At 54.9% G+C, this 136,334-nt stretch overlaps 5 protein-coding genes and 3 long non-coding RNA genes across 20 annotated transcripts in view; 4 read left to right on the forward strand and 4 right to left on the reverse strand.

Annotated features, from left to right (window-relative positions):
• Window positions 1-5,109: 5,109 nt before the first annotated feature.
• Window positions 5,110-7,886, reverse strand: LOC128314653 (uncharacterized). The gene is made up of 2 exons (XR_008296509.1): window positions 7,056-7,886; window positions 5,110-6,003 (listed from the first exon to the last, which is right to left on the reverse strand). It is a non-coding gene; the product is annotated as an uncharacterized LOC128314653 (long non-coding RNA).
• Window positions 7,887-18,083: 10,197 nt separating this feature from the next.
• On the forward strand, window positions 18,084-61,944 carry DOCK6 (dedicator of cytokinesis 6). Of its 7 annotated transcripts, XM_053219880.1 has the most exons (50): window positions 18,084-18,210; window positions 25,560-25,647; window positions 26,218-26,393; window positions 26,654-26,722; window positions 26,925-27,054; window positions 28,186-28,398; window positions 30,413-30,498; window positions 32,238-32,304; window positions 32,406-32,555; window positions 33,460-33,540; window positions 33,659-33,812; window positions 33,956-34,087; window positions 34,201-34,290; window positions 34,698-34,860; window positions 37,480-37,597; window positions 37,682-37,752; window positions 37,943-38,081; window positions 38,192-38,293; window positions 38,973-39,059; window positions 39,426-39,657; window positions 39,919-40,080; window positions 40,753-40,916; window positions 41,470-41,574; window positions 43,597-43,689; window positions 43,949-44,044; window positions 44,715-44,855; window positions 47,857-47,970; window positions 48,072-48,242; window positions 48,596-48,735; window positions 48,826-48,995; window positions 50,836-50,996; window positions 51,148-51,330; window positions 51,690-51,816; window positions 52,149-52,233; window positions 52,333-52,429; window positions 52,564-52,698; window positions 52,992-53,144; window positions 53,284-53,442; window positions 53,558-53,658; window positions 54,778-54,970; window positions 55,072-55,215; window positions 57,850-57,981; window positions 58,074-58,088; window positions 59,410-59,535; window positions 59,632-59,721; window positions 59,976-60,212; window positions 60,612-60,755; window positions 60,839-60,945; window positions 61,168-61,329; window positions 61,710-61,944. In XM_053219880.1, exons 1-50 carry the CDS (start codon window positions 18,167-18,169, stop codon window positions 61,750-61,752), a joined length of 6,342 nt encoding a protein of 2,113 aa, XP_053075855.1. In that variant the 5' UTR covers window positions 18,084-18,166; the 3' UTR covers window positions 61,753-61,944. The 7 variants fall into 7 exon arrangements, 6 of the variants coding, with proteins under 6 accessions (XP_053075855.1, XP_053075856.1, XP_053075857.1 ...); XM_053219881.1 differs by lacking the exon at window positions 43,597-43,689; XM_053219882.1 differs by lacking the exon at window positions 41,470-41,574.
• On the reverse strand, window positions 35,073-36,430 carry ANGPTL8 (angiopoietin like 8). Its single transcript, XM_053219888.1, has 3 exons — window positions 36,100-36,430; window positions 35,743-35,904; window positions 35,073-35,202 (listed from the first exon to the last, which is right to left on the reverse strand). The coding sequence occupies exons 1-3, from the start codon at window positions 36,394-36,396 to the stop codon at window positions 35,089-35,091; spliced, it is 573 nt and encodes a 190-aa protein (XP_053075863.1). The 5' UTR covers window positions 36,397-36,430; the 3' UTR covers window positions 35,073-35,088.
• Window positions 57,138-62,763, reverse strand: LOC128314951 (uncharacterized). The gene is made up of 3 exons (XR_008297266.1): window positions 62,663-62,763; window positions 59,337-62,079; window positions 57,138-57,545 (listed from the first exon to the last, which is right to left on the reverse strand). It is a non-coding gene; the product is annotated as an uncharacterized LOC128314951 (long non-coding RNA).
• A 303-nt stretch (window positions 62,764-63,066) lies between these two features.
• Window positions 63,067-86,338, forward strand: KANK2 (KN motif and ankyrin repeat domains 2). Of its 5 annotated transcripts, none has more exons than XM_027050293.2 (14): window positions 63,067-64,089; window positions 64,158-64,372; window positions 65,335-65,449; window positions 65,883-67,094; window positions 77,006-77,173; window positions 77,272-77,374; window positions 78,569-78,808; window positions 79,305-79,392; window positions 79,955-80,174; window positions 80,559-80,701; window positions 82,846-83,046; window positions 83,125-83,214; window positions 83,551-83,637; window positions 85,206-86,338. In XM_027050293.2, exons 3-13 carry the CDS (start codon window positions 65,413-65,415, stop codon window positions 83,629-83,631), a joined length of 2,583 nt encoding a protein of 860 aa, XP_026906094.2. In that variant the 5' UTR covers window positions 63,067-64,089; window positions 64,158-64,372; window positions 65,335-65,412; the 3' UTR covers window positions 83,632-83,637; window positions 85,206-86,338. The 5 variants fall into 5 exon arrangements, with proteins under 5 accessions (XP_026906094.2, XP_026906096.2, XP_026906097.2 ...); XM_027050295.2 differs by having other exon boundaries at window positions 85,412-86,338; XM_027050296.2 differs by having other exon boundaries at window positions 64,158-64,342.
• A 7,343-nt stretch (window positions 86,339-93,681) lies between these two features.
• SPC24 (SPC24 component of NDC80 kinetochore complex) lies at window positions 93,682-99,754 on the forward strand. 3 transcript variants are annotated; one of them, XR_008297267.1, is made up of 5 exons: window positions 93,682-93,880; window positions 97,014-97,167; window positions 97,312-97,420; window positions 97,535-97,611; window positions 99,556-99,604. XR_008297267.1 is itself a non-coding variant. In XM_053219889.1 (5 exons), the coding sequence occupies exons 1-5, from the start codon at window positions 93,721-93,723 to the stop codon at window positions 99,660-99,662; spliced, it is 594 nt and encodes a 197-aa protein (XP_053075864.1). In that variant the 5' UTR covers window positions 93,683-93,720; the 3' UTR covers window positions 99,663-99,754. The 3 variants fall into 3 exon arrangements, 2 of the variants coding, with proteins under 2 accessions (XP_053075864.1, XP_053075865.1); XM_053219889.1 differs by having other exon boundaries at window positions 93,683-93,880; window positions 97,312-97,407; window positions 99,556-99,754; XM_053219890.1 differs by lacking the exon at window positions 93,682-93,880 and adding an exon at window positions 93,887-94,148 and having other exon boundaries at window positions 97,312-97,407; window positions 99,556-99,754.
• Window positions 99,755-100,685: 931 nt separating this feature from the next.
• Window positions 100,686-108,013, forward strand: LOC128314952 (uncharacterized). Its single transcript, XR_008297268.1, has 2 exons — window positions 100,686-102,481; window positions 107,776-108,013. It is a non-coding gene; the product is annotated as an uncharacterized LOC128314952 (long non-coding RNA).
• LDLR (low density lipoprotein receptor) overlaps window positions 107,865-136,334 on the reverse strand; it is a 31,549-nt gene continuing 3,079 nt past the window's right edge. Inside the window, exons 2-18 of the mRNA XM_027050516.2 lie at window positions 131,949-132,071; window positions 131,378-131,500; window positions 129,462-129,848; window positions 125,682-125,804; window positions 124,109-124,231; window positions 122,742-122,861; window positions 122,168-122,293; window positions 120,018-120,189; window positions 119,708-119,926; window positions 117,037-117,155; window positions 116,688-116,827; window positions 114,517-114,658; window positions 114,253-114,405; window positions 113,820-114,002; window positions 111,358-111,435; window positions 110,190-110,347; window positions 107,865-109,581 (exon numbers count right to left, since the gene is read on the reverse strand). Coding sequence (XP_026906317.1) covers window positions 109,546-109,581; window positions 110,190-110,347; window positions 111,358-111,435; window positions 113,820-114,002; window positions 114,253-114,405; window positions 114,517-114,658; window positions 116,688-116,827; window positions 117,037-117,155; window positions 119,708-119,926; window positions 120,018-120,189; window positions 122,168-122,293; window positions 122,742-122,861; window positions 124,109-124,231; window positions 125,682-125,804; window positions 129,462-129,848; window positions 131,378-131,500; window positions 131,949-132,071 — 2,525 coding nt within the window. The 3' untranslated portion in view covers window positions 107,865-109,545. The remainder of the gene's footprint in view (window positions 109,582-110,189; window positions 110,348-111,357; window positions 111,436-113,819; window positions 114,003-114,252; window positions 114,406-114,516; window positions 114,659-116,687; window positions 116,828-117,036; window positions 117,156-119,707; window positions 119,927-120,017; window positions 120,190-122,167; window positions 122,294-122,741; window positions 122,862-124,108; window positions 124,232-125,681; window positions 125,805-129,461; window positions 129,849-131,377; window positions 131,501-131,948; window positions 132,072-136,334) is intronic.

Here is a 136,334-nt window from a genome sequence, read left to right on the forward strand (position 1 = left end):
CTAATCTGCCCGTTTCTCCCCCCCTCCGCAGCCTCATGCCTCCCAGCCCCCGCTGTCTCCCACCTGGACCAGCATAGTCCCTCCAGAGCGGTCTCCCCACACCGTTCCCCCAAGGGCCACCAGAGGGCGCCCGTGAGTCCCTGAGTCAGGGCTCCTACCTCTTAGAATCCTCTGTGGCTCCCAACACCATCAAAATGATTTTGCTTTTCTTTCCTTTTTTTAATTTAATTTTTCTTTTTTCTTTTTTTAAGAAGACAGAGACAGCGGGGGAGAGAACCGAGGGAGAGAGAGAGAATCCTAAGCAGGCCCCGTGCTCAGCGCACAGCCCAACACTGGGCTCTATTCCACGACTTTGGGATCACGGCCTGAACCGAAAGCAAGAGTCCAATGCTCAACCGACTGAGCCACCAGGCGCCCCCTTGAGTTTGCTTTTTTTGAGTGAGTTCTCAGAGGCTTTGGAGGGACAGGTACTAAGGGTAAGGTCAATCGGATTTTCTGATGGGTTGGACGTGGCGTGTGAGAGAGAGCACTCGGATTCCGCCAAGTTAAACTATAAATAAACTAGCAAATAGCGTCCGCATCAGATTGAAAAGGAAATGAAATATTTCAGGTACGGGACCTGTCCAATAAATAACTATTTGCTGAAGGGAGTAACTGAGGAATCAAGATGATAGAGCTTCAGGGAGGAGGGGAGTGGGGGCGGGGTGCTTTTAATCGTGGAGGTGGTTTACGCTCTGGGAGATGACCGTATTGAGGGTCTCCCTGAAACCCCCCCCCCCCCCCCACTGAAATAACCAGAGTTTTGCAGCAACACAGTGGAGGAAGCAAAACAAAACAAAACAAATGCTGGAGACAAATTTTACCTAGGGTGGGATAATCCACTCAGACACGATTCTAAGGGAAATGGGAGTGGGGAGACTGGGGGCCAGACTTTGGGGGGTTAGCCAAGGCCGGATGGGGCAAGACACGTACAATCTGCAACACGCCGTCTGCACGATCGTGCTCAAAACTCTTGTACCTCGTGAACTTGGACACACACGACAGTGGCCACAGTGTTGCGTGAGTGGGAACGTACACACGGGCTGATGACACAGACCAGCGTGCCCAGAAAAGACCCAAGAAAAATGGAAATTAGGGCAGGCGGGAGAGGACTGACCCCTACCTCACACCACGCTCCGATAATAAAACTCCCAAAAGCCAAAAGTGAGAAAGCATGATTTAAAATTATGGGAAGAAGACCCGGGAGACTGTAATTTATGGCCTTGGGTGGGAGAGGAGTCCCGACCGAGATACATCATAAAGGAAGAACACGGATGCATTCTGATGCCTTCGTATGAGACCACAAACGCTGAAAAGTAGGGGATGCCTGCCGCCAGGGGGCTGTGATGCGCGCGAGGAAGGATTCACACGGGAGGGTACTTTGGGGTCTGTGTGCAGATCCGACTTACAAACAAGAGAGTGTCTCTGCTTCCTTTGGTTGCTCCAGACCACCCGGCAAAGCCAAGCAGCCCCGTGAGGCAGCTCATTGCCGGGCACAGGGAGCCAACGTGAAGGAGGTATGCGGAGGACAGCGCGAGGACCCTCGTCAGGACAGCCCCTCTGAAGCTGCCATAGATGCCCCGGCCAGTGAGGATCACACCAGATATCTTTGGGACAGGAGTCAGGGAAAAACAGTCTGTCAGTTGTATACAAATGGAGCTCTCCCAGGGGAGGGGAGAAGAGCAAAGGTGGATAAAGTCAGCAAAAACATTAAAAAATGATAATACCCGTGTACCCAGAGTTAGCGAGGATGTGGAGAGATCAGCTCATATATGGTTGCCAGGCAACAGACGTGTGTGGGGGTGTGTGTGTGTGTGTGTGCGCGCGCGGGAGGACCCTTCGCAGTTCATGTTTAAAATGTTAAAGGTTTTGGGGCGCCTGGATGGCTCAGTCGTTAAGCGGCCGACTTCGGCTCAGGTCATGATCTCACGGTCTGTGAGTTCGAGCCCCGCGTCGGGCTCTGTGCTGACAGCTCAGAGCCTGGAGCCTGTTTCAGAGTCTGTGTCTCCCTCTCTCTGACCCTCCCCTGTTCATGCTCTGTCTCTCTCTGTCTCAAAAATAAACATTTAAAAATAAAAAATAAAAGGGGTGCCTGGGTGGCTCAGTCAGTTAAGCATCCGACTTCCGCTCAGGTCATGATCTCTTGGCTCGTGAGTTCGAGCCCCGAGTCAGGCTCTGTGCTGACGGCCCAGAGCCTGGAGCCTGCTTCGGATTCTGTGTCTCGTTCTCTCTCTGCCCCTCCCCCACTTGTGCTCTGTCTCTCTCTGTCTCTCAAACATAAATAAATGTAATAAAAAAAATTTTTTTTAAATGCTTCTTTATCTTGAGAGAGAGTATGTGCTCACGAGTGGGGGAAGGGCAGAGAGAGAGGGAGAGAAAGAGGCCCAAGCAGCCCCCCGGGGCGGTGAGTGCAGAGCCCCCTGCGGGGCTCCATGAGGAGCTTGATCCCATGAACCGTGAGATCATGACCCAAGGTGAAATCAAGCGTTGGATGCTTAACCGACTGAGCCACCCAGGCGCCGCATGTGGAGCCTGCTTTAAAAAAGAAATGTACTTAAAAAAAAAAAAGGAAAGAAATGTACTTGTCTCATTTAACTCCCGTGAAAATGTTGCATCACAGGTAACAAGATGAAGAGTGGTCTTTAATATCCTTCTTTTTTTCCTAGCAGTCTTTCCTTAGTGTGATTCTGCTACCAAAACAATTGCTTCTTTAATGAGGTACATTCTGGGTCACTTTCATAGTAAGAAAAAAAAGTCTTTTTCGAAAAATGTAAAGGACCGGGCAAATACCCCCTCCCTTTTGCCCTTCCCAAACAACTTAATTTTCCGCAAGATTTGACTTAGAGCCGAGCTCCTCCACGGCCAACCCGGCCCCCCTCCCCCATCACACTCTTCTGTGCTTGATTTCACCAACTCTGGGTCCACGGAGCCTACACCCGTTCGCAACCTGTCCTGCTCCTCGTCCGTCTGCCCTACATCCCTCCTGCTTCCCCGGAGACCACCGATCCGGATGCCGGTGAAATTTGGATCAACTTATTTCTGTCTTTGAGGGAGACAGCTATGGAGGAAGGGCGGCAAAGCCCCAGGGTCTGGGTGGTGACATACTTACCGCCGTGAAGCCATTGAAGAAAGATAACAGTCTCTTCCAGGAAGAGTAGGGAGTGTGCATTTCAGCCGTGTCAGCCAGACTGGGGTGCTCCGGAGGTTGAAGTCAGCATCTCTCCTAAACCCCTGGGCTACGGTTTCCCCAGATGGTATAGGGCTGGGGTCGGGGGCACCCAGGCTGGTTTGCTGTGCCCCCCGCTCTCCTGGCAGCCTGATCGTCTGCCAGGGAGGGGGCCCCAGCAGTTACCTCTCCTCCTTCATAAGCTTTTATCACATCACAACTGGATGCTGGAGCAAAGGCTCCCAGTGCCAGGGAGGCAGATGCCCCAAAATGCCCCTGCGGGCTCCTCGTTCTCCACCAGGGGTGGAGAAAAGGCACGATGTGCTGCCCTGGTACCCCCTAGGTGCCACCTGGGCCCCGTAGGTATAGTGCTCAGCACTGACCACTCTTATGGTTAATAACCCCGCTACGCTGGGGGCTCCAAGTGGGTGGGGTCCTGGGCTGTCCTAGTCACGGTTGCATTCCCAAAGCCTGGTACACAGTAGGTGCTCAAGAAACTGATGTGGAATAAATGAATGAGTGAATGAAGCTCCATGAAGCAGCATCTAGTTACAAGCCATCGGGTCCCCTAAGCCTCTGCCTACACATCAGCTCACTGAACTCATTCCTCTCACGGGGCTCAGAGGCCAAGGTAACTGCCCAAAGCCACACAGGAAGCAAGGTCAGTCAAGGCTGGGCTTTGAAGCTCCAAGAGGGACATGAACGTGGCAACCTCTGACACCCCTCCACCCTGCCAACTCCGGCCCCACTTCCGCATTTCGGCCCAAACCTGTCCTTTCTCCCTCGGAAGGCTGCTCAGCCATAGCAGGTGAAGAAGGTTCCCTGGAGCCCTGTGCCATTGATCACTGGGCCTTTCTTGGCGATGACAGACCCACAGCAGGCATTTCAGAGCAAAAATTATGCACTTGGGCATTGAGGGCTCCCCCCCAACTCCTGCAGCCTTTAGCCCACATTGTCTCCCTGCCCCCCCACCCCCCCCCCCCAGGTCTGTGCTACTCCACTCATGAGCCTCTTTACCCAGCCCTGGGTTGGAGGGTGTGTGTGAGCAGGTCCTTGGAGGGCTCAGGACTTTCAGAATCTTCTGTGACCGCCCCCGCCCCTACAAAGGGCTCAGCTCAAAGGGAGAAAATACTTTACATTTAAATAACAAATGTTTGTCAAACTGTCTGCTCTTTGGAATATGTGGAACTAAAGATGTTCATGTAGGAGTCACTGCGTCCTCCCTGGACGACAGGCCACATTCACGGCTAGGAGTGTGTCCTTCCATGACTTTCTCTAAAAGGTCATTTGAAATAAGGAGCCTAAGAGCCAGGGGCTGAGGGCCCGAAAGCGGGGACGCAAAGGAGGGCGAGAAAAATGGAGATGCGAGGGAGCATGGGGAAATGCAGGGATGCGCATGAGGGCGTGAAAATGTGGGCAAAAGTGGGCAGGAAAGTGTTGGCGCAAAGGAGGAAGGGAGAGGGGTGGCGCAGAGGGCAGGAAAATGGAACACAAGTAAGGGCAGGGAGGACGGGAGGCAGAGTGGAGGCCGAAGGAGAGCATGCCGGGGGTGGGGGGGGCGGCTGGAGGAAAAGTGGGACCCTAGGCCTGGCGGGTGAGGTACCTCCTCCGAAGCCCCGCCCCAGAGGCAGTCCCCCCCCCCCCCCCAAGTCCCCGCCCCGCGCCGGCGTCCCTGCAAGGACCAGGCTCCGGTCTCGGCCTCTCGCGCCCCCTGGCGGTCGTCAGCGGAAGCGCGGCCCTACACGGGTCCCCCACGCTAGTCTCCCAGCCGGTCGCGGTCCCCCAGAGCCACCGCTCTGTCCGCCAGTGGGAGGAAATGGCACGTGTCTGTGACGCACCCTCCAAGCCCCCCTAACCCACACCAACTGAACTGACGCGAAGAGACAGAATTGTGCAGGCATCCGGCGAATTACAAAGGTCAGACATTTGGCAAAAACAAAAACAAAAACAAAAAGGCAAAAAAGAAAAAAGAAAATCATACAGGAAATTAGTGCAATCTGTCAGTAATAGTTCAGAGGTTCTAGAAAACACTGAAAAGCTGCTCTTGAAGGGGAGCTGCAGAGCCACCAGGAAGAAGTTTAAATATTACTGTAGAAATAGCAGAGTTACTCCAATTTTGCTTAATCACAGAGCTTAGGGTGTGTTAAGATAGTCATAGTTCATTTCTCTCCTGCTTTGTCTCCTTTTTTTTTTTTTTTAATGTTTGTTTTTGAGAGAGAGAGAGAGATCGGAAGTGAGGGGCAGAGAGAGAGAGGGAGACAGAGGATCCAAAGCGGGCTCTGAGCTGAGAGCAGAAAGCCCCATGTGGGGCTCGAACTCACAAACCGTGAGATCATGACCTGAGCTGAGGTCAGCCACTTAATCGGCTGAGCCACCCAGGCGCCCCAACAAGGGGGCATCTTATGGCTTCCGTTGTTTTAGTAACCATCATTGGGGGGTGGAGGTAACAAATCAGAAACGACTATCCAATTAAAAAAAAGTCTGGAGTGCAGGACAGAAAGGGAAAGAGTTTCTCTTGAGGTCTTTCTCCCTGGCTTGCACATGGGCATCTTCTCCAGGCGTCTTCACATGGTCTTCCCTCCGGGAGTATCTGTCACTTAATCTTCTTCCTCGAAGGACACCGGGCCCATTGGCTCAGGGCCCATCCAGAGAGACATCATTTCACCTTCAATATCCGTCCATCGCTTGTAACAAGTTGATCCCACTGATGCAAGATGCTGATAATGGGACAAGCCACTTGGCGGGGAGAGGACATAGATGGTAACCCTCTGCATTTTACATCCAATGTTTCTGCAAGCCTAAAATTAAAACAATAAATAAATTCTATTAATTAAAAAGAAGAAAACTCTGGTAGTGGCATCTTTTCTTTTTTTCTCCACACTTGCACTATTTAATATTTATTTTTAAAGTCTTTTTTTTAAAATTTTAAATGTTTTTATTTATTTTTGAGACAGAGAGAGACAGAGCATGAGCAGGGGAGGGGCAGAGAGAGGGGGAGATACAGAATCTGAAGCAGGCTCCAGGCTCTGAGCTGTCAGCACAGAGCCTGACGCGGGGCTCAAACTCACAGAGTATGAGATCATGACCTGAGCTGAAGTCGGAGGCTCAACGGACTGAGCCACCCAGGTGCCCCTTAAAGTCTTTTTTTTAAAAGAGGAAACAGAGGGGCGCCTGGGTGGCTCAGTCAGCTAAGTGTCCGACTTCAGCTCAGGTCATGGATCTCACGGTTTGTGGGTTCGAGCCCTACGTTGGCCTCTGTGCTGACAGCTCAGAGCCTGGAGCCTACTTCCAATTCTGTCTCCCTCTCTCTCTCTGACCGTCTCCTGCTCGTACTTTGTGTCTCTCTTTCAGAAATAAATAAACATTAAAAAAAAGAAAGAACATGGAAATCTCTGCTATTTATTCACTGGTGGGGGGGGCAGCATTGTTTTGAAAGAAATGAAATAATAAATCCCCAATTTACAGATGGATAAACTGAGGCATGAAAATTAAAACATCTGGCCCATGTCACAGATAGAAAGTGGTGAAAGTCAGAATTTGACCCCAGGGTTGCAGTCTTTTTTATTTTTAATTTTTTTCTTAATGTTGATTTATTTTTGAGAGCGTGAGCCGGGGTGGGGCAGAGAGAGAGGGAGACGCAGAATCCGAAACAGGCACCAGGCTCCGAGCTGTCAGCACAGAGCCCCACGCGGGGCTGGAACCCATGAACCGCGAGATCATGACCTGAGCTGAAGTCGGATGCTTAACCGACTGAGCCACCCACGCGCCCCCCAGGGTCGCAGTCGCCACATAGATGTTTTGGTGGTTTCAGGGCGCCCGTCCTGCCTTTTGCCCCTGAGGACAGACATACAGTCTTTCCTGTGTTAAAATATGGAATCCATCAGAGCCTCGGAGGTTCAATGGTGTGGAAAAACTATCTATCTCAGCAGCACTGCAGGGAGGACACAGCGGATTCCAAAGCTGTGCGTTCAGAACAATCCCAACTTTTGACAAAGGCGAGTGGATACCCGTTCTGTAGAGAAAAACGATCGGAATGAAAGCCACAACATCACCAGCGTCGGTGAGCTTTTGAACGACTTTCTTTGTTCTTATGTCGTTTTTCTCTGGAAATGTCCCTCCAGTGGTCTGTAAGGAGCATGTCTTCCTTAGGCACGCGGGGGAAAAGATGTTTTTAAGAAAACGAAGGGAAGTTGAGATCGTAAAAGGGGACCCCGGGAGGGGCTGAAGGACAGGGGTCCAGGCTGCAACGACAGGTGCTGTCTGGGAGCAGGACCTCTGCATTCTTGGACGAGTTCTCTCGCCGTCTCCGGGGACATCTTGCTGCCTCTGGTGTCGACATTGGAAACCGCGACCTCCTCTGTGACCACGGGAGTGAGAGAGAATTTGCAGAGACAAAAACCGGCCTGGCCCCAGACTCAGCCATGATCTCAGGGGTCAGGGAAAACAGTCCCACCCAGCCCCGGAATTTCCTCCGCAGGCTGCACGCGGACTGTTTTCTGTTGTTCTCTCTTAACAGATCTGAAAGAGTTGGCGTGTCCGTTTCTTGGAGCCCCTGCATTTTGCTTGACAATCCAGAGGGACCGTGGGGGGAAGCCTCGTGTTCCAGGCCACGCTGCTGAGATCCGAGGGCTGTCTTCTGAGTCCAAAGTCAGGCCTTCTCTGTGATCGGTGGCAACTGCCCATTCGCGAATTCATCCTACTTTTGGAACGCGAGCATCCATTGAGCGCCTAGTGTATGCCAACCGTTGTACCAAAACAAACCAGGTGCCGTCCCTGCCTTCACGAACTCAGATACTAGAGGGACCCAGGTGTGTAAACAGATGATTACAATACCGGAGCTGGCTTCTTTCTGAGAACATGGGCCAGCAGCGATCTGGCTACCTGACACGGCAGCCTGGTCTGGTATTGTGGTCCCCAGCTTGAACCCTCATTCCTTGGGCCAGGAAGTGCTCACGCCTCCATGAGCCAAAGGGGACTCTGCCCCTGCGGTCGTCCCATTTGGAAGTCTGGCCTTATCTCCGCACTGCGGTCTCCTCCTCTCGGGCCTGGCTTCTGGAGCCTGCCAGGGGTAGGCTCTGAGCCTTCCTTCTTGGCCCTTCTAACACCCCAGGATCGTCCAGGCATCACCTGACGCCTTCTAGGTGTTTAATGTGGCCAGATGTAGCAGCCGGCTTCTCTAGGCAAAACAAAGCCTAGTCTGGCCACTTTCTGTCACAAAAGTAGGCTGTGCTATGGTTGTACCGATATGAAGTACCTAGAAGCTTATAGAAACAGTTTATTTATTTTTGAGAGACAGAGAGACACAGAGCATGAGCGGGGGAGGGGCAGAGAGAGAGGGAGACACAGAATCCGAAGCAGGCTCCAGGCTCTGAGCGGTCAGCACAGAGCCCGACGCGGGGCTCCAACTCACGAACCGCGAGATCACGACCTGAGCTGAAGTCGGACGCTTCACCGACTGAGCCACCCAGGCGCCCCTGGATGGCTCCTGTTTTTACCCGATGTGGGACTTGAACTCATAAACCGGGATATCATGACCCGAGCCAAAGTCAGGCGCCTAACAACGAAGCCACCCAGGTGCCCCAAATTGTGTATTTAAACGGGCGTAGTATAGTATGTGAATTATACTTCAGTTATATCTCAACATCTATTTTTATGTTTTTACTTTTTTTAAACGTTTATTTATTTATTTTGAGAGCGAAAGAGAGAGCGAGAGTGCGGGAGAGGCAGAGGCGGAGAATCCCAAGCAGGCCCCGCCCGGTCAGTGCAGAACCCGACTTGGGGCTCGAACTCACAAACTGTGAGATCACAACCGGGGCCGAAACCAAGAGTTGGCCGCTTAACTGACTGAGCCACCCAGGCGCCGCTCAATATGTATTTTTAAAAGACAATGGGGGGCGCCTGGGTGGCGCAGTCGGTTAAGCGTCCGACTTCAGCCAGGTCACGGTCTCGCGGTCCGTGAGTTCGAGCCCCGCATCAGGCTCTGGGCAGATGGCTCGGAGCCTGGAGCCTGTTTCCGATTCTGTGTCTCCCTCTCTCTCTGCCCCTCCCCCGTTCATGCTCTGTCTCTCTCTGTCCCAAAAATAAATAAAAACGTTGAAAAAAAAATTAAAAAAAAAAAAAAAAGATAATGGTTTTTGCTTCTGAGCCGGGAGTGAAGGCGGCTGAGGTCAGCTGTTCGTCGCAGGAATATATCTGAAAGATCAACGAGGGAGGAGGTTTCCCAAGGCGCCTAGAGCCTGTAGCTCAGCCCAGCCCTGAACTAGTAACCATTTCCTTTGTGGCGGTGAAGCAACGTGCCACGACCTTACTTTGTGGCCCGAAACCGCAAAGGAGGTTCCTGTGGTCCTTCCCACATCAGAAGCTTCTCCTCATGGGTTTTTGAGGCACACACTGTGGCTTCTGTAGCTCTGAGGTCTGGCTCCCACCCACCTGCAGGGGACCCTGTCCCTCTCGGCATGGATGGCCCTGGCCCGTTAATCCCAGTTGCCCGAGACTCTAGACCCCCATGCCATCTTCTGGCCCCTGGGATGGTTCTGTCTTAATGAAGCCTTGTTTTCACTTAATGACGTTTTAAGTTTTTTATTTATTTTTGAGAGAGAGAGAGAGACACGGAGTATGAGTGGGGGAGGGGCAGAGAGAGAGAGAGAGAGGGAGACACAGACTCTGAAGAAGGTTCCAGACTGAGCTGTCAGCACAGAGCCCGACGCGGGGCTCGAACTCGTGAACTGTGAGATCATGACCGGAGCCGAAGTCGGACGCTTAACCGACTGAGCCATCCAGGCGCCCCTTAACTTAATTACCTCTTGATGGACCCTATCTCCAAATACAGTCCCATTCTGAGTTGCTGGGGGATACGCTTCAATGTAGGAATTTGGGGCGACATAATTCAGTCTGTAAAAGGAAGTGAGAAGGGAAAGCAGTCAGTAAGGGGGGGCAGGTCTAGGGTCACAGGCAACTAGGGGCTCAGTCCCAACAGGGATCCCCAGGAGATGGCATAGGATGCGTACTTTAGTCTTCCCCTCCTGCAGGTGAGGGAGCTGGGGTTCTCGTCCACCACCCCCATCGGCTGAGGGCTATTCCCAGGGGGCGTTCATTCTTAGACATTTCTCTCCTGTTCTGTGCAGCCTCCTGAGAAAACTCTCCGACGAAGGTGTCTGGATGTTGGCCACATCTCGTGCCCAAGTTGTCCTCAAGGTCACGTCGGGTGATAAAGGACTACTTCTCTACGTCTCGCTTTCCTCATCTGTAAAATGGGACCAGTGAGAGAATAGAGCCAGCCTAGGTTCACAGCACAAGGTAGGACCGGGGGGGGGGGGGTAGCGAGGTGCACCCTGCCATCCGCTGCCGGGCTTCTAGTTTCCATGTCAAAAGCGGGTGAATCAAAATAAAACACAAGCAAAAAACACCTTCTGTACTCCCTTCGAATAAGTGCCTCAGTTTCCTGAATGCCTCTCCTCTGGGCCCCTGCTTATGCTTTTCCCACTGCCCAGAAGGCTGTTCACCTGCCTGCCTCCAGCACAGCTTTAAGCCCCAGCGTAGAGGCCCGCTCCCCCCAGACACCCTCCGGCTGGGTCGAACATGGCCTCAGGGCTCCCACAGTGCCTGGGTGTCCCCACCATGGCCCTGATTCCTGGGTGGTCATCATCGGCTCGCCTGCTGGTGGGCCCCAACACTCCCCAACCCCCCCCAAGCCCCCTCCCTCTGTCCCTTAGTGTCAGCCCCTCCCCCCAACCCAGCCCAACACCGTGATCTGCGATCTGGGCTCCCACACTAGAGTTCTGTCTTTCTGAGAATGTTCTATAAATGGAATCATACGATATGTAGCCTTTTGAGTCTGGCCTCTTTCACTGCAGCATAAAGCATTTGAGCATAAAGCTTTGTGGCCTGTATCAATAGTTTGTTCCTTTCTGTTACTGAAGAATATTCCATTGTACGCATGGAAGCTAGTAGGTTTCACATCACCCATTGAAGGACAGTTGGGTTGTTTCCAGCTATTGGTGATTATGAATAAAGCCTTTACAAATAATAGGGGCGCCCGGGTGGCCCAGTCAGTAAGCGTGCAACTTCAGCTCAGGTCACGATCTCACAGCTTAGGAGTTCGAGCCCCGTGTCGGGCTCTGTGCTGACAGCTCAGAGCCTGGAGCCTGCTTTGGATTCTGTGTCTCCCTCTCTCTCTGCCCCTCCCCCACTCATGTTCTGTCTCTCTCTCTCTCTCTCTCCTCCAAAAATAAACATTAAAAAATTTTTTAAAAAACCGGGGGCACCTGGGTGGCTCAGTCGGTTAAGCGTCCGACTTCAGCTCAGGTCACGATCTCACAGTCCGTGAGTTCAAGCCCCGCGTCGGGCTCTGGGCTAATGGCTCAGAGCCTGGAGCCTGCTTCCGATTCTGTGTCTCCTGCTCTCTCTGCCCCTCCCCCGTTCATGCTCTGTCTCTCTCTGTCTCAAAAATAAATAAACGTTTAAAAAAATTAAAAAAAATTTTTAAAAAACCAATTATATGCAGGTTTTTATGTGAACATAACTTTTCCTTTTTAAAACTGTGGCCGTGGGATGGTTGGGTCAGATGGGTGGCTGCGTGTTTCGTGTTCTAAGAACCAACAAACTTTTCCAGAATGGCTGTACCATTTTGCATGGCCACGAGCAGCGTCTGAGACGTCCACTTTCTCTGCATCCTCGTCAGCATTTGGTATCGTTATTTTGAGTTTAGTTGTTCTAATAAGCATAAAAAAAAAGACTTTGGGGCGCCTGGGTGGCTCAATCGGTTAAGCGTCTGACTTTGGCTCAGGTCATGATCTCGCAGTCCGTGGGTTTGAGCCCCACGTCGGGCTCTGTGCTGACAGCTCGGAGCCTGGAGCCTGCTGAGGATTCTGTGTCTCCCTCTCTCTCTGCCCCTCCCCCACTTGCACTCTGTCTCTCTCTCCCTCAGAAATAAATACGCATTAAAAATTAAAAAATAAAAATTAGGGGCGCCTGGGTGGCTCAGTCGGTTGAGCGTCTGACTTCGGCTCAGGTCACGATCTCACGGTTCGTGAGTTTGAGCCCCGCGTCAGGCTCTGGGCTGATGGCTCAGAGCCTGGAGCCTGCTTCCGACTCTGTGTCTCTCTCTCTCTCTGCCCCTCCCCCATTCATGCTCTGTCTCTCTCTGTCTCAAAAAAAAAATAAAATAAAAAAACATTAAAAAAAATTAAAATAAAAAAAAAGGCTTTTAAGGCTGACATTGAGAGACAAAGTGTAGGATTTGAACCCGAGCATCTGAGTGTCTAAGCTCTTTTTCTTCACACGACTGCTTTCTTTTATTTTTAAAAATGTTAAGTATATTGTTTAATGTTTATTTATTTTTGGGGGGGGGCGCAGAGAGAGGGAGAGAGAGAATCCCAAGGAGGCTCCGCACTCAGCACACGAGCCAGATGCGGGGCTCGATCTCACCACAGCGAGGTCATAACCTGCACTGATACCAAGAGTTGGACGCTTAACCGACTGAGCCACCCAGGCGCTCCTGTCCTCATCATTTTCTATGTAAAGACTAGATTGCTAGAAATGACGTACTAGCCGAATCCAAGCGTTCGCAGGTTTGTAACTTCGAAACGTGTAGCCGATTTGTCCTCCCTTTGACATTGACCTAAAGACACCTGTGCCGGTGATGGACACGAGAATTGGATCTTTCTGGAACAAACCACAGGGTGTCCCTGCAGTGCTCTGCGCCCCTCCGTGGCTCCCCACTACCTGAAGGGCTATGCCCGGGGCTCCCACTGGGAGGCCTTGAAAACCCACCCCCTTCTCCCCTCGTGCCCTCTACCCAGGTGACCTTCTACTTCTCTGTCTTTGCCTTGCTGGTCCCTCGGCCTGGAATTCCCTCCCTCCCTAACTCGGCCTGGCCGACACCAGCATTGACATCACCTCCTTCCAGAAGTCCCCTGTGCCTGGCATACAGCAGGCGCTCAGTAAATGTTGCCGGAGTAAATGAAGGAAGGAAGGAAGGAGGTGAGAAAGGGGAGGGGCACGCTTTAGGGAGCAGCTGAGGGGGTCTGTAGGCCACAGGGAGGACCATGGCTCCTTTCTGGGGCAATGGGGAGCCAGAGCAGGCTTTGAGCAGGGAAAGGGCCTGCTGAAAAATTTCCCTTATTTGCAGGGGTACCTTTTTGTGCCCCGGGCCCTTACAAGGGGATGTGTGTAAGTTAATAAATCAAACAGCTAGGATGGCGAAGGAAACCCATTACAAACCCATGACATTGGGATATGGGTATCAAAATCTGTTTTAGTTGTGATGGAATCTGGGCCTTTCTTAACACCTCGAATAGCAAGGCGGCAGGGGGGTGGGGGGCAGCTCTCACGAATGTTATCATTAGAAGCCGGGGAGCACACGTGATGCGAGTTTTTCCCTCCCAGTTCATAAGCGCCTGAATTCTATTTGCAAACCCCTTGGGTGCCTGGGGACCCTGGCGGAAACCCCCTGAAGGTTGGGGTGCAGGAAGGGCACACAGAAAGGGAGCTAACTTGGCAGAGTGTCACTGAGAGGGACAGGAATGATTTCCAGGGATGATGGACAAGCATCCAGACAGACCAGCATCCGGCGGCTGGGCCATCTGTTCAAAGAAAAACAGGAAGACGGTGCCCTGCCCCTCTGGCCTCTCTGGGCCCAGCCTTTGTCTTTGTGACTATAACTCCCAAAGGCAGGCCTGGAGCGCCTGAGTCGGCTCCCAGCTTCCTTCCCCAGCTCCGGAAGCTGCAGGAAAAACAATCTGACAAGGGCAGGATCTCCCAGGTTCTGTGCTCTCCCGACAACACTTCAGGGGTCCCCATCACAGCCCGATAGGGTCAGCTCTGGGGGTAACATCCCATTTCACAGATGAGGAAACTGATGGCCAGAGAGGCCCCAGGTCACCCAGCCCGGTTGTGGCTAAGCTGGGGCCTGGAATTCAGGTCTCTTTGGATTCCAAGTCCCTCCTGTGGCCATTCCTACTCTCAGTCCACCACCTACCTCAGGATACCTATTCATTCATTCATTCATTCATTCATTCATCAGGTTGATTCACCAGGTTGCCAAAATGCATCTGAAGAACGAGGGGGAGAGGGGCGCCTGGGTGGCTCAGTCGGTGAAGCGTCCGACTTCGGCTCAGGTCATGATCTCGCGGTCCGTGGGTTCGAGCCCCGCATCGGGCTCTGTGCTGACCGCTCAGAGCCTGGAGCCTGTTTCCGATTCTGTGTCTCCCTCTTTCTCTGACCCTCCCCTGTTCACGCTCTCTCTCTGTCTCAAAAATAAATAAATGTTAAAAAAAATTAAAAAAAAATAAAAAGGAGGGGAGAGATTTCCCTCAATATGACAGACCCGAGTTCAAGTTTTACAACTCAGAAGCGTGCTTTGAGTTGGGTGGTTGCTCCTCTCGGCCTCGGTTTCCTGCACCTGCAGATCGATGACCTGGGGTGATGACACCCCCCACCCCCCCGACCACCACCAAGGGTGAGTTGGAGCCTGCACACAGCAGGAGCTGAGGAGATGCCTGTTGAATGGATGTCCTTTGCATCCGGCTCCCGGCACCCGGCCTTACCTGCTTACGATCCCCAATTCCCTTTCCTTGTGGAAAGAGCGTGCCCTGCCTGTGGGCAGTAGATGGGCAGGGCAAATGTCCTGAGCTGGCGGATCCTGCTATTCCTGTCATGGGCACCAGGGGGCAGTGGGTGCCCACTTCAGCTTTCTTCTACCTGCCCCCAGCACCCCTCACCCAGGTTGGGCAGCTGAGACATTGATCCTCCCCCTGACCCCCGCCATCAGGCTGGCTTCTCCCACCACACTGATGGTGGAAACGAAACGGTAGACACTAGGGGACAGAGGGGCATCAGGGTCCTCTGGCCACTGGACCCCTGGACCACTCTGCCTCATTCATTCTCTTATTGGACACCTACTATATGCACAGCCCCATGCTAGGCATTGGGGACACAGCAATGAATAAAGCAGAGAAAAATCCTTGTCCTCATGAAGCTGACTTATGAGTGGGAGAGGCGGCCATCATGGAATCAGGCCGTTACAACCGAGGGTGATCGGGGGGCTGTGAGGGGGAACCCCAGGGGCTGGAGGCAGGAGGTCCCAGAGGAACCCCTGAGCCAGCTCGGGCAGGGAAGGGAGGTGGCCAAGGAAGGCTTCCAAGAAGCATGAGATCTAAGAATGAATGGAAGTTAGGAGTTCGCTCAGGTGCAGAGTAGGGGAAACAGTGTTCCAGGAGGGGGTACGGCCTGTGCCGAGGTGTGCAGGCAGCGGCCTCCCACCCCACACAGAAAGAGACGCGAGAACACTATAATGCTACACGGACTCAAACAGTGACGTCCTGGAACAAACACCGAGCAGCACGTCAGGGGAATGGAGGAGAAAGAGGCTAGAAAGAGATATTCACATTGCACCAGCGATGTGCCTGGGGGTGGGGACCTCCTGGAGACGAATGGCCGGCCACTTAGACACGGTGTGATTGGGGATGCACAAGCAGCTGTAGGAGGCAGAGATGTCCAAGCTGAGACTGAAGGGATGAAGAAGGGGTCAAGCGGACAAGGAGTGAGTGGAACAGCATTCTAGGTGGTGGGAACAGCAGGGGGCATCGGCGTGAAGAGAGATGATCTTCAGCTCTGCTCCCTCACTGGCACGGAGGTTCGACCACCTGTCTGCAGCCCAGCCGTCTCCCACCTGGACCCGTGCTGTCCCTCCTCCCAGGTACACAGGTGCTTCCCCCCATATCCTACAGACTGTTGCTCACTGCAGCCAGAGGAGGCCAAAGTCCCCATCAAGCTTGGCCTCTGTTTGAGCAGCTGCCTGGGTCACCCTAGCCCCGCCTGGCTGAGTCAGGCCTGGCATACCCTGGAGAGGAACTGCTCCGCCAATCAGGTCTGGTAGGCACCAGTGGGGCAGCAGGCTCCAGGGGGACAGCTAGCTGGGGCATGGCCTTTACTTGGAAGGGTCTTTGAAGCAGCCTCTTGACTCAGACAGGGCTTAGAATCGCTGGGTTCATAGTCCCCACCGGCTCCCGTGTGGCATCAGCTCCCCCAAGGGCCTGGAGCTCTGAGCTCCCGATGTCTGTGCCTCATGCTGTGCTGGGCCGCAAGCCCTCATGGGGCAGATGAGGAAATGGAGGTTCAGAGAGGTTGAGAGATTTACCCCGGGTCCCACAGCCTGGCCCGGGGCCGGGACTCTGTCGGTTATTTAGAAACAAACATTTCCCCGGGGCGGGCTCCCTGGGTGACAAATCTGGAATCACAGATCTGACGCTGACTCACCGGGTGAAACTGGGCAAGTCGCCCTGCTGCTCTGGGCCTCAGTTTTCTCATCTGTAAGAGTGGGGTGGTGATGGCACCCCTACGCGGGAAGGGGAACGGCATGTGCAAAGTTGGAGCTGTGCTCTAGTGTTCAGAGGGCGTTGAGGGGGTGGGCAGCTGTAGTGGGGGAGGTGACAAGGGCGGGTCACGCACGCACGGCCTCTCCTGGGCCTTGGGAAGGACTTTGACAATTCTAAGCGGAGGAGGGACCCAATCTGACTCTGGTGTTCCCAGGCTCCTTCTGGACCCTGAAGGGAGGCCTGACTTCGAGGGGTGAGGGCAGGAGCCAGGAGACCAGGTATGAGGGGGCCGGGGCTGGAAAGGGGGAGAAATCCACCAATCTTTGCTCGTCTCCATGTTTCTTGCCCAGCCTGGCTCCCAGAAGCCCAAAGGCGAGGCAGGGACTTTAGCCCAGGAGGCTGATGGTTGGGGTGAGGGTGACACGGGGTGGGGCGTGGCAGAGAGTGATGGGCGGGGTTACACCCGGCAGCTCCCAGGTCAAAGTGGCCGGACCACTCAGGCAAGCGCGTGGGCTGCTGACAGACACACATGTCACACGCCAGGCTGGGAGCAGCCCAGCTGTGCCCCCTTGAGCTTGGGGCTGAGTGGCAGGGTATGAGGGTTCCCCCACGATCCAAGCCTCCCTCCTCTGGGCTCAGGATCTGACGGCGGTCCACTTGCCTAGTTAGGGCAAGTCCCTCTGCTTCCCTGGGCCTCAGTTTCCTCGTGTGTAAGAGGGAGGATAGTGCTGACACCCATACACGGGAAGAGGGGCAGCACACGGGAAGAGGTAGAGTCGTGCTCTCGTATTATTCAGCCCCCAATTCTGCCTGGGACATTTTCTGATCAGGGCTGGAAAGGCCATCAGGAGGAAGAACCTGCCAGTGCAAAGGCTCGGGGGCGTGGTGGCGAGCGAGGGGTTGGCACATCCGGAGGATGAGCGGGGGCTGGAGAATTCTCTAAGACTGCTGCACTGGGGCTGGGAGAGGGACCTCGGGAGAGATTTGAGACCACAAGTAAACCAAGACATCCCCACATCCTCTTTCCAGTAGAAGCAGCCGGGCCGGGCCAGCCTCCTGGGTTGGCTCCCTCGGGCCCCTCAGAGCCCCCCTGGACCCCTCTGCTTCCGTCACCCTGGACTAGGGCACATCCCATAGTGGCCTCGGAGACCCCTGCGATCACTCCGGCCTGGGCGAGCGTCTGAACACCTCCGTGCCTCAGTTTGCCCATCTGTAAAATGGGGAAACCATAGTTCCTCCTGCACCTGTGACTTGCAGGGCTGTGCTCAATAAATGCTCGAGATCGTACTTATTATTATGGATTAGCGCGGTGATTAGTCCGAGGGCAGAAAGAGCGTCCCCCGGGGTCCGACACCCCCCGCCTCGGTCCCGGCGTCTCTCCCTCCCTGCGCCCTTGAGAGCCTCAGTTTCCCCAACTCAGCCCCCAGGGCGCGGAGGCGGCCTGGGGCCCCGGCGCCCCTCCGGCCGGCAGGGGCAGCACGGAGCCGCCCGGCACACCCGGAAGGGCCCCGCCTCCGGCCCCGGCCCCGCCCAGCCCGGGCAGCCCAGAACCGGGAGGCGGCGGCGGCGGCGGCGGCGGCGGCGGCGGCGGCGGCGGGGACGGTGCGCGCGGCGGTGGCGGCGGCGGCGGGACGCGCGCGGCGCCATGGCGGCCGCCGAGCGCCGCGCCTTCGCGCACAAGATCAACAGGTAGCTCGGCCGCCCGCACGTGTCCGAGCCCCGCCCTCCCCGGCCCGGCGCCCCCCCATTCAAGCCCCTTCGGCCTTGGCCGAGTCCGACCCGCTCCCTCCGGCCGGGGACGGGGCGGGGCGGGGGGCGGCAGGGGGGCGGCGGGGGTCCCTCCGGGGCCGCGGCGGGGCTGCGGCTGCGATGGCGGCTGAGCCGAGGGCCGCCCTGGGAACCGGGGGGGACGCGTGGGGGCGTGTCCGGGGGGCCTTCCTGGAGGAGGCGGCGCAGGGAAAGCGTGTCACGGGAGCCCTCCGCGCCCCTCCCCGTCTAGACCTTCCCGGGTCTCTGAGCCCCCGGGCGTGGGAGCGGGAGGGACCTTTGCGACCCACCCTCGTGCGACTGGCGTGGGGTGGGGATGCTCCGGGCGCCGGGGTTTGGGAACGGGGATGGTGCTCTTTGGAGGCCTTGGAGGCCCCTCGGGAAGTTTCCCGTGCTCTTCTCCCACTGTCAGCGTCCCGTGCCCAGCTGTCTGGGGAGCGGGGGACAGCTGTGGATGTCCCCCCGCCCCCAGCTCTGCTTCAGGCTCTCCCAGCACCGGCTGGACGCGCTGGGAATGGATGGGTGATTGAATGGAGGGAGTGGGGGCTGGGGACCGAACCAGCTGGTGGGCAGACGGGGGAGGGGACGGGCGCCAGGCGCTGGGGGATCCATTTCCGTGGCCACTGGAGATTGTAAGAGACTCAGCCTGCGAGGGGGGAGGTCAGACTGGGGCTGAAGAGCTGCTCCCCTTCTTTGCCTCCATAGCCAGTCAGAGATCAGAGACTGCCCCGGGTCCTCTCCACAGGGGACCTGTCTTGGCCACGCCCAAGTGAAAGGGCACCCTGTGGGTCCAGAGCCGGCGTGATGGAGACACAAGAAAAGGTCCCACCCTGGGGGGCAGATACAGTGGGATAGATGGAGGGGTAGCACAATAAAATAGATTGTATGTTAATGACAAGCCCTGTGGGGACCCACGAGGCAGGGAAAGGAGATGCAGAGGATGGGAGCCATTTTAGACCTGGGAGGCGGGTCAGGAAGGCTGGGGTGATAAGGGAACATTGGAGCAAAGATCTGAAGGTGAGGGAGGCGGCTGTGCCCAAACGTGGGGGAAATGCAATCCAAACACAAGAAAGCGAGTGCAAAGGCCCGGAGGCAGGAGCAGGCATAGTGTATTTATAGATCATCTGAGGAGGGCAGCCAGTCTGGAGCTGAGTAAGGAAGGGGACAGCGGGAACAGATCTTGCAGCTCGTGGATTGTGGCGAAGACTTTAACTTGTATCCTGAGCGGGGTGGAAGTCACGAAGCGTTCTGAAGGGTGTGGCCATGTGTCAGGAGCATAGTGGTCAGGCGATTTTTGTGTTCTGCTATCTTCATGTTCCTGAATTGTCTGTCTGTGTTGGACCTTTGGCATCTCCGAACCCATTTCTTTGCCATGCAGTCTCTGTCCTTGGGTCCGGGCTTCCACTCAAGTGAATGAGAGAGAAGTCCTGGGGAACGGACACTGTAGGGCCCAGGCTAAGAAGAGCAGAGAATGATCCTGGGGCCCCAGGGAACTGCAAGCAAATGGCTCAAGGCTTCCAGTCATCCTCCGACAGGGTCTCCATTGCAGCCTAGTGGACACCGGGGTCCACTTGCTCAGACCTGGACCTCTTTTCATCTGTTCATTCATTCAGTCATTCACGCCGCAGTGCCGTGTTAACCCGAATATTAAACAGTCCCCCAGTTTCCTAATGAACAGATTCTTAAAAGAAAAGAGTTTGGGGAGATAACGTAAAACCATAAATTCTTATACATGTAAATAACGTGGACAGACGCTATTGCGCGCAATATAACTTGTTTGTTTTTTCACTTGTACTGTTTAAAGTAAAATACGATATGGAACGGTGGTAATGGCCGGCACTTACAATATATTTATTGTATGCTGGTCCCGTCGGGAATGCCACTTGTATTGTCACCAGAGCCTGTTGACATAGGTGTAGCTAGTTTTTTTTTTAGTATTCTTTTTTTAATTAATTAATTAAAGTGTATTTAATTTGAGAGAGAGAGAGAGAGAGAGGGAAAGAATCATAAGGGGGCTCGGCTGTCAGCACAGAGCCCGACGTGGGGCTCGATCTCCCGAACCGTGAGCTCATGACCTCAAGATCAATTAATTCATTATATTTATTTTTGAGAGAGGGAGTGCATACCCACACCCAAGCGAGTGGGGAAGGGGCAGAGAAAGAGGGAGAGAGAGAGAATCTTTTTTTTTTTTTTTTACACTTTTCAAAAACGTTTATATTTGTTTTTGAGAGAGAGCACGAGTGAGGGAGGGGCAGAGAGAGAGGGAGACAAAATCTGAAGCGGGGTCCGTGCTGTCAGTGCAAAGCTGGATGCGGGGCTCAAACCCATGAATCATGAGATCATGACTTGGGCTGAAGTTGCATGCTTAACCAACTAAGCCACCGAGGTGCCCCAAACGCGGTGCGGAGCCCGTCGTTGGGCTTGATCCCACGACCCTGGGATTGTGACCTGAGCTGAAATCATGCTCCACCGACTGAGCCACCCGGGCTCCCCGTGGGTTTAACTGTTGCAGGCTGGACTCAAGGCGGTTAGGTCACTCTCGAAGTAGTGATTTGTTGGAGGGCAATGAGACAGGCGTTGAAAATTCCAGAGGGGTCTTTAGGATTTCAAGGAAATGGCTCCCTCCCACCCCTGTCCCCAAATATGTCTACAAACGTGAGCACGTGCATATATTGGTTTTTTTTTTTACCTTTAGAAAAAGTCATGACATTTGACATGCATCTAGAAAAGTGCAAAGTTTAAAGAGTACTTATAAATGGCGGGGGGGGGGGGAGGGGCGCCTGTTTGTCTCCATCAGTGGAGCATGGGACTCTTGATCTCAGGATTATGGGGTCAAGCCCCACGCTGGGGGTAGTTTACTTAAAGGGCCACCCAACCCAGCAGCCCCTCTTGATCTGCACCCAGTTGTGTCCCTCAGGGACCTACCACGCTGATGGCGACTCCCACCCCTTCCTCATTTGCATTATGGTTTTCGCGATCCGAGCTGGCTCCCTGCCTGGCACGGGTTGACTTTGCCTGTTTAGAATGTCTCACAAGTGGGATCACACGGGACATCGAGTCCCGGGTGCCGAGTGAGTCTCACCCAACACAATGTCAAGCAGGAGGGCTCATCTGGGCCTCAGCCTGTAGTCGGGTCCCTCCTTTTTCTTCGCTGCATACTATTTCCCAGCCAGTGTATTCTCCATGTCCTGTTGAGGAACATGGGGACTGTCATGACCTCGGCTGCCGGGCACGTTCTCAGCCACGCGTTTCCTCCTGAGTGTCTACGCCTCAGTGAAATGGCTGCATTGGCAGATCTTCAGCTTTGCTTGATAATTACAGATAATTTTCCAAAGGGGCTCCCCCAGCAGCAGATGAGAGTTCCTGTGGCTTCATATCCTCACGGGCAGGCAGACTCTTTGTCTTTATTTAATGTTTATTTATTTTTGAGAGCGAGACAGAGCGTGAGCAGAGGAGGGGCAGGGAGAGGGAGACACAGAGTCCGAAGCAGGCTCCAGGCTCCGAGCTGTCAGCACAGAGCCCGATGCGGGGCTCGAACCCACGAACTGTGAGATCATGACCCGAGTGAAGTTGGGCGCCCACCTGACCGAGGCACCCAGGTGCCCCTGATTCTTTGTCTTTAGAATGTTCTGACGGTCCAGGAAGGCGAGGGGTGGGGTATAAGGAGGAATCACTGGGGTTTTATACGGATTCATATTCTTCTCTTGCTTTTTTTTTTTTTTTAAGTTTTTTAAAAAGTCTTTTCTTTTTTAAAGAAGTTAAGTCTTTTTCTTTTTTAAGTTTTGTTTATTTTGAGAAAGAGAGAGAGCGGGGGAAGGGCAGAAAAAGGGAATCCCAAGCAGGCTCCGCACTGTCAGTGCAGAACCCGACGTGGGGCTTGAACTCACGAACCTCGAGATCACGACCGGAGCCAAAATCAAGGGTCGGATGCGTAACCCACTGAGCCACGCGGGCACCCCTATTCTCTCACTTTTTACACAGGTGGGAACACGTAACGTCAGAGGCTTATGCCATTCTTGGTTCTGGTTTTATCCTCCCCCCCGGTGAGGCTAGACTTCTGTTAATCTGGCCAGCCCTGGGGTGAGGTCCACTGTCTCTCCTGAATTTCCCAGTGACGCCACTGCTTACCCTTTCCCCTGTGAGCGTCTCTACAGTGTCACATAGGGTTGTCGATTTTCCCCGTTGGAGGATTTATCTCACCGGCGGCTGTAACCCACCGCCTGATCTTGACATTTTTTGCCATTGCAATTCTGAAATCCCTTCCTGAGAAAAACCACCACAGTCAGCTCAACGTCTTGCCTCCTTTTTAAAAATGTGCTCCACGGGGGCGTCTGAAGCAGATCTGATGTGGGGATGAGAAAGAGAGGGGCATCGGGGGTGCCTCCCAGGTGCGGGTCCTGAGCACCCCAGAGGGCAGGGCTGCCCTTAGGGAGACAGGAGGATGCTGGGAAGGCAGGGTTACGGTGATGGCGCATGCCTGCAGGACCCCGCGAGGGCATGCAAAGGAGGCAGGTATCCCACCGAACGGACTCGAGGATTGTCATTGTTTAGATGGTGCTGAAACCCGGAGGCTGGATGGGACCACTGTGGGGGGCGAGTGTGGACATCGAAGAGGCAGGTTGAGCCCCTGTTCTCAGCCCTGCTCCCCATCACAGGCCACGTGGAATGGCAGATGCTGGAGGGCATAGACTCTGCCCTCTGGCCCCCAGGGGTTTAATCCTGGCCACCTGCTGTGTGACCCTGAGCGCCTTACCACCCCTCTCTGAGCCTCCCCCCCTTTTGGCATAAAAAGAAGGTCCAGAGATTCCAGTTTCTCGGGATCCTTTCGGGGCAACATGCTTACAGCAAGCCTTAATTGAGCACTTACTGTGTGCCAAGCACTACACTCAGAACAGTTCATTAAGGTGTGGGTACTGTCCTGAGCCCAGAGGTCCAGAGAGGGGGTGCCACCCGTCCATGCTTGCCCCGCTCCCAAGCGCAGAGCCCTGTGACACGGGAAACTGGCTCCTGGGCCATGGTGTTGAGGACCTGGCCTTTTTTCCACTCTGGGGACATCTGTCCATGGCCAAAGACAAAATGAAGTGGCCCCGCCCTCCTTCCTCCCCTCTCCCTGCTCTGGGGTAACAGCTGTAGAACATCTGGGACCGGGGCACAGACCGGTGCCCTGTCTGGCGTCTTTCATAAATCATCCCCCAAGACCCTGTGTGCCCAGGCTTCCAGAAGAGGCAGCCCCAACGTTGGGAACTTGAGGGCCCATACCTCATTTTGCACAACCTTTGAATTTCCTAGAAGATCCTCCATCATCTCCCCCTAAACCCCAACCAGCAGAAGCAAGACTCTGGGACAATTAACAAAGAAAATAAATAGAACGCAGAGACAGAGGAGTGAGGCTGAGGTCTCCGCTGGAGGCCCCCATGTTGGATCAGGGTCACAGTCAAGTTTGTTTGACCTACACGGATTTGAATTCAGAGGCTTCCAGATGACCCCCGCCCCCACCTGTCTTACCTGAGCCCCACTGCACACATCCATTTCATCGGTGGCCCATGGGCCATAGGTTGGCAATCGGCATAGTGCTTTTTTAAAATTTTTATTTCTGTATTTTTAAAAAATGTTTTTATTTTATTTGTTTTTGAGAGGGAGAGAGCGCGCGAGCAGGGGAGGGGCAGAGAGAGAGGGAGACACAGAATCTGAAGCAGGCTCCAGGCTCTGAGCTGTCAGCACAGAGCCTGACGCGGGGCTCGAACTCACGAACTGTGAGATGGTGACCTGAGCCAAAGTCGGACACTTAATGGACTGAGGCACCCAGGCGCCCCAGCATCGTGCTTTTTTGGGGGTATAACTTTTTATTGGGAAAACTCCCCGGCACACAGAAAAGTGGAAAATAGAAGGGAGTAAGGCCCAAACACCCAGGCAATTGCCTTCTCAATTTTAAGAGGGATTGAGGCCCCAGAAAGGGCGTCCACCAGCCCAAAGCCACACAGCTAAAATGTCTGCGGCTTCTAACAGTGGGTTCAGTCAAGTTGGACCAGGGGGAAGATTGGGAGGGATTCACTCATTTCACCAAGAAAAATTTATTGAGGGGCACCTGGGTGGCTCAGCCAGTTAGGCGTCTGACTTCGGCTCAGGTTATGATCTCGCGGTTCATGGGTTTGAGCCCCGTGTTGGGCTCTGCGTTGACACCTGGGAGCCTGGAGCCTACTTCAGATTCTGTGTGCCCCTCTCTGCTGCTCCCCGCCTTGTGCTCTCTCTCCCTCCGTCTCTCAAAAATACATAGCTTAACGTTTTAAAATATTTATTGAGTAGCTACTATATGCGGGGCTGTTGCTGGGGACACGTAGCCCTCGTCCTGCCTTCATAGTGACCCCGGGGGGACCAGGGGTCTAGGAGCTCACAGCCCAGCCTTAGAGTCTTTGTACTTACTGTATCTTTTGCCTGGAATGTTCTTCCACAGATAACTGTGTGGCTGTCTCTCCTTCCCCTCCTTCTAAGCTCAGCTGAAGGAATTGAGTGCCTGGGGGACCCCGGCCCCACCAAGTCCCAGATTCCTGTGCTGGCCCCCTCCCCCGTGGGTCTTCCCTCTTCACCCTATCCTCCCTGCCTGTGAAGGCCGGCACAGATACAGGTGGCCCAAGAAGGCCACCGCACGGACCTTGGTTCCTGCGTGTGCCCTGCGGGTCCTCCTGGCCTCTTGACACATGCTCAGCGTTGTGTCCGACTCCCTGACAATGAGGTACAGAGTGACCCCTGAATGCCGAGCCCCCTGCTCAGCTCTGCACAGCAGCCTTGTCAGGTCCCTTCAGGTACAGATGGATAAACTGAGGCTCAGAGGCAGGAGTAACTTGTCCAAAGCCCCACAGCAAGGGTGGGATGGGGCGCATATTCTGGATGGGAGGCAGGGTGGACGCGGGTCCCCCAGATGAGGGAGCGGAGGTTGGGGACCAGGGAGCCGGCCAGCCAGGACTTAGACCCTTGGTGGGTGCCAGGGATAGAGAAGGATATGTGACCCTCATGCTCTGCCGGGAGCAATTCCTTCCATCTGTGCTTAGTGGGGGTTGGGAGGGCCCCAGGCCCAGCTTGGGGGTGGTCCTGGGACCTCTGGGCTGAGATCCGTGGATTCTGAAGCCTAGATTCTCCTGGTCCGGGGCCTGGTTTTTCCCTTCCACAGCCTGGATTTTCGTCTCGGAGAAGGGATTTATTGGCCCGAAGTGGAGTTCTCCGGGCCCCACTGCCCAAGTGTTCGTGTCCCCAGTGGCACCCTTCTGTCCCCGCAGGACGGTGGCTGCGGAGGTACGGAAGCAGGTGTCCCGGGAGCGCAGTGGCTCCCCCCACTCCAGCAGACGCAGCAGCGGCTCCCTGGGGGTACGTGTTTGGGAGGTGACCCCTCCAGGACCCTGCTCTCTGGCCGACGCGCGCGGGGACGTGGGGAATCCCCTCTGCCGGGCCTTGGTCACAACCCGCCCCTCCCACTGGTGCCCGGAGGGACTGTCCCCACTCTCTTTCTCTGTGAGTGCGGAGGGTAGTCCCCTCGCTGCAGCCCCGTGGGTGGTCACCCTGAGGTCGCCCCACCTCCTGCTGCCTGGACCACCCAGATGGAGACCGGGTGGGGGTTGGGGGATGGGAGGTACTTCCAGCTGCTGGGAGAGGGAGGGAGCCTTAGGAATTGTCTTTCTTTGCTGCAGCCCACATGCCTTTCCTTCCAGCAGAGCCCTGCCCCTCCAGGCACAGGGTGTGATTTCCTGCCTGGAAAGAGGGGCGGGGCAGGCCGCTCTGGGATGCGGGTAGAGAGTCTGAGGTCACTGTCCTCCTTGGCTCCTCACAGCTCCAACACTCTCTATGGCTCCCACCGCCCTCTTACCCGAGCCGAAGCCCACGCTCACCCCCACTCTCAGCCCCCAGGGCGGGGGCCACAGCCACTCTGCTCCAACCCAGGTCCCACTGACTGAAGTCATTGAGCCCCTGGACTTCGAGGATGTGCTCCTGAGCCGGCCTCCAGATGCCGAACCCGGGCCCCTCCGGGACCTGGCCGAGTTTCCGGCTGATGACCTCGAGCTGCTGTTACAGCCCCGGGAATGCCGGACCACGGAGCCCGGGACCCCCGAGGATGGGTGCGTTCGGCGCCAGGCCCTCCTTGTCTGTAACTCAGTTCTGCCTCCATGCCCCTCATCAGCACCCCCTTTCCGTCCAGCTCCAATGGCCCCAAGTTCAACTCCTGGCTCGGCTGTGTGGCCTTGGGTGAGGTACCCTCCCTCTCTGAGCTTCTGTCTCCACTTCTCTATAACAGGCAGGGGGGTAGGACCCACCTCAGGCCACTGGAAGGATTAACACTGTGCCCTGCCTCTGTTTACCCTGATCATATTTTGTGCAGAAAGCTGGATGCCCAGGTGAGGGCCGCGGTGGAGATGTACACGGAGGATTGGATCATCGCCCACAGGAGGTGGGTCTGGCTTGGGGGGCAGCTCAGGGGAGAGGGGCAAGAGGCCCGGTCTGAGCCCAGGAGAGCCGGTTGGACTAGTCCTCCTGTTTGTTGGCCGCTGTCCCCACAAGGACGGCCAGACTTCTCCGGTGATCTTCTCTGGTGTATTCCAGGGTGGGTGTGCCCTCCTCCCTGCTACCCACCCAGCCCTACCTCCTCTCAGGTACCAGCATCTGAGTGCAGCGTTCAGCCCCATCACCACAGAGACGCAGCGAGAGCGGCAAAAGGGCCTCACCCGCCAGGTCTTTGAGCAGGACACTTCTGGGGATGAGAGGTCCGGCCCAGAGGACTCGGTGAGGGAGCCCCGGGCAGGGGTCACCTTAGGGGTGTGTGTGAGCTCTAGGCCCCAGCTGTCAGTCCCATGTGATGGGAAGTGACCCAAACAGTCTCGACCCCAAAAGGAAACGTATCAGCCCGTGGGTTAAAAGTTAAGGGTAATAATTATAAACATTTATTAAGTGCTTAGTGTGTACTAAATACTTTCTACTGGTCCTCATCTTTCATCCCGTGAGGCAGGGCAACACCCGTTTTGCCGATAAGAAACCGAGGCCCAGGGGCGCCTGGGTGGCTCGGTCGGTGAAGCGTCCGACTTCGGCTCAGGTCGTGATCTCGTGGTTCATGAGTTCGAGCCCCGCGTCGGGCCCTGTGCTGACAGCTCAGAGCCTGGAGCCTGTTTCTGATTCTGTGTCTCCCTCTCTCTGCCCCTCTCTCGCTCACGCTCTGTGTTTCTTTCTCAAAAATAAATATTTTTTTTAAAAAAAGAGAAAGAAAGGAAGAAACCGAGGCACAGCGCGGTGATTAGGAGAATGCCTAGTGGGTCTTGAGCCGAAATTTTGTCAACCAATATTCACTGGGCTCCTACTTTATGCCAACGATAATCCTACCAAGAATTATTGTTATCGTTTCCATTGTTACTAGTTTTAGATGTAGGTGGGGAAACTGAGGGCCTTTGAGTTGGGTTCAGGGACACAGGGTCACAGAGCTGAGTGGGAATTTGAACCAGGGTAGTCTGGCTCTGACCACAACCCAGTCTAGGAGGTGAGGCAGGGCCCTGAGCCAGTGACAGCTCCAATGGGAAGACCTCTCCCTCCCCTGACAACAGTGAGCAAAGCATCACGGAAGGCTCTCATTGGCCCAACCCAGACATGGCCTTACTTTGCTGCCAATCCCTGGGGCCGGCAGATGTCGTGTTCTGATTGGCCAGATGAGTAGTAAGCTTAGGAGTAGCCTCCTCCAACAATGGTAAAGGAGGGGCAGAAGGTTCTAGAAAGAGGCTTAGCAAAGCCTCACAGTGACCCTTGTAGTGGTAACCCCACCCCATGACCCTCAGCTTTCCCATCCGTTGATTGGGCATGAGGATGCCTCTGAGTGGGGTGGAGGTGCATCCAGCTGGCGCTCAGTGCTTGTGCGTTCTCCCCTGGCAGGATGACCCCCGGCACTCCTCGGGCTCCCTGGATGACACCCCTCGAAGCAGTGGGGCCTCTGGCATCTTCGACCTGAGGAACTTGGCAGCTGACTCATTGCTGCCCTCGCTGCTGGAACGCACAGCCCCTGAAGATGTGGACCGGCGGAACGAGGCCTTGCGGCGACAGCACCGGCCCCGCGCCCTGCTGGCCCTCTACCCAGCACCCGATGAGGTGGGTGCCCACAGGCCCACACGGGCCCCGAGGCCAGTACCCATGCGACTGACCCTATGTGGTATGTCGGTATCCCACCAACGTTCTCTGGTTGCCTACTGTATACCCCCGTGTTTTTAAATTCGGTTCCTTTTATTGGATGCCTCCTACATGCCCTTATATTTATCCAGCCAGCATTTATTGGGCACCTACCATAGACTCCTATATTCATTCAACCAATACTTAATATATGCCGCTGTATAGCCTTCTCTTTAGTCAAACAGTCTAATTGGGGTGCCCGGGTGGCTCAGTCCGTTGAGTGTCTGACTCTTGATTTGGGCTCGGGTCATGATCGTGGGATTGAGCCCCATGTTGGGCTCTGTGCTGAGCTTGGAGGCCACTGAAGATTCTGTCTCTCGGCGGCACCTGGGTGGCTCAGTTAGTTAAGTGTCCGATCCGATCTCGGCTCAGATCATGATCTTGCGGTCCATGAGTTTAAGCCCCGCATCGGGCTCTGTGCTGACAGCTCGGAGCCTGGAGCCTGCTTCTGATTCGGCGTCTCTCTCTCTCTCTCTCTCTCCCTCTCTCCCTCTCTCCCTCTCTCCCCTTCCCCACTCACACTCTGTCTCTCAAAAATAAATAAAACATTTAAAAAAAGGGTTTTTTTTAAAGGTTCTCTCTCTTTCCTTTGCCTCTCTCCCCTTCTCATGCTCTGTCTCTCAAAAATAATTAAAATTTAAAAAAAAAATTTAATCAAACTGGTATTTATTGAGCACCTACTATATATGACTATAGTTATCCAGCTAACATTTATTGGGCACCTAGTGTATACCGTGTATTTTTATTCAGTGGCTTTTATTGTATATACACTCCTTTATTTATCCACCCAGCACTTATTGGGCACTTATTATATACCTCTCTATTCAACCGATGTTACTTGTATACCTATTGTATAGTCCTTTATTTACAAAAATTTTTTTTTAATGTTTACCCATTTTGGAGAGAGATAGAGAGTGTGCGTGTGTGCACGTGCGAGCCAGGGAGGGGCAGAGAGAGGGGCAGACACGGAATCGGAAGCAGGCTCCAGGCTCTGAGCTGTCAACACAGAGCCTAACTCGGGGCTCGAATCCACGAACCATGAGATCCTGACCTGAGCCGAAGTCGGACGCTCAACGGACTGAGCCACCAGGTGCCCCTATAGTCCTTTATTTAATCAAACAGCATTTCAGCAATTAATATGTCTCCAGTACCTGGATTTATCCGACCGACTTTTTTTTTTTTTTTTTTTTTTAAATAATCTCTGTGCCCAACTCAGGGCTCGGACTCACCTCCCTGAGGCTAAGAGTCACATCTGCACTGACCGAGCCAGCCCCTACCAACTAACTTTTATTGGGAACCTAGTGTAGACACCTGTGTTTTCATCTAGCCATTTATCAAGTGCTTGCTGTATACTCCTACGTTTATTCAGCAGTATTTGTCGGGAGCCTAGTATATACCCCTGTGAATGTCCAGGCAGTGTTAATCTAATGTTTTCTGTATACGTCTGTGTTTATCCAACCAACTTTGAGGAGGTGCCTACTGTATACTTCTGTATTTGCTTGACCGACACGAATGGCAAGTCCTGGAGGTACAGCCATGAACAGGGCAGGGACTCCGTCCCTGCCCTGTGGAGGAGAGACCCTCCTACTGAGAAATTGCAACCCAGATGGAGTAATGTCATGATGAGTCGCCGGTAATTAATTGGCCCTCACGTGGCCCTCTGGGTCCCGGCCATGTGACATTGTGGACACCTGGACGAGGTCCCTGCTCAGGCCTCAGGGATCAGGGAGGAAGTGCCCGCTAAGCCGCCACCTGGACGATGACAAGGAGGGGAGAAGAAGGGGGTTCCAGCCTGGGGCAGTGGGATGTGCCAAAGCACAGAGACAGGAACTGAAAGAAACTTAAGTCAGCTCGGGGGGCAGAGCTGGCCTCGGGCCCCGCGTTCCAAGCCCTTCGTAACGGATGTGTCCCAGCTGCCCTCCCCGGTTCTTGGCAGGATGAGGCCGTGGAACGCTGCAGCCGCCCCGAGCCGCCCCGTGAGCACTTCGGACAGAGGATCTTGGTCAAGTGTCTGTCGCTGAAGTAAGTGTGCTGGCCCACGCCTCCCTCCAGACCCGCGAGGCCCCGCGTGGGGTATGGTGCGGGCAGGCTGTTACCCAGTGCGGCCCTGGGACCCGTGAGGCCATCCGTGCGCTTTGAGATGGGAAATGACTTCCTTTTCTCGTCATTCAAAGCCACCGGGTCCCTAAGCGCCGACTATGTGCCGGGCTGCGTTCTCAGCCCTGCACATGTACGACCTCCAGTCTTCACCACAACCTTGTGAGGTAGGCGCAGGTGGGGAAACTGAGGCACAGGGTGGAAGTCACTGTGCCCGAGATCACATGACTTAGGAGGCCAGAATCTGGTACTGGCTCTGCCGGGACCCAGGCCGGAGGGGGCGCTGGTGACCCTGGACCTGACTTCTAGCTGACCGAGGCCCCCTCCACATCAGCCCCCCCGGGAAGCAGCCAGAAGTGCGTGGGAATTGAGCTGAACAGGATGTGGCCTTGGACCTAAGCCCAGCACTGCCCCTCCCCACCCTGAGTTCCTGCCTGGATGGGGGCAGGAAAGGGAGGCCCTGGTGTGGCCTGAGGCCCGTCCCAAGCAGTAGGGTCGGGAAACAGCTCTTTGAATATCCAGTTATTCAACAAACACTACCTACCGTATCCAGGACCTGTAACCGTGGGATGACCATACAGGGCCCTCTGGGTGGGAGGACAGGGCACACCCAAAGGCTGGGAGATGTCTGGAGAGGGGAAAAATGAGGCCAAGAGGTGGGCGGGACGGAGCCCTGTAGGATTTTGTTTTCAGCACACTGGGGAGCCTCAAATTTTGAGGTGTTTTTTGTTTTTTTTTTTTAATTTTTTTTTCAACGTTTATTTATTTTTGGGACAGAGAGAGACAGAGCATGAACGGGGGAGGGGCAGAGAGAGAGGGAGACACAGAATCGGAAACAGGCTCCAGGCTCCGAGCCATCAGCCCAGAGCCCGACGCGGGGCTCAAACTCACGGACCGCGAGACCGTGACCTGGCTGAAGCCGGACGCTTAACCGACTGCGCCACCCAGGCGCCCCTTGGTGTTTTTTTTTTTTAATGTTTATTTTTCGAGAGAGAGAGACAGAGTGTGGGTGGGGAAGGGGCAGAGAGAGAGGGAGACACAGAATCTGAAGCAGGATCCAGGCTCTGAGCTGTCAGCGCAGAGCGCGACGCGGGGCTCGAACTCACGATCTGTGAGATCCTGACCTGAGCCGAAGTCAGACGCTTAACTGGCTGAGTCACCCAGGCGTCCCTCACATTTTAAGTTTTAAAATGCTTCCTTAGGGCTCGCACGGTGAGTGGGGGCCAGCAGGGCAGAATAAGACGGGACGGTGGTTACAGGGACGGTGCAGGCAAGCGAAGTGGGAGCTCAGCCCAGGGTGGCTGAGGACACCCCAGAGAGGGGGGCACAGTGAGGCCCAGGAGGTGAGAATTTCACGATGATGGGCACTCTCGTGGCAAAAGCTTCCTCCATCCCATCTGAACAAGGGCCATATTTTCGGGGGAAGGGCTCTGTGTGAGTTACTGGGGAGGGAGGGGGGGCTTAATGCCTCAGTTTCCCTATTTGCAAAATGGGACAGGCTTTTCCTGGAAGCCCGTAAGCAGCAATTCTTTGTGGCCTAGTGGAAATTAGATGCCCCCCACCACGATGCACCAAGGCTGGGCCGGGTCTCAAGAGGGACTGGGGTGTGTGGATGGTACAAGTATTAGGGACAGCCTCTGCCAGAGAGTCCCCGTTCACTGTAGGTTTGAAATCGAAATTGAGCCCATCTTTGGCATCTTGGCCCTGTATGATGTGCGGGAGAAAAAGAAGGTAGGAGCCCCTTTCTTCCCATTCCTACCCCGACCCTCCTCCTTGTTGCACCGCAGTGGGCTTCCTGGAGGTGGTGGCCCAGCTGCTTTTCGTGTCGCCAGATCTCAGAAAACTTCTACTTTGACCTGAACTCGGACTCTGTGAAGGGGCTACTGCGGGCTCATGGCACCCACCCTGCCATCTCCACGCTGGCCCGCTCTGCCATCTTCTCCGTGACCTACCCCTCACCTGATATCTTCCTGGTCATCAAGGTGCCTGCTGGGGCTGGGCCAGGGGGGTGATCATGGTAAACGCCGGATAACGGTAAACGCAGTGTGGGCCCTGTTCTTCATGGAAGAAGATGGCCATGTCATCAAGAAGGGTGATGAGTGTGTTGTGGGGAAAGCACAGGCAGCCGGGCAAGCCCAGAAGAGGCTCCTCACACGACCCAGGTGGGGAGAAATCACAGAGGGCTTCCGTGGAGAGGTGGCAGCCAGGCCAAGACCCATGAGTGGGCGGCCTGGGGAGAAACGGCGTCCTGGCCCGTGCAGATGAACATCTGAAACTTTTTTTAAGTTGGGAGTTTTTCAGTTTATCAGGGGAAGAAAGACCTAGTTGGCACATCTGTGTGAGATTTTCTGTTTCTAGGAGTGATCTCAAATTTCCTTCCCCAAAACGTTCTATTAGGTTACGCTAACGGCATTATTTGAGCACCTACAGGCAGGCACGGCTCATGGTCGGTCAGGGTACGCAGGGCTTGCCACCTCTAATCCTTACAACGGCCCCAGGAAGTGGGGGTTGCCGTGGCCCCCCATTTTACAGATGGGGAAACTGAAGTACACCATGGGTTAGGGACCTGTTCGGGCTCCCATACCCTCCAGGTGGTCAGGACTGGAGTCCAGCCATGCTTGAGTGGCCCCTGTTTATACTAACAAAAGTATAAACGTAGGGAAGTTACGGAGACGGGGGTTTGGAGTGGGTTCAAAGCATGGGGAGGGGCAGCTGGCGGGGCAAGCCAACTCTTGCTCAATCCCGAGGACAGTGGGAACCATGGGAGGTGTTGGAGCAAAAGTCCTAGCTGGATGGAGTGTCTGAGGGCCCGTGAGGGGTCCAGGTGGGAATGGGGTGGGAGGCTGGGGTCCCAGCAGCGCCTCACTGGCCCTGCCGGCCCCCCAGCTGGAGAAGGTGTTGCAGCAGGGGGACATCAGCGAGTGTTGCGAGCCATACATGGTGATGAAGGAGGTGGACACGGCCAAGGTAAGCAGGTGGAGGCTGAGCAGGGTGGCGAAGGGGTCACCGGGCAGGGCGGATCCTGGATTCAGTAGGCCTGGGGCACTGAGCACTTGGGGGTTTGGGGGGGGGGGTCTCCCCACAGAACAAAGAGAAGCTGGAGAAGCTGCGCCTGGCAGCCGAGCAGTTCTGCACCCGCCTGGGCCGCTACCGCATGCCCTTCGCCTGGACCGCCGTTCACCTGGCCAACATCGTGAGCAGCGCCGGCCAGACGGACCGCGACTCGGACTCCGAGGGAGGTGAGGAGGCGGGGCTACCGGGGAGGGGACGATGCGCCCTCTGCTGGCTGGACTTGGTACAACGTTGAGTCCCCGCCTCTCTCGGGCCCTCCCCGCCTCTCTTTCATCTCTGCCGCCTCCATCACTGTCACCACTTCCCCTAGAGCGCCGACCTGCCTGGACTGACCGCCGCCGTCGGGGGCCCCAGGATCGGACGAGTGGTGGGGATGACACCTGCAGCTTCTCCAGCTTCCGCCCAGCCACGCTAACTGTCACCAACTTCTTTAAGCAGGCAGGTGTCATGGCCGTGGGGCTGAGGGAGGGGTGCCCAGGCACAACCCCTGTCACCCCACTGTGGGCGCACAGGCCCCAGGGACCCAGTTTACGCAGGCGTGTGCCGTGCAGGAAGCTGAGCGGCTCAGCGATGAGGACCTCTTCAAGTTCCTGGCTGACATGCGACGCCCATCCTCTCTACTGCGGCGCCTGCGGCCCGTGACTGGTGCGTGCCACACCTCCTAAATGAGAGGTGTCACTTTCACGCAGGCACTCAACAAACCCACACTGAGTACCTGCCGTGCCAGGCCCTGGGGACCTCACGGTGACCATGATACACAAATCCCTGACTTCAGGGATCCCTAATGGGAGTCATAGACAAGAAACATAATAAGACAGATAGTGGGTCAAAGGAGGGACATGGTGGAGGTGGGGACCTGGGTCCCCAGGGCAGAGGTGATCAAACGCAAGGGCAAGGTACAGCAATTGAGGATGCCCGCTGGCCTTAGCACCTGAAGGACAGCCACTAGGGGGCGTTATGGAAAAGTCAGAGCTCTGATCCTGAAGCCCAGAGAGGGTGGGGCTGGGCTGGGAGGCTTCCAGGCAGGTGCAAACCCCCGACTCCCTCCCCAGCCCAGCTCAAGATCGACATCTCCCCGGCTCCCGAGAACCCGCACTTCTGCCTCTCACCGGAGCTGCTTCATGTCAAGCCCTACCCAGACCCCAGGGGCCGGCCCACCAAGGAGATCTTGGAGTTCCCAGCCCGTGAGGTCTACGCCCCCCATACCAGCTACAGGTACAGCCTCCAGGGCCCAGCTGGGCACGTGAATGGGGGTATCCGTGCATCCTGCAAAGCAAGGTACCTTTTCTCCCAGACGCACAGAGACACGCAGAGTGAGATAGGACTACTCCACTTTAATGGGGCGGGGGGGGAGATCAGGCTCAGCCTGGGCAAAGGGGTCCCTCCCCAGCTGCCCCGCGCACCTGCCGTCAGGCTGTCCTGTGCGTCCAGCCCCCTCCAGGCTCACCTCTCCTGGATCTGACGCAGCCGGTGCTGCTGTGCTGCCAGTTCCTGCCTCTGTCGCTGCACGTGGCCTGTGAGGGCCCACACGATGTGGCTCTGCTTGTCAGCGTGGGCCTGCGGGGTCAGGACGGAACCCTCAGCCGGGGCCGCCCCACCTCCATCCCCCGACGCCGCCCGGGGCCGTCTGCCCCTCAGACTGTATCCGTGTGACCTGGCCATTCACTGCTACTCTTTGGCCTCCACTTCCCCATCTGTTAAACGGGGATGAAATGGGACTTGCTTCATGGGATCGTTATAAGTATGCTACGGGTTATCAAAAGGCAGGGCTGGGTAGCTACTGGGCGCTCGAGAGACAGACCCAGTTACTCTTAACCGTATACATTTATTGAGTCACTTCCATGTCCCCTGTCCCATGCGGAGCATTTTGTCTGTATCGAGTCCCTGTCTCCGCTCTGAGACGTCAGTTGTCACGCTTATGTGCAAATGGGGAAACTGAGGCATGGGAGGGGACAGGGGTTTTGCCCAGGGTCATATAGGTTGGAGGCCATGGCACTGGGAGACGGACCTGGGGATAGCCTGGGGACTCAAGGCTCAGAAGCAAGTTCTGCCTGGGAAATCAGAGCCCCAGCTCCACCAGGGCTGGGAGCCTCTTACCTTCAAGGCCTCAAATTCTTGTTGGGCATGGCCCAGCCAAGCGCCCCTCAGCTGACCTTCCAGCCGCAGCATGCTCTCCCGCAGAGCCCGCTGTCCCTGTGCCGCTTCCCCTAGAGCCTGGGCTGTGGCCTCTGCTTGGAGCTTTAGGGCATCCTCTTCCATCTGATCAATAAATAGTGGATGTTAGTAGGATGATCAACTTGTCTTTGTTTGCCTGGGACTTGCCTAATTTTAACACTGGAAGTCCTGTGTTCCTGGGACCCCCTCGATCTTGGGCAAACCCAGACAGTCGGTTACCTTAGGCACTTGTGCCGCAAACTCCTATCTACCCCGCGGTGCCCCAAGTGCAGTGCCCACCTGCATCTCCAACAGGCTTGTGCGTAGCTCCTGGGCTGCATCCCGGCCCCGGCTGACCTCCTGCCCCAGAAGCCCCAGTGCGTGGCCATAGAGGCCCACGCTGTGCCCAGCCTTTGTCAGCCGTGCCTCTGTGGCCCTGTATACGCTGTTGAGGGCCTGACCCAGCTGCAGGGTCCCGTGGAAGAGTAGGGTCAGCTCCTCATGTTGTGCTGGCTCCAGGCTCCCCACGGGAGCTGCAGACGAGGGCCAGGGCTCGGTGGCCAGGGCACACAGCAGGCACAGTGCGAGCACGGGCATGGCTGAGGCTCTGAGGGTGCGGCCACGGCGCCACTGCCACCACCTTTTATGCCCTGACACCCCAATAACCCCCGGTCAATCGTTAACTGGCCAGCTGCGTGCCCCGTGTTGTGCAAGGGCCTGGCGGTGGCGCGACCGTTGCATCAGGCGAATGTCCAGCTGGGCCACGCTGAGATCACGCTGGCTGGGGCTTGGGGCCAGGTGTGGACTGGGGGGCACTGGGAGAGGATAGGCCCAGGCCCCGCGGGGGGAACCTGAAGCTCTGAGCCTCGGTTTCCCCACCTGTGGAAGGGGTGACAACAGTAACAGGCCAGCAGAAGCAGATGATAATAGTGTGCGTCTTAGCGCCGACAGTTTCCCCAGATGGGTTTTCTGCTGCCATTATGGTAGCTGACTTGCTCACACCCTTGCCGCAGGCCTGTGATGCTGGGCTCTGTGCTGGCCTGGCTGCAAGCTGGGGGTGTGGGGCAGGGTACAGGTGTGGCAAAGACTCTCCCGAGGCCATACAGCCTGGCTCCAGGACCCACATGTGCCCCGGAGCAGTGCCAAATGCTGATTTGCTCCCTGGATGACTGTGGGGCATGTGCCTCTATTCCACCACCACCCCCCCGCCCCGTTAAATGGGAGTAACGTTCATCCCCCCTCCCCCCCCACTTCTGATTCTGGCCTCAGTGTCTCCACCTGAGAGATAGGCCTCATAACCCTAGTGGCTTCTCCCGGGGGAAGGGCAGTCAGGCCCCTGAGCCCAGGGAGGGATGGGTCAGCCCAGGTGGCTGCCTGGGCCACTTTTAGGAACCCTGAGCCCGAGCACCCATCTGTCCCTGCTCGGCACCTCCCCACGCCTCATGAGCGCCCCCAAAGTCCCTCTGTGTCCCCACCCTCTGCTGCACTGTCCCCCCACCTATGCTCTAAGGGTGTCCACCTGTCCCCCGCTCTCTGCCAGTCACATCTCCCGCCTGGTGCCCATAACCGCCCCGCCCTCAGTGTCCCAGCTGCGTGGCCACTCTCCCCCCGTGTCCCAGGCCCAGCTTGTGCCAGTAGCCCTGCCTCTCCTGTCCCTCTGATGCCCCCCTGCCCCCGCAGGAACCTGCTGTACGTGTACCCGCACTGCCTCAACTTCAGCAGCCGCCAGGGCTCCGTGCGCAACCTCGCCGTGCGAGTGCAGTATATGGCGGGCGAGGACCCCAGCCAGGCCCTGCCGGTCAGTGGCCGGGCCTGGGGGAGGAGGGCGGGGCGTCCCGGGTGGGCTGTCCCCGGCAGGCCCCTCACGCACGCCCTCCCTCAGGTCATCTTTGGCAAGTCGAGCTGCAGCGAATTCACCCGCGAGGCCTTCACGCCGGTGGTCTACCACAACAAGTATGCAGGGACAGGGGACAGGGGACAGGGGGCAGGGGCAGAGGAGGGGAGCAGGCCACCTCCAGGAGACCTCGTAGGGGAACCGGAGGCAGGGAGCCGACGGTGGGGCCGGGTGGCACCGGGGTCACACTCACAGGAGGGGGTGGGGAAGGCAAGGGGGCTCCCAGCCCCCAGCAGACCCCCCTGCCAGGTCCCCAGAGTTCTACGAGGAGTTCAAGCTGCGCCTTCCGGCCTGCGTGACCGAGAACCACCACCTGCTGTTCACCTTCTACCACGTCAGCTGCCAGCCCCGACCGGGCACCGCACTGGAGACCCCCGTGGGCTTTACTGTGAGACCCCCGCCCGCCCTCACCCCCACACCCCCACACCCCCACACCCCCACACCCCAGCCCGCCTCACCTCTGGCCGGCCCCATCGCTGACCCCTGGCCTCTCCCCAGTGGATCCCGCTGCTGCAGCACGGCCGCCTGAGGACCGGCCCCTTCTGCCTCCCTGTGTCCGTGGACCAGCTCCCGCCCAGCTACTCCGTGCTCACTCCAGACGTACGTGCCCTGGCAGCCGCCCCCCAGTGCCTTGTCCTCTGATGACACCCCAGGCTCCCGTCTCATGGTCCCCCATCCGTGCCCTGCCTTCCTTCCCATCAGTACTCCCGGGATCCTTATTGTCCTCTGTGACGACCTCCAGGACCCCTCGTCACCCCCCAGTACTGCTTTTGTGTCTCCTGCTCCGTGCGTCCCTCCATGTCCCCCACTAGCCTTGCCTCGTTACCACCCCCCACCCTGTGGCCTTTGCACTCACTGTTCCCATTGCCTTTCTGCCCCGGTCCCCCTTTAGCAATCCTGCCTGCCTCCCTGACCACGATCACCCCAGGAGTACCTCCAGGGCCCATCCCCCCCATGAATGCTGTCACCCTCCCACTTACCCTTGAGCTGTCATTAATGCCCTGGGAGCTTCAAGTCCAAGAGCCCATACCCCCTTCCCTGATTCATTCCCTTCAATAATATTCACCCCGGGCCTCCTTTCCTTGTTCCTCCGTTAGTACCCCAGGCTTGCAGCCTACTCAGTGGACCCCCATAGCGCTGCCTCCCATCTGCACCCCCCTGGGCTGGGCAGGGGACCCAGCTGCTCCCCCGGGGGGGGCTCTGCTCTGCCCACAGTGTTGCAATGGCTGATCAGTGCGGGAGGGCTGGCCGGTCCCCACCTGGTGCGTTCCTCCCGCAGGTGGCGCTGCCGGGCATGCGCTGGGTGGACGGCCACAAGGGCGTGTTCAGCGTGGAGCTCACTGCTGTGTCCTCTGTGCACCCCCAGGTAGGGGTGGGGGAACCCAGGAGTCCGGCCCTGGAGTTGAGCAACAGCTCCCGCTGACCGGGGAGGCCTGGCCTCGGGCCACGGACGTGACTTCGGTCAACTAGGCCAGGCTCCCAGGGAAGCTGCTGACTCAGCCATGCCAGTGACCATCCCAGCTGGGGCTTTGGCCCTTGGTCGCTCCCCTTCTCTCCTCTCTCCAGCCGGTACCCCTCTCTTTCCTCGTTTATAGTCCGTTCATTGATCTCCGGCCTTGGTCTTTGGCCCACGGAGCACCCCCACATTCCCGCACCCCCGCAACCCCCTACAGTCTTCCCCGACATGGAGCCCTGGCCCCACCCTCCTCACCCCAGCTCCTCCCACCCCCAGGACCCTCACCTGGACAAGTTCTTCACTCTGGTGCACGTCCTGGAGGAAGGGGCCTTCCCGTTCCGCCTCAAGGACACCGTGCTGAGTGAGGGGACCGTGGAGCAGGAGCTGCGGGCCAGCCTAGCCGCACTGCGCCTCGCCAGCCCCCAGCCACTTGTTGCTTTCTCCCACCACGTGCTGGACAAGCTCGTGCATCTGGTCGTGCGGCCTCCAATCATTGGCGGCCAGATCGGTGAGCCCTCAGACCTCAGTTTCCCCATCTGGAAAAAGGCCCCTCAGTCCCCTGGTCCCGGGCGACCTCCTATAGCTCACCTTCCTTTCTGGCCTAAGTTTTCCTTTCTGAAAAGTGGCTCCCAACCCCCCGGGCCCAGAGCAGGTCCACTGTGACCCTTTGGTGGCCACACAACCCCTTGGAAAGGTGGGAGATAAGAGGTTCCTTGGGGGAGGCAGGAGGCCCAGGGCTCTGGAACTTGACCTGTGCTCTGCCCGGCAGTGAACCTAGGTCGTGGGGCCTTCGAAGCAATGGCCCATGTGGTCAGCCTTGTCCACCGGAGCCTAGAGGCTGCCCAGGATGCCCGTGGTCACTGCCCGCTGCTGGCTGCCTATGTCCACTACGCCTTCCGACTGCCCGGCACCGAGCCCAACTTCCCAAGTGGTAAGTGTTGGTGGGAGGCCCTGGGGGGGCAGGAAATATCAGGGAAGAGAGCGTCCCAGTCAGAGGGAATGGCATGTGCAAAGGCTCAGAGGCTGTACAGGCCTTGGCAGGTTTGGGCAGCTTGCAAGAGAGGAGTTGTGGTCTCTGTTGCTTGACTGGTGGCTCATTCAGCCGGTCAACAAGCATCTTCAGTAGCTTGAGGCAGAGACTCAGCTAGGCTGCCCAAGTTAGAACTCCCAGCTCTGCCTCCTACAAACCCTGTGACCTCGGGCAAGTGATTTCACCTCTCGGGGTCTGTTTTCCATTTGTAAAACGAGGATCATAAGGGCAACCCCATCATGGGGCTGCTGGTAATATTAAATGGTACAGTGATCCATATAACATGGGTTCAATAAAGTTGGGTTCTTTTCTGTTTGCTAAGTAATTAGCAATAACCACGAACGCCTCTGAGCACTTACTATGTGCAGGCACTGTTCTCAGTGTGTTTCAGTCTCCCCCAAATCACTATGAGGAGGCAGCCATTATCATACCCATAATCATACCCGTTTACAGGTGAGGATCCCTGGAGGCTCAGAAAGAAAGCAACCTCACCAAAGACGGCTGATTGGGAAGGGGCAGGGGGTCCGCGGGACATCAGGGGCAGGGGGCTGACCATATTCCCTCCATCCTCAGGGGCCCCTCCAGTGACGGTGCAGGCTGCCACGCTGGCCCGTGGCCCTGGCCGCCCCGCTAGCCTCTACCTGGCTCGCTCTAAGAGCATCAGCAGCAGCAACCCGGACCTGGCCGTGGCCCCTGGCTCTGTGGACGACGAGGTCTCCCGCATCCTGGCCAGCAAGGTAGGGTGCAGGGACCCCAGGATCTCTAGCCTCAGTGGCCACTGCCGCCAGGTGGGCGGGTGGAGGATCTTAGTTTTGACAGAGGAACAGAGGACAGAAAACGCCAGACAACCAGCATGGACGAAAGCTTGAGTCTGGGCGGCTGCACGGCTGGTCTGTGGCTGTCACAGCTTGGGAGCTGTGACTCAGACTTTGCCCTGGGCTCCATACTCCGAGGCTGACCCGAGGCTGGGCGGCTGGAGGTTGGCCTGCTTGAAAAAAGCAGCGTGTGCTTAGTGGAGCAGGTACGTATATGCGTGTACCCCATGCGCGTGTATACACAAGTGCATATACTCACGTACCCCACGCATGTATGGGCACGGGGCACATATATATGTGCGCTCCACGCACGTCTGTGCACAGGGAGCGTATGCGCGTGGACCCCACGCACGGATGTGCACACACATTTTCCAGGGTTGCGTGTATGATCCAGGGCAGTGTTCACGCTTGGTGTTTCGTGCTGCTCTCCCTACCTTCTGTCCATGGATTCCACCTCCTACCCGTGTATCTCCAGGGTATCGACCGCTCACACTCCTGGGTGAATTCTGCTTATGCTCCAGGAGGCAGCAAGGCTGTGCTGCGACGGGCACCCCCTTACTGCGGGGCCGACCCCAGACAGGTGCTCTCCCTACCTGCCCCTGCACGTGTGTGACCCTCATCTCAGCATGAGCCCCTCCCACCTTCCTGGCTGTGGCCCACTAACCTAGGGGGGCTGCCTGAAGGAGGCGGCAGACCCCTTCTGCCTTTGCTCAGGGGCTGTAGTGTCAGTGTCGTAGGCATCACAGTCGTCTGAACCAGCCTTTTGCTGCCCTACAGACCACAGCCTCAGGCAGAGACAGAAGGGACCGGGCGGTATGCAAATAGCATGCAAAGGATATGCAAAACCAGCCACTATAACCTCACTGCCTGCACTGCATGGCCTGTACATGTCCTCCTTAATCCACTCTGTTCAGGAGACTCAACTGTCCCCTTGATGTGGCAACCTGCATGATGCTAAAGGGCCAGGACTGACCCTCTGGGCTCTCCCATCCTGTTTCAGGCAGACGGCAGCTCCCTCCACTCTGTCCCTTCCCAGGGATGTGGTGCGGGGAGGGGCTTTGCCTTCAGAGAGACCTGGGTCCTCAGCTCTGGGCCCACCCTGGGCCTGGGGCTCCGAATTTTCAGATGTGGTAAAGACTCTGGGTAAAGTGTCCAACTCCGCGGTCTCGAGCCTGGGAACGAGTTAGGGCATCACAGGCAGGATCTTCTCGGGCTAGGTCTCGGCCCAGCCTGGCCCCCACGCTGCCAGATAGCCTTGGAAACAGACACCGACCGAACACACACACGAGTCTATGAGCGCAGGATGTGAAAGTGGGGAAAAGAAACGAACAGAAGCGAGGCCACCAGCTTCCTCCTCTCTGTGGTCTGGGGGTGGGGGGGGGGAGCCTCTCCAGGGAGGTGACATTTTTGCCGGGACCTGAAGGGTGAGACGGAGCCAGTCAGCGAAGGGTGGGTGTTGCGGATGGAGGAAAAGGCACATGCAAATGCTGGGACCGAGCTCAGACCCCCTGGCCACGGAGAGCAGGCCGCAGGGGGGGTTTCCCTGCACACTTGGCCCCAGGCCTCGTTCCAGCTCCATGCCCATCACCCAGGCAACCTGCACTGGAGGCAGGCGGGGGCTGCTGGCAGCACGGGACCTTGTAGACAGTCTTCTCCTGAGACTGCTGGAAATCTGGGTTCAAAGGCCCTGCCAGCCCCCTCCCAACATCTTTAACTGGGCCTCCCCCAATGCCCCCAGTTCTCTGGGGTGTCAGCTGGGCCTTGGAGACCATCTAGGAGGTGACAAGGTGTAGGAGGGTGTGCACTCCAGGCAGGAGGAGACACTGAGTCTGGCCTTTGCCAGTGGGTGGCTCATTTAGTGTGTTCTGAGGGGCCAGGGCCCTGCTGGGACTGTGGGAGCTGGGGGTCCCTCGAGTGCTGAGGCCCGTGCAGGTTCCAGGGGTGAGGTCGGCCCCATCTCCAGGCTTCCCTTCTTTGCCAGCGGCTTCACCTCCTGACCAGCAAAGGAGGAGGGGAGCATGGGTCCCCATCCCCATTTCAGATGGGGGCACCGAGGCCATGCAAGGCTGCAAGCAAGGCTCAAACAGGGCCGGGCCTGGAACCCAGGGCTCTCGGCTGCTCCCGCTGCGCCTCACCAGCACCTCCTCTCATCTCTGTCCTGTTCTTTTCCTCTTCTGTCTCCTCTGTCCTCGCTTTGACCCCATGTCTATACTCCACTCCACTGTCTACACCCTCTCCTCCACCGCGGTGCCCTTCTCCATCCACCCCGACCTCCCCGAGTCTCTCGGACCGCACCCTCCCTCTTCTCCGTGTCCACCCCGCACCCCATTCCTTCTGCCGCCTTCGCCCATGCTGGATGTGTGCCCGTGTCCCGTCCACCCTCGCCGACGGGCTCCTGTCCCCATTCTTGCCTCTCCCGTCCACCCCGCTGGGCACCGCCTTCTCTGTCTTCACTATGCTTCTCTTCCCCCCCATCACCCACCTTTATTGTTGTTACCTCCGCTCTCGCATCCATGCCGCCTCGGCCCATCCACACGGACTCGCCTGTCCCCCGTCCATACCGCCTACATCCTCACTAACCCCCCCGGCCATCCCATCCTAGGCCATCGACTGCAGCTCTAGCCGAACTTCTTTCTACCTCGAGGGCTCCTCCTTGGCCCCACCGGCCACCCAGCCGAGACCCACTGTGCAGAAGGTAGTGGGAGGGAGGGGGCAGGTGACACAGCGTTGGCCCCAGAGCGCCTTGTCTCCCCCGAAGCCCAGCAGGGTCTAGAAGGCCCAGGGAAAGGGCATGCTGACTCCTTCTGCTCCCTCTCCTCCTGCATGGTCTCCGGCTACACTAACCCCAAGCCATGCAGCTGCATCCCATCCCGGTCACGCCCCCTCCCCCCCCACCCCGAGGAGGGAATGGGGCGGGCCCCTCAGCTCCCTGTGACCCTTGCCCCTGCCCCCAGCTGCTTCACGAGGAGCTGGCCCTGCAGTGGGTGGTCAGCGGCAGCGCCGTGCGAGAGACGGTCCTGCAACATGCCTGGTTCTTCTTCCAGCTCATGGTGAGACACCCTCCTTCCCGCCCGAGGGACACCAGGGGAGGCCCTCTCCTCGGGAAGGAGCCCTCTGAGATTGCCCCCAAGACCCCTGGGAAATGGTCCCAAGAGACCCCCCACGCAGTGAGACAGGAGACACCGGAGGGGGATTTCTCCCCAGAGGGAGGCCCCCGGAAGCCCCCTTGGCAGAGAAAAGACCCCTCCCCACCTTCCCTGTGAGATTGTAGAGACCGCTGAGAGACCCCTAACAAGGGAGGAGACCCCTCGCTCTCAAGAGATCTCCCTGGAGAGAGAGGGAATCCCTTGTGATCAGACTTGAGCCTCTGCCCCCAAGCTCTTCTAGAGGTGTCACGGGGGCCCTCAAACCCCACCCAGGTGGGCTCCCTCAAGTCCCACTCCACAAGTCTTACCTTCTGTCCCACCCCCATACTTAGCCCCAGGAGACCAACTCCAGCCCCTCCCGGGCTCCCTCAGCCTCCCCAACCCTGCCTAGGAGGCACTCAGGCCCCGCCCACTGCCAGCTCAATCCCCACCCAGGACCTCTTAGGGCCACCTCTAGCCCATCCGCCTTGTTGCAAAAGTACCACTCCCAGCCCCTCGAGCCCTGCCCCCTTCTAGTGAGCCCCGCCCCCAGTCCAGTCCCTCAAGACCCCCTCGGCTCTCGCCCCGCCCCCAGGTGAAAAGCATGGCCCTGCACCTGCTTCTGGGCCAGCGGCTGGACACGCCCCGCAAGCTTCGCTTCCCTGGGCGCTTCCTGGACGACATCGCGGCCCTTGTGGGCTCTGTGGGCCTGGAAGTCATCACCCGGGTGTACAAGGTATGAGGGAAAGGGCCTCAGTGGGAGGGGTCTGCGAGAGGCCGCAGAGCGGGCCAGGCGGGGAACCACGAACCCCCTTTGCCAGATCAGTCTGTTCACTCAGCATCTATTTCTTGAGCACTAACTGTGGGCACAGCCCTGCGCTGGATGCTAGAGACACAGCAGTGGAACAAAACAGACCCAAATCTATGTGTTCGTGGAGCTGATGTTTCGAGGAGACTTGAGGGAGGGGAAGGAGCACTTTATGCCCTGTCTGGGGGAAGGGCCTTCCAGGCAGTGGAAACGGCGAGTGCAAAGGCCCTGAGGTAGGACCATGCCTGGGCTGTTAGGGGAGCAGTTAGGAGGTAAGTATGGCTGGAGTAGACTGAGCAAAGGTAAGAATGGGAAGTTGACGAGGGTGGGAAGGCGATAGAACAGATCCATTAGCCCTTACTACAGTGCTGGAATACAGTAATTGTCAATAAATGGACATCGATGTTCTCAGACCTTGATAATTGTCCAGGTCCTGGATCACTAATTCTGGTGTTAGGAGCTTGGCAGGCAATAATAATAATGATAATAGCAATATTGGGCACTTGAGTGCTTACTGTGTATCTTAAACACGTTAGATGGATCATATTAAATTCTCCCAACTACCCCCGTGAAGTCAGTATTATTGTTGCCTCCATTTTGCTGATGGGGAAACTGAGGCAGAGAATGACTGGTCACAAGCCGATACCACATAACTGAGAAGGGGCAGAATGGGGATTTGAACCCAAGCCACCTTCTCCAAAGCCCACGCCCTCACCACCTGGGGAGAGTGAGGCTTCTGATGGCCTAGAGGGCATGTACCCATTAGCTGTGGCCAGGACACATGACTTTTAAGGAGAAATGGGACTTCTGGATTTGATAAGGAACGTCCCAGATTTTTGAAATGCTGGCCCAACCCAAGTCAGCCCTTGTGCAATCTCCCGCGACCTCTGGGCTGGTCTCAAAGTTCTCGACCTTGTTCCACTGGGGCCTCCCCAGGGGCTATCTTCCCAGGGGCAGACCCAGATTGTGAGGAAACGTCCCTCGGAAAGGGCTGCAGAGAACAGCAGCCCCGAGAGGCAGCATCATCCCAGCTGTCAGGGAGGCATCAGTGATGGGCCCCAGTGGTTTCATTGCTTTATTTGACATTTTCTCGAGCACTGACTGTGTCAGGCTCAGCGCACAACGAAGACCCGGTCTCTGTCCCCACCATGGACTCGGAGCTAAGGCAGGTTTGTGTTTTGTGTTTTGGGGCTGCAGGAAAGTGAGGGCCACCGAGGCTACCTCGTGAAGCCACAGAGTGGCTCATGAGAGCACGAGGGCAGAGCAAGCATCAGCCAGGAGCAGCCTTCTTGCTGTTCCTCACATTTTCCAGACACGTCCTGCCCCAGGGCCTTTGCACTTACTATGTTCTGGGCTCAGGATGCCTTTCTCCTCTTGGCTTTTTCTTGTCTTTGGGGCTTCTCTCGAAACAGCACCCTGTTCAGTTTCCTTCAGAGCACATGGGAGTATCTCCAAGTCTTCTATTTATTGTCTGCCTCCCCCCACCCAAGACTGTGAGTTGGACAAGCAGCAGGGACCATGTCTGTCTGGTTCGCAGGACTTGGCACATGGAAGATGCTCCCCGTATGCTTCTTAAAATGATTGCTGGGAGTGTACCAAGTAGGGCAGAGGTTAATGTGCCCAAACATAATCACAAGTGGTTTCAATGTGACCAAAGTTGATTTCTGAGCATAGGTGGGTTGCAGGGGGTTCCACAGGGTGGGCCTAGCTGGCCATTGCGGTTCAACATGGTACCTGCCCCATGATGTGTGACAAGGGGGTGGGAATAGGAGGACCTGTCCCTTCTGTTTAAGCGACCGTATCACTGCTTCCCAAACCCCTTTGGCCAGGATGTGGTCACATGGTTTTCCCCAGCTACACGGGAGGCTGGGAAATGTAGTCTTTACCCAGCTCTGAACTCTGAAGAAAGATTCCAGTACTCTGAGAGGGGAGAGGATTTGAGGGGAGTCAGCAGCCAGTTTCTGCCATCCATATTGTGTTATTGAAATCGAATGAAAGGAAAAATAACAGGGTTCTTTGAAAAAAAATTTTTTTTAACATTTATTTATTTTTGAGAGTGAGGGGTGGAGGGGCAGAGAGAGGGGGACAGACGATCCAAAGCAGGCTTCACACTGTGAGTGCAGAACCCGATGCAGGGCTCGAACCCATGAGAACCGTGGGATCATGACCTGAGCTGAGATCAAGAGTCTGAGCCACCCAGGCGTCCCTCTTTTTTTTTTTTTGAGATGACTTTACTATATATATATATATTTTTTTTTTTTTTTTTAAATGTTTACTCGTTTTTGAGAAACAGGGTGTGAGCAGGGGAGGGACAGAGAGAGAGGGAGACACAGAATCCGAAGCAGGATTCAGGCTCTGAGCTGTCAGCACAGAGCCTGATGCAGGGCTCGAACCCACGAACTGTGAGACCGTGACCTGAGCTAAAGTCAGAAGTTCAACTGACTGAGCCACCCAGGTGCCCCTTTTATATTTTATTTTTTAAAGTTAATTTGCTTACTTTTGAGGGAAAGAGAGAGGGAGTGGCAGAGAGAGAGGGGTAGAGAGAATCCCAGGGAGGCTCTGTGCTGTCAGTGCAGAGCCTGACGTGGGGCTCGAACTCACAAACTGTAAGACCACGACCTGAGCCGAAATCAGGAGTCAGGCGCTTAACCCACTGAGCCACCCGGGTGCCCTGAAAACAGTGCTCTGAACAGAGTCCCGAGGAGTGTAGACACATAACCGTGGGGCCCGGAAGGGACAGTCAGAGGAGGACAACCAGGAGCCCAGAAATGAAGGCACGTCAAGAAGCCCCAAGGCCGTGGGGCAGTGAGGCGGGTCCTGGAGGTCCCTGGTGGCCCTGGTGGTCCCTGGTGGTGAGAGCCAGGCCCAGTGTGGAGACTGAGGCCCGATGGGACACGTGGGCGCGGGCTGACAGACCCTGTGCCCCCAGGACGCGGAGCTGGCCGAGCGCCTCAACGCCAGCCTGGCCTTCTTCCTCAGCGATCTGCTGTCCCTGGCGGACCGAGGCTTCGTCTTCAGCCTGGTCCGAGCCCACTACAAGCAGGTAGGGGCGGGCCCGGCGGGAACAGCGCACCCGCAGGTGACAGGGCAGGGCGGTGGGCGCGGCGGGCCGAGCAACGTAACGCACCGACCCCCTACCCGCAGGTGGCCACGCGGCTGCAGTCGGCCCCCAACCCAGCATTGCTGCTGACCCTGCGCATGGACTTCACCCGCATCCTGTGCAGCCACGAGCACTACGTGACCCTCAACCTCCCCTGCTGCCCCCTGTCGCCTCCGGCCTCGCCCTCGCCCTCCGTATCCTCCACCACCTCCCAGGTGGGCTGGCCTCTCTTCTGGCTCCTCCCCTTGACCTGTGACCTCTCGCCTGAACCCGTCTTCTGTGGGTCCCTCAGTTGTCCGCTTCACAGTGGGCCGCTGCCCGGGGGGCCTGACCCCTTACCTCTGATCCTTCACCTCTGCCCCTCCTTCTTGCCAATTTCTCGGGAGGACCGGCTTCTCCTTTCTCACCCCTAAATCCTCGCTCTCAACCAGGGTTCCATTTGCTGTTTCTCAGACCTCTGACTCCAGGCCCTGGCACCTCACACGTGGGTAACTCCAGTCGCTCGCCTCTGACCCTTGACCCCTGACCTCCTGCCATCCCCGCTTCCTCCTCCTCCTCCCCTCTGCAGAGCTCCACCTTCTCCAGCCAGGCCCCAGACCCCAAGGTGACCAGCATGTTCGAGCTGAGCGGGCCGTTCCGGCAGCAGCACTTTCTGGCTGGGCTCCTGCTGACGGAGCTGGCGCTGGCCCTGGAACCTGAGGCCGAGGGGTGAGCACAGGCCCCGCTCTGGCCCCCGGGGCTGGTGGAAAGGTCCAGGGGCCACGCCCACTCCATCCTGAGCTCCTCCCTCCCCTACAGGGCATCCCTGCTGCACAAGAAGGCCATCAGTGCCGTCCACAGTCTGCTCTGTGGCCATGACGCTGACCCCCGCTACACCGAGGCTGCCGTGAAGGCCCGTGTGGCCGAGCTGTACCTACCCCTGCTGTCACTTGCACGGGACACGCTGCCACGGCTGCATGATTTTGCTGGTCAGTGGGCCGGGGGCAGGACGGGGTTACCCGATCCAGGGGCTGGGTAGATCCCTGCGAGCTCAGGTCAGGAAGGACGGGGGAAGGGGAGGGGGGCACAGGGTTAGGAATAAAAGCACGGGTGGTGGGGTCAGGGGAGGAGGTTCAAGTGCTGTCGTGGGGCCCAGGAAAGCCATCGGCCTCTCTGAGCCTGTTAAATGGGGACAGTGGTGGCCTCGGCCACTTCCTAAGGTTATGTGAAACTCTGGGGAGCGGCATACTGGGGCAGTCACCCCTCTGTAAACGGGAGTCGTTACTCTAACGTGATCTTCTAGGAAGAGAATACGAGGAGAGGAAGGTGGGGAGCATCGGGCGAGGGGGTGCTTGGAGCCCCACGTTCATTCATTCACTCGTCTTCCACATTCACTGGCACCTGGGGGACAGCGTATAGTTGGAAACACAGGATTTCTGGGTTGATCCCCTCTGTCGTTTGGAGGAAATTCTCAGTCTTCATCTCTTGAATTTTCTTTTTTTCTGCCTCCTTTTCTCGCCTCTCTCCTTCTGGGACTCCAATTACACGTACGTTCGACCTCTTGATCGCATCACATGTGTCCACTGTGCTCCGTTCTGTTTTCCATTCTGTTTGCAGTTGGGCAACTTTTCTGTTCACCTGTATTCAGGCTCTCTGCTTATCTCTTCTCTGGCTGCGTCCAGTCTTTTGAGTTTTCAGATGTTATCATTTTCGGCTGTAAAATGTCCATTTGATTTTTTTTCTTTTTTTGTAGATTCCAATTCTCGATTGTAATTTCCCAGCTTGGTAGCCGCGTTTGTCCGTCTTTTCTGCCACTTTATGGTTTAAAGTCCTTGTTTGCTAACTTCAACATTTGGTAGTGTGTGTGCCTGCTTCTGTTGTCTTTTTCTTCCTTGTCCATCATATTTTCTAGCCTCCTCCTTTGTCTTGTAATTCGTTATCGTATCCTGGACATTGTATGTAAAGGAAGCATCGTGACTGAAGCAATGTCCTTTTCCCAGTGAGGGCCCCTCTCTCCCTCTCTTAGGCAGATGGGATAATGGGCTGATCACCTCAATCTGGTCAGGAACCGAGCTAGATTAAGCTGGGCTGGAGTGTTAGTTAAGCTCAGTTAATGTTCTAAGACTCTCTGGGGCGAGACCAGTTCTGTATTTGTCGGCAGCTCCTGTCTCTCTGATGAAACTTTTTTTGAGAGGGGATATGAGGGCTACTCTTTGAAGATCATAGAGTTTGGAACCAGACTATTTAGCTTAAGATCCTAATTTACCTTGCTGCGTGACCCCAGGCAAGTGACATAATCGCTCTGTGCCTCAGTTTCCTCATCCATAAAGTGGGGGTGGTAAGAGTATTTGTGTTGCAGGGTTGTTTTGAAGATTAAGAGTTAATATTTTCAAAGTGCCTGCAGTAGCATCTGGCACATCGGAGACTCTATGTAAGTGCCAGTTGATGCTGTGGTAATAGCGGTGGCATTTATTATTGTTAATTGTTATTATTATTACTGCCATTGTTGCCATCATCATCATCCTCCTCGTAGTCAACATTGACTATGCCTGAGGGCCAGGCCGCATTCTAAGTGTTGAGCATGTAGGAGCAGCCAGAGCAGATGGAGTTCAGGCCTTTGTGGATCCTACGAACAGTTGCGTGAGAAACGTGTCTAACGACAAGCATAAAAAGTGAGCTCTGAGAATAGATGACGGGGGACCTCAGCCTGGTCCGGGGGAGTGGTATCAGGGAAGGCTTCCCTGAGGAGGTGAACTTTGAGCGAGAATATGAGACAGAGACGGTACTTACCAAGGGTTCTTTCTTCTGTCCTCCTGCCCCTCCCCGCAGAGGGCCCAGGTCAACGGTCAAGACTGGCCTCGATGCTCGACTCAGACACAGAAGGGGAAGGGGACATCGGAGGCACCATCAACCCCTCAGTGGCCATGGCCATCGCTGGTGGCCCCCTAGCCCCTGGCTCCCGGGCTAGCATCTCCCAGGGCCCAGTGGCAGTGAGTATGGCACTGGTCCCCAGAGACACCCTCCAACCTGGTAATAGAAGTTATGTAATGATATACTGACAGGCCAGTTCTCATCTTAATTTGGGGGAAATGAAAATCAACTCCGCCCCTTCTGAACACCTTCTCCCCTATTTGGCCCCAGGCTTCTCGCTCAGGCTGCCCCCTCTCTGCTGAGTCCAGCCGGACCTTACTGGTGTGTGTGCTGTGGGTCCTGAAGAATGCTGAGCCAGCCCTCCTGCAGCGCTGGGCTGCTGACCTTGCCCTCCCTCAGCTGGGTCGTCTCTTGGACTTGCTGTACCTTTGCCTCGCTGCCTTTGAGTACAAGGTGTGGGGGTGGGGGTGGGCCGGGGGGTGGGGGACGGGCTGTATGAGGCAGGCTGAGTGTGTGTACAGGTCCCTGGGGTGCTGCGGGTGAGAGCGAAGGGGTGGACTGTCTTCATGCACAGCTGCCTGCAGGTTTGAGGGTAAAGGGGTGGACTGTTTCTGTGCTGAGCCAAAGAGAAAAGGGAGAATTGCCTTTGTGAGTAGACTCTGGAAGGTGCCAAGACCGTTCAGTAAAGGGGAGAACTGTGTCTCCAAGCACAGGATCCTGGAGGTCAGAAAGGATGAATGAGTGGGACCAAGTAGCCCAGGTCCCACAGAAAAGGGCAGAATCAACCTTGAACCCGTTCTCTGTCCTCACAGGGGAAAAAGGCCTTTGAGCGCATCAACAGTCTCACGTTCAAGAAGTCACTGGACATGAAGGCTCGTCTGGAGGAAGCCATCTTGGGCACTATTGGAGCACGACAGGAGATGGTCCGGCGGAGTCGTGGTGAGGGGGAAATGTGTCCTGTGCACGTCCCCACCAGCTGCTCCCAGCCTTTGTCTGAGGGACCCCAGGAGGGGGGCATCCCTACTTCCATGTCTGGCTCATTTTTCCCAGAAAAAAGCGTGTGCATCTTCCCTGTGCACACGGGTGTCTGTGTTCCCTGTCTGTTCTCCGTGTCCTTCATGTTTAACTATGTGTCCCCTTCTCATGCTTACGTGTCGCCCAGTGTCCTCACGGGTTATCCCACACGTGTATCTTAATGCCTGAGCGCGTCTCCTCACGGTCACGTCTTTGTGTTTTCGCACATCCATGAACATGCGCCTTGCGTGTCTCAGAGAGGAGTCCCTTTGGGAACCAGGAGAACGTCCGCTGGCGGAAGAGCATCACACACTGGAGACAGACCTCAGACCGTGTGGACAAGTGGGTGTGGGCAGGAAGTAGTTTGCTGGGGTCAGACCGGCTTCCAGAAAAACCGGTGTCCCTGGACCTCAGCCCCCAACCCCCTCCCGTCCCCTCCAGGACCAAGGATGAAATGGAACACGAGGCCTTGGTGGACGGGAACCTGGCGACCGAGGCAAGCCTGGTGGTTCTGGACACACTGGAGATCATCGTGCAGGTAGGGCTTGAGCCAGCATCTCCCTGACCTCCGACCCCATCACCGTGCCTCGTGATCTATGGCCATACAATCCCTCTCTTTCCCTGAGCCCGTAAGCCGCTCAGTCCCTAACAGCTGGATTTCTGACCCCCTAGACGGTCATGCTGTCAGAGGCCCGGGAGAGCGTCTTAGGCGCAGTGCTTAAAGTTGTGCTCTACAGTCTGGGCAGTGCCCAGAGTGCCCTCTTCTTGCAGCATGGCCTGGCCACACAGCGAGCCCTGGTGTCCAAGGTAAGCCCCATTCGACAGTCACCGCCCGTTGAGCACCTGCCATGTGCTCAGCAACCCCATGGGACAGACCCTCCTTAGCCATGGTTTGCAGAGGAGGGAACTGAGGATCAGAGTGGCAGAGTCATTCACCCAGAGTCACACAGCAAGGGCATCCCCCCAGGTCTGATTCCAAAGCCCACTGTGCTTGGCCAAAGCGGGCAGAACACAGATGCCCCTGCCACCACCCCCATCCGGGACCTTCCGTGCCAGAATGGGAAGGGGCCGACTAGTATCTGTCTCGCCCTGGGGGACAGTTCCCAGAGCTGCTGTTCGAGGAGGACACAGAGCTGTGTGCCGATCTCTGCTTGAGGCTCCTGCGACACTGCGGCAGCCGCATCAGCACCATCCGCACGCACGCCAGCGCCTCACTCTACCTCCTCATGCGCCAGAATTTCGAGATCGGCAACGTAAGTAGGAGGGGCAGGTAGGAGGTGTCAGTGCAGCAGATGGAGGGCAGGAGGGGGGACGGGTGACGCGGGCAGGTCAATAAGGCCCTGGGGATCAGAGTCCGAGGCCTCACAGCTCTTCCTCCCGGGCTCCTCTCAGAACTTTGCCCGCGTGAAGATGCAAGTGACCATGTCGCTCTCGTCCCTGGTGGGGACGACACAGAGCTTCAGTGAAGAGCACCTGAGACGGTCACTGAAGACCATCCTCACCTATGCGGAGGAGGACGTAGGGCTGCGGGACAGCACCTTCTCGGAGCAGGTGACCACGCCCCCGCCACGCCCTCCTCAGCCTGTGCTTCGCCTTGCCTGCTTGCCCGACACGCTTGGTGGCTTCTCCACGCCCTCACTGGCCCCTGGCCATTCCCCGGCTCCAGGTCCAGGACCTGATGTTCAACCTGCACATGATCCTGACGGACACGGTGAAGATGAAGGAGCATCAGGAGGACCCGGAGATGCTCATCGATCTCATGTACAGGTGAGGTGGGCCAGGCGGGACCTGTGGCCGTTCTCCCGCACAGACAGGTGATGGGGGAGTAGATGGTGACAGCGACAGGTGAGCAGACAGGTAAGGGGAGGCCAGGTAAGTGAACGGGGAAAAGGGTGCCAGGTGAACACACACTGGACGGCGACAGATGAGAATAAGGACAAGTGAAGGGGACAGGTGGGAGGGACAGGTGAGGTACCAACCGGTGACGATGGGTCAGGAAAGAAGTGATTTGGAGGAGAGGTGAGGGGTTTGGCTAGAAATTGGGGAGTGGGTGGGGCGCCCGGGGGGCTCAGTCGGTTAAGCGTCTGACTTCGGCTCAGGTCATGATTTCATGGTTCGTGGGTTCAAGCCCCGCGTCGGGCTCTGTGCTGACAGCTTGGAGCCTGGAGCCTGCTTTGGATTCTGTGTCTCCCTCTCTTTCTGTTCCTCCTCCAGCTTGTGCTCTCTCTTTCTCTCTCTCTCCAAAATAAATAAATAAACATTAAAAAAAAATTAAAAAAAAAAAAAAAGAATCTCTTGGGGCGCCTGGGTGGCTCAGTCGGTTAAGCGTCTGACTTCGGCTCAGGTCATGATCTCATGGTTCATGGGTTCAAGCCCCGCGTCGGGCTCTGTGCTGACGGCTCAGAGCCTGGAGCCTGCTTCAGATCCCGTGTCTCCCTCTCTCTCTGCCCCTCCCCTGCTGGCACTATGTCTCTCTCTTTCTCTCAAAAATGAATAAATGTTAAAAATTTTTGAACCAAATAAAAAGAAATTGGGGAGTAGGAGACGGAAGGCAGGGTGCAGACAGGATGGACGGGCCTGGAGGACAGTGACATGGTTCTCGAGCAAGGGGAATGGGGGAGCAGGGCGTGGCTTAAGATTAAGCAGGTGAGGCCATTGGCTGGTCAGTGGGAGACAAGTGGAAGGACACATGAGAAGAGAGATGAGCAGATCAATAGGTGAGGAGGCCCCACGTAAATGGGGGTCTGGCCAAGGAGCCTGGCTGGTGAGAGGCACAGATGGCTGGGGTAACAAGCAAAGGGGGTGGACAAGTGAGGGATAGGCAGTGGGGACAGGGCGAGTGCCCCACCTCCTCACCCCCGCCCACCCCCCCCCCATGCATGCCAGGATTGCCCGCGGCTACCAGGGCTCCCCCGACCTGCGGCTCACGTGGTTGCAGAACATGGCAGGGAAACATGCAGAGCTGGGCAACCACGCGGAGGCCGCCCAGTGCATGGTGCACGCAGCCGCCCTGGTGGCCGAGTACCTCGCCCTGCTGGAGGACAGCCGCTACCTGCCCGTGGGCTGCGTCTCGTTCCAGGTGAGCGGCCCGGGTGACAGGTTGGCGGGGGGGGGGGGGGGGCGGCGGTGGCACCCATGGGGTGGGGTGGGGCCGGGGCCTAACGCCGCCTCCCACCACAGAACATCTCATCCAACGTGCTAGAGGAATCGGCCATCTCCGACGACATCCTGTCGCCTGACGAGGAGGGCTTCTGTTCCGGGAAGCACTTCACGGAGCTGGGGCTGATGGGACTGCTGGAGCAGGCGGCAGCCTACTTCACCATGGTGAGGCCTGCGGCCGGCCGCGGGACCTGGGGCTCGGGCCATGGTGGCGCCATCAGATCCGCCGAAGGGCCCAGCGCCTGCTCCCGGAGACTCACGGCGGAGCTGCCGCCTGGTCCCTTTCTGGGCAGGGGATTTGCAGAGGGCAACCGGGACCTTCACCAGCTCACGTTACCTTCCACTCTCCCTGTAAAACCCTTGACACGAGGCCTGGACGTAGTAAGCCTTCCATACATTCAGCCGCTATTAAATTTTTTTTTTATTATAGAAAATTTCAAGCACGCCTAAAAGGAAAAAATTGGACCATCGCCCCCATACCCAGCACTCAAATCCAACAACCACCAGTATTTACTCTCTTGTTTCATCTTCTCTTTGCCTCTAGTGTTTTTGTTTTGTTTTTTGGTTTTGATGGAGTATTTTGGGGGTTTTTTTTGTTTTTTTTGTTTTATTTTTTTTTACTGTTTATTTTTGAGAGAGAGAGAGATCGCAAACAAGGGAGGGGCAGAGAGAGAGAGAGAGAGACAGAGAGACGGAGACACTGAATCCAAAGCGGGCTCCAGGCTCCGAGCCATCAGCACAGAACCCGATGCAGGGCTCGAACTCACAGACTGCGAGATCATGACCTGAGCCAAAGTCAGACGCTTAACCAACTGAGCCACCCAGGCGCCCGAAGATCTGAATTTTCACAAATTGCTTGATGGAACCCACACAACTACTCAGCTAGTTTTTTTTTGTTTGTTTTCTTGTTTTTAAACCTTAGTGTAGTCCAAGGACCAGCAGCATGGGTATCACCTGGGGGCTTGTTATAAATGCAGAGTCCTGGGTCCCCCAAACCCTCTGAACCCTACATTCTCACAAGATCTCAGAGATTCTGTGTGTGTTGGAGTTGGAGAAGTTCCAGCTTTAAACAAACCCTCCCCATCACATCATCACACACACAAGTACCTCCCTGTGCAGACTCGTTGATGAAACCCTGGCATACAACTCAAGTTGTGCATGACCAGATTAATGGGAATTCTTTTTTTTTTTTCCAAAAAAATTTTTAACGTTTATTTATTTATTTATTTATTTATTATTATTATTATTTTTTTAATGTTTATTTTTGAAAGAGAGAGACAGAGTGTGAGTGCTGGAAGGGCAGAGAGAGGGAGACACAGAATTCAAAGCAGGCTCCAGGCTCTGAGCTGTCAGCACGGAGCCTGATGCAGGGCTCGAACTCACAAACCATGAGATCATGACCTGAGCCGGTCAGACGCTTAACCAACTGAACCACCCAGGTGCCCCATGAACAGGAATACCAGTCCATGCTTGGATGTTCCTGAGGATCTCAAGACAATTTTTTTTTTTTTTTGCACTTGGTTTGTTCGAATCACGATCCATTTATAAGATCCACGATGGCTGTGACTGACAAGTCTCTTAAGGCTCTTTGAATCAAAGAAAGAAAACAAAAACAAAAAACGGAATCAGTTCCCCAATTTTTACAGTAAGGGTTTTTAATGTTTTCTTTGATAGGTTGAGGCTCAGGCATTGTATTTCCCACTGTTGTAAAAAGGTTTTCTCCCAGCTTGCTTGCTTGCATGAAAGCAATCGTTTCTTTTTCCTGCATTTCATTTGTTGGAGATGTGGGCTTTGTTTCAAGGAATTTTCTTTCTTTTAAATTTTTAAAAATTTTTTTTAATGTTTATTTATTATTGAGAGAGGGACAGACAGACAGAGTGTGAATTTGGGAGGGGCAGAGACAGAGGGAGACACAGAATCCGAAACAGGCTCCAGGCTCCAAGCTGTCAACAGAGTCCAACGCGGGGCTTGAACTCATGAACCGTGAGATCATGACCTGAGCTGAGGTCGGACGCTTAACCGACTGAACCACCCACGCACCCCTGTTCCAAGGGGTTTTCTGGCCTGAACAAGGCCGGCTGTGTCCCCATGGTGTTGCTTTACTTGTTCCTCTGTCCCCACGTTTCTGGGAACTGGTGATGAGGTCTGGAGTCCCGCTCAGATTCGGAGTCAGGTTTTTCCGGTGAGATTTATTTTCTGGGCTGCCAGACCCCTAGTGGGGTTTTCACTATTGTCATTTTGTTAAAGGCTCAAACAAAAGCCTCAGGGGAATAAACCAGACGGTACACGCAGACCTCTCACAGTTGGTCAGGAAACTTCCCAGGGTTTCTGCTAGCTTCATGGTGGCACCGGCTGTGGGTGAGGGGCCCTTCGGGAGCGGTGGTGACCACATGCCAAGAGGCAGCTGGGGGTGGAGGTCTTGGGTACTAGGCCAGAAGGGCTGGTGTTCAGGTCCTGGCCCTGGGGAGTTGTGTCTCTGAGTTTTCGTTTTCTCTCTGTGAAATTTAAAAAAAAAAAAAAAAAGAAAAAGGCTCCTCCCCCCAGTGAAGGAACATGGGTAAAGTGCAGATGTATACAGCACCTGGTATCATAAGCATGGTAGAGAGCACGGAGGGGTCTATGGGGGCCAAGTGGAAAGACTGGTGTCCCATCTGGGGTGGGGTGGTCAGGGTGGCCTCCCTGGAGGAGGTGATAAAAGACGGAGCCCTGGAGGACGGGTAGTAGCACAGCAGGGGGGCTTTTCCAGGCGGTGAGAAAACTAGGGAGGGTGCTGGGAATCTGATGTGCCCCACCCCCTAGGGCGGGCTCTATGAGGCAGTGAACGAGGTCTACAAGACCCTCATCCCCATCCTGGAAGCCCACCGAGACTACAAGAAGCTGGCTGCCGTGCACGGCAAACTGCAGGAGGCCTTCACCAAGATCATGCACCAGGTGGGTCAGGATGCCCTCCCAGACCCTGCCCTTGGCCCCAGCTCCCACCCCCACCACGGCTCAGCTGACTCTGACCCTTCTCTCTCCGACAGAGCTCTGGCTGGGAGGTGAGTCCGCCCAGTGGCCACCTGCCTCTGGGGCCCCCATGATGGGTGGTCAGCAGTGGTCAGGGACCACCAGGGGGTGCTGGAGGAACATGGCCGCCTGGCCACAGGGGCTGGTGCTCAGTAGGTGATGACGCACCCTCCACTTCTTCCCCCCTTCCCCCCGCCCCCCCCCTTTCCATCCCTCAGGTCCCCCTCCCTGCCCTAGATCCCGAGGGCAGCCTGTGACTCACCCAGCTGGGACCTCTCCAGAGACACCCCTCCCTCGGGCAGGGCCAGCTTGGTCACTGCCTGTAACGGGGGGTGCTCTGACTCCCTCCTTGTCTGTCTCTGTATTTCTCTTTGTCTCTGTCTCTTGGTCCCTTTCCCTGTCTCTTTCTCTCTCCCTGTCTTGCTCAACACTCTCTGTCAGTCTCTTCAAATCCGTCTGTCTCTGTCTCCCCAGCTTCCCCCAGGATCTCTGCTCCCCATTGCCATTTAGTGCTCCCCCTCTCCCGCCTCTCCCCCACTTGGGTCTATTTTTAGGCATCTCTTAGTTTGGGGAGAATTTTCTGGCCAAAGAAGGCAGGAACCCAGAGCCAAGATGGGAGGGCTGGGTGGGGGCCGGGTGGGACAGGCAAGTCCCAGATCTCTGGTCTCCGCCCAAAGAATGGCACTCACGGGGCAGCATAGACTGGGACCCTGGAGCTTGGGGGCTCTTACCTCTGACCTCTCCCATGACAATGTCTCTCCCTTCCCTACCAATACCCTTGTGCCCGCCCCACCCTGCGCGGATCGGCCTTGGTGAGTGAACACAGAGCTACGCCCTTTCTTTCTGGTAGAGGGTAGTATTTCTGGTAGAGGGTGGTGGGGATTGGGGGGGGGGTGACCTGGAACAAGGGAGCCAGGGCTTCTGTCCCAGAGGGCTATGCATCCCCTCAGCCACTCAAGCATTTATCAAGCACCTGCTGTATACCCAGCGCTGTAGGCATTGAGGACACAGCTGTACTCAACAGAGCCCTAGCAACAGAGCCCTAATCCTAATTTCATATTGAGATCCAGACTCTGAAGAAGTGCTTGGGCGAGGATAATCGGGGACCAGAGGCTTGTGTTAAATGAGAACAAATATTTGGGGGAGGCAGGAGATAAAGGTCGGGGACAAAGAGGGTGTGAGCTGCTGGCAGTCGTCAGGGACCATACCCCAATATTCTCAGGGTCCCCCCAACTGTGCCTGTGACTTCCTGTTCGTGGGCTCCCCCTGCCCATGCCCACCTCTTCTGCATGTGGGGCAAGGGGACCTCCAGAGGGGCCTCCTGGGCCACAGCTCCCCTTCTTCCAGACGCAGCGTGTGTTCGGGACGTATTTCCGTGTGGGCTTCTATGGTGCCCGCTTCGGCGACCTGGACGAGCAGGAGTTTGTGTATAAAGAGCCGTCCATCACGAAGCTGGCTGAGATTTCACACCGGCTGGAGGCACGTCCCAGCGGTAGGGGGTAGACGGGCATTGGGCTGCCCTGGGCGGAGTGGGGGCTGCTCCTCTGTGGCCCCAAGTCAGCCCCGTGTCCCCAGGAGTTCTACACGGAGAGGTTTGGGGAGGACGTGGTCGAGATTGTCAAAGATTCGAACCCCGTGGACAAGACCAAGCTTGACCCACAGAAGGTGAGGACTCCTGACCATCCCAGGGTCTCCCATATCCAGGGAGGCACACTTCAGAGCGTACCTCCCTTGGGGACCCCAAATCCTTTTCCTTGGGAGAGCCTCAAACCTCCAGAGGTGAGATGCGGGACCCCCCAGATTTCAAGCTCCCAGACCCAAAGAGATCCAAATCCCCTTTCTCCAGGGATGGGGTCCTGCAGGGAGGATGTGTGTGTACTGGGGCTGTGGGAGCCTCATTCCTGAGCCCTGCGTCCCAGGCTTACATCCAGATCACTTACGTGGAACCGCACTTCGACACCTACGAGCTCAAGGACCGGGTGACTTACTTCGACCGCAACTACGGGCTGCGCACCTTCCTGTTCTGCACGCCCTTCACGCCTGACGGGCGCGCGCATGGGGACCTGCCTGAGCAGCACAAGCGCAAGACTCTGCTCAGCACAGACCACGCCTTCCCCTACATCAAGACCCGGATCCGCGTGTGCCACCGCGAGGAGGTGGGCGGGGCCCCAGGGAGGGCAGGTGCCGCGACCCAAGGTCAAGGGAGGCCCAGTACCCCCAGACCCAGGTCGGGGAGGTGAGAGGACCCTAAACTCCTATGCCTGGACACCAGTCAGACTCCAACCTCTGCTTCCAGACCCAGCCAGCCTGAGACTGGCCCACCACCCACCCCGAGTCCTCAGAGCCAGACACAGGCAGCTGAGACCAGACCACCCCCCCCCCCCGCCCCCACCCTGCCAGATCCAGGCCGGCAGAAGTCCCCCCACACACTGTTCATTTCACAGCCTCTGGGAACCCCTCTCCGCCCCCAGCAGGGGTCCAGGCTGCCCGGGGCCGTCTTGGGTCAGGACCTCTTCAGGCCCCAGCCAGTGCCTGCCATTCCCCTCCCCCCACAGACAGTGCTGACACCCGTGGAGGTGGCCATCGAAGACATGCAGAAGAAGACACGGGAGCTGGCCTTCGCCACCGAGCAGGACCCGCCCGACGCCAAGATGCTACAGATGGTGCTTCAGGGCTCTGTGGGGCCCACTGTGAACCAGGTACAGCCAGTGGGGCCTGCAGGCTGCCCGAAGCACCCCAGGGGCCGTGCAGACACCCTCATGAGCCCCTCTGCCCCCTGCAGGGGCCCCTGGAGGTGGCCCAGGTGTTCTTGGCGGAGATCCCGGAAGACCCCAAACTCTTCAGGCATCATAACAAGCTGCGGCTCTGTTTCAAGGACTTCTGCAAGAAGTACGCCTGCCCCCCGCGCCCCCCACCACCCCCATCACGGCTCTGCCTTCCTGACCCCATACAGCCTCTCTGTATCCCTGATGCCCATTATGGAGCTCCCGCCTCTCTAAGTGCCCTCCGCCTATCAGACTCCCACTGTAGCTCCTGGCCCCACCCCCAGACTGCCCCCCACCTCCAGGCTTGCTTTCTCCCGGGCGTCATCTCCTGCCATCTCTCTCTCAGGTGTGAGGACGCCCTGCGGAAGAACAAGGCCCTGATAGGGCCAGACCAGAAGGAGTACCACCGAGAGCTGGAGCGGAACTACTGTCGCCTGCGGGAGGCTCTGCAGCCCCTGCTCACCCAGCGCCTGCCCCAGCTGCTGGCGCCTCCCACGGCAGGCCTCAGGTGCCCGGCCCCTGCCCCCGACCACAGAGAGAGGGCAGAGGCAGGCACAGATGGGCGCTGTCATACAGGCGCGTGTCAACCCACGCACGCGTCAGTGTGCACGCTCACAGCTTGGCACAAACGTGCAACTCTGTGGACATGCATGCATGCCGGGCGGGCTCTGGGCAGCCACTTCACATCCTGGCTGGGGCATCTCCCAGACATGGGACTTCGCCTTTCTGAGCCTCCATTTCCACGTCTGTAAAATGGGCACAATTCCTATCTTCGGTGGTAGATTCCAAGAGAGAATCTGTGACTTTAGAGAAGGACAGGAGAGGCTGATGAGCACTCAGGAGTTGGGAGCCCTCTGGCCACGTTAACCCACCTCATTCTTCCCCCAGGAACTCCTTGAACAGAGCAAGTTTCCGGAAGGCCGACCTCTGAGCCTGCGAGGCCTGAAGCCAGGCCCAGAAGAACCAGCACCCTGGCCTCCACCGTCTGTGCCTTTCCCCCACTGCACACTGACTGGGCTGTGGGGTGATCAATTTGCACACGGGGCTGGGCCCTCTGTTCCTCTGTTCCCATCTGTGTGCACTGATGCTTACCTTTTCTAATTTAAAATGGTTTTCATAAGCAGCCTGTTTGATGTGGATCCTGGGAGCTGGGTCATGTCCGCACACCCTGATCTTTGACAGACTCTGAGAACTCACTGGGTGCCTGGAGCACAGCAGTGACAAACAGGCAAATTCCTGCCCTTGTGGAGCTGTCATTCTAGTAGAGGAGTCGACACACAAATAACAATGTCACGTGCCCATGGGGAATAATAGTAACTAGTGAAACCCTTGCAGAGTACTCAGCCCTGCCCTAATGGCCCCGAGATAGACACTGCCCCATTTATGGGCCCTTTTGCCTGAGGGGCCTCCATCAGGCCCCTACCTCCTGGTTAGTGAATCTTCTCAATGCCATTATCCGGTAGGAAGCATTTTTAACCCCGTTTTACAGCTGGGGAAACTGAGGCACCAAGCAGTTAAAGGCTGCTAAGCCAGGTCTGACTTAGCCGGAGGCTGTGCAGCCTCGCACTGACCCAGCCCCACTCCCCACCGCGCGGCCGTCACGCCACCCTGTACCAGGCCTGTGCTGGGCCGCTTCCAGCCTTGGGCCGGCTGGGGGAGGGGTGACCTCCCGCCGCCACCGCCGCCGCCCGCGCCCTCCCGGAGCTGGGCCCCGGCCAGCCCCGCCCCCCCCACCCCCCGCGGCGCCCAGCTGCAGCGGTGGGGAGGACCCTGCCCTGGGGACTCCGGGAGGAGGGGCGAGAGGACGACACCGGTTCGCTCGGGCGCGCACCCACACACACCTGCAGTCCAGGTGCAATCGCGTTCTCCCGGCATCCCCTGTCTCCCCCTTCCCCCCACGGCCGTCCAGGCTGCCGGCGACTGGGGGCGGGGCCGGCCCGGAGGGGGCAGGGCGGGGGCGGAGCCACCGCCGAGGGCCGGGCGGCCGGGCGGTGGCGCGCGGAGGACGCACGGGCGGCGGGACGCTGGGACGGCGGCGGCCGGAGCGCGCGAGGCGAGTAGGACCCGAGGCTGGGTCGGGGTTCGAGGCCGGTTCGGGGTTCGAGCGTGGTCCCCACCCCACCCACCCCCAATCCCGGGACGCGACCTCGCCGTTCTCTACGAGCCACTGCCTCCAACTCCTCCATCTAGGTCTAAACTTTCCGTACTTGGAGTGTCTCGTTCCCCCGCGTCTCTGTCCCCTCCCCGTCTTTGACCCCGTCCCTGCTTCTCTTCCCCGGCCGCATCCTCCTCCAGGTGTCCTGCCCCTTTCCCGCATCACTGTCTTCCCTCTGCCCCTCTCCCCTATCTCGATCCTCCTCTCTACCTCTTTACCCCCAGTCTGTCCCCCCTCGCCCTCCTCCGTGGCCGAGCAGAGCCAGGCCCCAGACGGCGGGAAGGCGGCCGGGCGTCCGGCCGGGCTGGGCCTCGGCCTGGCGGCTGGGCCGGTGTGGGGAGCGGCAGCTGTTTGCCATTAGCCGGGGACCCCGCAGGCCCCGCCCCCTCCCTGCACGGGGCGGGGTCACCCCTGCCGGGGTCTTTGGGTCGGAGAGACCCCAGAGACGTCCAGGTTTGGCTGGGAGTGGGGCTGGAAAGAGACTCCGCCGGACATTCGGGCCCGCCTGGGACCCTGCACCCCCTTACCTGTCCCCTCTTGGAGTGTCTCGCCTCCCATTCTCTCCATCTCTCTCCTATCCTGCTTTTCCTTCTCTATATCCCAGGGGTCCCATAGAGGGAGAGGGGCTTCAGCCACAGACACCCTTCCTCACCACCCCGCCCACCCCGCTCTGCTTTCTCGACCTGTGGTCATCCGCGCACGTAGAGGGCGGTCCGATGGCTGGAGACCCTCAGACCTCAGTCTCTCTTGGAAACGGGCAGAGGGATGTGGCATTGGGAGGTGGGGGTGGTGTGGCCAATAGTGGGGAATCTGCCAGGCTTAGGTTCGAGTCCAGACCCAGCCACTTCCCCCTCCGGTGACCCTGGGCAAGTCACTGTGCGTTTCTGTGCCTACCCCGCCCCCCATTCCTTATTTGCAAAACAGAGCAATCAATAACTGTGTGCCTGATGGGGACGTTGTGATCAAATGAGCTGCTGGGGTGATTATTACAGTTATTACTATTATTTGCCCCACCACTTTTCACCTCCAGGGGCCCCCACAGGCTATGCCAGTCCTGCTTCCTGCCACCAGTCTGTCTCAGGTGTCCAGAAAAGAGTTTTGATCACCTCCCAGGTGCGTAGGGGGTGAGCCTCCAAGCAGGTGAAAACCCAGATATCATACAATTGGTGACTGCGTTCCAGGCGTTGAAAGACAAAGACGTGAAGAAAGACGGAGAGAGAAGTGGAGCGAGGCACAGAGAGACAGAACGTGGAGAGAGGCAGAGAAGCGTGGAGAGACTAAGCAAGACACTAAGCAAGGGACGAGCAGGGTGTAAGACAAGGACAAGCCCGGCTGCCCCGGAGCCCCAGCCCCGCCTTCATGCCCGGCAAGTGCCCCACCTGGCCCATCCTCCCAGGTACCCACCGCCCTGGCACCCACAGGCCAGAAAGGGTCCTGCCTGGTGGTAGGATGGGCTGGGGCCTCTGGAGCCGGGTGGCTGGAGGTCAGACGGCAGAAAGGACTGGCCAAGCTCAGGCTGAGTGTTGGGGACAGGAGGGCCCTGGCCGGCCTCCAGGGCTGAGGGGGAGTTAGTGAGAGGCTCTGATTGTCCCTCCCTTTTGCAGCCTCCAGGCGCCCTGTCTTACTTCCTCCCCGCCCCCCCCCCCACAACCCCCATGACTTCCCTGGACACCACCCGGCCCTCTATCCCTGCTGCGCCCCTGAGCCGGACGCATCCTGGGGGGGCAGGAAGTTCTCGTGTAGCCCGGCAGCGAAACTGTTTATTTTTAGAGAAAATTGTTTCCATAAAGAGGAAAGGCTTTGCTCCTCACTGCCTCCCCCTAACTTTCCCTGCCCCCCTACCCTGGCTGGCCTGACCCAGCTCTCCTTTGGGGTCCCCTACCCTCAGCTTCATCTCTCCTCTGCCCCTGTGTCTCTGTGTCCTTGGATTCTTGCAGGAAGGCTTTCCTGCACTTAGGAAGCCTGTCCCCCAACCCCCTGCCCATCTCAGCCCCTATCTGTCCCTGTAGCCAGCTTCTGGCCTGGACTGAGAGGAGGGGTGCAGGAAGGGTGGGGCCTCTCGGGCTTCGGGCCCCCCGGCCCAGGGCCTTGTGGAGGCGGGGCTGTGGGAACAGCTGGAGCCTGTCCAGGGGCTGGACAGATGTGCAGGCAGGCTGTGAGGTTTGGTTTCTTTGTTCCAGGCCGTGGGGGCCCCCCACCCCTTTCCACAGCCAGGCTGGGTGTGTTCCTAGGAGAGGGTCCCGGACTTGGGGAAGAGGGAGTGTCGGGAGGGGGGCAGCTGTGGAGGGGGGGTGGCCCCATCCCCCCCTCCCCCTGCAGACTCCTCCTGACTCCAAGCTCCAATACCCCTCCTCCCAGGTAAGCCTCAGCCCAAGCTGCAGGTGATCTGAGTCACAGACCCCAAGTGACTCTTGAGGAGCTTCTGCAGACCAGAGGATGGCCCAAGTCCTGCACGTGCCAGCTCCCTTCCCAGGTCAGGGGGCTCAGGAAGAGAGGGCCCTGCCCTGGGGTCTGGGAGATGATGAGGCCCAACCTTGCAGGAGGTGGTGGGGGTGGGGTGGTTGAGGGTAAAACACAGCCCTGCCCCAAGGGCCTGAATAAGGAACATTTGGCTCTACCCTGGAGGGTCTTGATGGGGAGGGGACAGACTTTCAGGGAAGGGGGCTGGTGTGAGTAGGGAGATGGGTGCCTGTGGGGGAGGGGGGGTGGAGGGAGTAGGCACAGCCCTACCCTGCAGGTTTCGGAGAGAGTGACAGGGCCTTGCCCTGAGACTGGAGTTATTATTAAGCACCCAGTGGGCTCCTATCCCTAGGGCAAATAAACCTGGACTCTCCTGGGGACACGAGTCTCCCCCCTGAGGAGTGGACAGCGGTGTTCAGAGTCCCTGGTCTTTCTTCACACCCCAGGGACCCCTGGTCCAGCCTCCCCACCCGCCTTCCCTGCCAGGGAGCCTGACCCACCGTACTCTGTGGAGACGCCCTATGGCTACCGCCTCGACCTGGACTTTCTCAAGTATGTGGATGACATCGAGAAAGGCCACACGCTTCGGCGCGTGGCCGTGCAGCGCCGGCCCCGCCTCAGCTCACTGCCCCGAGGTCCTGGCTCCTGGTGGACCTCCACCGAGTCTCTGTGCTCTAATGCCAGTGGGGACAGCCGCCACTCGGCCTATTCCTACTGCGGCCGCGGCTTCTACCCGCAGTACGGTGCCCTAGAGACCCGCGCCGGCTTCAACCCGCGCGTGGAACGCACGCTGCTGGATGCCCGACGCCGCCTGGAGGACCAGGCAGCTGCGCCCACCGGCCTGGGCTCCCTGACCCCCAGCGCAGCAGGCTCCACCAGCTCATTGGTGGGCGTGGGGCTGCCACCCCCGACGCCACGGAGCTCGGGACTGTCCACACCCGTGCCTCCTAGCGCCGGGCACCTGGCCCACGTGCGGGAACAGATGGCGGGTGCCCTGCGGAAGCTGCGGCAGCTGGAGGAGCAGGTGAAGCTGATCCCCGTGCTCCAGGTGAAGCTATCCGTGCTGCAGGAGGAGAAACGGCAGCTCACGGTGCAGCTCAAGAGCCAGAAATTCCTGGGCCATCCCACGGGGGCCCGGGGCCGCAGCGAGCTCTGCCTGGACCTCCCAGAGCCCCCCGAAGATGCAGTGACGCTCGAGACCAGGAGCGTGGGCACCTGGGTCCGAGAGCGGGACTTGGGTGTGCCTGACGGGGAGGCAGCCCTCGCCGCTAAGGTCACGGTGCTGGAGACCCAGCTCAAGAAAGCGCTGCAGGAGTTGCAGGCGGCTCAGGCCCGGCACGCGGACCCCCAGCCCCAGGCCAGGCCACCACCAGACAGCCCGATCCGAGTGGACACTGTCCGGGTGGTAGAGGGGCCGCGGGAGGTGGAGGTGGTGGCCAGCACGGCTGCCGGAACCCCTGCACAGCGGGCCCAGAGTCTGGAGCCCTATGGAACAGGGCTGCGGTCCCTGGCACTGTCTGGAGGGGTGGAGAGCCCTGCCGTGTTCCGTAGCCACGAGCTCCTAGAGACCGCGTTCCCAATATCTGCTGCGCCCGCCGGCAACGTTCACCTGGTGAAGAAGATCAGCATCACGGAGCGCAGCTGCAGTGACCCAGCAGGTGAGCCACAGTAGACAGGGGAGGATGGCGGAGAGGCCTTCTTTGTTCCCGTGAAGGCCGGGGTCCAGCCCCAGCCCTGGTCTTCCATCAGACCAACCACTCAGGCTCTCAGAGCCTCTGTCTCGTCCTCTGGAAAAAACGGGACAGTTGTGCTGCCGACTCTGTGCTGTGGGGAACCATGCAGAGAAATTGGGTATCTGTTAAGTGCGTGTTTTCCTGGCTAGTACGTTGTAAGTATCCAGACAGCAGGAGGTACTTGAGGGAGGGTCCCCAAGGCTGTTGGTTTGCTGGGCCCCAAAGCCCTCCCAATTTATTCGGTCAAGGGCAGAAACCAACTTCAGACCAGTTTAAGCAATGAAAAGGAAATGTACTGTTTGTGTAACTTAGTGACAGCTTCAGGCATAGCTGGATCTAGGTGCTCAAATATCATCCAGAATCTCTGACTCTCTTCTTCCGTGCACTTTGGGGTCTTCTTTCTTAGCAGAGTGCAGGTGGCCCCGCGACTCCAGGCATCTGTCCTTTCATCTCAGTGGAAGGGGAACCTCTCAGTCTGAATAGTGCTAATAAAAAATCCCAAGGGTACCCCTCAGGGACTGGCAGCAGTCGTGTGCCCATCGCTGTGCCAGTCGCTGTGTCCTTCACTGCCCAGCCCCAGATGCTGGGGGTAGAGGAGCCCCACCCAAGTCCTGCAGCCTCTGAGGGAGCAAAAGGGATGTCCCCTGGAGAAAGTGCTGAGTCCTCATGCCAGGAATGGGGATGTGGGTTGTGCAAAATGGCAGCTGCCCCATCACTGCCACCCTTAGGCTTCTGGCGGAAGCTGTCGGAATGATTCATAATCATGACAGCTGTTCTGTATCAAACACTAGCCTGATGCCAGGTGCTATGGTAAGCGTTTCATTCATGGAATGTGGGCTTTAATATCCCCAGCAACCTGGGTTCAAATTCTACTTCTCGATGTAGCCCTGGGTGAGGGACTTCACCTCTGGAGGCCTCAGCTTCCTTATCTGTAAAGTGACATAACGCTAGTCCCCTACCTCTAGGGACTCTTGTGAATTGATGCACGCAGTGAACACTCAATCAATGCTTGTTGATAATTTTCAGGCCAATTCTGTTTATAGCCGGGGAAACTGAGGCTCAGGAAAAAGCTGTGTGTCACTTGCCCGGTGTCACACAGCTAGGCAGTGGCTGAGTCAAGACCTAAACCAAGGTCAGCCCGAACCTACAGCAGGGCTCGAAGGTGCCGCTCAGGTCCCCAACCCAGTCTCGAATGTCAGAGCCCCGTGGAGGGACCCGAGGGCACAAACTGGAGGGTGGGGACCCAGCTGTGTTTTCTTGCTTTTCCATGTTGTTCCTGGCCAGCTCTGGACACCACTTCTCTGTTCTGCGTCCATCACAAACACCCAGCGCTTTGATTCTGGCCCCCAGCCAAAGGCCCTGCCCAGCTCAGCCTTGGGGTTTCTGGGAGGCAACCTCCATTCCAGACGTGCCACCTTGGGCAGCCGTGGGGCTTCTTGCCTGCAGGACACACAGACGTAGTGATGTTCCCACTCTATGCGGGCGGCTGCCCCCAAAAGTCCTTCCTTGTGTCTCCCTTAACTCCTTGCCGCAGCCAGCCCCGTCTCTGCTTTGCTTGGGCAGAACTGGAGTGTGCCGGTTCATTTCAACGTCTTCTCCTCTAGCAGACTTTTATTGAATGCTTGCTTTGTGCCAGACTCTTCCAGGCACCGGGGACGCAGCAGTGAACCAGACAGACCGAACCCCTGCAATAAACAAGTGAAGCCCCGTGATAAAAAAGTGAAATAGCGTTTCAGGGAATACGTGTTAGAAGCAAATAAAACGGGCCTGGGGTAGGCAGCAGTTAGATGGGGTGGTGATCTCGGTTCCAATTCTGATTTCCCTGCCCCCTAGCTCTGTGCCCTGGAGCAAGTTATTTGACCTGTCTGTGCCTCATGTGCAAATCTGGGGTCCTGACAACCCAGTGTCACCAGACCCGTGTGAGGTTTATATGTGTGAGTTCCTATCACCGTGTGGCACCAAGTACATAGGTGCTCAAGGGTTAGCTGTTGGCCCTTCGAACCAAGATGTGAACGAGAAGGATGAGCCGCGTGGCACCGGGGTGGGAAGAAGAGTGTTCCCAGCAGGGGCTAAGGTCCTGAGGCGAGGAGGGGCCTGAGGACATCAAGATATCGAACAAGCCGGGGGCTGGCTGGGTGGCTCAGTTGGGAAAGCGTCCGACTTCGGTTCAGGTCATGATCTCACCCACGGTTCATGAGTTCGAGCCCCACATCAGGCTCTGTGCTGACAGCTCGGAGCCTGGAGCCTGCTTGGGATTCTGTGTGTGTGTCTCTCTCTCTCTGCCCGCCCCCCCCCCCCCCCCCGCTTGCACTCTGTCTCCCTCTCTCAAAGATAAATGAATGTTAAAAAAACAACAACAACAACATTAAAAAGATCTTGAACAAGCTGGAGTAGGATGAGGCTGGAGATGGGAGGTCCAGAGGTCCCTAAGCATCAGAGGGGGGCCCAGTAGAACTTGTAGACTGGGGAGGAGCAATATGAAAAATGCAATTAGATAGTACAGGACTTGACAAGTGTTTGGACCATGTGTTTAGGTCCGCCAGCTTGATGGGTAGGTCTGGGAGGACTCCCTGGGGGAGGAGGTAGGGAGGAGCCCAAATTCCCTGCCGTCTAGAATTCCCTCACTGAGGCGGAAGGGCGGGGAGGGTGGGAAGCTGCCTTCCCCCCAGGCTGGCAAGAGTGGGTGGTGCAGGCAGAGGCCTGGAGACCTCACAAAGTCCCATCCCCCCACCTTCCAGAGAGATCGGTGGGAGAAGGGGCAGGAGGGCATGTGTGTGCGTGGGGTCTCCGAGGCCTTGAAATTTCCTTTGCGTTTGTTGGAAACCTACCCCTGTGACAGCAATTCATATTCTTTGTGGAAAGTTGGGAAAGTCCAGAAAAATCTGGCACACTAAACAAAACCCCCATAAACCCACCGCCGCCCAGACCCAGCTGTTGTCAGCACTTCTGCTTCTTTCCTTCCGAATTTTTTCATGCAGAAGATAATATGGGTTTTTTTTGGTTTTTTTTTTTTTAGGTCTGGCAACAGGGAGCTGATAGAATTTGTTGTCTCGCATTATTTTATTTTTATTATTTTTTAATTTTTGTTTGATTTTTGAGAGAGAGAAAGAGCAGGGGAAAGGCAAGAGAGAGAATCCCAAGCAGGATCTTCACAGAGCCTGACACAGGGCTCGAACCCATGAACCATGAGATCATGACCTGAGCCGAAGTTGGACACAACCAACTGAGCCACCCAGGAGCCCTGCATTATTTGATTTTTAAGAGCCTTTAGGTAGCCTTCTTATGGGCCAGGGCGTTTTTTGACATTCTTCATATTTTAATTCATCTATGTCCCTAGCACACCCATGTGAGGTGGGTGGTGTTTTTAATCCCCATTTTACAGATGGGGAAAACTGAGGCACGGGGTGGGGTGGCTGCCCACTGTTCAGGAAGCCAGGTTTTAAACTCCGCCCTTGGTTTCTTTGATTTAACATTATCCCAGGGCATTGCTTCCTGTTATGAAAAGTTCCTGGCCTGGGGCACCTGGGTGGCTCATCCGACTTCAGCTCAGGTCATGATCTCATGGTTTGTGAGTTCGAGCTCCGTGTCAGCTTTGTGCTGACAGCTCAGAGCCTGGAGCCTGCTTCGGTTTCTGTGTGTGTGTGTGTGTGTGTCTGCCCCTCCCCTGCTCGCTGTCTCTCTCTCTCTCTCTCTCTCTCGCTCTCTCTCTCTCCAAAAAAGAAAGTCCTGGGATGCAGTATTTATTTAACAGCCACATCAGTCTCTACTGTCATTGATGCCACAAAGATGTCCTTTTGCGGAAATCCCTTTCGTCTTCTGTTTTCTCAGGACAGGTTTCCAGAAGAGCATTTTTGAGGACCGTGATGTCTGTGGCCAAATTGCTTTATTCCCCTGTGGCCTCACTCCCTTCCCACACTGGGTGGGTGAGTGATTTAAATTTTTAAAAATGTCTTGTGGCCTTCAAGAGGCCCAAACTGAGTCAATGTAATTTTTCAGCTCACAGCGACCATCTCCGCTGGTCTGTGCATGCCAGCTCTCTTGTGTTACTTGATGTTTTTTCCACCTTCTTCCACCCTCAGTGCTGAGGGCAGATAAATAGCTTCGGCTCTATGGGCTACATGATCTTTGTTGCAATGACTCAATTCTGCTCTTTTCTTTTTTTTTTTTTAAGCTTTATTGAAATGCGCTTCATATACAAAAAAAAAATGTTGCATATTTAAATGTATACATTTTGATGAGTTTAGTGCCCCCGTTCTGCCTTTGTAAGCATGTAAGCGTGGACAATATATAAAGGAACAAGCACGGTCGTAGGATATTCAGTTTCGTGTAATTTTCACATGTCCCAAATAGCATTCTTCTTTGTTTTTCCATTTAAAAATGCAAAAATCGTGCCCACAGTCCGTAGTTTGCCAACTGCTGCCCTATGCCATTCACACACACACACCCCAGCCCATTAAATATCATTCCTTGCAATCCACCTTCCAGAAGCTTATTTAGACATTTCAGTGTCCTTGAAAAATATGCTCTGGGCATGTTTAATTTCCTAAAATGGTATTGTGATTTCAGAAGAAAAAATCTTGCTGTTTCTTATTTTTTTTTTCTCTCTGGGCACTATTTTTGAACTCTCCCCCCTGATGTTTATAAACCTGGTTTGTCACTTGGAATGACCACACAGCCGTCTGCCCGAGGTGTGTGCGACACTTTTCTTACCCGATACCCCCTCGGTGGGCCCCTGGGGTTGCTGAATCACAGGGAATTCACAACTTCACTCCAAGGTTTGTCTGATCCTTTCTGGAAGAGCTCTCCCTGTCCATTCTCACCAGCCAGACTTGGATCTGAGGTGCCCACTTCCCCAGATGGAATTTTCTCTAATTTTTGCACATCGACGCTGGTGCAGAATGGTATCTCCTTGTTTTAATGTGCATTTCCTTGATTTTTGGTGAGATTGGGCATCACCATACATGTTTAATATAAGATTCCTCTGGTGAGTCACTTATTTGTAGCCTTTGTCTGCTTTTCCTTGGGTAGTTTTCAGAAGGTCCTGGCATATTCCAGAATAGGGGTTGGCAAACTATGGCCTTTGGGCCAAATCCAGCCCGCTGCCTGTTTTTATAGGCTCACAAGCGAAGAAAGGTTTTTATGTTGTTATTTACTTACTTATTTTTAATGTTTATTTATTTTGAGAGAGAGAGCATGTGCTCGTGCACGCATGCACACACAAGTGGGGGAAGGGCAGAGAGAGGGGGGAGAGAGAATTCCAAGCAGGCTCCGCACTGTCAGCACAGAGCCCGGGGAGGGGCTTGAACTCACGAACCTCGAGATCATGACCTGAGCCAAAATCAAGAGTCGGATGCTTAACCGACTGAGCCACCCAGGCGCCCCCGGTTTTTATGTTTTTAAATGGTTGAACAATATAAAAAGAAGAGTGACATGAGCAAAATTATATGAAATTCAAACGTATCAGAGCACAGCCACACCCATTCATTTACATACTGTCCAGAGCTGCTTTTCCCATCGAGACGTTATGGCCCACGGAACTGAGAATATTTATTGTCTGGCCCCTCATAGAAAAAGTTTATTGACTCTTGTTCTAGAAGATGACCCTTGGTCATTTTTGGCATTATGAATATCTTCCCACAGTGTGTATGCTTCTGTCATTTAACTTTGTCTACGATGGTGTTTTTTTTTTTAATCTGATAGAAATCTTCATGAGGGATTAAACCCATCATATTTTTCTTTTTTTAATATTTTGTATTTTAAAAAAAAGTTTTTTTAAAGCTTACTGTTTATTTTTGAGAGAGAAACAGTGCCAGCCGAGGAGAGGCAGAGAGAGAGGGAGACACAGAAACTGAAGCAGGCTGAGCTGTCAGTACAGAGCCTGACGCAGGGCTCGAACTCATGAACCGTGGGATCGCGACCTGAGCTGAAGTCGGATGTTTAACCGATGGAGCCACCCAGGTGCCCTGCGTGCTTTGAGGAATTTTTAAAGGAATCTTTCTCCTTCTGAGGCCTCTGGTATTCTGTTATATCTTCTCCCTGTAGCTACATTGATCCTTCAGAGTTCATGTGTTAAGGTGTGAGGTAGGGATCCAGCTTGATTTTTCTTGGGTCGAGTAAGCTGCTTTTTTCCCAGCATCACACCTCAGAGGCCACCTTCCCCGCTAATTTGCGGAAACCCCTTTAACTTAACCCCAGCTCCCGCAGCTAGGGCCTTCTCTCCTCTGTTCCGTTGGCCCATTTCTTCCCTCAGCAGTGCCTGCTGTTTGGGTCATTGTGGCTGTTTGGCTATTTGGAATGTATTACTCTCTCCTCAGCCAGGTTCCCCGTCTTTGCCCCTTTTTGTAAAGTTGTCTTAGCTGGTCATGGGTTTCAGTTCTTCCATATAAATTGTGGTATCATTTTGCCCCGTTCCTTAGTGGAAGAACAATAATAAATGTGATCAGTTTTATTATTGTTATTGTTACATTAGCATTGCAGCGTCTGACTTTGAACTCCTCATGCGAGAAGGAGCCAGGCAAGCTTTTGGAAGCAGGACCTGCTTTCTCCTTGGGGCAAGATGGGCTATGGTGCTGCTCTATTTCCTTTTTCCTTTTTTTTTTTTTTTAACATTTTGAAAAACGTTGTGGTGAAACGCACTTAACGTGAAACTTACCATCTTACCCATTTTTTTTTTAATTTTTTTTTTCAACGTTTATTTATTTTTGGGACAGAGAGAGACAGAGCATGAACGGGGGAGGGGCAGAGAGAGAGAGGGAGACACAGAATCGGAAACAGGCTCCAGGCTCTGAGCTGTCAGCCCAGAGCCCGACGCGGGGCTCGAACTCCCGGACCGCGAGATCATGACCTGGCTGAAGTCGGACGCTTAACCGACTGTGCCACCCAGGCGCCCCCCATCTTACCCATTTTTAAGCGTCCAGTTCAGTGGCATTAAGCTCATTCACACTGTTGTGCAGCCCTCCCCGCCACCCGTCTCTAGAACCTTTCCATCCTCCCAAACTGAAACTCTGTCCCCATGGAACGCTAACTCCCCACCCCCTCCCCCAGCTCCTGCCCCCCCACCCCCCATCTACTTCCTGTCTCTGTGAACGTGACTCCTCTAAGGACCTCACATCAATGGAATCATACAATATCTGTGCTCTGGTGACTGGCTCATTTCACTGAGCAGAAAGTTGTTTCCCCTGATCTTTCGACCCTCCCTGGTATTTAAACGAGGAGTCCTGAGTCTGGGGCAGACACTGACATTGGGAACTGACCCATCTGCCTCCTGACCCATCCCGCTTCGCCACGTAGTGTGTTTGTTTGTTTGATATGAATGTGTTGATAGAGCTTAAAAAAAGAAATCAGGAGATTCACATAAAAACCTAGAGGTGCGCTTTGGTTCCCCACAGGGGTTCAGGCCATGACTCCGGAATCGGCCTGGCCTGGCCACACCCTGGGCTGGGGTGCCATCAGACACGTTTGTGGCTGAGTGTCTCATCGGGTCTCCGTGTTGCTTGTGCTGACTATTTACTCTCTGTTCTTAAATCCAGTGGAGTGTTAGGGACTTGAGGAGGTAGTTACTGTCCAAAAAAATTTTAGCTGTTAAAGGGAATTAGAAGGAATTGGTCTGTAGAGCCCATGACCTGTGGTAGCAAGGGGACAACCTGGGGAAGTGGGGACAGGAAAGCCATCTGGCCTGGGGGGACCTGAGCCGGTTGTGAGATGGGGATGCTCAACGTGGCACTTTGTTAAAAAATTTTTAGGGGTGCCTGGGTAGCTCAGTCGGTTAAGCGTCGACTTTGGCTCAGGTCATGATCTCACAGCTTGTGAGTTCGAGCCCCGTGTCGGGCTCTGTGCTGTCACCTCGGAGCCTGGAGCCTGTTTCGGATTCTGTGTCTCCCTGTCTCTGCCCTTCCCCTGCTCATGCTCTCTCTCTCTCTCTTTCTCAAAAATAAATGAAACATTAAAAAAATTGAAAAGTTTTTAAATTTAATGTAATTTAATATCTTAATTATTTTTTTATTTGAGAGAGAGAGCACGCGCACATGTGCACACGGGGGAGTGGGCAGAGGAAGAGAGAGAGAGGGAGAGAGAGAATCCTAAGCCAGCAGCCTCCATGCTCAGTGAGGAGCCCAACTCGGGGCTTGATCCCACAACCCTGGGATTGTGACCGGAGCGGAAATCAGGAGTCGGGCACTCAACCGAGCCACCCACGCACCCCCAAAGTGGCACTTTTCTTCTTGCTTGGCTCTAGGCTGGTGACCCAGGCCTGGATCTCCCTGCCACCCCCACCCCCAGATGGGCAGTTGGGCACCCTTGGGACTGAGGGCCCACAGAGTCACCTTTGTCCTCTGGCCAACCTGGGTGGGTTTTTGGGTTTTTTTTAATTGTGATAACATATGTGTAATATAAAACTTACCATCTTACCCATTTTAAAGTGTCCGGTTCAGGGGCACCTGGGTGGCTCAGTCGGTTAAGGGTCAGACTCTTGATTTTGGCTCAGGTGGTGATCTCATGGTCATGAGATCGCCTGCTTGGGATTCTTTCTCTGCCCCTCCCCTGCTCCTTTTCTCTCTCTCTGCCTCCCTCCCTCTCAAAATAAATAAATAAGCATTTAAATAAATAGATAAGCAAACTGTCCAGTTCAGTGGCCCTAAGCACGCTCACGCTGGTATGTAACTGTCTCCATCACTCATTTCCAGAATATTTTAATCTTCCTGAACTGAAAATCGGTCCAGATGGGGTTTTAATTTTTATTTTCTAACGACCTGTATTGTTTCTTTTTCCTGATGGTCGAAGTGTCTGTTTCCTGCTTAAAGGTCAGAAGAAAGGAGCTGTGACATCCATAACACAGCCTTGCTTTCGTTAAAATGATAATACATCTTGGGGCGCCCCAGTGGCTTAGTTAAGCATCTGAGTTTCAGCTCAGACCATGATCCCCGTTTCCTGAGTCCGAGCCCCACATCGGGTTCTGTGCTGACCGTGCAGAGCCTACTTGAGATTCTCCCTCCCTCTCTGTCCCTCCCCTGCTCGCACCCTCTTGGTCTTTCTCAAAAATAAATAATAAATAAAACACTTAAAGGGCGCCTGGGTGGCTGAGTCTGTTAAGCACCCGACTTCATCTCAGGTCACGATCTCGTGGTTTGTGGGTTCGAGCCCCGCATCAGGCTCTGTGCTGGCAGCTCGGAGCCTGGAGCCTGCTTCGGATTCTGTGTCTCCCTCTCTCTCTGCTCCTCCCCCACTAATTCTCTCTCTCAACGATCAATAAACATTGAAATTTTTTTTAAATCTTATCGAAATAGTGTTTACAATTCTCTTGGGTTAACAAATGACCCTCGAGCACTATACAGGCGTTGTTCTAAGCCTCTTCCCCCCAAATTACTGTCTTCAGTCTGCACAACGACGCCATGGTGGAGGAAATGTCATTCTTCCGAGGCACAGGGAGGTTAAGTGACTTACCTGAGGTCACACAGCTTGTTCCTGGGAGATTCGAGTTCCTACCAAGACTGCGACTCTTGGCTGTGACCAAACCTTGTTTCCAGACAACCCTCAGTGTGATGGGGGGGGGGGGGGGGTCACAAGCCAGGATTGCAGAGTGACAGCATCTTCTGTGTCCCTGACCAGCTACCAGCACCGGCAAGAAGCCGGTGTCGGAGTCAGATTCTGTCGCTCGTTCCCTGGGTGACCTCAGGCAACCCTCTGTGCCTCAGTTTCCTCATCTCTGACGATCCGGATCTCCCGGACTGGGAGGATTTGACCAGGCAACACCGGCATTAGCCCACAGGGCGTGTGACCCCGTGGAGGCCACCGTTATTCCCCTGTTATCCTCAGTGACACCTCTTTCCCTGCCTCTCCAGGTCTCCCACAGGCCCCTGCGGAGTCATCCTCGTCGCCCCCAGGGGTGGCGGCCACGTCCCTGGCACAGCCTGAGAAGAAGGCAGGTCGAGCGCTCGCCCGCGAAGCTGCCAACTCGGAGCCCGCCAGGCAGGCACCCTCGTGCGAGTCCGCGGAGGCGGGGGGCGCAGGTGAGTGAGGGTGGCCGTCGCTGGGGACGGGGCACTGGAGGCCCCAGGGCACAGGGTCTGGCTGCGGGAGATTCTTAAGGCACCGCCCATCCCCCCAGGCGAGCCCCCGGCTGGCGTGCGGTCCATCATGAAGCGCAAAGAGGAGCCCGCGGACCCCCCAGCCCACCGGAGGAGCCTGCAGTTTGTGGGGGTCAATGGCGGGTGAGAGGAGCGCCCGCCCCACACCCCCGCCCTCCCTCAGCTCCTCCCTTCCTGTTCATCGTCGGAGAACGCACCCTGGTCTAGGCCCCTTAGGCTCCTTTAACCACGGTGGATAGACGGCTGGGGACCCTGAGGCCCCTGGAGGCCGAATGCCTTGCTGGAGCTCACACAGCGACCGCGTGTCTGCCCGGTGGCCAGGCTTCCGAGCCTGTGCTGTAACCGCTGCTCCACGCTACTCCACGTTGCTCCAGTGCTGGACTCGGCGTCCAGCCCCAATGGTGCTCCCAATCCACTGGGGCCTCGGGCAGTTCCCACACCGTGCGGTTGGAGCCCTGATAGTGGGTGGGGACCCTTAGAGCCGAATGGGAGTGTTGGGGGAGGCGCCGATGTCCCCTGGGAAGTCACTGAAGGCGGGGCCGCGGGTGCTAGCAAAGTGAAGAGTGAGTGGGGGCTGGGAGGCACTCCTGCGGGTGGGCACAGCCTGGATAAAGGCTCAGAGGTGGGAGGAAGCAGTGACTGTGCCTGAGAAGCAGGAGGTGGGGTGCCTGAGTGGCTCTGTTGCTAAGCATCCGACTCTTGACTTGGGCTCGGGTCACGATCTCACGGTTCATGAGTTCGAGCCCCCCCCCCCCGTTGGGCCCTACCCCGACAGCACAGAGCCTGCTTGGGATTCTGTCTCCCTCTCTCTCGGCCCCCTCCCCTGCTTGCTCTCTATCTCTCTTTCAAATTAAACTTAAAAAAAAAAAAAAAAGCAAGACGCATAGGACGTGGTAGAGACAGGGATGATTTGGGGACTCGAATGCCAGGCCCAAAAGTTTAGACTCTGTCCAGAGGCAGCAAGTAGCACAAGTGGGTCCTGTTTGCAGGGGTGAGGGTCTGAAGCCATTGCATAAGGGGTAAAGGGGGAAGAGGTACCGAGGAGTAGAAGGTGACAAGCAGTGTTTCTCCCTGACCCACCCCAAGCACGATCACAGTCAGAGCTAGTGTCTGTTGAGTGCCCACTGTGTGCCAGGTCAGGTGCTGTAGGGCACATCCCTGCGACCCCGGGAGGTTGTTACTGCCACTATTCCCATTTAACAGATGGGGAAACCAAGGCCCAGAGCGGTCCAGTAGTCAGAGCCCTGTGCCCCTCCCCTGCCACGTCCTGTTCCATCCTGTGATGTCTCCCCCACTCCGCCCATCCTTTCTTCGCAGATACGAGTCCTCCTCGGAGGATTCCAGCACAGCAGAGAACTTCTCAGACAACGAGAGCACAGAGAACGAGGCCGCGGGACCAGAGGAGAGGGTTCCAAGTGTGGCCGAAGCCCCCCAGCTCAGGCCCTCGGGGACAGCGGTGGCCAAGACCGGCCAGGAGGAGTGCCAGCCATCTCGGGAGCCTCAGCATGTGCTGGTGGAGGAGGGGGTGTCAGGAGCGAATGCAGAGGAGGAGATCCGGTCAGTTTTCTTGGGGGAGGAGGGGGGGACTCAGGGCAAGGTGGGTGACCTCTGCCTCAGATTTCACCATTCGTGCCCTCTGAGGGCACCTCCCATCGGTCACGCACACCTTAGTCTGAATTAGTGAACAAGCATTTTCTCCCGGTCATCTGAAGGTCTGCAGGCTTTGATAAAGGGCCTGATAGGGGCCATTTGGGCTGTTGGGGGTTAGAATTTAAGGGACAGGCAAAGTTTGTCCTCAAGCACCCCACTCTCTTTGGGACAGATGCGCCACCTGCCTGTCCTGTTTGTGTCTTTTTTCTCTCCTCCCCTCCCCCACTGGGGAAAAATCTGCCCTGGGGAGAAGATTTTCTATCCACCACTGCCCACTTGGAATAAACTTTAGCCTGTTTGTCGACTTCCTCTTGGGATCTGCATGCTCCCCATGTCTGGGGTCACCTAGGAGGCTGAGGTGTGTGCTCCCAAGATAAACTCCCCTCTTGTCTGTCCCTGGCAGGATGGAACTAAGCCCCGACCTCATCTCAGCCTGCCTGGCCCTGGAAAAGTATCTGGACAACCCCAATGCCCTCAGTGAGCGGGAGCTGGTACGATGGGGTCCCGGGGCCCCTCGACCCCCACCCCAGCTTCTCCCCATCTGCATGGTCTCCCGGTACCTGCTTCAAGGGGACGCCAGAATCCAAGTCGAGAGCTAGGGGGGTTGTGGGGGTTGGTACTCGAGTCACGGGCCTTGAAGAGGGGCCAGGGTCGGGGGAGGGGCCGAGGACGGTCCCCTGCTAGCCCTCCTGGCCTCTGGTTCGTGTTCTTTGGGGGGTTGAAGGGAGGCGCTGCCGCATTTCTCTTTATGGGTGTCCGTACCGGCCTCTAAAGACCACGTACCCGGGATAGAGACGCTCACGCCCTCCTCGGGGGCACATCTGGGACTGGAGCGTCTGTACTTCCCATTAGGGTCCTTGTCCCGGCTGGGGGCGCGCGCTTTCTAGCCCAGGGGGCTCACCTGGGGAGGGTTGTCCCCACTTGTCCTTCAGGCTCTGGGTCCGGGTGCGGGTGTCCACGTGCGCCCTCCCATCCTGGGACTCCGTCTGGGGGCAGTGGGGAGCGGGCCGCCACCGCCCTCAGACCCCTCTCCTCCCTGCCCCCCGTGTCCAGAAAGTGGCCTACACCACGGTGCTACAGGAGTGGCTGCGTCTGGCCTGCCGCAGCGACGCCCACCCTGAGCTTGTGCGGCGCCACCTGGTCACGTTCCGGGCCATGTCGGCGCGGCTGCTGGACTACGTGGTCAACATCGCCGACGGCAATGGCAACACCGCTCTACACTACTCCGTGTCCCACGCCAACTTCCCCGTGGTGCGGCAGCTGCTGGACAGCGGTGAGCCCGTGGGGCAGGACGAGGGGGCCCCAGGCAAGCAAGGGGGCCCCGGCGGCTACCCTGGTCTCATGGTCTGATGGGGGAGACGCTGTCTTCCCTGTCTGGTAGAGGAGACACCACCCAGCCCGTCTGATGGAGGAGACACAGTCCCCCTCCTAGAAGTCCCTCGTCTAATGGGGTGTCACGGTGGAGGGGGAGACCGTGGGGTGGGATGGGGCTCTCGGCCTGGAAAAAGGGAGGAATCCGGGCACAGCTGGACTGTAGCGGGGGGTGGGGGGGGTGTTGCCTGTTTCTCACGGACCTGCCCCCAGTTTTGAGGCAGTCCTGGCCGGGATCAGTGGGGTCTGATGGCTCGTGTCCTCCTTGCCACCCCCCCTCCGCCAGGTGTCTGCCAGGTGGACAAGCAGAACCGCGCTGGCTACAGCCCCATCATGCTCACTGCCCTGGCCACTCTGAAGACCCAGGACGACCTCGAGACCGTGTTGCAGCTCTTCCGGCTCGGAGATGTCAATGCCAAAGCCAGCCAGGTATAAGACCCCTCAGTGCTGCAGACCCAGGCGGCCCTTCCCGCTCACTAAGTCCTGGCTGTGCACCAAGCCCAGACTTGGTCTCATTCCGTGCCCAGGGGGAGAATCCCCCCTCCGCAGGACAAGGACACTGGGGCTCAGAGAAGCGCTCATTTCCTCAAGGTCGGACTAGAGGAGGTGGGATTTGAACCCAGATCTAGGTCTAGAACCCCATCCTTAATGACCTGCCTGCCAGGCTGCCTCTGATACAGGGCCTTGAGGGGCAGGGTGTGTGGGAGGGATCCTCCACCTTTCTTAAAGCGACACCATCCCACATCCTGCTTGGTAATTCATTGGGCGGCTGCTGGGTGCCGGGGACTCAAATGGTGGACAGGCAGGCACAGAGCCCGCCCTCCTGAAGCCCCCTAGCCAGCCTGGAGCTCTGGGAACTGAGAGCGTTCCAGGCAGCACAGAGGCTTGGGGCGGATTTGGACTCGGGGGCTGCAGAAAGCCACCGGGGGCATTTAACCACAGCAGTGGCATGGCCGGCTTTCTGATTTAAAACGTCCCTTCGGCTGCATGTTGGGGAGCAGAAGTCGGGAGAGCATGGAGGTGACTGGAGTGAGGACCGGTGTCTGGGCAGAGGGAGTAGCCAGGACTCCATGGGGACAGCAAGAAAGGGAGGGATTTGCAACAGCCTGAATACAGTAAGGAGAGGAACAGGGTGCTGTCGTGGGGCAGAATGACAGCAGACCCTGCTTGCTTTTTTATTGATTTAGCTTTTCTTTAAAAACAAAATTTCAGTGGTTTACTTATTTTACCTGAGGTGGAATTCACACGAGGTTATCCCTTTTAGGGGCACCTGGCTGACTCAGTGGGCAGAGCATGTGACTTGATCTTGGGGTCGTGAGTTTGAGCCCTACGTTGGGGGTAGAGTTTACTTCAAAAAAAAGAGGGGGGCGCACCTGGGCAGCTCAGTCAGTTAAGCATCTGACTTCAGCTCAGGTCACGATCTCATGATTTGTGAGTTCGAGCCCCACATCGGGCTCTGTGCTGATGGCTCAGAGCCTGGAGCCTGCTTCAGATTCTGTGTTTCCCTCTCTCTCTGACCCTCCCCTGCTCACACTTTCTCTCTCTCTGTCCAAAATAAATAAACATTAAAAAAAAGACTATCCCTTTTAAAGTACACAATCCAGTGGCATTTCGTGCATTCGCAGTGTTGTACAACCATCACCTCTATCTACTTCCAGAACATTCTTATCATCCCCCAACGGAAACGCTGCGCCATGAGCTGTCACTTCCCATCTCCCTCCCCCTGCTCCTGGAAACCACCGGTCTGCTTTCTATCTCTACGGATTTACCAATTCTGGATATTTTGTATAAATAGAATCGCATAGTATGTGTTCTTTTGCGTCTGGCTCCTTTCACTGAGCGTAATATTTCCAAGGTTCATCACGGGGCAGTGCACATCAGTACTCTGTTTCTTCCTAAGGCTAATATTCTTTAGTATGGGTATACCACAGTTTCTTTTTCTACTCATCCGCTAATGAACATGGATTTTTTATTTTAATTTTTAATGATTATTTGTTTTTGAGAGAGAGAGAGAGAGAGCACGAGCAGGGGAGGGTCAGAGAGAGAGAGGGAGACACAGAATCCGAAGCAGGCTCCAGGCTCCAAGCTGTCAACACAGAGCCCAACGCGGGGCTCGAACTCACAAACCGTGAGGTGACAACCTGAGCCAGAGTCGGGCGCTTAATTGACTGAGCCACCCAGGTGCCCCAACATTGATTTGATTTTTACTGAGGCTTAGCTGACATACAGAAAAGCATAGAAATCTTAGCTCAATAAATTTTTACATATTTTTACATATATTTACACCCGGGAGCTAGGAACCTGCTTTAGTTGGGGTTTGGGTTGGGTAGGCAAATAACATCTCCCAGGAGAGGAAACATTTAAGCCGAGATGTGAGGGATGAGAAGGAGACAGCAGGAGGAGGGGACCAGCCAGTGCAAAGGCCCGGTGGTGGGAGGGATTGTTTGAGATCTAGAAGGAGGCCAGCAAGTAGAGATCCTGTTAACATCACAGTACTCGGGAACCATGGAAGGTTCCAGAGCAAGGGTGCCCGGGATGACATGGTCCTTAAGCCTGTTCCTTGCCCTACCCAGGCGGGGCAGACAGCCCTCATGCTGGCGGTCAGCCATGGGCGGGTGGATGTGGTCAAAGCCCTGCTGGCCTGTGAAGCGGACGTCAATGTCCAGGATGATGACGGTTCCACAGCCCTGATGTGCGCCTGTGAGCACGGCCACAAGGAGATCACGGGGCTCCTGCTGGCTGTGCCCAGCTGTGACATCTCGCTCACTGACCGCGTGAGTCCCCACCCAGGGGCACCCCAGGGAGGGCAGGAGCACAGCTCAGGGCCTCATCACAGCAGTGGGTCTTTACAGGACGGGAGCACAGCTTTGATGGTGGCCTTGGACGCGGGGCAGAGTGAAATTGCATCCATGCTCTACTCCCGCATGAACATCAAGTGCTCGGTGAGTGCCAACCCCTGGACGCTGTGGGCGGTGGGGGGCTTTGGGAAGGCACAAGCGGTTACAAAGGGCTGACACTGTATGGGGCCCATGCCAAGGACTTAAGAGTCATCTGCTTGGTGAACCTCCCTGGTGCCCCCATGAGGAAATGAGGTGTGGACAGCGGAGACCAAGTAACAGCATTCGAACCTGGATCTGTCTCGAGCCAAATGCGTGCTCTTAATCCCCATTCACTCATTCGAGAAATACTTACAGAGCACCTATCGCATGACACATCCTGCTTTAGGCCCTGGCAGTCATAGCCCTGAGCCAAACAGGAAACCGTTTCTGCCCTCACAGAGCAGGCGTCGTAGTCAGATACACAATACACAAGACGACGTATCAGAGCCAGGTGATGGTAACTGCCGGAAAGAAATCTAAAACAAGGTTAGAGGGCCATGGAGAGATGGGGAGCTGTTGAGGAAGTGAAGGAGCGAGTCGTGTGGCTGTCCAGGCAGATGGAACAGCCCGTGCAAAGGCCCTGAGGCGGGAGCATGCCTGGTGTGTTTGAGGAGCATCGAGGGCCCCAGTGGGAGGCGGGGAGAGCAGGGAGGGGACACCAGAGATCACGCAGGACTTTGTGGGCCACGGTGAGGATTTTTGGTTTTTATTTGAAGCGTGTCAGTGTATCAAAGGCCTTGAGATGTCTCACTGTAAAGAAACCCAATTGGGGTCTAACTTGGCATTTTCCTTATTTGACCACACAAGCCAGGGTTTTTAAGAAATCATGCCTGTTAGCAAAACACTCTCTGAAAGCCTAACAGGAAGATAATTTTGATACTCAGTGTAGCGTGAGTGTCTGATGGAAGAGACGAGCTCTCCAGTCTGATGGTCTGTCCTCTGAATGCCTCTCAGGCATGATTTCTTGAACCCTCCACGACAGCCTGATTATGCTGCATAAAGTCGTTATTACTTCCATTTTTCAGGTGGGGAAGCTGAGGCTTAGCATGGTTCCATCCCTGGCCCAAGGTCTCACAGATCAGAAGGGGTGGAGGCCCTGGAGTCCCTCTGACTCCAGACCTTGAGCGGGAAACTCCCCGCTCCCTCCTCCTCACTCCTGCCTCACACTTGGCCTCCCTGAGGCGTGTCTGGGGCCTGGTTCGAGGGTGGCGCGGTGGCCGTTGAACGCAGTGATCCCCCAAACAGCCATCTGTCTCCCATGTGACTTCCAGATTCTCCCTGAGGCTCTAGGTTTTTCCAGCTTCATTCCCCAGGGTGTCAGGACACCTGGGACTCCGTCGTGGCGCTCAGGGCGTCACCCGGGGAAGAGCTCTGGGCCTCAGTTTCCTCACCTGGAAGATGGGGGTGATAGGAGCAGGTGATGTCCTGTTGGGTGATGTGCGGTCCTGCTCCCAGGGACCCCTGGGGGACAAGCCCCAGTCATCCACCACCATCCATCTGGACCACTGCCACTGGCTCCACCCTGGTGCCCCGGCTCCCGCCCTCACTGCCACCTCCAGTCTGTTCTCCCCACAGCAGCCAGAGGTCACTGTGAACACCCAAGTGAGGGTACAGCCCTCTGTGGCTGTCACCCTACTTGGAGAAAAGGCCAAAGTCATCCCCAAAGCCCACCAAGCCCTGCGTGACTACCCTCACCATGCCCCACTCTCCTTCCTCTCCCTCTTTGCTCAGTCTGCTTGGCCAGTAGCTGCCGCTGCTGCTGCCTCAGGGCCTTTGCATTTGCGGTTTCATGTGCCGGAGTGCTCCACATCACTGCGCCCTGCAAGTCCCCGTCCCTGCCTGTCTGCTCTCAACTTTCATTCCCCTCCACCCCTTATCTGTGATGAAAATCCTCCTCTGCATTCGTGTGCTTCTCTGAACGTCACCTCCTTGAGGCCAAGGGACCAAGTCCCACCTTGTCCGCTCACCTCAGCCACAGGGCCAGCCAACAATGTTGGCGCCTTGTAGGCATCCGAAACAATGCCAAACAAAAGGAATTCTGCTTCTTGTTTCAGTTTGCCCCGATGCCAGATGACGAAAGTCCTGCGTCATCCTCTGCCGAAGAGTAGCCGGGAGGGAGGCCCGGGGGGGGGGCCAGCCAGCCCCAGAGCGAACCGTCCCTCCTCCCTCGTCTCCTCCCTCCTCCCTCGCCGGCACCCCCCCCCCATACCCACCAAGGCCCGAGTCACAAAGGCAAGTGGGATTTTCTTCTGCTTCCCAGGAGGAGCCCCCAACAGCAACATGACTCCAGCTTTATAGCGGGTTTTTCCTGGTACACCAGTTCAAAGCAGCCGCGGTGCAGACCGGAGCTAAATTCTTACATAAATTGGCGCCAGCGGCCGAGGCCGGGGCGTGGGTTTATGAAGAACGTTGAGAACAATCAACTGACAATTACGGACGGAGGAGGGTGAAAGGGAAAAATACTGTATTTTTGAATCATTGTGGGGGGGGGGTGGGAATCGTATTACTTGTTGCCAGATCTGAAAGTCACTGGAATCGCATAGTTTCATTTTAATCCTGAATGTTGTTACGCACGGGTCACGTCCGGAGTGGCTTAACGCCCCCCTCGCACACCCCACATTTAATTGTCTGGTATATAATAGTGTTTTGTCCACTACCCCCTGCCCCCCGCCCTGCCCTCCCCAGACAGCTTTCTTGGGGGGGAACTGTCTTCTGGTCTCTTCGCAAAACAGATTCTGTCCTTGTCCCCCAGGGCAGGGAACTCAGTCCTTTTTGTTCTGCTGTCTCGCTGCCACTGCCTGTGTCACCCCCAGTCAAGTGGGGGGGGGGGGGGGGCGGCGGGGCGTCTCAGGACCCTGCGGCCGAGACATCGAGAGATCACCCAGAAATCCGTCCCCTCCACGCGTGGAGGCCCTGGCAAATACTAATTTTCCTAGAAAATCCTTCAGACCTGGGGACTCAGGAAATGAATCCGGTTCCCAGAGCAGCTGTTTGAGTCCCCGGGCTTAGAACCCTGGTAGCGGGCCGTCCTCATCCTCCCCAGACTCCACAATTTCTCCCCGCAAAGGGGGAAAAAAAAAAGACAAAACAGGACATGTACTTGCTGGCAGAACACAGGGCAAGCTCCAGAAACTCCATGTGCACACAATTAAAAGTTGGCTGCCCCCCTGAGGGCTCCCAGTGCAAACTTAAAGAGACAGGCCTTTGCCGAAAACCAAACAAGGGCCAGCTGGGGGGTTTTGTGTGTGTGTGTGTGTGTGTGTGTGTGTGTGTGTGTGTGTGTGTGTGTGTGTGTGTTTTTCCCCCCAACAACCTATAGGCTTTCCGGAGCTGCCTGGAACGGAGCCTGCTGGAAATAGGGCTCTCCAGACACACGCAGTTTCCTTCATGGCCTGTTTTGTCCTCAGAATCTCCACATAGTTTTCTTTCCAGTTCCTTCCTTTTGTGAACAACAACAACAATAAAAGGGGGGGGGGAGGGGTTCCGAGCCTTGGGAAGTTAAGTGCCTCATGACAGGGAGTAAGATCCCTGGCTTATAGGTGTCCTGTCCTCTCTTGTCCGCTTCTGTCCGCTCGGCCCACGAGCGCTCGCTCGTGGTCATTCAGTAAAGCAGAGCGCTGGCTTCTCGCCTACAGAAGTAGGCTTCTTGGCTTGATGGAGTCTGGCTTGCTTTGATTTTGACTGAAGGGAGGTACCTAAGACAAAAGAGTTTGGATGGTTGAAGGAGACACCCTAGATTGTGCGTGTGTGCTGTGTGCGTGTGTGCGTGTGTGTGTGCGCGCGTGTGCACCGGAGAGAAAACAAAACCAAAGCCTACTGGGGACAACTGCTGGTGTCTGACAGAAGGCCACAACTTTGGGCAGCTTTGAGAAGCGGGACACAAGTTGTGTACCTGCGCGTCTGGCCCCGGAGCCAGCGGTATGGTCAAGCGAAGCTCCTAGAAGCAGCTCATCGACGCCGCTCCCCAGATAAGTCCATATTTATCCCTGCTTTCCCTTCTCCCCTCTCCCCCTACCCATTGGGCTTGGTATGCTAGGCTACAGGGACATCCCGCCTCTGTCCCCTGTTCTCCTGTCACGTGTATTCATGACCTTTAACTTCACTTCCCGACCACGGTACGTCCATAAAGACAGTATTACACTTAAATGAAGTATTCCTTTTTATAATCGTTTTTTAGAAGATAAAGGAATTTAATAAAGCCACTTTATGATAATATCCACGCATCAGTGTCTGGTCTTTGGTTCACTGTATTCCTCTTTAAGTTTTTTTTTTTTTTAATTTTATTTCTTATTTTTTTTAATTTACACCCAAATTAGTTAGCATCTAGTGCGACAATGATTTCAGGAGTAGATTCCTTAGTGCCCCTGACCCATTTATCCCATCCCCCCTCCCACAACCCCTCCAGTAACCCTCAGTTTGTTCTCCCTATTTATGAGTCTCTTCTGTTTTGTCCCCCTCCGTTTTTATCTTATTTTTGTTTCCCTTCCCTTATGTTCATCTGTTTTGTCTCTTAAAGTCCTCATAGGAGTGAAGTCATATGATTTTTTGTCTTTCTCTGATTAATTTCACTTAGCATAATACCCTCCAGTTCCATCCACGTAGTTGCAAATGGCAAGATTTCGTTCTTTCTGATTACTGAGTAATACTCCATTGTGTATATATCCCACATCTTCTTTATCCATTCATCCATCGATGGACATTTGGGCTCTTTCCATACTTGGGCTATTGTTGATAGTGCTACTGTAAACATTAGGATGCATGTGTCCCTTCGAAACAAGCACACCTGTATCTCGTGGATAAATGCCTCGTAGTGCAATGGCTGGGTCATAGGGTAGTTCTATTTTTAGTTTTTTTTTTTTAATTTTTTTTTCAACGTTTTTTTTTTTTTTATTTATTTTTGGGACAGAGAGAGACAGAGCATGAACGGGGGAGGGGCAGAGAGAGAGAGGGAGACACAGAATCGGAAACAGGCTCCAGGCTCTGAGCCATCAGCCCAGGGCCCGACACGGGGCTCGAACTCCCAGACCGCAAGATCGTGACCTGGCTGAAGTCGGACACCCAACCGACTGTGCCACCCAGGTGCCCCTATTTTTAGTTTTTTGAGGAACCTCCAGACTGTTTTCCAGAGTGGCTGCACCAGCTTGCATTCCCAGGGAATCCTCTTTAAGCTTTAAAATAGATCGCTTTTTAGGGGCACCTGGGTGGCTCAGTTGGTTGAGCATCTGACTCTTGGTTTTGGCTCAGGTCACGATCTCACAGTTTGAGAGTTTGAGCCTTGAGTCGGGCTCTGTGCTAAGCGTGGTGCCTACTTATGATCCTCTCCCTCTACCCTTCTCCCCTGCTTGTGCTCTCTCTCAAATAAATAAGAGGGGCGCCTGGGTGGCTCAGTTAAGTGTCTGACTTCAGCTCAGGTCATGATCTCAAGGTTGGTGAGATCAAGCCCACATCGGGCTCTGTGCTGTCAGTGGAGAGCCTGCTTGAGACCCTCTGTCTCCCTCTCTCTCTGCCCCTTCCCCAATCGTGCTTTCTCTCTCTCAAAAATAAAGAAACATTTAAATATTTAAAAATAAATAAGTAATAGGGGCGCCTGGGTGGCTCAGTTGGTTAAGCGTCCGACTTCGGCTCAGGTCGTGACCTCACGGTTTGTGGGTTCGAGCCCCGTGTTGGGCTCTGTGCTGACAGCTCAGAGCCTGGAGCCTCCTTCAGATTCTGTGCCTTCCTCTCTCTGCCCCACCCCCACTCATGCTCTGTTTCTCTCTGTCTCAAAAAATAAACATAAAAAGAAAGAAAGGGGCTCATTTTAGTGTTCAAGGCAACAGGAAAGTCACAGTAAATTCCCTTTGCTCTGCACTACACAGGCACTGTCCCAAGTGGCTATTTCCATTTATTTATTTAAAGTTGTTTATTATTTTTTTTTATTTTGAGACAGAGAGCAAGCAGGGGAGGGGCAGAGAGAAGGAGAGAGAAGGAATCCCAAGCAGGCTCCACATTGTCAGCGCAGAGCTTGATGTGGAGCTTGAACCTATGAACTGTGAGATCATGACCCGAACGGAAATCAACAATCGGACCCTTAACCCACCGAGCCACCCAGGTGCCCACCCCTATTTCCACTTAAACATAAATATGTCTGCATGTGTCTATTTCCATTGAAATATAAATGAGTTATAGTAAATTTGTGCCCAATAGCCACAAGCACCTGACGGCAGTTGTATTGAGCTGCAGAAATCCAATGCATTGCCACTGTTACAAGAAGTTTTAATGGACACCCACCGTGAAGACTTCAGAAAAAATCTTTACTCATTGTTTTCCTTGTGACAAAACAATTCATAGTCATTGTAAAAGGCAAAATTCTAAAACTACAGAAATGTTTAGCACGGTGGAAGGTGCAACAAAATCCCCCTTGAAAAAAAATTGGGGCGCCTGAGTGGCTCGGTCGGTGGAGCGTCTGACTCTTGGTTTCAGCTCAGGTCATGATCTCAGTTTTGTGAGTTCGAGCCCCGCGTCTGCTTGGGATTCTCCCTCTCCCTCTCTCTCTGCCCCTCCCCTGCTGGCACTGTCTCTGTCTCTCTCAAAACAAATAAGTAAATTAAAAAAAAAAAAAGCATATGGCTTTATGGCTTTTGGCAAACAATATCCCTGTGTCACCAGCAACGAAACGAGGTGGGGCACCCTCCCTGCCCATCCCTGGGTCCCTCCCCTCACTCCCCCCAAGTGCTCTCCTTACGCATCTTCCTCTGTTTTTCCTCTAGACTGTGCCACCAGGAGATCATGGGTGGCTTTCAGAAGGTTTTGCAAGTCCCAGAAATATACACGACGTTGTATGTTTCTGAGCTAAAGGTCTCTTACTCCTCAGTTCTCCAGAGGGGTCTGTGAGCCAAGAGGCAAATAAGTGGAACCGTGCAGCGGATGTCTTTGTGACTGGCTTAGGTCGCTTAGCATAACGTCCTCAAGGTTCATCCCAGTACCAGGTGGCAGAATTTCCTTTTTAAGACTGAATAATCTCCCATCGGTGGACACTTGCTTCCACCTTTTCGGCTATTGTAAACAAGATGGGGTGTAGAAATACCTTCAAGGCCTTGCTTTCAATTTGGGGGGGGGGTATTTACCCAGAAGTGAAATGGCTGGGGTATTCTATTTTTAATTTTGTGAGGAAACTGCCACGTTTTCCATAGCGGCTGCACCATTTTACATTCCTACCCACGGTGCACCAGAGTTCCAACTTCTCCGCATCCTGGCCAATACTTTTTTTCTTTTTTAATAGTGCCCATCCTCGTGTCTGGGAGGTGTGGTTCTTGCTTCGGAAGGGCTTTGCTTTTTGGAAAGGAGATGAGTCACCTTTTTTTTTTTTTTGACAGGAGCACTTATATCTGTCAGGCTTTGGTTGTGCAATCCCGTGAATGGCTCACCTCGTGAACATCCCACCCCAGCTGATAAGAGAGAGCTATCCTTAGCCCAGGGTTTAGAAAAGGGTAAGAGCTTGCCAAGGTCACGGGTAATCTACGGAAGCCCTGACGTCTTCTCTTTATTTCACTCTGCGTTGTTAAGTAATCCACCACCTGTAGGCTCAGAGCACCCGAGCCCCTGTCCCCAATCTTAGCACGAATGCTCAGCCAAGGGAAGAGTGAGCATCGCTGGCCACCATTGCTGTCTCTGGGGACCCAGGGGACCCAGCTTCATGCCCACACGCACTGATAGTTCTGCAAGAGTGTCCTCATTTCTACATCTGTTAGCGACTCCACAAGACAGGCTGGGCAGTTAGATTCCTCACCTAAAAACCTGGGGCTGGCCTTCTGGGGTCCCAAACCCAAAATATGCACAAAATCCAAAAAGCGCATGGATGTGGGGTGTGTTTCTCGAGGAAGAGCCTGTCTCCTTGCTTTTGTCTGATTTCAAAGGGATCTGTGACCTGGGCGAGACTACATAAATATATTCGTCCGAAGGGTGCCCCAGCCGGACCACTGTAAAAATATAAAAACAGCCCTTGAGGGGGAGGGGGGGGTTGCTTGGCAAAAACCATTTCATGAAAGTAAGCTCTGAGGAGGAAGGTGGCCCCAGGCCTGTGGTTGGGGACCTGACTGCTCTGTGGTAGCTTCTCTCCGAACTCCCTGGCTGTGCCTACTCTGTTTTCCTGGCTTCCCCCTCTTTTCTGTAATTTCTACAGTTGGAGGGTCTCCGAGCTTGGTCCTTGGACCCTCCTCCTCATTATTCCGTTCCAGGGTGGTATCATCTAGTCTCAGCTGCATCCCGGCGACTGGCTTTTATTCCCAGCCCAAACATCTCTACAGACTCACAGCCAAGCTCCCATCTTTTTGATAGCTCCACGGGGCCTTTCCCCAGCTGCTGAGAACTCCCCTAAACCTTTCGCTTCATGGAGACCCTCACTTCCGTGCCTGTCCCTTCCCCTCTTGGCCACTAGCACTGATGTGGGAAACAAAGGCAGAAGGAAATGGCAGAGAGAAATAAATTTCCTTATAACCTGCAGCCCGTTGGCAAATCCTACTTAATGCCTTAAGTGCTTCCTGTTACACCTGAATAGAGTTTCAGGGCCCCCCGAAACCCTCTTCCTACTCTTCTTCAGCCACTTGGACCTCCTCACTATTCCTTAAACAAATGAAAAATTTCCCCACTACCCTGCCCTTTGCATATTCTTTCTTCTGCCTGACGCTGGTTTCCCAACAGCTTTTCATCACTCAGATCCTGGTTCATGGTTCATATGGCCCCTGCCCAGGGAGTCCGTCCCTGACCACCTGACCTGAAGCCACTTCCTTCCCCGCCTCAAACCCTAGTGACGCCATCCCGGACCCTGTTTGAGTGCCTTCAAAGCACCTGTTCGTATCTAAAGTGACCCTGTTCATTCATTTCCTTGCTTACGGTGCGGTCTTGCTATTAGATCAGTGGCCTCTCACGTCTTTTGTGTGACCTACATAAAGACAGAAATTTCACATGTGACCCAGTGATCCAGGTGTTATGGCTATGTAACATATAATTCTCAAATTTACTGCCTTTAAATAATGGCATTGATCTTTTTTTTTTTCAAGTTTATTCACTCTGAGAGAGAGCACACAAGTGGGGGAGAGGCAGAGAGAGAGAGAGAGGGAGAGGGAGAGAGAATCCTAAGCAGGCTCTGCACTGTCAGCGCAAAGCCTGATGTGGGGTTTGAACTCACGAACCTTGAGATCATGACCTGGGGCAAAGTGGGACACTTTACAGACGAAGCCACCCAGGTGCCCCAACAATGGCGTTGATCTTGCTCACAGATCTTTGGTTTCAGCAGGACCCTGCCCCTCTCGGTGTCAGCTGGGATGGCTGGGAGGCTGCGGACTGGAATGATTTCAATGTTCCCTCACTCACCTGTCTGATGGTTGGATTCTGTCTTCTGCTGTGACCTTATCTGTGAGACTCACCTCGGCTTCCTCACAACACAGCAGCTGGGCTCTGAGAAAGTATCCCAAAATTAAGAGAAAGCAAAAGAGAGTACAAGCTAGCCCCAGGCAGAAACCGTACCCTAGTTTCTGATCAAGGCTTGTAGTAATTCACACAGTGTCCTTTCTGCCACATTTTATTTGTTGCACAAAGTCCTGCTGAGGTTCAAAAGGAGGAGGATGGGAGTCTGCCTCTTGACGGGGAGTGGCAAGGTTGGAACTATTTCTGTAGCCATTTTTTGCAAATATAATCTGCCACACCCAGTACACAAATGCGAATTTTGGAGTTTCCCAAAACAATAGTTAACTTTCGGTACACAGTGCACAGATTTTTTTCCCCCATTGTATTTTGTAGAAAATGCTGGTCATGACCTGTTGAATTGATTTCTTTACCTCAGTTTGAGAAACTTGCCACATAAACGTGCAGCTTGTCTTTTCTCTACCCTAACCCTTCACACAGTATGGTGTTTGGTCCCAGTTAGGCTAAGTGCCTTAGTGGGACCTAAGTGTTCTACGTGTGTTTTATTTAACGCCTTAATATAGTGCTTACCGAATACCAGGCACCGTCCTCACTTATTCCTCGCGCCAACTCTTAAGTGGGCACTATCGTGACCCTCATCTTCCTGAGAAGGAAACTGAGGCACAAAGAGATGAAGTCATTTGCCCAAGGTAACAAAGCTAGTAAGTGGGATTCGAATCCGATAAATCTAGTTGCAGCCTCCATTTTGCTATGGAGCCTCTCAGGGAATTTACTTATTTATTATGTTTATTGTGAGTATCCCACGCACGCACTGTAGAACGAAATGCAGTCCAACGCTTCGCCCCTAGAACCCCGCCCTGGCTGCAATACGGTCTCTGCAGCTAAGGACTCATAAACAGCTTCATTATCAGCCAGGCGCTTTCCGACCTGCGCAGGCGCAACACGCAGAACTCCCGCAGGCACACACCCCCGCTCCCAGCGGCCGATTGGCCATTGTCTGAGACAGACGGAGGAGCTGGCGCAGGCGCACTGGACCAGACCTGAAGCTAAGTCCCACCCATTCTCTGATGACTGACGTAAGATCAAGCTAATGGGAACAGGGCTCTCCGGGGACGGGGCGGGCAATGAGGGCAGTTAAATTTGCGCGGGCTTGGTCCTGGCGTAGTCATGGCGGCCTTCCGCGACATGGAAGAGGTGAGCCAGGGGCTGCTGAGCCTGTTGGGCGCCAACCGCGCGGAGGCGCAGCAACGGCGGCTGCTGGGGCGCCACGAGCAGGTGGTGGAACGGCTGCTGGAGACGCAAGACAGCGCCGAACAACGGCTGCGAGGTCAGGGCTGGGGCCGGGGGCGGCCGGGACCCGGGCCCGTGTGATGGGAGGGGGCGGGAGGTCCGCCTTGACGAAACCCTCCCTCCTGGGCGCCCCCATCCCTCCCCTGTTCTCCCTTGGGCGCTGCCCCCTCTGGGCCTGAGTTTCCCCACCCGTGAAATGGACTTCAGGATGGCAGCCACCTCCCAGAGAGTTAGTGGTGAATATAGGAGCTGGCAGGAACTGGCAAATTCCGAGCGGTCCACGAGCAGGAGCTGGGGGACTCAAGGTTCGAACTGGGGCTCCGGAGTCAAAGCGCTGGGCTTTAATCCCAACATCCCCAGTTACTGAGGTTCAGCTGTTTTACTGAGCACCTGCTGTGTGCCAGGCATAGTGCCAGCCCCGGGTTGGAAGCAGAGAACAGAACAGACAGTCCCTTAAAGGGTTGGTATGCTAGTGGTGGGGTGGTCAGGCGACGAACAAGAAAAATGGAGGGGCACCTGGGTGGCTCAGTTGGTTTGGCATCTGACTTCGGCTCAGTTCGCCCTGGTCGTGAGTTCGAGCCCCCCCATCGGGCTCTTCGCTGTCAGTGCAGAACCCCTTTGGATCCTCTGGCCCCCTGTCTCTGCCCCACCTCTCCCACTCAAAAATAAACAAACATTTTTTAAAAAGAAAGAAAGAAAAATACTTATGTCAGGAGATGGTGGGCTAGGAAACTAGGTTGTATAGGAGGGAGTGGTGATGCTTTGGGATGAGTCAGCGAAAACTTTCTGAAAAGATGATATTTTAGCAGAAACCCAAGGAGGTTTGGGAGGGATCCAGGGCTATGGTGAGGATTAAATAAATTGGAGGGAGTGCAAGTTGGGGAGGGGCAGAGAGGGGGCGACAGAGGATCCAAAGCTCACTCTGCTCCGCACGGACAGCAGCCAACCCGATGCAGGGCTCAAACTCACGGACATTGAGATCGTGACCTGAGCCAAAGTCAGACGCTCAACCAATTGAGCCACCCAGGTGCCCCAAATTTCCTTCCTTTTGAGGGATGAATAATTCCATAGTCCGGACATACCTCATTTTGTTTGTCCATTCCTCCACTGATGGGCACTTGGGTTGCTTCCAGACCCTGGCTGTTGTAAATAATGCCACCATGAACACATGAACATGGGTGTACAAATACCTCTTTGGGTCCCTGCTCCCAGTTCTTTTTGTATTTTCCCAGAAAATTTGTATTTTCTTTGTGTATTTTTCTATTTTCTATTTCCCATGCTAAATCACATGGCAGTTTGATATTTCGTTTTTTGAGAGACTCATCCAGTTTTCCATAGTGGTTTCGGTGCCAGGTTTTTGTTTTTCTTTTTTTTTTTTTTTAAGTCTTTTTACAGTTATGTTTTATGTGGCCATGCTGTCTGGCTTGGGACTGAAATGATCTAGGTGCTAGGCAGGGGATGGCTTGGGGGTGGGGGGGAGAGTGTTCCTGGCAGAGGTAACTGCAAAGGCAAAGGTCGCCAGGTAGGAGTGAACTTGGACACCCAGGAGAAAGTGGAAGATGAGCTGTAGCCAAACCCTGTAGGCAGTGAACCAACCCCCCCCCCCCCCCAACCCCGGGAGTTTGGAGGTTGTTCTAAGTGTGATGGATGCCCCAGCCAGAGTCTTCTTCTCTCCTCCTCCTCTCTCTCCTCCGCACTCCATTCACTCCTCCTCCATTGATGGTTTGGGGAGAAGATCATTATTACCCAGCCTGCGTGGGCTTCAGCAGAATGAATGGATTTGGAGCCAGGGAGACAAGAGTCCGTGTTCCAGGGAGCCGGGACTTTGAGTTAAAGGGCTCCAGTTCAGATCCAGGCTTCAGAGCTATGTGCCTGTGGACAAGTCACTTTAATATCTTCAGGCTTCTGTCCTTCATCTCTCCATGGGGGCAGGGGTTAAGCCACCTCCCTCAGAGGGTTTTGAGAACATACTGAACAGGGGCTCCGGGGCTATCCTGTAGCACTCAGCACACGCTCAGGTAATGGTACTTTGTGACAGTGCCCCCGGGGAAGAGGGCACTCCCAGGGAAGAATCCAAGGAAACAAGATTGTCTGGGGAGGGTGAGGGGAGAAGGGGAGGAAGGCTGCAGAAGAAAGCCAGACCCTCGGCTATCCTAACAGGAAATCAGCAGGCACTGTTTAAAACAGACAAATCAAGAAATAGCTGCCTAAGCAAATTATTTAGAAACACGAACGTCAATGCCAGAGAAAACAGTGATGATTTGGAAGTGGCTGCTTCAGAGGCGTGGGGAGGCTTGGGGGGGGGGGGGCCTGTGTGTGTTTAAATTTTCACAGCCATATACATGTAGTACCTTGATTAAAAATTAACTCAATGTAAGTTTGTAAACACTTAAACGCCTGCCCTTTGGGAAGTGTTTCCATCTGTGCCTTCCCTGAGTCGGCAGGGTCCTCCAGCTCTATGGGAAGGAACACGGTAACCTTGCTAGGGTGTTTTTGATCTTTCTGGATGTTTTGGTCAAAGCATGTTTATTCTGATTAGGCGCTGGCGATATATGGGGAGTGTAAGACGCAGTCCCCGATTCGAGCGAGTAGGAGGAGGAGGAATGAACAATTCAGTGCCGCCGGGCTGTGGTGGAGGCGTGGCCGCGCCCTGGGAGGGAGAGCAGAGTGTCCAGCTGCCCCGGTTGTGTATTGCCCAGGAGGTCTCGAAGGCTGGGTCTCCGAGCGCCCGAAGGGTGGGAGCATAAGGGCATCTCAGAGAGGACGGGCAGGCAGGTGGAGGCCGGGTCTGTGAAAAATGGGCATGTTTGCAGAATGGTGAGGTGTCTTTGTGGCCAGAGCAGAGAGAAAAGTACAAGGTGGGTTGAAAAGCAGGAAGAAAGGAGGCTGTCAAGGAAGAAGATGCTTTCACTCATTCGTTCCTTTGTGGGGTTTTGTGGAGGCTCCACATGTGTTTTGGTGAAATGGAAGCACTTTTGCAAGGTCTCGGTGGACCACCAAAACGTGGGCTTTTGGAAATAGGACCAATGGGTTGGGGAGCTGTAGAAGGGGAAGTGAGGACGATCGTGGTTGAGGCCTCGGGCTCTTCTGGGGCAAGGCCAGACCCTGGAGAGACCTCTTCGAAGGGTCTCAGGCTTCTCTCTCCCGCCCCGCCCCGCCCCGCCCCGTAGAGATCCTGGCTGCAGAAGAAGAAGTGGCCCAGAGCCTTCTGGATGCGAAGGAGCGGGCGCACCAGGGGGGTGCCGAGTTGCAGCAGCTTGAAGCTGAGCTCCGGAAGGCCGGCGAGGAGGACACCCGTCTGAAGGCCAGCCTCCTATATCCTTCCTTGTGTGCGCGGATGGCCGGGCCTCGGGCTCACCGCCGGGGTGCCTGTTTGGTCGTGCTGGGAACCCAGCTCGGAGCCCTGGGCCCACGGCGGCCCCCCTTCCAGATCGAGGTGACCTTAACTGCCTGCTTTACTCAGCTCACCAGAGAGCTGGAGGAGCTCAAGGAGACCGAGGCCAGTCTCGAGAGGCAGGAGAGGGAAGTTGACGAAGACACGACTGTCACCATCCCTTCGGCCGTGTAGGTCCCGCCAGTGCGTGTGGTGGTGCCTGCCCTGCGTGCACGTGGGTCGTCCCGCGGCCCTGAGTTGGAGTCTACGCTGGGGTAACTTAATCTCTCTCTCTCTCTCTCTCGTGTTCTCATACAGGTATGTGGCTCAGCTTTATCGCCAGATTAGCAAAATTGAGTGGGACTATGAGTGTGAGCCAGGGATGGTCAAAGGCAGTATCCTTTTGCAGAGAACGCGGAGCCCGGTGTGCTGCCGGCGGCCTTGTGAAGGGCTGGGCCTCCGTGGAAAAGTCTGGCAGGTCCTCAGAAATGAAGCGTAGGATCACCATATGACCCGGCAGTCCCCCTTTCTGGGTTGCACCCTTGTGTTCGTGACTGCGGTGGTCACAGTGGCCGAAAGGTGGAAGCAGACCAATTATCAGCAAAGCGCTATATAAGCAAAATGTGGTATATCCGTGCAATAAAATAGTATTCGGCCTTAAAAAGGAAGGAGGGGCGCCTGGGTGGCTCAGTCTGTTGAGCAACCGACTCTTGATTTCAACCCAGGTCATGATCCCAGGGTCGTGGGATCGAGCCCCATGTTGGACTCTGTGCTGAGCCTGGAGCCTGCTTAGGATTCTCTCTCCCTCTGCCCCTCTCCCTGCTTGTGCTCTCTCTCTATCGCTGTCTCTAAAATTAAAAAAAAAAAATGGGGGCGCCCGGGTGGCTCAGTCAGTTAAGTGTCCAACTTCAGCTCGGGTCACGATCTCAGGTTCGTGGGCTCGAGCTCCACATCAGGCTCTGTGCTGACAGCTCAGAGCCTGGCCCCTGCTTCGAATCCTGTCTCCTTCTTTCTCTGCCCCACCCCTGCTTATGCTCTGTCTCTCTCTCTCTCAAAAATAAATAAATATTAGAATTTTCCAATAAAATAAATGTAAATAAATTAGTTAAAGTGAAATGAATTAATTAAATTTAAATGAATAGGTTAAATAATAAAATAAACAATTAATAAGTAATATTAACAAATTAGTTACATTTAAATTTCCTTCCTTTTTTTAAAAGAGGAAGGAAATTCTGGCCCATGCTATAACATGCATGTATCTAGAAGACATGATGTTAAGTGAAATAAGCCAGACACAAAAAGCGAACTACTGTCTGATCCCACTTACAAGAGGTCTCTAGAGGAGTCAAATCCTTAGAGACAGGAAGTAGATGGCAGGTGCCAGGGGCTGGGGGAGGGGAGGGGAGGAGAGTCAGTGTTTAACGAGGACACAGTTTCGGGCTCCGGAAATGTTCTGGAGACGGACGGTGGGGAGGGCTGTACAACAACGTGTGTGCACCGAATGCCACTGAGCTGCACACTTCAAAACTGGCCAATGAGGTGCATCAGATTCTGTGTCTGCCTCGCTCTCTGGCCCTCCCCCGCCCGTGCTCCGTCTCTCTCCGTCTCAAAAATAAACAAACATTAAAGAAAATAAAAAGGGGCGCCTGGGTGGCTCAGTCGGTTAAGTGTCTGACTTCGGCTCAGGTCATGATCTCACGGTTTGTGAGTTCGAGCCCTGTGTAGGGCTCTGTGCTGACAGCTCAGAGCCTGGAGCCTGCTTCGGATTCTGTGTCTCCCTCTCTCTCTTCCCCTCCCCTGTTCACGCTCTGTCTCTCAATTTAAGTTTATTTTTGAGAGAGAGTGAGCATGAGAGCGAGTCGGGGAGGGGTGGTGAGAGAGAAAATCCCAAGCAGGCTCTGCACTTTCAGAGCCTGATGCGGGGCTCGAACCCACAAACCGCAAGGTCATGACCTGAGTCGAAACCAAGAGCGGGATGCTTAACCCACTGAGCCACAGGCGCCCCTCAGTCTCTAAATATCTTTTTTTTCTTTAAAAATTTTTTTTTTTTTAATGTTTATTCTTGAGAGAGAAAGAGCGTGAGCAGGGGAGGGGCAGGGAGGGAGAGAGAGAGAGAGAGAGAGAGACACAGAATCGGAATCAGGCTCCAGGCCCTGAGCTGTCAGCACAGAGTCCGACGCGGGGCTCGAACTCATGAGCCATGAGATCATGACCTGAGCCGAAGCTGGGCACTGAACCGACTGAGAGGCAGGCGCCCCTCAGCCTCTAAATACCTTACAACTTTTTCACGGGGTCCCGGGGAGGGCTGTGTACGTCAGGTTTCCTTACATCTCCCTCAGTTCATCACGGCCCCAGCGTCGCCCAGCCTGTCCAGCTGGACAGCAGCCAGCTCTCCAAGAAGTTCATCAGCGACTATCTCTGGAACTTGGTAGGCACGGACTGGTAGCCCGGAGCCTCAAGGACGCGTCTGCACACGAGTCAGTGTGGCGGGTGGTCGGTGCCTCAGCGGTGAGAGGAGCTGAAAATTAAATGTTTCTCTGGAGACGGGTTTTTGACCAGATTTCCTTCGGCCCCTGACCGCGGCCTCGGTGGCTGGACTGGCCCTGGCCGGGTGACCCTAGAGAACTAACTGGACTTCAGGCTGCTGCTTCACATCTGAGACGACACTGTGCGAATGGCGCCGCGGTATACGAGGATAGGTGCCAGGGCTCTGTCGTCTGGGGTTCGCTCAGGGCCCATCCTCGAGTGCCACCGTGCGCCCGGAACTGTGCCGGGTGCCCAAGACACAGACGAAGGGGACGAGGATCCCTTCGGCCGAGGAAGGAGTCAAGTCGGAGCGGATGCCACGCTTGAGCTAGAGAGGGTCAGCAGTGCTAGGGGACCCTGGCCGGGGAGGGGACAGAGACAGGGGCGACTTTTGTGCCAGGACCAGAAAGGACAAGGAGTCGGTGAGGAAGAGATTCGGGGAGGGGGGTGGGTTGTGTATCGGAGCCCGCGGGCCGCCTCCCTGATCCTGGGCCCCTCTCCCCCCTAAGTAAGGGAGCCCTTGTAGCTTCCTGAGCAAAGCAGTTCTCAGCCTCCCTTGCAGCTAAGTGCCGGCCAATGAAATACAAGTGGAAACGTGTGAGACTTCTAGAAGGATCCCTAAAAGGCAAGGGAATATGCCCTCTCTTTTCTGGAATTGGAAGTGCTGACTGGAGCCCTGGCAGTCCCTGACACATGTGAGGAGGGATACAGTCCTCTAGGGGTGATGGGAGCCTGGTCCCCTGACGACGGTGGAACTGGGTATCAGCACCGGACTCTCCGTGGGGGGGGGGGGGGGGGACTAAATTATCTCGTGTGTGCCATTGTTACTTTTTTTATCACAGACAGCTAAAGGAAATCCTAACTGATGCAGCGCACGACCCAGGCCAGTCTGCGTTCACCTAGCCCCCATCCCCGGATTTGGGGTACCGCTAAGAATGGGCCCCTGGGTGGCTCAGTCGGTTGAGCATCCAACTCTTCGTTTCGGCTCAAGTCGTGCTCCCAGGGTCGCAGGATCGAGCCCTGCCTCGGATTCTGCACTGAGCATGGAGCCTACTTGATTCTCTCCCTCTGCCCCTCTCCCCTGCGCTCGCTCTCTGTCTCTCTCTCTCTCTCTCTCTCTCTCAAAACAAAATGTGAGGCCCCTGGGTGGCTCAGTTGGTTTAGCATCCGACTTCTGCTTGGGTCATGATCTCCAAGTTCATGCGTTCAAGCCCCCCCGTTGGGCTCTGTGCTGACAGCTCAGAGCCTGGACCCTGCTTGGGATTCTGCATCTCTCTCTCTGCCCCTCCTCTGCTCGCACGTGCATGTACACTCTCTCTCTCTCAAAAATAAACGTTAAAAACAAGCATTTACCAAAATATATATATATATATGTATATATATATATGTATATGTATACATATATATATAATTTATTATATAATATATATATATAAAGAAAATGGGAAGCTGAGGGCCAGCCTGGCTGCCTGGTAGACAAGGGGAAGTAGATTTTTCTTGAACCTCGCAGGCTGCCTTCTGGGTACAGCCTTGTCAGTAGGTTTCCTGCACCTCCGTATCACTGAATTGTTTCTAGGAAGTGCAATGGTACACAGTAAGTGTTGTTTTCATCAGGAAGGATGCGTTCTAGGCAGAGGGAACAGTAAGCAGTAAGTTCTAGCAGCATCTGAGCCCATCATGGGCCCTAGAAAGAGCCCATTCAGGTCACCCTTGGAGGTTCTCGGGCAAGGATGCCTGCCTGTTGGGCTGTAGGGAGAGGGACCAGTTCATTCGGTTCACAAAGATTCCCAGAACCTCAGAGGCCCTGCTTTCCTGCCAAGGGCTCGGCTTTACATGTTCCAGTAAACGTTCCTGTAAGTCTTCCTGAGCGGTCTTCGTTTGCAAGATCGGTAGGGTCTTTTACGGTATGAAATGGGCACAGAGCCTCCTGTTTGTACCATCGGCCCCCAAAGAGCAGAAGACTTGAACTCAACCGGGGTTTTCCCACCTCGGCCCTAGCGACCTCAGGGCTAGTCATTCTGTGTGGTGCCGGCCGCCCTGGATATTGCGGGACATCCAGCAGCTTTCCGGTCCCCACCCCCTGATTGCCAGGAGGACTCCCCCCTCCCCCCCCCCTCCATCACAACAAACGTGGAGCACACACCAGGCAGCCCCCAGCCCTGCGGCTTCAGCCAAGAACCGGCCAGGCGTCCACACTTGATCGGCTGAGTAGCTGTTGTCACCTTGGTGGCCTTTCCTGCTGACGCAGCTGGCCTCGGCCTGCTCACCTGCGCCCGGGCGGGGGTGGGGGGGGTGGGGGGTGGGGGGAGGTGTTGCCAGGAGCACTGTCTGCCCGGGTGGGCCCCCGAGAGCATGCTAGAATAGACCCAGCCCAGCCGAGAGCCGGGGGGCAGGCAATGAGGCTTGCAGCCTCGCGGTTAATCAAACAAACCTGCAGACCATCAAACCTTGGCCTGCCTGGGAGAGAAAGCAGGTGCAGCGGGGCAGGATGTTGTTACCGACCGGGCCTAGCGGTGCCCCTGGCCCAGGCCCTAAAGCCCTCCGTGGGCCTCCTCTCCCTCTCTGAGCAATCGCTCTTTGTTCTGGGAGGGGGCCAAGGAGGTGTTGGCCTGCTTGGGGCTCAGTTCTTCCCTGAAGAAGGTCCCTTCAGGGAGGCCGCACGAACCCAGGCTCGGAGCGGCTGTGTACGTCTGTCTCCCCAGGCAGCCCCAGGGACTGGCCGAAGGAGTGAGCAAGTGGGTAAGGAACGTGGCCTGGCGGGCGGGTTCAGGGAGGTGCCTGAGCTCACAGGGGCCTGGAGAGGCCCGGGCCCTCCGCATGCCTGGGCTCTGACTCACTGCCCGGCGCTGGCAGGATGCCTGGGACAGCCAGCAGGACAGGCTCAGGCCCACAGCCTCCGGTCTGCACCCCTACCCGTGTCTCTGCCTGTTCTCCCTCCGAGAGCCGCCCAGGCAGCGGTGGTCACCAGCTCTTGAGTCCTGGAGGCCGGTGGCAGGCATGTCGGGTGCTGAGCCCAACCCAGTTGAGTTGGAAGCGAGATTCGGGTCCCCGGGACCAGGGAGTGGGGAGCCAGGTCACTGGTCTTGTGCCTTTAGAGCTGAGGCTTGGAGCGCCTGGGTGGCTCGGTTGGTTGGGCGTCTGACTTCGGCTCGGGTCATGATCTCACGGTTTGTGGGTTCGAGCCCCGCATCGAGCTCTGTGCTGACAGCCCGGAGCCTGCTTCAGATTCCGTATCTCCCTCTCTCTCTGCCCCTCCCCTGTTTGCACTCTGTCTCTCGCTGTCTTTCAAAAATGAATAAACCTTAAAAAAAATTAGAAAAAAAAATAGAGCTGAGGCTTGACCCCCTTCCCCCTCCTGCACCCAACCCCCCAGGGCCAGCACGGGCCCTGCACCAGCACAAACCAGTAAGGAATATTTATCTTACAGATGGCGACACAGGCATGGCACGGTCCAGTCACTTGCCCAAAGTCACCCGTGGAGCCTGAACCCCCCCCACAGTGGGGCTGTCGGGTCCATGGGAGAGCATCTTGGCTTTTCAGATGAGAAACAGCCTCTGGGGTGGTTGCCCCTTATTTAAGGTTGAAAGAGGCCAAGCAAGGACTGGGACTCACGTCTGTGTTGGTGGAGCCGTGAGGCCGAAGTTCTAAGTCACTAGTGATAGGTGGCGGTGTGTCACATACCGGAATGCCCAGCTGACCTGGCTTGTAATCGGGGAGAACAGCCAGGGAAATGCTGAGTGCGAGCTAAGGCGGTAAAGCCCTAAGGCTGGCTGCCCTCGAGGGTCCCACCCGGCATCTTCCTCTGAATCGGCTGGCCTGGGTCGCCATGGGCAGGTCGGCCCACCCAGGCTCCCCCATGCCCCATCCTGCTGTGAGCTATGGTCAGACCTGTTCCTAGTTTATAGATCGACGGGGTGGGCGAGTGCGTGTGCCCAGGGAACAGGTGTCCGAGGCTGTATTTGAACCTCAGTTGTTGGATGTGAAGCCGTGATCTGATCTTTCTGGACTGGCTGGGGACCATCTGGGAAGACTGGCTGCAGGGCGTCGTCATGGCAATCCTTGGGGTCTTGGGGACACTGTGTGTGGCCCTCATTGGGCCTGGGTGGTCCCAAGCTCCCGGCAGCCTGTCCAATTGACTCAGGAATGTGGACTGGGCATCTGTGACCTGCCGGGCCCCCCATCAGGGAGCCACACTCCAGGGGAGGCCAATACTTACTGTGTCACGGAGGAGGAAACCGAGGCACAGAGAGGTCAAGTTATTTGTATATGTTTTCACAGCCAATGAATGGTAGATCCAGGGTTTGAACTGGATCCAGAGTTTGTGTACTTAACTCCAACTTTCAGTTCGCGATACTGTTGCTCTTGGGGGAGGCTCTGTAGGAGGCCCTGGTGAGGCGGTGTCATTGGAGCCCAGACCTGAGCCCCCCCCCCCCCCCGGGGGGGACAAAAGTGTGGAGACAGTGATCCGGGCAGAGGGAACAAGTGCCAAAAGAACTGGGAGAACTGGGAGGCCTGAACGTTGAGGCAGGGGCTCTGTCGATCGCATGGGTTTGGGAGAAGGGAGTGGTTGCTTGATCATGCAGGGCCTGCAGTCCACAGTAAGAGCTGGAGAGACTCTTCAGGTTCCAGGCAGGACCCCAGAGTTGGGGCTCAGGAAAAGGGAGCCTGACGAGCAGAGGCTGGGGGAAGCAGAGCAGCTGGGCCTTGGGAGGGCGGGGCTCGGGTGGGAGGGAGCCCCTCCACCCAGGGCAGGAAGCAGAGCTGAAACCTGAACTGCCTGGAGGGGAGGCTGGGTAGGAGCCAGGAGTCCCAGGGGCTGCCCCGCCTCCAACCCCTCCACCCCACTCAGCTGCCCTGCTGGGCAGGGTGGATGATGTGACCAGGGCTCGCCGCCACAGTCGGAGCCCTCGGCCTCTCCTTCATCCCTACATCCGGGAATTCACTTCCTGGGGGAGGGAACGGGGCACTGACTCCCACGGTGGGGAAGGGGCGGGAGGGGGAGGCTGCAGGGGGAGGGCAGCCTCCCCTCTCCCCCGTGGACCTGGGCTCAGCCCTGCAGGCTCCAGCCTGACTCACCACAGGCAGCTGTGGTTTGGGCTGCAGCGGGGGGGCGCAGAGGACACGGGTTGGGGTATAAGCTTAGCTGAGCAGCTTCTTCCCACCCCCGACCCTGTCCTGGTCAGAGCTACTGAGCCCCCAGAGCCGGGAGGACAGCACGGCCAGCCCCCTCTACCCTGTGCTGGGGTTGACCGCCCCCAGCTGCAGAAGGCGTCTGGCCCCTGCAGACCCCGCACCCCGGTGGCACTGAGCCCGCAGACCAGGGAGCTGGCACCAGGGCAGTCTTACTTGGGGCCTTCCAACGGGGGACCCCGTTCTGAGCCCAGGGAATCCGCCTCCCCCCCCTCCCCCCCCCCCCCCCCCCCGCTCCTCGCAGCCAGTAGGGAGAGGCGAGCGTGGCATCTGGGTCCCCCCTCCCCGACCCCCGAGCTCGGTGACCCGAACCTCCCTTTTCCCATCTGTAAAATGGGCGCTTGATACTGTCCTCTCCTCAGAGGGCCACACCAAGGAGCATGTCCCCAAGAAGGGTATGCTCTTGTCATGAAGCTCCGAGTCCCACGTGCCTGTGCCACATTCAGCGATGCGGTGGGAGCGCCCGGGAAGGATTTTAGTCACTGGTCCTGTTTCAACAGAAAACGGCTGGCCTGAGCCAGACACCAGAAACTTCCATCACCTCTGGCCATTCTCAAGTGTGCCCTTGGCCCGGGACCCCCACCCCCACCCCCCAACCCCCACCTCCCGCTGCATCCTCGGGCCACCTCCACGCCCCTTCCGTTCGCCAAGCCATTTATGTTCCATTTGTCCCGTTTGCCACGCGGCTGAGCATGAACTCAGTCAATCAACCAATTATCGACCGTCCGTGTGCGGCCCCGACGCTTCCTGTGCGGTCTGTTCAGTTTTCACCCCCAGAGGCATTTTGGAACCTTTCCAAGACAAAAGGCGGAAGGAAGGAAGTGCCACCCTGTGGACACAGAAAAGATAACAGTCCCTGCCGCTCCCGGTGTAGCCCCCTACACGGCCTGAGGCTGGGAGGTGGGGGGTTAGCATTGACCCCAGTTTCAACTGGGGAAACTGAGGCTCTAATGGGCCCAAGGTCACCCGTCTCCACCTAGGTGGCCCGACCCAGTGTGTTCTCCTTCCCAGCTCAACTGGGTCGCCTGCTCCCAGCCCGCTCCTGCCTGCCTTCCCTTTGCCCTGTGAGACAGGGAACCCCGATCCCGAGGCCCTGCTGAGTTCAGCCAGTGGGGGGCGCTGGTGGGAGAGGGCGCCGGGAGGAGGGGAGATGCCCACTCCCTTTTTCTGCCGTAGACAGCGTCTCCTGGGACACTCCCACCAGCTTCCCTCCTGGGTTCCAGTAACACCAGCCCCACCTTACACTGTTGCTCATTTCTGGCTATCTCATTGTTCTCGTTTGGTCTTTATTTTTTAATTTTAGAGAGAGCTCAAGAGCGCTAGTGGGGTAGAGGGGCAGAGGGAGAGAGAGAGAGAGAAAGAATCTTAAGCAGGCTCCGTGCTCAGCATGGAGCCTGACATGGGGCTCGATCTCACCACCCTGGGATCATGACCTGAGCTGAAATCAAGAGTCAGAGGCTCAACTGACTGAGCCGCCCAGGCGCCCTCCCAATTTCGTGTTCAAAAAAAAAAAAAAAAAAAGATTTAGTATTATTTTAAATGGTGTCCCAATACATATAAACATCACATTTGCCATCTTACCCCTGTTTAAGTGTCCAATTCAGGGGCATCAAGTATGTTACCATGGCTGGCATCCCCACCATGCGTCTCCAGAACTTTCAGCTCTTCTCAAGCTCTGTCCCCATGAGACACTAACTCCCCAGCCCCTGGCTCCCACCATCTACTTCCTGTCTCTACGGATGGGACTCCTCTAGGGACCTGGACTGGAACCCTAATCGCGCGAGGTGGCCTGTCATTATGGCTTGCCCCATTTGGTCTGTTATACTTGGTTCCGGGATTAAGTTCCATCCGTTGACCTGCTGCGCTCCTGACTATACCCCAGCTGCTACGTCTACACTGTGGTTTGACTTGCCATGTTCAAGGACAGGGGCCCTAATTGCCTCCGGGTCCAGACTCCGGTAAAGCCTGGGTGCACGAGAGAATGGGGGTGCGTGTACCTGGACACCCACAGCTCTAGCCAGATGTCGCCACAGTGGAATTTGAGGGCAGATTGGCCGGAACTCACGATTATTTGGATTTGTGTTATGAAATCTCTTGCTTTACATCTTTTAAAATTTTTTTAAATATTTATTTTTGAGAGAGAGCATGAGTGGAGGTTGGAGCAGAGAGAGAGGGAGACAGAGAATCCGAAGGAGGCTCCAGGCTCTGAGCTGTCAGCATGGGGCCCGACGCAGGGCTTGAACTCACAGACTGTGAGATCATGACCTGAGCTGAAGTCAGAGGCTTAAGGGATTGAGTCACCCACGCGCCCCCTCTTGGTTTGTATCTTAGCAACTAATTAGGTGGGTGTTTAGCCTCGGTCTCCTCCTGTAAGAAAACTTACACCAAACCACCCCCGGAGCCCATGGGCGTGAAGGGAAGCTTCCTTCCAAATCACTCGTGTTGTTTGAGCGAAGTGCGAAGGTCTCAGCCCCGGACACTCTTCCCCTCGTTTGTGCTTCTGGATTCAGCTCGTGTCACCTCCTGAGAGAATCCTTCCCCGGACTCCCCCCTAAAGGAATCTCCCTGCCAGTCACTTCTCTCTCCCTGTTACCCTGTTTAACATCCTTCCAAACTAATGTCGTCAGCCTCCATTTCCCCTTCTAAGCTGTCAGCTCCTTGAGGGCAGACTCTTCTCTTTTAGTCACTGCAGTGGATAAAATAAAAAGGCCCTCGCCTGTATCACAGCCGCCCAGATGTAGTTCAGTGGGGCGAGCGTGCAGACTTAGCAAAAAGTCCCAACTCGGGGAAGCGCCCCGGAGCCCGCAGCCTGTCCTGAGCTCTCGGGAATGTTCCCTTTCCAGAACCGCCTCCTGCGAAAGTCCCGCCCATGTCCAGATGGAGGAGCCCAGACAAGGAGGGGAAAAAGAGCATTCCAGGAGGAGCCAAGCGGTTCATTTAAGAAATTTAATCGATCACAGTAAGACATTCAGGCTATAAAAACGTTCTATACAGTGGTTGTAAAAAGCGGTACCCATCCCCCAAAACAACCCAACACGGACCCATTTCTCCTGAAGGGCTTCGCGCGAAGCCCGCACGAATCATCTTTGTACAAAAGTTAAGAGGCGTCTCAGAGACAACTTCCCCCCAATGCAGAGCCCCCAGAGGGGTCACAGATGCAGCAACCAGGGTTTGCAAAAATAAATAGATCTCTGTTTCATATATATAAGTGATAAATGTCTAACGAATATACAAAGTGCAAACGTAACAAAAAGCGCACCCCCCCCCGCCCCCGCATCTGTACAGCAGTTTATTTACATGCTTCCGAAGGAGAAAAGGCTTTCACAGTTTCCTGCAGAGTAGGACGCAGTGCTTAGTGGTCATGCAGTGAACGTGGACACTCCCTGGACGACTTTAGGCAGGAATCCACAAGAGGCTCGCACTTCTTTCTTTGGTCGTGAGTGTGACATGTGTGATAGGATCAGAAAGTTTGGTTTCCGAAGTCCCGTAAGAATGGCCAAGCCCAGGGGATGCCTTGCAGGGCTAAAGCGAACCGTCTTCTCGGGGAAATTAACGGCCCAGGGGCATCTGCACAGAAGCGGCCACACGAGCCGGAGAGTCGTGATTGTGACTTTTGATGGGGCGGGGGGCCCCAGACAGCAGGCTCATCCGCACGGACCCCTCCCACCCGGAACAGAAACCAGTGCAAAATAGTAAGAACGTCGACTTGACGCAGGATACGGCCCCGAACGAAAAAAGTGCAAGGGGACCTGGAAAGAGCTGGGGTCCAGACAGCCACAACCAGAGTGATGGGTGCTCTTAGAGGTTGGCGGCCGCTGCCTTCGCGCCTCGGGTAACGGGGTAGCTCAGGCACTTAATAAATATTAAGGACGATCGGTGGCTCGGGCTCTCTCTGGGAGCTGTCGCGGTTTCGGGGAATGGAGGGGGGGGGCCTCAGTGCCCCCCCAACCCCGGGATGCTGCACTTGGCCAGAGCCACAGCGACGCCAGAGTCCTGGCGTCAAGGGAGGGCACGAACCTCGCTGGGGAAACCCTAGTTTGATCCAGATCTTGGGGGGAGCAGAGCAAAAGCTAACTCTGGCCGTCCAGCAAGGCAGGGGTGAACGCACTTACTCCTGAGTTTGGGGGCTCGGGCTAGAGAGGCAGGGGTCCGGCAGCTACCCAGGACCCCGGGGGTAGTGCCTGCTCTCGCGGTTCAAAGCCATGTGCCGCCTCTCTTCCTGTGCTCCTCCGTCAGTGCGTCGGGAGGCGGGGAGAAGTGAGCGGTCCCTGGAGGGGACAGAGATGTCCCCCCAGCTCCTTTGGCCTGCTCTTCTCCGCTATTCCTAGAGAAAGAAAGAAAGAAAAAAACCCAACCCCAACCCGTTGCGTGTGCGCCGTCGGAAGCCTGTTCTGCCTCCCAGAAGAATAAATATATAAAACAAAGCTCTGGCAGGCAGGCCAAGCGGCTGCTGGCGCTGAGGCTGTGGCCACCAACAGTGCTTTCGGTCACTTCTTTCTTTGCAGGGACCAGGAGGAAGGGTGTGGCGCGGGTCAAGGGTCCTGGGAGAAAGTGTTCTTCCTGCCCGCGTCGGGCAGCAGGTTCCGGGGAAGCACAGGACTCGAGGCGGCGGCTCAGGCCACATCGTCCTCCAGGCTGACCATCTGTCTCTGTCAACAGAAAGATAAACGCCGGAAGCGATCAGTCCAACATTCAGTAAACATGGCAAGAGGCCACCTACGCCTCGCTCCCTCCCGGCCCCACCCCGCGGCCAGCCCGGCCCATCTCGGGCCTGAACCAGCACACCGGGTTCCACCCTGGGCTCTGGGCTCCCGACCTGGGGCTCGGTCTTTCCTTCCACAGCCAGGGGAGGGCGCCTGCGAGCCCTGAGCCAGGTCAAGTCCCTCCTCTGCTCAGAACCCTCCGTGGCTCCTACCTTCTAAGAGCAAAGCCAGAATCCTCCCCATGGCCCACGAGGCCCTGCTCCGTCTGCCATGGTCCCTGTCACTCGGCTCCTCCCTCGACAGCCCCCAAGCCCCCGCTCCGGCCACCTCTGCGTTCCTCAGGCACACCAGCCTGCTCGAGGGCTGTCCCTGCACAGGGAGACCTGCCCTCGCCTCCTTATCTAAAATCGCACTCCCTCCCTCCCTCCCAGCCCCCACTGGCTTTCCTGTTTTCTTTCCTCTCCCGATCCCGTCCCCCACCACTGGAGCATCCCGGAGGACCTCACAGCCTTGCAGGGAGGAAGGGGGCCTCCGGGGCGGCGCAGGGCACCCACCGAAGGGTAGGTGTAGCCGTCCTGGCTGCAGCAGATGTGGACCTCGTCCTCCGTGGTCTTCTGGTACACGGGGTTGTCAAAGTTGATGCTGTTGATGCTTTTCAGCCGCCAGTTCTTCCAGAGAAGGAAGGTCCCGAAGCCCAGGAGGATGAGCAGCACTGCAGGGCGAGGTGGCCCAGCCCCGTCAGCAGGTGGCCCCAGAGCCCTACGTCCCCAAGTGATGCCGCCTGCAGACTCCTGGCTTCGGACTTCTATAGGGCTTTTTTTGTTCCAATTTCAAGCCATACTTGTCCACTGCGGGGTCGGGGGGGTGGGGGTGGGGAACCTATCCATACACATGACCAATCTCTAACTCGAAGCCCGCTGTGACTGGCTCGCCCCGGAAATACCCGACCGCAGTCGATTCTTCCAGGTGCTTCTGAGTCATGGGGCTCTTTCAGAAATGGGACTGTTCTCTATGGACACGGCCAAACTCATTCTCTGCTCCATCTGGGTGCTCTCTGCCTCGTTTATGAGGGGACCCCTGGGTGGTGCACCCTGCCCCTCCCAGATCCAGGGGACAACCAAGGGCTCACCCAGCCAGGTTTGTAAAAAAAACAAGAACAAAAACAAAACCTGGCCACTGCCCAGGGCGTGGGACAGCTTCAGGCTCTGCTGGGAGGACACAGGGTGGGGGCCTTGTTCGGGAGGCAAGGGTCCCACTGCCACCTGTCAACTCAGAGCCGGACGGCCACTGGGCACTAAAGTGCAGGTCCTGTGAGTGGGCTGGGGGTGGGGAAGGGACACCTCGGAAGGATTTCCTTAGAAAAGGACAATCAGGTGTGATGCTAACGGAGTTACGATGGACAGGGATGGGAGGGTGTAGAACCCCCCAAACTCCCCCTACAAGAGCACCGTTTGCCAGGAGGCGCCCCTCCGGTGGTGGGAGGCCTTCCCTGCAGCCCCTTTCTCGCAGCTGACCCAGCGGCAGGGACAGCTGCGGCCCCACGGCCCAGAAGCAGCCTTACAGCAGGCACTCGACCGGATTTGTTGAGTGAATGGAGCTACAAAGGGGGCCGCAGTGATGAACAGGGCACATGGGCGGGGGGGAGGTGGACCGGACCGGCTGGCTGGGCAGGGCGGTCCTCTGGCGGGGAGCAGGGAAGTGGGGCAGGCCCGATGGGCTTACCGATGGGGAGGATGACATACAGGGCCCCCACGCTCCTCGGTCTCTCCTCGTCTCCTCTGCTGGCAGCGTCGCCCAGGGCTGCTCGGGAGAGGGGAGAAAGTGAGGCTCGGATCCACAGCGAGGGCCACGGAAAACGCGGCAGGTGTGCGGCCGCCAACACGCGCGAGAAAAACGCCTGGTGCTGCTCGGCGTCCTTAAAAGCTCAAAGCGACTTGGAGGGACTCCCGGGTTTGGGAGGCACCACGCTGGGGCCTTATTCATTAGCAGACACGGTTATGGAGCAGATTTAAGAGGGCCCTTCAGCCAAGCGTTACGAGGCTCTGGGAAAGGGGCCAACGGTCTGGGAGGCAAAAGCCTGCAGGTACGTTCTCAACAGTTGGTGAGGTTGCTGGTGGAATTTTTCACCCTGGGTCTGCATTTGATGGAAATGAGACCGGTCTGGGTGGGGCAGCGGCCACCACGTGACTCCATACCGTGCAGCAACCCCAATGCCTGGCTTGGATCGCGCCGAAGCGCCCTAGTCCTGTCTCAGCTATCCCCAGTTAATAAATATTGGGGGAGACCTCGTTACGCAACCATGAATGTGCACCTGAGCCCTGTAAGGGCCCCGTGCAAATCAAAGTTTAAAGTCCTTCAAGCAGGCAAACAGGCTGGGAAGACTGAAAGGCCACACCTGGGTCACATGTACGTAGGTCACCAGTTAAAGTCAACCCCACCTGGGTGCATGGAATTTCTACTTTGACATCGGCTCAGATTTAAGAAAACTTTTAACAAAAATAACTTAAGGTGGGGTGCCCGGGTGGCTCAGTCGGTTAAGCATCCGACTCTTGATCTCGGCTCAGGTCATGGCCTCATGGTTCATGAGACTGAGCACAGAGCCTGCCTGGGATTCTCTCTCCTCCTCTCTTTGCACCTCCCCCTCCCTCAAAGTAAATAAATAAACATTAAAATAAATAAATAAATAAATAAGGCAGCAGCAAGATCTTTGAGAAGTTTTTCCCCTTAAAAGGACTCATTCACCAAAATCGAGACGCCCTAGACAGGCCTGTTTGTGAAATGGGTTTTCAAGCAGGGGCACCCCCAAGCAAAAAGGTTTCCCGGCCTCCCTTGACCACAGCAGTCCCTGCTTTACCTTCTTTATGGTTGCACAGGGGCTTTAGCTACTCTGAGTGGGGGAAAATGTCTGAAACTTGCTGATGCACCCCTTTTTTTTCTGGCCAAAAAAAAAGTCTAGGGGCTCCATTTTCTAGCTGATCAAACTCCAGGACAGGGGCCCTCTGGTGGCCAAAGAGATGAATGGCAAGTCTTCCACTGATTTCACTGAGAGCCCAGCTCTGACCTTGAGACTGGTAGGGTGAGGACAGCGAGGCCCTACCCACAAGCAAAAACTTAGAGCCTCCCCCGTCTCCCACCAAAAAGACTTTAGTAATCAAGTAATCCTTGATTACTTGATTGTGTGGTGTTTTTTGGGTTTTGTTTAATAAAAATTAAGGCCAAGATCCCATGACAAAGGATCACATTTTTAGGAAGACAGGATCTGACTCTACACTTGCCTCTTTGAGACCCTGGCTCTGATCAAACTATATTTATAAAACCAAGTGTTTGGCCCATAGTTTGGTGATTTTTTTTTTTTTTTTTTTTTTAATGTAGTTGGGCACCTGGGTGGCTCAGTCGGTTAAGCATCTGATTTTGGCTCAGGTCAGGATCTCACGGTTTGTGGGTTCGAGCCCCCCATTGGGCCCTCTGTTGTCAGCTCAGAGCCTGCTTTGGATCCTCTGTCTCTCCCTCTCTCTGCCCCTCCCCTGCTCATTCTCTCTCTCTCTCCCAAAAATAAACATTAAAGAGGCACCTGGGTGGCCCAGTAGGTTAAGCATCTGATTTTGGCTCAGGTCATAATCTCACAGTTCGCAGGTTCAAGCCCTGCATCGGGTTCTGTACTGACAGCTCAGAACCTGGAGCCTGCTTCCAATTTTGTGTCTCCCTCTCTCTCTGCCACTCCCCTGCTCGTGCTGTCACGAGTGCGCTCGCTCTCTTGAAAATAAACAGTAAAAAAATACTAAAAAAAAAAAAAATGTAAAATATTATTTAAGTGCTGGGCTTTTGGTACGCCCTCAGATGGTGCCCAAGGAAGTGCCTCACCGCCTCACCCTGGCCCTGTTGGGCAAGTGCCTGAAAACAGGTCATCAAAGGGGCCTCAATGTTTCAGGTCCCTGTGCCTGGAGGACTCTGGGATAAGCCACCACCACGCACCCAAAGCCTTCACATGCCTTAGGGGGGGTTGGCGGGCACTGTTATCAGCCCCATTTAACAGAGAGGGGAACGGAGGCTTCCGCGAGGCACAGGCCAGGTCAGAAAGTGCAGGGGTGAAAGGTAAGCCCACTCCATCCCTTCATCAAGATTCCCTTGGCCCATCGAGATGCCCGAGCTGTTAAATCAGGGCCCAGGGTAGTCCCGACGTCTACCTTGGTGGGACACTGTCACCGTCTCAGGCGTGGTGAACTCAGGGCTGGCCACGGACCACGGGCCAGCTGTGTGCTTTGGCCCCGCGGTTGGGGGGCGCACTGTCGTCCTCACAGCTGTGGAGCGCACCGTTGGCCTGACCGTGACCGTGGAGGTCGCCCGGGGGGTCACGACAGGTTCGGGCTCTGAAAGAAGAAACATCTCCTGAGTGCCCCGCGGCCCAAGTGCCCCTCTGATAACTGTGCTGCTCGTGACCACGGAGAGGAAGTGCGTGCCGTTGGCCACAAAGAAATAAAATCAATGTAGTGAAAATTGAAACCCGCTAGTAACGGTGTTGTTATTCCATCATTGGTTGTACTCCAAACGGGAGATTCACGAGTGTTACAGACACAAGGGTGGTGGAAGCAGGACTCGTGCCCAGGCTGATGCCCCTACCTATGAGGCAGCTCCTCATGTCCTTGGCCAGCAGCATGCCATCCGGGCAGGCACAGGTGAACTTGGGTGAGTGGGGGTTGATCTGTGGGGCCGGGAGACACAGGTACTGGCAGCCACCGTTGCGGAGGGCCGTCCTCTCACACCAGTTCACCCCTGAGGCGGAAGAGGCAGGGAGTCAGGGTGAGAACAAGATTAGAAAATTCTGGAAAGTTCCAGAAATAACAGCAGGGAAGCGGAGGGGGGAGGCAGTCACCCCGTCTTTACCTCTTGGCTGTGTGAGGTTGTGAAAAAGGACAATGTCCTCCGGGGACAACAGGTTTTCTGCTAGCAGATTAATGTCTGAGCCGGTGAGGCGGTTGGCACTGAAAATGGCTTCGTTGATGACGTCCGTCCAAAATACTTTATCCTATACGGGCATGAAGAGATGGCAGATCCCATTAACCATGGGCAGAGGGCACACGAATCTCCGGGAAGAAACAGCACTAGGTGGCACTAGCCTCGTTTAGTTTTTCTTCAAAAAAAGTTTCGGGGCGCCTGCGTGGCTCAGTCGGTTGAGCGTCTGACTTCGGCTCAGGTCGTGATCTCATGGTCCGTGAGTTCGAGCCCCGCGTCGGGCTCTGTGCTGACCGCTCGGAGCCTGGAGCCTGCTTCGGATTCTGGGTCTCCCTCTCTCTCTCTGCCCCTCCCCTGCTCATGCTTTGTCTGCACCCCCCCCTTTCAAAAATAAACATTAAAACATTTTTTTACAAAATAAAAAAGTTCTAATTGTGGGGCGCCTGGGTGGCTCAGTCGGCTTGGGGGTCCGACGGCTTCAGCCCAGGTCACGGTCTCACAGTTTGTCTGCTGACAGCTCAGAGCCTGGAGCCTGTATCAGATTCTGTGTCTCCCTCTCGCTCTGCCCCTCCCCTGCTTACTCTGTCTCTCTCAAAAATAAATAAAAACATTTTTAAAAACTCAAAAAGTTTAAATGTATAAAATACACACAAAACTGACCATCTTAACCCTTTTTCAGTGTGTTCAGTAGCATGAAATACATTCACATGGTTGTGCAGCCCTCCCCACCACCCATGCCCCAAACTTTCTCATCTTCCCAAACTGAGACTCTGTCCCCATGAAATACTGACTCCCCCCCCTCCCCCCCCCCCATCTACTTCCTGTCTCTATGGATGGGACTCCTCTAGGGACCTCATGTAAGTGGAATTCTACAGGGGCGCGTGGGTGGCTCAGTTGGTTAAGCATCCGACTCTTGATTTCAGTTTAGGTCATGATCTCATGGTTCGAGTTCCAGCCCCACATCTGAGGTTCGAGCCTGCTTGGGATTCCATCTCCCTCTCTCTCTGCCCCTCCTTTGCTCGCCCGCATGAGCACTTTAAAAAGTTAAAAAAAAAAAAAATGGAATTCTACAGCATCTGTCCTTCTGTCCTTTTGTGTCTGGCTTAGTTCCCTCAAGGCTCGTCCGTGTTGGAGCATGTGTTAGAATTTCCTTCCTTTTTCAGGCTGAACCACATTCCAGTGTATAGATACCCATCTTGTTTAGCAGATCAGCTCTGACGGGACACCCAGGTCGCTTCCACCTCTGGGCTGTTGTGAATCCTGCTGCTTGAACACGGGTGTACGAATATAGCAACATTTCCTCAGAGCCGTTCTCTGCTGTGGCGCTACTTGGGCCAGACAACCCACTTTGGCTGGTCCCCTCTTCTCTTTGAAGGGTGGTCACCAGCCTCTATCCACTAGGAACTAGTAACCCCCCCTCAAGTGCAACAACAAAAGTCTTCAGAAAGTGCCAAATGTCCCCTGGGCGGCAAGATGGCCTCCAAGTGAGAATTCCTACTCTAAGACTCTTTCGGAGAGGGCGTGCTCGGAGGGCTCTGTTGGGAGAGTGTGTGACTCTTGATCTCAGAGTCTTGAGTTCGAGCCCCGCACTAGGGGTAGAGTTTACTTAAGAAAAAAAAAAAAGAAAGAAAAGAAAAAAAAGCAACGTGGGGGCCCCTGGGTGACTCAGTTAAGCGTCTGACTGTTGATTTCGGCTCGGGTCACGATCTCATGGTTTGTGGGATCTAGCCCTGCGTCAGGCTCTGTGCTGACAGCATGGAGCTTGCTCGAGATTCTCTCTCTCAACCTCTCTTTCTGTCCCTCCCCCATTTGTGATCTCTGTCTCAAAGAAAAAATTAACATAAAAAAACCCCCCAAAAAACCAAGCAACAACTCTTTGACTCTTTTGATGAGAAGAAAATAGAAATAACTCCAGATCTAAGACCTTTTTACAGCCACAGACAATCTTCTAAGTTAGTCCTGGCTTGGATGAACTAGACAATGTGGGCTGACCCATTAGCCTGAGCGCTTATGCCTCCTATGTCAGTCGTGCTCAGTAACCGGGACTTGGATGTGAATCCCCTCAGGCGCCCAAGGAGCAACCACTTGCTTCCAGCCCCCACCTCAAAGATGGCCAAGGAGAAGGGGTGTGCCAGCTTTTTCTCATCCTCCAAAACGGTCTTCCGGTTCCCCCCGTTGACATCAATGCTCGAGATGGAGTGGAGCTTGGAGTCAACCCAGTAGAGGCGGCCACCAGAAAGATCTAGAACCCACAGTGGACAAGGAGAGGTCACACGCCGACGCCCAAGGGGCCCGGGCCTGGCCACTCCACTCCCCGCAGGAAGGAGCACCCCCAAGGACCCGGCGGAGATGTGCCCAGAAAAGTAGCCCCAACAACCCACCACCATGTATGAGTGACAACCCCATTCCGGGGCCGTGTGGACCCCAGGGACCACGGTCCCAAGGACATACCCAGGGTGATGCCATTGGGCCACTGGATGTCCTCCGTCACTAGCGAGTAAACATCGACGCCGTTCAGACCCCCCTTCTTGATCTCGGCGGGGGTTCCCCAATCCGTCCAGTACATGAAGCTGGTGGGAGAGTAGCATGAACAGAAGGTCAGTGGGGGAGGCGCCCGGCGTGCCCCGAAGAGCAGCCTCCATCTGGAGCAGGAGGCCAGGAATTGTAAGAAGCCCCCCAAGGAGACCTTGGACTGGTTCTTCTGCTACCCTAGTGCCTGCAACATGGGGAGACCTGGCAGGATTTAGAACCTTCAAGAACAAAGGGAGACTTTGATTCCAACGTCAGGACCAGGACCCGTAATGTATACCCTTCAGCCTTTCTGAAGGCTTTTATACATTTTTAATTTTATAATTTTTTTTTTTGCTTTAAAACGATTTTTTTAATTGTGGCAAAATATACGCCACATAAACCATCTTGTTATTTATTTATTATGTTTGTTTTTGAGAGGCAGAGAGAGACAGAGCATGAGTGGGGGAGTGGCAGAGAGAGAGGGAGACACAGAATCCGAAACAGGCTCCAGGCTCTGAGCCATCAGCCCAGAGCCCGACACGGGGCTCGAACCCATGAACCGTGAGATCATGACCTGAGCCGAAGTCGGACACTCATCTGACTGAGCCACCCAGGCGCCCCAAACCATCTTGATCGTTTTTAAGTATCCAGTCAGTGGCATTAAGTACACATAGACCGCCATGCAGCCATCCCCGGAACTTTCCCATTTTCCCAAGCTGAAACTCTGACCCCATTAAATGCCGCCTCTTCCTTCACCTCCCCCAGCCCCCTGCACTCACCACTCGGCTTTCTGACTCTATGAATGGGACTCCTCTAGGGACCCCCTGGAAGTAGAATCCTGTAATATGTGTCCTTTTGTGTCTGGCTTCTTGCACTTAGCATAATGTCCCCAAGGTTCGTCCCTGGTGCCAGAATTTACTTCCTTTTTGAGACTGAGTAAAATGCCATTGGGTGGACGGACCACATCTAGTTTCTCCTTCGTCCACTGGGGGGGCCCACACCCTGGCAGCTGTGAACGTGGGGCTACAAATCCCTGCTCACATGCCTGCGTTCGCTGCTTTCCCATCTACACTTAGAAGCGGATCTCCGATGGCTTTTGAGCCTCTGAAGAGATGCTCGAACTCACAAGTAGACAAATGTACCAGCAGTCTCCCCATAATGACTGGCAAGAGTGAAAACCTGCTGCCGACAGTGAGGGAAAGGAGTCTTCGGGTGCCCTTCTGGACGGAAGGTCGGTTTCACAATCCAGGTGCTGAACAACAATTTGCTGCTCTATCCACGCCCGTACCCCCGGAGCTAGTAATCCAACTTCCGGAATGAAGAATCTAGAATCTACAGTCCTGCAGGTAAACTGCAGTGACTCACATTCAAAGGTATTCAAAGGTATCTGCAGCCTTTGTGTGAGGTAAGGGGGAAAAATAACTAAATTTCCACACACTGGGTACAAGGAAACCGTGGCTCAACAAGCCAACAGGGAATGAACCCCATACGCCAAACGAAAAAGCCAGATGAACACTGTGTGATCACGTGTGGCTATTTGTGGGGGGAAAGAAACACAAGAGCAGACGGCACACGCGCACACACACACGCACGCACGCACGCACCACGACTTGTATCTAAGTGGTTTTCTCCGGGAGTCTCTCTCTTTCTGAAAGCTGCGGGAATAAAGTCACTCAACCGAGTGGGCCTCTGCCAAACGAAAACAAATGTTTTGTTCAATGGGGACCCAGGCCTACCTGCACCCCAGCTCTAGCCCACCTGATTCGTGCTTCTCTCCCGAGTTCCCCTTTCCTCTGATTGTTGCCGCCAGGCTGCCCTTCCAGAATTGTGCAATTCCACACCCAGCAGGTGTGGTCTAACAGGCGCAGTACACGGGGCGGGGACACGGGTACCCCCCAAGTGGGCCCCGGAGCTGCTGAGTCAGCCGCGGGCCCTGCAAACACCCTCCTGGGGGCTCCGAGGCGTGGCGACCTTCACTCCCTGTGATGTCCTCCCCAAAACTACCATCAGGGCTGACTGTTCTGACCTTTCCTGTCCAGGCACAGGATACTCGGCCATAAAATCCCAAATTGGGATTTAATTAAGTACTAATTTTGAATACCATTTTAAACATCCCTACTTTGGGGCGCCCGGGTGGCTCAGTCGGTTAAGGGTCTGACTCGGTTTCGGCTCAGGTCTTGATCTCATGATCTTGTGAGTTTGAGCCCCTGCATCAGGCTCTGTGCTGACAGCATGGAGCCTGCTTGGGATTCTCTCTCCACTCCTCTCCTGCTCACACCATCTCTCTCAAAGTAAATAAATAAACTTTAAAAAAATCCATATTCTAACTTCTGGTTTTGGGGCTCTCGTCCTGAGGGCACAGCTTTCCAGGGCCTGCTCCCATCTCGGTGACCACAGCGAACCTCAAGAGGGATCAGCCCCTGGCTCCCAAAGGGTGGGTGGGGGAAGGGCGACTGTTCAGGTCCTGCTTTTTCCTGAGAGCAGGAGCCGCTGTGGCTGGGGGACAGTCCAGCTCGGGCACACGCCTTCCCCGGTTGGAGCCCTAACCAGTTCTTGAACCCCGCCCGTGTTCTCCGTTCCTTCCGTGGCCCTCGGCTTTAGCAGCACCCACCCGTGAACGGGATCCACCACAATGGCACGTGGCTTAGAGCCTTTCTCCTTGAAGAGCGTCTTTCTCTTCACACCCTTGGTGTCGGCCACGGAGACGGTGCCCAGGATGGAGTCTGTCCAGTATATGTTGCTGTGGATCCAGTCCACCGCCAGCCCATCGGGGGCCTGGAGGTCCTCGCTGACGATGGTGTCATAGGAGGAGAAGCCGTCGATTTGGGCGCTGAGGGGGAGGAGCAGGGGAAGGAGAGCGTCAGTGAGAGGGGCCCCCGCGCCACCGGGAGTTGAGCGCTGGGTGTGGCTCCAAGGCTCACCTGTAGATCTTCCTTTGGGACAGGTCGGACCAGTATATTCTGTTGCTGGCCACCTCGGTGTCCAGGGCGACCACGTTCTTCAAGTTTGGGATGAGGCTGGTGTATTCGCTGCGGTCCAGGGTCATCTTCCTCACCTCGTGGCGGTTGGTGAAAAACAGGTAGGCGATAGTGCCTGGGAACACAGGAAGGACGCTCAGGGGAGCAGAAGGACCCCCTGATTCCCGCTTGTCACCCTTTGGGGTCTGACTGAACCAGAGAAGACACCCAGGATGGGGCGGAAAAGGCCCCCCTAGTGTATTAACCATGTGGTTCTGAGGCCCTGACATCCTGGGCCTTGCAGAGCAGAACGGACAGCCCCTCCCAGGGCCAGCCAGCTCCTAGGGACTGTTCACAACCCGCCTCCAGTGCAAACGAGCCAGCCCATACCTGCCACCCCCTCTACTGGGCTCTCGCACTCTGGGCCACTATCCACCCGCCTGCCCAGGTCACCCTGGGACAGACACCAGACAGCACGAGCAGCGCCCCGGCCCCAGAGCCTGCTGGGATTCTCCCGTCCAGCCAGTCGTGAGCCTGCTCACCCTGCCTCACCTCATGCCCGAGGAAACTACAAGAGGCTCCAGCCCACGTGTGCCCCTCACTCTCCCTCGGAGCAACCTGGCGCTTCCCTGTATGGCCCCTGGGGCTGCCACGCCCCCTCCTCTTGGGAACTGTAACAACCAATCTTTCCAGTGGGGTCGTCTCCTGATCTGCTGGCCTCACCATGCTCGAATGATAACAAAACCTACATTTTAAAACACTGGGTCCCACATCTGGGTGACTCAGTCAGTTAAGCATCTGACTTTGGCTCAGGTCACGATCTCAAAGTGTGTGAGTTCGAGACCCGCATCTGGCTCTGTGCTGACAGTGCAGGGCCTGGAGCCTGCTTGGGATTCTCTCTCTCTCTCTCTCTCTCTCTCTCTCTCTGCCCCTCCCCTGCTCATGCACTCTGTCCTTTTCTCCCAAAATAAATAAACTTTAAAAAATAAATAAAACACTGGGTCCCCAGCATTTTACATTTTGGAACATAAATATGAAGAAATGATAAGTTAATGTGTCCACAGGGATTCCTTAGGGCAGTAAATTCTGCTCAGTGCTGTTCATATCACGTTTTCCCTCACTGATCTGTTGTCTTTGACTGTTGTCAAAGTCCCTTTATACAGAAGGGGATCGGAGCTCAGAGGGGAGGGGACCAGCCCAAGGTCACACCAACTAGTAAACGGCAGAGCTGGGACTCAAACCCACGTTGTCCCGACTCTGGTGGCTGTGCTGTAACCATGACACTGACATTCACCAATGAGCTGACCACGGGAACAACGGACCTCACTCAGGACCCCTCCCCACAACACCACGCCTACCCCTGGGAAGGATCTGTATAGACACTGGCCCTACAGGTTGGAACGAAAGTAGTATCTCAAATCCTAGAGGGTTTTATGATCTCTGTTCCCAGTTTTCTCCAGAACCAGGAAACGCACAGGGGTGTGACAGAGGGAGCCCAAGGAACAGTCACAAAGGGATGACAACAGGGGAGAAAAACTTCAAGGTTAAAACAGATCCTTGAGGAAACGGAAGGCGATCTAAAATATTTCAGCAAGGGGTGCGTGGGTGGCTCAGTCGGTTGAGCATCCAACTCTTGGTTTCGGCTCAGGTCATGATCCCAGGGTTGTGGGATTGAGCCCCATGTCTGGCTCTGCACGGAGCGTGGAGCCTGCTTAAAATTCCTTTTCTCTCTCTCTCTCTCTCTCTCTCTCTCTCCCTCTCCCCCTCCTACCACTCATGCTCTAGCTCTAAGAAAAACAAAAAACAAAAAGACCTCCCAAAACAGCTGGAGGGGGAGCGGGCCCTTCATAGGGCCATTGCTTTTCACCTCTTGTCCCCTAAAGCCATTGGTCGGGCTGGGGGCCGCAAACCATTCCCTGTGCAATTGACCTGTGTCCCCAGAGAAGCTGGACATGTGCGGGCAGCCTCCCAGCAAGTTCCTAACTGGGCCGCTCATCCCTCTGCCAGAGGGCACACGGTCTGCCTGGGTCTTTGGAGTGTATGCAAAGTTCACATGATGAAACCTGCCACCGCATCTGCTCCCGGCGCCGTCCCCGCCCCCGCCCCTGGCTCACCCACAGCCTTGCAGGCCTTGGTGAGGGGGTCCAGCTGGAAACCCGCCTCGCACTCGCACTTGTAGCTGCCCTCGAGGTTCACGCAGAGCTGGCTGCACACGTCGGGATCCTGACACTCATCGATATCTGCAAGCCGGGACACAGAAAGGGGTTTGGGGCTTCTTCCTCATGGGGTGCTGATGGGAGTGAGGGCTCCCAGCGAAAGCCATCCCTCCCAGTGGCGGGGTCTTGGTGACCATCAGGTTCAGAAACGAACACACTGAAATAGCCAAGTGTCATCTCCAGCAGTGACCCTGACCTCCCCGTTCACCTCAGGGGTGCAGCCAAGCAGAGCAAAGGCTGCGTCAGCCGAGATTTCTTTCTTAATTATTAATCCCCAAAGGCAAGGACAGGGTGCTCCTCAGGGGCCAAGCCTGTGCTAGAATGGCCCGTGCATTTGGCACCTCATCAAATCCTCCCTACAGGCCTGTGAGGTCAGGACCGCTTTCGTGCCCACTTAACAGACGGGGAAACTGAGGCACAGAGGGTTGGGCCACCACACAAGGGGAAAGGGCCGAGGTGGCTCGGGAATCACCTTCACATCTTTGCTGGTCCACCAGCTGGAAGCCCTCGGGGCACAAGCACTCATAGCCGATCTTGAGGTCGTTGCAGATGTGGGAGCAGCCGCCCCTGTTGTCCAGACACTCGTTGGTCTCTGCAACAGGAGGGACACAGACCGGTCACGCTCAGGTCATCAGCCTCCCTGCGCTATCTCATCAGCCTTATCGTAATCACCACAATGACGTGGAGGCCAGTGAACTACCAAGTCCCCTAAAAGGTCTTAAAATAACCACTGTCACGTGCAATGCCACGGATGAACCTGGAGGACATTCCACTGAGTGAAATACACCAGGCACAGATGGACAGATACTGGAGGATTCACTCCTAGAAGGTCCTTAGTGGAGTCAAAGTCAGAGACAGGAAGTAGATGGGGGGGGGGGGGTAGGGGTTGGGGGAGGGGGCGGGGAGTCAGTGTTTCACGGGCACAGAGGCCCAGTTTGGGAAGATGAGGAAGTTCTCAAGATGGATGGTGGTGAGGGCTGTAGGACCACGCGAATGTACTAACACTGCTGAACGTTACCCCTAAAACTGGTTAAGAAGGTAAATCTGAGCGTTATTTTTTTGTCAACCACATTTCAAAATGTTCTTGATGATAAAAAAATAAAAACTGTGTTCCACAGTTGCATATACAAACTCCCAACAGCCCTATAGATAGCTCAACTACAGTTGGGGAAACTGAGGCCCAGGCGAGGCTAAATCACTTGCCCAACAGTGCTGGACCGGACTCAGGGCGCTTAAGGTCCGGCATCCATGACCTGGCGCTTTTCACAGGGCTTCAGCCAAAGCCAACCCACCATCTGTTCTTGCCCGAAAGCTAAGGACAGTGTTTTACGGTTTTTAAATGGTTGAAAAGAAAAATAAGAATCCAAAGAAAACCAGCATTTTGTGCCACATAAAAGGTCTGTGAAATCCAAACATCAGTGTCCATAATAAGGTTTTCTTGGAGCACGGCCACACGCATTCACGTGCGCATGCGTGTACATCCGTATGCCGTTTTCTTGCTATAACACCCCGTTAAATAGCTGTGACAGACCTTACAGCTGGTAAAGTCCAAAATATTTACATAGTTATGGTTCACGGAGCACTGCTGAAACTTTACAAGCATCCCGTCAGCCACCCCCCAGCAGGGTATGTGAACCATCACTGTCCCATCCTACAGATGTGACCACAGGCTTGGAAACAAAGCCCCTTATCCCCAAGGACCCCCATGTCCGTGTCGCCCCGGAGCTAAAGCACTCACGGGCACAGCTGGGCAGGAGCCTTGCAGCCCCAAAGTATCCATGTCTGAGTCCCACTCCAGCTCCCCACAAGTTCAAGAGCTACCTGCATCCCTTGGCTCACCGCACTCCTTCAGAGGCTCGTCCGACCAGTCCCGACAGTCCCGGACCGAGTTGCACACTTTGTCCAGGGTGATGCATTCGCCGCTGTGGCACTTGAACTTGTTGGGCCCCTCGCACAGCGTCACTAAGAGCCAGAGAAGGGAGTCAGGTGCTTCTGAGCTGCAAGAGCCCGCTTACTACTCTTTATTAACATGATAGCTCATTTATACGAGATTATATGTAAATGTATTCATAAATAAAACATGATGCAATCAGTGTCACAGAAATAAACCGTTAAAAATGGTGACGAAGGCAAAATTTGTTATACGCAGGTGACTACAATTTTTATTCAGTTAGCTAGTTTGAGAGAGACAGAGACAGAGCGCGCACACGTGTGCGCGCAATTGGGGGAGGGACAAAGGGAGAGGGTGACAGAGGATCCAAAACTCCAAAGCGGACTCCACACTGACAGTAGGGAACTCAATGCGGGGCTCGAACTCACGAACCATGAGCTCATGACCTGAGCTGAAGTCGTACACGCGAGCCACCCAAGCACCCCTAACACAATTTTTAAAAAGTCCATTATCAGAATTTAACTTCTTGTTCACAAAAGTTTGTTTCAGTCTCTAAGTACTATAATTAAAAATATTTTTTTCTCCATCAAGACTTTAGATCAAGAGTTGGACACTTAACTGACTCCGCCACCCAGGCGCCCCACAAGGATACTGTTTTTAAAATATTGTTCATTGGGGCGCCTGGGTGGCGGAGTCGGTTAAGTATCCGACTCTTGGTTTTGGCTCAGGTCATGACCTCACGGTTCGTGAGTTCAAGCCCTGCATCAGGCTCTGCACTGATGGCGCAGAGCCTGCTTGGGATTCTGTCTCTCCTTCTGTCTGCCCCTCCCCTGCTTGTGCGTGTGCATGCCCTTAAAAAAAAAAAAAAAAACAAGGGGTGCCTGGGTGGCTCAGTCGGTTGAGCGTCCAGCTTCAGCTCAGGTCATGATCTCACGGTTTGTGAGTTTGAGCCCCGCGTCGGGCTCTGTGCTGACAGCTCGGAGCCTGGAGCCTGCTTCGGATTCTGTGTCTCCCTCTCTCTCTGCTCCTCCCCTGCTCATGCTCTGTCTCTCTCTCAAAAATAAATAAATAAACATTAAAAAAAAATTAAGAACAACAACAAAATAAGCCCACTAGTATCCTTGTGTTACACGTGTCTCACCACAGTTTAAAACAATTCTTTAAATTAACTCTGCTGATGAACACCTGGGTTGCTTCTAGCATTTTGCTGTTAGGCCAGTGCTGCTCTGCGTGATCCTGAGCCCATCTCTGATTACAGGTGCGAGTTTCACTGTTTTCATTCCCGGGAGGGGAATCCCTCCACCGTAAGCTCAGGAAAGTGCTTAACATTGAACCGTACCGTGTTACCCCTGAGCTCAAAGACAAGAGCTCTGCACACTTTGACCTCGTTAAATCTCAGTCCTGAAGGAGGTGATTTCATAACCTACATGTTTTCAGGTAAATGGAAGTGAAGTTCAGGGGGGTTGAGTAAGTTGCCCAAGGACGCACAGCGCACGCAGGGCTGACCCGAGAGGAGCTCACCATTGATGCAGCCAAGCTCGTCGCTCATGTCCTTACAGTCATACTCCCGGTCGCACTGCCGGCTGCCATGGATACAGGTCCCATCCGAGCACTGGAACTCATCAGGTCGGCACGTGGCGACAGCTGGGAAAGACAGGGCACATGTTGGTTTTTCTCAAGGGAACCCCGAAGACAAAATAAACTACCACCTTTATTGTTTTGTCTTAATTTTTTTTTTAATGTTTATTCTCGAGAGAGAGACAGAGACAGAGACAGAGTGTGAGTGGGGGAGGGTCAGAGAGAGAGGGAGACACAGAATCCAAAGCAGGCTCCAGGCTCTGAGCGGTCAGCACAGAGCCCGATGCGGGGCTCGAACTCACAAACTGCGAGGTCATGACCTGAGCCGAAGTCGGTCGCTTAACTGACTGAGCCCCCCCCGGGCGCCCCTCAACTACCACCTTTAAAACAGCAATTTCCTGGCTGCCTTGGGCATCAGAGACAGCCTGTAACAGGAAAGACATTAGCGGTGAAAAAACACACTCTACGACCTCCATGAGCAGGAGACAGTGCCTCATTTTACCTGCTTCTCACCCCAGGAACACCAGTCTTCATATTCAAAATTTTAGGCAATGTAGATTTATTTATTTATAAATGTTTATTTAATTTTTTTAAAGTTCATTTATTTATTTTGAGAAAGAGAGCACAAGCAAGCAGGGGAGGGCCAGAGAGAGAGAAAAGAGAGAGAATCCCTAGCAGGTTCCATGCTGTCAGCATGGAGCCCGATGCGAGGCTCAAACGCACAAACCTGTGAGATCGTGACCTGAGCCAAGATCAAGAGTTGGACGCTTGGGGCCCCTGGGTGGCTCAGTCGGTTGGGTGTCCGACTTCAGCTCAGGTCATGATCTCACGGTTCGTGAGTTCGAGCCCCGCATCGGGCTCTGGGCTGATGGCTCAGAGCCTGGAGCCTGCTTCCGATTCTGTGTCTCCCTCTCTCTCTGCCCCTCCCCCGTTCATGCTCTGTGTCTCTCTGTCTCAAAAATAAATAAAACGTTAAAAAAAAAAATTAAAAAAAAAAAGAGTTGGACGCTTAACTAACTGAGCCCCCCAGGTGCCCCTGCCAATGTAGTTTTAAAGCTTCTTTCATGGCGGCAAGTACTGTTCGCCTCAATGAAGAAGAATCCCGGAAAATTATTACCAAAGTCACAGAGCAACGTTTGGAAAATAGGAAAGCGGGGTGGGGAGCACCCTAATGCAACCAGTGAGTTTTCTGGGAGTCCTCTCCACTCTTTCCACATACTCGTTTATTCAGAACACATAACTGTTTTTTTCCAATTTTATTTTTAAGTAGTCTCTACACCCAACGTGGGGCTCGAACTCACAACCCGAGATCAAGAGTCCCACACTCTACCAACTGAGCCAGCCAGGCGCCCCAAGGACACGTAATTTATTACAATGCTGGAAGAGCCAACAGGCCACTCTCAGCAGAAAAGCAATGGCATGTTCCCAATCGGGAACAGAGGCAGGACAAATTATGACCGATGCTATCAGCATCACCAAGTACAACACGGCCCATCACTGTGAAACAGCTCCAGAGTTTACAAGACATGTGGGGAAAAAGACAAATTTTTCGTTTCTGCAAGGGACCAAGGCACTGGTTACTCAGCCTTTCTGGGCCTCAGTTTCCCCGTCTGTAAAGAGTGGGGGAAGCCTGCTCACAAGTTATGAGAATTAAGTTAGTTTGTGTTAAGTTTTAGTATGGGGGCGCCTGGGTGGCTCAGTCAGTTAACCATCCAACTTCAGCTCAGGTCATGATCTCAAAGGTCCACGGTTCGATGCCTAAAATGGGCTCTGTGCCGATAGCACTGAGCCTGCTTTGGATTCTCTGTCTCCATCTCATGCCCCCTCTCTGCTCACATGCCGTCTCTCTCACAAATAAACAAACATTAAAAAAAAAAAATTTTAGTACAGATCATGTACAAAGTCATCCATTATTTTTAAATGTGACTTTTCGGGTAGCCTGGGTGGTTCAGTCCGGTAAGCGTCCAACTCCCGATTTCATTCAGCTCAGGTCATGATTTCACAGTTCATGAGATCAAGTCCTGTGTTGGGCTCTGCGCTGTCAGCATGGGGCCTGCTTGGGATTCATTCTCTGTCTCTCTCTTGCTCGCTCTCTCTGCCCTTCCCCCACTCGTGCTCCAGCTCTCTCTCAAAAATAAACATTCAAAAAATAAGTAAATAAAAAATAAATAAGAACGTGCCATTTAGCGGTGCCTGGAGGGCTCAGTCAGACCAGCATGTGACTCTTGATCTTGGGGTCATGAATTTGGGCTCTACGTTGGGTGCAGAGGTTACTTAAAAAAATAAATAGGAGACTCTTAAATACAGAGAACAAACTGAGGGATGCTGGAGGGGTTTGCGTGGGGGGATGGGCTAAATGGGTAAGAGGCATTAAGGAGGACACTTGTTGGGATGAGCACTGGGTGCTATACTTAGGGGATCAATCACTAGAATCTACTCCTGAAATCATTATTGCACTATATGCTAACTAACTTGGATGTAAATTAAAAAAATAATTAAGTAAACAAATTAATAAATAAATAAATACGGGCACCTGGGTGGCTCATTCGGTTAAGCATCCTACCCTTGGTTTCTGCTCAGGTCATGATTTCACGGGTCATGAGATCGAGCCCTGTGTCGAACTCTGTGCTGACAGTGAGGAACCTGCTTGGGATTCTCTCTTTCCCTCTCATTCTGCCCCCCTCCCACTCTCTCTCTCTCAAAATAAATCAATAAACTTTAAAATAATTTAAGATTTTTTTCAAGCAACTTTTTAAAAGTCTAATTACATCTCCCCAGAGATTACCACTAGGGAGAGCGCACCTGGGCAAAGATACCAAAGAAACAGGAACATGAAACCCTGGTCTAGATTCACAGGAGCTCTACATCGCTAGTTTTACGACAAGGAAGCACGGACACAGGGCCTGGGCCTGGGCCACACACCTTTCATCTGCCCCGTCTCCAACACGGGAGCCACTCACCACGTGTGGCAACTTAACTGTCAATTCATTAAAGTGAAATAAAACAAAAAACTCCACTCTCTGGTCACACAAGCTCCATTGGGAGGCAAGGACTGCTCTGGTCAGCACAGACGTGGGACGTCTCCACCACCACAGAAAGTTCTATTGGGACGCACTGGACTCCAACTGAAACCTGCAAAGTCCAAGGCCTTTGCCCCATTCTACTGGGGAGGAGAACACAATGCAGTGAGGTTGGGTCCCTAGCCAAGGGTCACAAAGCTTGGGGGTCACCAGCCAGGCCTGGAGCCCAGAATCCTTTCTGGACCACAATAATACTGCAACATGCAGCTTGCTCCCTTGTAGGAAAAAGAGCTTATTGTGTAAGTGTTAAAGACAGAGTCTCCTGGGGGTCCTGGGGGGCTCACTCAGTTGGTTAAACGTCTGACCCTTGATCTCTGCTTAGGTCACAACCTCGTGGTGTGTGAGTTCAAGCCATGTGTTTGTTGCTTGCTCGGGATTCTCTCTCACCTGCTTTCTCTCTGCCCCTCCCCCACCCCTTGCAAAATGAATAAATAAACTTAAAAAATTAAAAAAAAAAAAAAGCCTCCTTTTAGGGATGCTCTCTTCTCCAGGTGATCAGTAACACTGGAAGAAACACGAAACGAGATGGACTTTCTTGCTGTGTGATCTGAAACTGTTTAACCACCAAAAGGCCCACCCGTCCCACACCGGGGGGGGGGGCACAGGGACAGGTCAGAGGACCCACCCCCGATGGCGCCCCTACCACAGTTCTCCTCGTCAGACTTGTCCTTGCAGTCAGGGCCGCCGTCACAGCGCCAGCTCGAGTGGATGCACTCGCCACTGTGGCAGTGAAACTCCAGCGCTGAGCAGGGGTGGTCATCCCCTTGTGGGGCCGACATGTTGCGGCCCCCGCAGCGCTGCGGCCACTCATCTGAGCCATCCTTGCAGTCCGGGTCGCCGTCACACGCCCACAGCTCGGGGATGCAGGCGGAGTTGTTGCACTGGAAGTGGGCGGGGCTGCAGGTGGGCATGGGGCAGGACGCCTCATCGGACCCGTCTAAGCAGTCGCGGTCCGAATCACAGACGAACTCCAGGGAGATGCACTTCCCGTCCTGGCAGCGGAACTCATCCTGGGCACACGTCTTGGGCACTGCAGGGGAAGGAGGGGGATGGGAAAAGACAACGGGGTCACCAGAGAGCCTCTCCTCCTCAGTAGCAGCCCATTCCACAGATGAGGACACCGAACCCCAGTCCCATCACGGTGGACACTGACTAGGGTTAGACATGCATTTCTAAAGTAAGTGTATGTGGGGACGCTTGGCTGGCTCAGTAGGTGGAGCCTGTGACTCTGGATCTCAGGGCTGTAAGTTCGAGCCCCACCCTAGGTGTAGAGATTATTAAAAAAAAATTATTTTTAATGTTTGAGAGAGACAGAGCACGAGTGGGGAAGGGGCAGAGAGACTGGGAGACACAGAGCAGGCTCCAGGCTCTGAGCTGTCAGCAGAGCCCCAGGCCGGGGGGGGGGGGGGGGGGGCTGAAACTCAGGAACCCAACGGTGAGATCATGACCTGAGTCCAAGTCGGACACTTGACCTACTGAGCCATCCAGGCACCCTAAAAATAAAATCTTTTAAAAAAAGTAAATGTATGTGAACACTCATGTGCTGTTTTTTGTTTTTTTTTTAATATCCTGGATTTTTACATTTTCTGAACTTGAAGATCTGACATTATCTTTGTTATTTAATGGAACCTTGCTCCATTAAAAAATAAAAACAAAGGGGTGCCTGGGTGGCTCAGTCAATTAGGCACCTGACTCTTGATTTCGGCTCAGGTCATGATCTCAGGGGATCAAGAGATGAGCCCCGCATCCAGCTCCACACTTAATAGTGTGGAGCCTGCTTGGGATTCTGTCTCTCTTCCTCTCTCTCTGCTCCTCCCCTGCTTGTTCTCTCTCTCTCTCTCTCAAAATAAACAAATACATCTAAAACAAGAAACAATACAGTTTTTTTTTTCAAAAATTTTTTTTATGTTTTTACTTTTGAGAGAGAGACAGAGGGCAAACGGGAAGGGCAGAGAGAGAGGGAGACACAGAATGTGAAGCAGGCTCCAGGTTCTGAGCTGTCAGTGCAGAGCTTGACTCGGGACTCAAACTCACGGACTGTGAGATCATGACCTAGCTGAAGTCGGACACTTGACCGACTGAGCCCCCCAGGCGCCCCAAAATGATAGTTTAAAAACTAACCAACTAACATGAAAGAGTCAGGACAGACACCCAGCTCTCCAAAGTGCGCTCCTCCCTTGTTTCTTGGCAGAACCCTCAACTTGGTGAAGCTTGTTTTCTTCGTTGTCAATGGTTAGCTGGGTGATCAGGTCTCAGCCAGGCAGGACCTACTGTGCACTCAGCCTCCCAGCGTGGCTGGTGGTGGTCACGGCGACTCACCAGAGCGTGTGCCATGTGGTTGGGAGAGACACCGGGCAAGACAGCCTCGCTGTGTGTGCGGATGACCGTCGACGTGATGCCATCGCTATCCGCTGCAATGCCCCTTGGGCAAGGCGGGGTTCGTAGTGTGAGGGGCGTTGGCATGAGACCCCAAGAGACAGAGCCAGGTGAAGAGCAGCCTATCCGCAGCTCCGGTTAGGTCAGAGGGGTAGGGGCGGGCAGGGGAGGGAACACACTTACGACAGCCTTGCTCGTCTGAGCCATTCTCGCAGTCCACCTGGCCGTCACATCTCCAGAACTCAGGGATGCAGCGGTTGACACGGCCCCCACAGCTGAAGTCCCCCGGCTTGCAGGTGACAGACACTGTGGGAGAAACGGGATCGAGCCTTCACTCTAAGGGAAGCCCGGTCTGCCTCTCCAGCCCCCGCTTGGCAGAGGAAAAACAGTTTTCAAAAGGAGGGTGCCACGCCCACCTTTCTGGGTCAAAATGAAGGGTATCTCACGGAGCTTGTTAAAAAAATCAGACGTGAAGTGATGGAAAGGTTTGGAAGGAGACAGAGGTGGTGGTTGTATAGCATTATGACTGTATCAATACTACTGAACTAGTCAGTTTAAAATGGTTAATTTTATCTCATGTAAATTTCACTTTTTTTTTTTTTTTAAGTTGTTAAAGTTAAGTTCTAGAAATAACTCTTCTCCCAAGTCCCAATTCATGGTCGAACACATCAATCTGCGGACTGATTTCCACCTCATCTGTCACCCACTGTCATCAAAAAGGGCAGGAAGCATGTTACTCGCAAAGGGGACTCACTGCAGGTCTCCTGGGACTCATCGGAGGCATCCAGGCACTCGGCGCTCCCGTCACAAACCCACTTGTAGGAGATGCACTTTCCATCTTGGCACTGGAACTCGTTTCTCCCACATTTCTCCGCCACTGAGACAGAAGGGGAGAGAAAGGACCATTCAGTGCCAGAACCAGAAACTGACGACGTCACCTGTGTGCGTCTATTTCCTGCCAGCTGAAGAATGAATCGGATCCTTCCCAGGAAACAGAACACACACAACAAATTTCATAAACCAAAAGTATAGTGGAGGATGCAAAGAATAGATCTAGAAGAGTGGCCTGCCAACAACGTGTAAAACTTGACATGATGGTATGGGTCCATTAAGGTAGGGGGAAAAAATCCTCCCTTGCACATGAATAAAGCATATTACAAACCTGTGCTGGAAACAGTAATGAAGAAAATGGACACTATTAAATCATCAAGCTGAAGGAAAAATGAGGGGCCTTCTCTAGTAGGTAGGGAGGAAATAAAAAGAGACAAAATTCTGAGAAATCATTAGTTTATTTATTTTTTTGGGTGGGGGGAGCAGACAGAGAATCCCAAGCAGGCTCCGCACGGTCAGCACAGAGCCCGATGCCAGGCTTGATTCATGAACCAGGAGATCATGACCTGAGCCGACCATCTGAGCCACCCAGGTGCCCCTAGAATGTCTTTTAATCTACTTCAATACAGATAGAGGTGGGGTAACTACCAGTTTCCTTGGTCTACTTGTAACTTTAAATCTTCACATTCCTTTGAGAGTAAGGATCCAAATTTATGTCACTAAGAGGTTTTCAAACTATCAAGACTCTTAATCTCAACTCAGGTCTTTGTCTTTTTTCTTTTCTTTCTTTCTCTTTCTCTGTCTCTATTTTGAGAGAGAGAGCAGTTGTGTGCTCACACACAAGCGGGGGACGGACAGAGAGAGAGAGAGGGAGAGAGACAAAGAATCTCAAGCAGGTTCCGAGCTGTTAGCTCAGAGCCCACAGTGGGACTCAAACACAAACTGTGAGATCATGACTTGGGCCAAAACCAAGAGTCAGATGCTTAACCAATGGAGCCACCCACGCGCCCCTCAGCTCAGGTCTTGCTCTCAGGGTTGTGAGTTTGAAGCCCTGAGTCAGGTTCCCATGCTAGGGGTGAAGCCTACTTAAAAAATAATAATAATAATTGGGGTGCCTGGGTGGCTTAGTCGGCTGAGTATCTGATTCCTGATTTCAGCTCGGGTTATGATCCCACGTTTGTGGGACAGGGCTACACAGGGAGTGTGGAGCCTGCTTGGGATTTTTTTCTCTCTCTCCCATTGCCCCTCAATCCCCCTCTCAAGCTAGCTAGCTAGCTAGCTAGCTAGCTACATACATACATACATACATAAATAGGGGCACCTGGGAGGCTCAGTCAGTCAAGCGTCCAAGTTCGGCTCAGGTCATGATCTTGCGGTTTACAGCTTTGAGCCCCTACTGACAGCGCAGAGCCTGGAGCCTGCTCTGGATTCTGTGCTTCCCTCTCTTTCTGCCCCTCCCCAACTCACACTCTGTCTCTTTAAATAAACATTAAAATTTTTTTTAAATAAATAAATCTTATTCATGATGGTATCCTACTTAGATTTAAAATCTCAAGTCAGGGGTGCCTGGGTGGCTCAGTTGGTTGAGTAGCCGACTTCGGCTCAGGTCACGATCTCACAGTCTGTGAGTTCGAGCTCCGCATCAGGCTCTGTGCTGACAGCTCGGAGCCTGGAGCCTGTTTTGGATTCTGTGTCTCCCTCTCTCTGACCCTCCCCCGTTCATGCTCTGTCTCTCTGTCTCAAAAATAAATAAACGTTAAAAAAATAATAATAATAAAATAAAATCTCAAGTCATATTGTACAGTTTTTTGGTTGTTTAAAGATTTTCAACTAATCTCTACACCCAACATGGGGCTTGAACCCACAACCCCGAGATCAAGAGTTACGTGCTCCACGGACTGAGCCAGCCAGGCACCCCAAGGCTGGGTTAATCATTAACAGTTGGGCACATGAAACCACAATTCAAATAGTGTTCTTGATAACTTATTTGTATTTATTTTGCCTGACTTACCATCATATCCGATTGGAACATCTGTTTTATCTTTTTTTTTTTTAGTGCTTATTTACTTTTGAGAGAGAGAGAGAGAGAGAGAGAGGAGAGAGTGTAAGGGGGGGAGGGTGCAGAGAAAGAGGGAGACACAGAATCCAAGGCAGGATCCAGGCTCTGAGCTGTCAGCACAGAGCTCAATGTGGGGCTTGAACTCATAACCCTGAGATCAAGACCTGAGCTGAGATGAAGAGTCAGACACTCAACTGACTGAACGACCCAGGTACCCCTGTAAGATTCATTTTTAAGCCATTTCTGCACCCAACATGGTGGGGCTGGAACCCACAGTCCCAAGACCACACAGGCTCCATCGACTGAACCAGCCAGGTGCCCCTAGAAGAGAAAAAAAGAGAGAGAACATGTGCAAGTGGGGGAGGGACAGAGAGAGAGGGAAACAGAGGATCTGAAGCAGGCTGTATGCTGACAGCAGACAGTCTGACGAAGGGATCGATCTCATGAATTGCGATATCATGAACTGAGCTGAAGTTGGACACTTGACATACTGAGCCACCAGGAGCCCGTTTTTTGTTAACTGGGGGGGAAAAAAACAAGGTTCAGAATAGTTTGTAATAGTTCAGTATGGTCCTTTTTTTTTTGAGAAACAGAATCTTATCTGTGCTTCTGCATAGGGAATAGTGGCCAATTCACTTCAGTCATTTTTCTTCAAGGAATGCTTTATTTTTGAGATTTTTTAAGAGGTAAGAAAGAATAATTAAGTGAAATAATTGCAATGCCAGTCGCTGCATACGCCTGACTTTCGTGCTAGTTACTCTAATTTATCTCTAACCTTCCCAAGTGCCTTTTGTGGTCTTTGGTCATTCCAATGGGAGTAGATAAGCCCAGAGACCTCCAGGCCCCCTCGAATATTTCAGCTAGGTTTGAACCCAATCTTGAACCTGGCCTGAGGGCTCGGGGGCTAGGGACTTTGGGACCCAGTTTTAAAAAAACCACCTTCCGGGGCACCTGGCTGGCTCAGTCAGTTAAGCATCCAACTCTTGATTTTGGCTCAGGTCATGATCTCACGGCTCGTGGGTTCGAGCCCTGCGTCAGGCTCCATGCTGACAGTGCGGAGCCTGCTTGGGATTCTTTCTCTCCCTCTCCCCCACTCATACTCACTCACTCTCTCTTTCTCTCCCTGCCCCCTCAAAATAAATAAACTTAAAAACAAATAAATAAATAAAATTTGGGGGGCACCTGGGAGGCTCACAGTCAGTTAAGTGTCTGACTTCGGCTCAGAATATGATCTCACGGTTCATGGGTTCGAGCCCCACGTCAGGTTCTGTGGTGACAGCTCAGAGCCTGGAGCCTGCTTTGTATTCTGTGTCTCCCTCTCTCTCTGCCCCTTCCCTGTTCCCGCTCTCTCTCAAAAATTTAAAAAAAAAATTTTTTTTAATAATAAGTAAATAAGTAAAAAGCCAACAAACTCTGGGTCTTCAAAGTTCAAGTCCAGTGCTTCTGCCAGAGGTTAGGAAACCAGTCAGATGATACTAGGAGAAAATTGAGGGGGGGTTGAAAGGAGAATAGAGGGGATACCAATAGAGAAATAGAAGAAGCTCTTAGAAGTCCAAAGAGTGACCTGAACAGGAGGAGTCTCTCAGACCTGCCTCTACAGTACGCCCCACACTGCACTGACTCATAGCCGAATCGTAATTGTACCCACAACGGGATATGACTCACTTCTCGCTGCTGGCACACAGGGTGGGTAAGAGAGTAATTGGAATTCCAGGACTCAGAAAAAAATTAAAAAGGAAGTTCAGGCCAGGGGCACTCACAGTAAGGATGGTGGGAGGAGAAGCTTCTGTCATCCCCTCCTCCCCTAGGGGCTCACAACTTCCATTACCACTAATCCACTGCTCTGGCCTGCCAACCTTTGCACAAAGCTCTATTTTACCAACAGAACGTGCTACAGGAAAGACTGGAAATAGTAGTAATAGCATTGCTGGTGGGGACAGGGATCAGGAACAGTGAGCACCGAGGGACACCCCATCAGATGGGTGTCCCCACAGCAGAAAACACCATCCTGGCAAAGGGTCAGAACCAGTCCAATTTAAATGTTGATTTTTTTTTTTGAGAGAGAGAGAGAGCAAGAGAGAGCAAGGGAGGAGGGGCAGAGAGACAGGGAGACCCAGAATCCAAAGCAGGCTCCAGGTCCCGAGCTGCCAGCACAAGAGCCCGACACGGGGCTCAAACCCATGGACCGCAAGCTCTTGACCCGAGCCGAAGTCAGCCGCTTAACCGACTGAACCACACAGGCGCTCCAGA

This window comes from Acinonyx jubatus, chromosome A2 (genome assembly GCF_027475565.1).
Source record: "Acinonyx jubatus isolate Ajub_Pintada_27869175 chromosome A2, VMU_Ajub_asm_v1.0, whole genome shotgun sequence".
Classification (NCBI taxonomy): Eukaryota; Metazoa; Chordata; class Mammalia; order Carnivora; family Felidae; genus Acinonyx; species Acinonyx jubatus.

Coding starts and splice junctions, on each gene's coding strand:
- DOCK6 (XM_053219880.1), top strand. CDS start 18,167: ATGGCGGCCGCCGAGCGCCGCGCCTTCGCGCACAAGATCAACAG. Junction 30,499..32,237: donor GTCAAGTGTCTGTCGCTGAA/GTAAGTGTGCTG, acceptor CGTTCACTGTAG/GTTTGAAATCGAAATTGAGC. Junction 51,817..52,148: donor GATGGTCCGGCGGAGTCGTG/GTGAGGGGGAAA, acceptor TGCGTGTCTCAG/AGAGGAGTCCCTTTGGGAAC.
- ANGPTL8 (XM_053219888.1), bottom strand. CDS start 36,396: ATGCCCGTGCTCGCACTGTGCCTGCTGTGTGCCCTGGCCACCGAGCCC. Junction 35,905..36,099: donor CAAGCCTGTTGGAGATGCAG/GTGGGCACTGCA, acceptor TTTATTGATCAG/ATGGAAGAGGATGCCCTAAA. Junction 35,203..35,742: donor AAGAATTTGAGGCCTTGAAG/GTAAGAGGCTCC, acceptor CTGACCCCGCAG/GCCCACGCTGACAAGCAGAG.
- KANK2 (XM_027050293.2), top strand. CDS start 65,413: ATGGCCCAAGTCCTGCACGTGCCAGCTCCCTTCCCAG. Junction 65,450..65,882: donor CGTGCCAGCTCCCTTCCCAG/GTCAGGGGGCTC, acceptor TTCACACCCCAG/GGACCCCTGGTCCAGCCTCC. Junction 78,809..79,304: donor AATGCAGAGGAGGAGATCCG/GTCAGTTTTCTT, acceptor TGTCCCTGGCAG/GATGGAACTAAGCCCCGACC.
- SPC24 (XM_053219889.1), top strand. CDS start 93,721: ATGGCGGCCTTCCGCGACATGGAAGAGGTGAGCCAGGGGCTGCTGAGC. Junction 97,168..97,311: donor GCCAGCCTCCTATATCCTTC/CTTGTGTGCGCG, acceptor TACTCAGCTCAC/CAGAGAGCTGGAGGAGCTCA. Junction 97,612..99,555: donor GCCAGGGATGGTCAAAGGCA/GTATCCTTTTGC, acceptor CATCTCCCTCAG/TTCATCACGGCCCCAGCGTC.